Source organism: Corythoichthys intestinalis, chromosome 15 (genome assembly GCF_030265065.1).
Source record: "Corythoichthys intestinalis isolate RoL2023-P3 chromosome 15, ASM3026506v1, whole genome shotgun sequence".
NCBI lineage: Eukaryota > Metazoa > Chordata > Actinopteri > Syngnathiformes > Syngnathidae > Corythoichthys > Corythoichthys intestinalis.
In genome coordinates, this window is record NC_080409.1 from 37,022,339 (window position 1) to 37,166,517 (window position 144,179).

A 144,179-nucleotide genomic window follows, 5' to 3' on the forward strand; every position below is an offset into this window, starting at 1 on the left:
TTATTTCAATGCAAAAAACACCGTCTTATATTCGAGTCAATACGGTAAGTAATATACATTCAGAAAAATAAGTACAAATGACATATTATACGGCGTGAATTGGAATATATTTTGAAGATCGTGCAAATATTGACTTTTTAAATCATAAGGAAATGAATAAGTAGCCTAACATAAATGAACAAATATAAGTCCAAAGTGCACATTGACAGCTAAGATGTTCTGGACCTCCCAATCAGAGCAACTAAAATTAAATATGAAAAAAAGCCTCCTCAACTCTTTCGTTGCTCTTAAAAGATTTGATCCATTTAATGTTGCATTGCCCTCAGGGCCGGCCAAGGCCATTTGGGGGCCCTAAGCAAAATAATGCAAAGGGCCCCATATTTTTGGCCCACCATTTCGTCACAGTGTACTGTGAAACCCATACATTGCAATCCAACCCATACGTCCATATTTTGTATATTAATCAGATTTTGTTGCGATGCATACTTCAACCTTCTCACCCAAATGATTGTCAGTACTTACAGTAGATAAAGCCAAACCTTTTTCTAAAAGAGGAAAGAAAGAAGTTAAAGAAGAACTTTTATTTTTTTTTCAAGCTTGTAATCAAGTCTCAAAACTCACCAAAGTCAAATAAAGCAAACTGTTGTAAATAAAATAGAACACAAACAATTGCCAGATTGGGGGCCCCCTGGTGGTCAGGGGCCCTAAGCAGATGCATAGTCTGCATATAGGCTGGGCCGGCCCTGATTGCCCTTTTCTGTCGCATCAATTCAACCTTTTTTTTTTTTTTTTTGCTGTTGAATGCACATTTGAACCAATCAGAGCTAACCATCTCTGCTGATCACATGTCAGTATGTCAGCCAATTGAACGGATAAATGAGTCCAGGCATTTTGCTTTGTTGTGTGCATTCGCACATTGACGTGACTTATCATAGTCTGACTCTGATAACTGCAGCAGCTGGGGAAACCTCCATGCCGTCTGTGGAATAATAATAAATATTGGTGGAAACAGATTACGCTACACAAGCCCTTTATTATGCTTGTTGTTAACACTTGTGTATGTAAATCTGATGTTGGTAGATTGTTTTCTTCTTGGAGATGAAATGCATGTGTGGCAGCTTAGCATTTTTTTTTTTGACATAGCGTTTTGACAGTTGCCGTCATATTTTCGGAATCAAAGCACAGTGTACTGGAACAGCATTCCGGCCCTGAATCTTATACCGGAACTGCGTTCCTGACCGTTCTGGCCCATTTTCACCCTTGGGTATATGTGAAAGGGGCTATAAATAACGAATTTGGGAGTTGGAATGTTGATTATTACCATTGTACATTGTTTTTGTCCACACGCTGCACTGCAAAATTGCCAATCCAGGCATCATTTAAAAGGGAAATAAACAGGTTTTCCAGTAATATTAAACATATTGGCGAGAAGCAGTGGGTTGGGGGTTCCAAAGTGAGTGGGTGGGGTTCATTTCAGGATGGATGGATGTGGAAAAGTGCAACGCTAGAGAAATGCATTCCAAGTTGGAGAAAGGGAGTTGTGGGCGCATTGGGTTCCACGACTATCATGTTCTTTGCGGCTTTGGCCTCCGTCGTGTCTTAATGGCAGGAAAAGCGCGGCCAGTGTAACGATGATTAGCGGTAAAAGAAGGGGCCAAAACCAGAGAGAAATGTTTTGGTCTCTGACTTTTATCGCTTCGAGATGAAACCCCCGTTTGCCAGAGCTGGGGGGCAGCGGCAGAAAAAAAATTCCCAGGCATTAAAAGAACAAAGCTTGATTGACTGACTCCCCGAAAGAAAAAGCCGCCTTGTTTTGCGATGTCCTGCGCGTCTGCGCATGCTGATACATGTTGGGAGGAGGGTGGTGGCGGGGGGTCGAGGGTCGGCCCGACTGCTAATGAACTAAGGGTCCGGGGGGCTCAAAGGACTCTTTCTCCCACCGGGCCAGTGGCAGTCAGCTGCCCGCCGAGCTGACCTACGGCTCGCCGATGATGTCACCGCGGCATTCATCCGTGGCGAGGCCGCGCGTCTGGACGCCAATCAAACGGCCCATTAAAAACCCTCCACTGGTTGTCCTTTCACGTCGTTCGCTGATTGAGACGCAGCTGCTACGAGCCGTACATTTGCCAAGCCAACTTCTTACTTTATTCTCTGGAGTAGTGCAAAATGGATTACGTACAAAGTGACTCAGCCCTGGTGTTGTCAAACAGCAGCAAACAAATGATGACAAAAAAATGAGTCACTTGAATTTAGGGGAAAAGGGAAATAAATTATCCAAGATGAGACTTAGGGCACAGCAAACATTAGAGCCGTTTCACTGAAAGAAGCTGTAGACATGGTCTACAGGGGACCATGTGTATATTATCCCTTTTTTAATTTTCCTAAGTAACTTACGAATAAACTCACACCTCTGAAACTTTCATTCAAGGTTTGTATCCTAAAGTCATGAGGGTAAATGAAGGTTAGATGTCAAGTTATTGTAATGGTCCACTGGGAAAACACGCGCAACAATAAAGTCAAGACTGAGTACAGCTAGAAATTGGAGCCACTCTATAGCCCCTTTCACACATGCCTAAACACCGTCAAAATCCCAGGATTTAAATGGGTAGCTATTAGGGTTGGGAATCTCTGGCATGAAGCCGATTGGATATGTATCTAGATACACAGGTTACGATTCGATTCAAAAACGATACATTTTTAAGGCAGAGCGATTCGATACGATTCGATACAGTTTATGAACGATATGGTTCGATACAGTGTGAAAACGATAAGATAGTAAACATTTGTTGTTTGTTCTTACAGTATTTTAAACGGATAAAAAAGACCAAATTTCTACAAGCAAAATTAAACGGCAAAAGTTCATACCAATGTATGTTTATTTTAGGGCTGTCAAAATTATCGCGTTAACGGGCGTTAATTAATTTGTTAAATTAATCACGTTAAAATATTTGACGCAATTAACGCATGCACTGAATGAGCCGCTCTCGCATTGCCTCAAACAGATTTCAATGAGGCCGTTTATGGACATTAAGAGTGAAGAGAATGCCACCGGCCGCTTGGGGGCAGCGCAGCGCCGTTCCATACTAATGTTATTCCTTCTAATAGTGGGAGAATTAGTAGTTGTGAGACGTTTATGCTGTTGCTTTGTGCTCCACACATATTTCGGTAAGTTTGCTTTCTTTTAGTGGCAATTATGTGTCTCTTGTTGTTTTTTGGGTAAGATATGCTCAGAGATATATCTGTTATAAAGGCGAGTGGACACAGGCGTTCTTTGGGCTGTGCCGTTTATTGGCATACGCTTCTGCAACTCCTTCACAACAAACAGAAGTATCATTTAGTGAAAGCACAACAAAAATAATATTGCTATCTCTCAAAAAAAAATAATGTTCACAAAAAGAAAAGCACTTCAGTCTGTAGTAAAGAGGCCCTATTCTCACACAGCTAAACAACAATGCAAAGTGAACTGGCATTACTCAGAGTTTGGTCACTCAATTCTTATTATTGTTAGTTTTATTCTTATTATTATTATTATTATATAAACTCTACTTTTGATTGAAAATTTTAAAAAATTTCATTAAAACGATAATATGAAGAGGGGTTTTAATATAAAATTACTATAAGTTGTCACTATAACATTTATCTTTTATGAACTACAAGTCTTACTATCCATGGATCACTTAAACAGAAAGAATGTTAATAATGCCATTTGTGGATTTATTGTTATAATAAACAAATACAGCATTTATGTACAGTATGTTGTATGTATATATCCGTCTTGTGTCTTATCTTTCCATTCCAACAATAATTTACAGAAAAATATGGCATACTTTAGAGAAGGTTTGAATTGCGATTAATTACGATTAATTACGATTAATTAATTTTTAAGCTGTAATTAACTCGATTAAAAATTTTAATCGTTTGACACCCCTAGTTTATTTTTGAGACATGAAAAAAAAAAATAAGGCCAACTAGATGACCATCATTATGTTGGCTAGGATTGGTAATACCGTAATTTCCCGAATGTAACGCGCACTTTTTTTCCCAAGATCAACTTGTAAAATCATGGGTGCGCATTATACACGGGTACATGGATGGAGACAGAAATATACACTCACCGGCCACTTTATTAGGTCCACCATGCTAGTAACGGGTTGGACCTCCTTTTGCCTCCAGAACTGCCTCAATTCTTCGTGGCATAGATTCAACAAGGTGCTCGAAGCATTCCTCAGAGAGTATGGTCCATATTGACATGATGGCATCACACAGTTGGTGCAGATTTGTCGGCCGCACATCCATGATGCGAATCTCCCGTTCCACCACATCCCAAAGATGCTCTATTGGATTGAGATCTGGTGACTGTGGAGGCCATTTGAGTACAGTGAACTCATTGTCATGTTCAAGAAACCAGTCTGAGATGATTCCAGATTTATGACATGGCGCATTATCCTGCTGAAAGTAGCCATCAGAAGTTGGGTACATTGTGGTCATAAAGGGATGGACATGGTCAGCAACAATACTCAGGTAGGCTGTGGCGTTCCAACGATGCTCAGTTGGTACCAAGGGGCCCAAAGATTGCCAAGAAAATATTCCCCACACCATTACACCACCATCAGCAGCCTGAACCGTTGATACAAGGCAGGATGGATCCATGGTTTCATGTTGTTGATGCCAAATTCTGACCCTACCATCCGAATGTTGCAGCACAAATCGAGACTCATCAGACCAGGCAACGTTTTTCCAATCTTCTACTGTCCAATTTCGATGAGCTTGTGCAAATTGTAGCCTCAGTTTCCTGTTATTAGCTGAAAGGAGTGGCACCCGGCGTGGTCTTCTGCTGCTGTAGCCCATCTGCCTCAAAGTTCGACGTATTGTGTGTTCAGAGATGCTCTTCTGCCTACCTTGGTTGTAAAGGGTGGTTATTTGAGTCACTGTTGCCTTTCTATCAGCTCGAACCAGTCTGGCCTCAACAAGGCATTTCCGCCCACAGAACTGCCGCTCACTGGATATTTATCCTTTTTCGGACGATTCTCTGTAAACCCTAGAGATGGTTGTGCGTGAAAATCCTAGTAGATCAGTAGTGCAGTTTCTGAAATACTCAGACCAGCCCTTCTGGCACCAACAACCATGCCATGTTCAAAGTCACTCAAATCAACTTTCTTCCCCATACTGATGCTTGGTTTGAACTGCAGGAGATTGTCTTAAACCATGTCTACATGCCTAAATGCACTGATTTGCCGCCATGTGATTGGCTGATTAGAAATTAAGTGTTAACGAGCAGTTGGACAGGTGTACCTAATAAAGTGGCCGGTGAGTGTATAGCCCCTTTCACACATGCCTAACACGTTCAAAATCCCAGGATTTAAATGGGTAGAAATTAGGGTTGGGAATCTCTGGCATGAAGCCGATTCGATATGTATCTAGATAAACAGGTTACGATTCGATTAAAAAATGATACATTTTTAAGGCAGAGGGATTCGATACGATTCGATAGTTTATGAACGATACGGTTAGATACAGTGTGAAAACGATACGATAGTAAACATTTGTTTGTTCTTACAGTATTTTAAACGGATAAAAAAAGACCAATTTCTACAAGCAAAATCAAACAACAAAAGTTCATATCAATGTATGTTTATTTTTGAGACATGAAAAAAAAAAATAAGGCCAACTAGATGACCATTATTTTGTTGGCTGGGATTGGTAATCAAATAAAACTCCAGTGACAAACAACAATAAAGTGCATTAATTCAATCTCTATTTCCTGGTGTTTTGAACACAAGAGGTACAATGGGGCAAATAAGTATTTAGCCAACCACCAATTTTGCAAGTTCTCCTACTTGAAAATATTAGAGAGGCCTGTAATTGTCAACATGGGTAAACCTCAACCATGAGAGACAGAATGTGGAAAAAAAAAACAGAAAATCACATTGTTTGCTTTTTAAAGAATTTATTTCCAAATTAGAGTGGAAAACAAGTATTTGGTCACCTACAAACAAGCGAGATTTCTGGCTGTCAAAGAGGTCTAACTTCTTCTAACGAGGTCTAACGAGGCTCCACTTGTTACCTGTATTAATGGCACCTGTTTTAACTCATTATCGGTATAAAAGACACCTGTCCACAACCTCATTCAGTCACACTCCAAACTCCACTATGGCCAAGACCAAAGAGCTGTCGAAAGACACCAGAGACAAAATTGTAGACCTGCAACAGGCTGCGAAGACTGAATCTGCAATAAGTAAAACGCTCGGTGTAAAGAAATCAACTGTGGGAGCAATTATTAGAAAATGGAAGACATACAAGACCACTGATAATCTCCCTCGATCTAGGGCTCCATGCAAGATCTCACCCCGTGGCATCTAAATGATAACAAGAACGGCGAGCAAAAATCCCAGAACCACACGGGGGGACCTAGTGAATGACCTACAGAGAGCTGGGACCACATGAACAAAGTAACACAATGCACCGCCAGGGACTCAAATCCTGCACTGCCAGAGGTGTCCCCCTGCTGAAGAAAGTACACGTCCAGGCCCGTCTGCGGTTCGCTAGAGAGCATTTGGATGATCCAGAAGAGAACTGGGAGAATGTGTTATGGTCAGATGAAACCAAAATAGAACTTTTTGGAAGAAACACAGGTTCTCGTGTTTGGAGGAGAAAGAATACGGAATTGCATCCGAAGAACACCATACCCACTGTGAAGAATGGATATGGTAAAGCATCATGCTTTGGGGCTGTTTTTCTGCAAAGGGACCAGGACGACTGATCTGTGTAAAGGAAAGAATGAATGGGGCCATGTATCGAGAGATTTTGGGTGAAAATCTCCTTCCATCAGCAAGGGCATTGAAGATGAGATGTGGCTGGGTCTTTCAGCATGACAATGATCCCAAACACACAGCTAGGGCAACAAAGGAGTGGCTTCGTTAGAAGCATTTCAAGGCCCTGGAGTGGCCTAGCCAGTCTCCAGATCTCAACCCCATAGAAAATCTGTGGAGGGAGTTGAAAGTCCATGTTGCCCAACGACAGCCCCAAAACATCATCGCTCTAGAGGAGATCTGCAAAACTAGCAAAGCAATGGTACGAACGCTGATAACCGGTTTTTGAGCTCGTGATAGCCGAGTCCTTGTTGTACTATCGATACATCTAAGATTTACTGGCTATTTACTGTCGAATAATTAGTTTGCTATCGATACAGCCGTATCGCTCGCCTGTAAAACCGGGTATCCGGTCGTATCGGTTTATCCTTCTCAAGGTTAGTAGCTATGTGTGAAAGTAATTTCCCGGGTCAACTGACACGAAGATGACGCAGACTTTACCCGAGTCGTGTCTTAGTATAATGCCTGGGACTTTCCCGGGAAGCAGTATGTGTGAAAGCAGGCGTTAATTCCCGGGTCACAGCAAGATGGCTGATGACGTAAAAATCATGGCGAGCCGATCGTCATTTCCTCTTTCTTCGCAGTAAGATGAAAACTGGTAAACAAACATCACAATTATTAACATGGCAAACTGAAATAGCAAAATTAAACTGAAAACATAACGAAATTAAATTGCTGGATCGTAGAGCCGAGGAAGAGAGTCGATCGTCCATTTTTGGAAAAATGTGGTTTATTTTGTTGCCGATGCCTACCAAAAATGATGGAATGTCCGGGTTATAAAATCGCACCAGCTGCCCTCCCCGAGCAGAGAGCGCCGAGTCGGCAACATGGGACAAGTCTGTGAAAGTGTGCAACCCGCGTTATTCCCAGGACATTTTTCCATTAAGGCTGTCAAAATTATCGCGTTAGCGGGCGGTAATTAAATTTTTAAATTAATCACGTTAAAATATTTGACGCAATTAACGCACATGCCCCGCTCAAACAGATTAAAATGACAGCACAGGGTCATGTGCACTTGTTACTTGTGTTTTTTTTGGAGTTTTGTCGCCCTCTGCTGGCGCTTGGTTGCGACTGATTTTATGGGTTCAGCACCATGAGCATTGTGTAATTATTGACATCAACAATGGCGAACTACTAGTTTATGTTTTGATTGAAAATTTTACAAATTTTATTAAAACGAAAACATTAAGAGGAGTTTTAATATAAAATTTCTATAACTTGTACGAACATTTATCTTTTAAGAAATACAAGTCTTTCTATCCATGGATCGCTTTAACAGAATGTCAATGTTAATGCCATCTTGTTGATTTATTGTTATGATAAACAAATACAGTACTTACATACAGTATGTTGAATGTATATATTCGTCTTGTGTCTTATCTTTCCATTCCAACAATGATTTGCAGAAAAATATGGCATATTTTATAGATGGTTTGAATTGCGATTAATTATGATTAATTAATTTTTAAGATGTGATAACTCGATTAAAAATTTTTATTGTTTGACAGCCCTACTTTCCATGTGTGAAAGCAATGACACAGTTAAATCCCATGTCACTTTACACTGGAATTTACCGGGATATAAGTCTGAAAGGGGCTTATGTGACATCAGGACAAACCAAACATTGTATTGCCAGTAGATCAACTGTAACAAACTTTTTTTTTTTTCGAATAAAAAAAATAAGATGAACAGTGCGTCAATATATTTTCTAAAAATGCAATGGCATTGAAAGAGCTCAGTGTTGTTGATGACAATAGAGGTAAGATTGGTATTTGACAGTTTTGTCAAAAATATTACTTTTTAAGTTTATATTCTATTTTATTTTTTTTTCTTTTACAGGTAAATGTACTGTTTGTTTCTTTTAATTTGAAATCAGACCCCTTAAAATTTTCAACCATTCATATTGTAAAAGTCCTTACCTTTGGGGGAGGGTCACAAATATTAATTTTTTTCCCTTATAAATTTACAAATTTTTCCTTTGAAATTTTTTAAATCACAACTCAAAAATAATCCATCATTTATATGATAATACCCAAACTTGTTCTGGGTCAAAAATATATATTTTTTTCCCAGTAAATTTACAATTTACTCTTTTAATTCCTTCTTTATAAAATCTTCAAATTTAGCCTCCCAAGCATTTCAAACATTTACATTTCAATATTTAATAACTGTTTTTCTTGATTTTTTCCCCCCTAAAAATATCTGTAATCAGTCCCTTGAAATTTTTAATCATTCATATTGTAAAAGTCCTTACCTTTGGGGGGTCACAAATATAACTTTTCTTATATATTTACAAATTTTTCCTTTGAAAATTTTGATATCACAACTCAAGAAAATTATTTTCATCATCATTAATATGGTAATACTCAAACTTGTTTTGGGTCAAAAATATAACTTTTTTTTTCTTGTAACTTTGCAATTTACTCTTTTAATTCCATCTTTAAAAAAAAAAATCTTAAAATCAGCCTCACAAACATTTCAATCATTTACATTTGAATATTTGATAAATGCTTTTCTTGATTTTTTTCCCCCCTAAAAACATCTGAAATCAGTCCCTTAAATTTTTTAATAATTCATATTGTAAAAGTCCTCACTCTTGGGAGGTCACAAATATAACTTTTCTTTTCTTATAAATTTACAAATTTTTCCTTTGAAAATTTTGATATCACAACTCAAAAACATCATTTTCATCATCATTTATATGGTAATACTCAAACTTGTTTTGGGTCAAAAATATAACTTTTTTTTTCTGTAAATTTACAATTTACTGTAATTCCATCTTTAAAAAATCTTAAAATCAGCCTCCCAAACATTTCAACCATTTACATTTGAATATTTAATAACTGCTTTTCTTGATTTTTTTTTTTTCCCCCCTAAAAACATCTGAAATCAGTCCCTTAAAATTTTTAAATAATTCATATTGTAAAAGTCCTCACCTTTGGGGGGTCACAAATATAACTTTTCTTTTCTTATAAATTTACAAATTTTTCCTCTGAAAATTTTGATATCACAACTCCAAAACATCATTTTCATCATCATTTATATGGTAATACTCAAACTTGTTTTGGGTAAAAAATATAACGTTTTTTTCCTGTAAATTTACAATTTACTCTTTTAATTCCGCCTTTAAACATTTTTTAAATCAGCCCCCCAAACATTTCAATCATTTCCATTTGAATATTTAATAACTGCTTTTCTCGATCCCCCCCCCCCCCCCCCCCCTAAAAACATCTGAAATCGGTCCCTTAAAATTTTTAATAATTCATATTGTAAAAGTCCTCACCTTTGGGGGGGTCACAAATATTACTTTTCTTTTCTTATAAATTTACAAATTTTTCCTTTGAAAATATTGATATCACAACTCAAAAACATCATTTTCATCATCATTAATATGGTAATACTCAAACTTGTTTTGGGTCAAAAATATAACTTTTTTTTTCTTGTAACTTTGCAATTTACTCTTTTAATTCCATCTTTAAAAAAAAAAATCTTAAAATCAGCCTCACAAACATTTCAATCATTTACATTTGAATATTTGATAAATGCTTTTCTTGATTTTTTTCCCCCCTAAAAACATCTGAAATCAGTCCCTTAAATTTTTTAATAATTCATATTGTAAAAGTCCTCACTCTTGGGAGGTCACAAATATAACTTTTCTTTTCTTATAAATTTACAAATTTTTCCTTTGAAAATTTTGATATCACAACTCAAAAACATCATTTTCATCATCATTTATATGGTAATACTCAAACTTGTTTTGGGTCAAAAATATAACTTTTTTTTTCTGTAAATTTACAATTTACTGTAATTCCATCTTTAAAAAATCTTAAAATCAGCCTCCCAAACATTTCAACCATTTACATTTGAATATTTAATAACTGCTTTTCTTGATTTTTTTTTTTTCCCCCCTAAAAACATCTGAAATCAGTCCCTTAAAATTTTTAAATAATTCATATTGTAAAAGTCCTCACCTTTGGGGGGTCACAAATATAACTTTTCTTTTCTTATAAATTTACAAATTTTTCCTCTGAAAATTTTGATATCACAACTCCAAAACATCATTTTCATCATCATTTATATGGTAATACTCAAACTTGTTTTGGGTAAAAAATATAACGTTTTTTTCCTGTAAATTTACAATTTACTCTTTTAATTCCGCCTTTAAATTTTTTTTAAATCAGCCCCCCCAAACATTTCAATCATTTCCATTTGAATATTTAATAACTGCTTTTCTTGACCCCCCCCCCCCCCCCCCCCCAAAAAACATCTGAAATCAGTCCCTTAAAATTTTTAATAATTCATATTGTAAAAGTCCTCACCTTTGGGGGGGGGTCACAAATATAACTTTTCTTTTCTTATAAATTTACAAATTTTTCCTTTGAAAATATTGATATCACAACTCAATAAAAACGCCATCATTTATATGATAATACCCAAACTTGTTTTGGGTCAAAAATATTTTTTTCCCTGTAAATTTACGATTTACTCTTTAAATTCCTTCTTTATAAAATATTCAAATTTAGCCTCCCAAGCATTCAATCATTCACATTTGAATATTTAATAACATTTTTCCTGATTTTTTATCCTCTAAAAACACCCGAAATCGGTCCCTTAAAATTTTTTGTAAGGCTTTAACTTCAGCCCCTCATACATCACAACTTTTCTGATGGAAAAGAAAAAATACACAACTTTATTCTCCTAGGTAAACTTGCTATTAAACAAATCAAGAACAAAAAAGTCCTAATGGATTGGACATTAACTCCTGTCAATGGCAGCCAAAAGGCAAAAACTGTGTCGGGTAGGCTGAGTCAAGAAAAACAAGTGAAAGGAAGATGAGAGAGGAAACGAGGAGGGAAAGGGGGAGGAAACGGGGGAGATAACTTGAGCGTGACCTGCATCCTGACAGCCCACCCCCTTTTTCTCTTTTGCGTTTACTCCTCCAGCGCACCCTGGTGGTGACCCCAACACGGAACGCAACATTTGTTATCATTATGCATGCCAGTGATGACTCATGGTACGAAGAAACAGCGGTGAGCCTCCACACCTTGATTAATTGTGAAGAAGTAGGTTACAGCCTGAATCTACACGCAAATCAGTTTAATTCATTGACTGCCAGTGACAGACGATTTGCACATAAGCAGATTTTCAGGGGGGGCAGGCCCCCGCTGGTGCCCTAAAAGTGTCATTGCATGAAATTGACTTTCCTATATATGCATATATATAATTTGTAAAGCAATAAAACTGCAACAAAAATGAATAAAACGATCAAAAAACATTTTTAAAATGGGTCAAAATTATTTTTTGAACAGATCACGTGACTAGCACCTTAGACAGTCATTTACTTTGCATATAATTAAAAAAAAAAAATAGAGGATGGCAATTTTATTTTTCAAATGATTTTTTTCTTTGATTGAAAATATTTTTTTCGATTGAAGCAACTTTTTGGGGGATTGAATGATTTAGACACAAATGTCCTACCCATAATATGGCCCAAACACAAAAAGGATTGCTTCAATAGAATGAAACTTTTTCAATAAAAAAAATTAAGTGTTCAAATGAAACTTTTTCAATCTCAAATATTTTTTTGCATTTAAAAAACATTTTCTTTGGGTGATTTTTTTCTTTCTTTGATTGAAGTTATTTTTCTTTTTGAAAATATATGTTTTTTGAAGCAACTTATTTTTTTATTGAATAATAAAGACAAAAACGTCCTAGCCAAAATGCGGCCCAAACACAAATCAACATTACTTCAATCAAAAAAGTTGGTTCAATCCCCCAAAAAATTTAAATCAAAGAAAAATAGCTTTCATATGCATTTTTTTTAACTTTCAAATTTATTTGTGCACTCAAAACACTTTTTTTTAATTGAAGCAACTTTTTTTTGATTGAATAATAAAGACACAAATCTACCTCCATATGGCTCAGTCCAAAGGATAAAATTTTTGACGGGGGTAACTACATTGGCACGACACCGGCGGGCGTACCATATTCAATGGTTGACGATCTTGGTGAAAAGTATTGCCTAAGCAGCCTGATTTTGAATTCCCCTCAAGAATGATGGGAAACAAATAACACTCATTGTCAACTTATTATTATAAATATTCTTGAAAGTTAATTTTATTCCTGACACTACGTTTCGGGGTCATCAACATGTTGTGCCAAAAGTCAAACTCCGCCTATGGATTTGCAGAATCATACATCATGAGGCTTGTGTCATATCAGACCAGTCGACAAGATAATAAGCAGCTAAAAATTCCCCCGCAACCTTCGTGTGGCAACATTAGACTTTCTGTTCAGGATGAAAGTACCGCGCGGCTTCTGTTTATCATGGCCAACGGCGGGCGAGACTTTGATAGGACACCACCGGTGTTTGATGGGAGTTTCTGTTGGAGCAGATGTGAAACGCTGAAGGCCTTCAAGGTGAAAACAGACAGATAAGGAAGCAGAAAGGGCTGTAGTTTACACCTGTCGGTCTGTACTGTAATGTGCCTGCTTTCTTGCTTGCTTTTCAATTGTGGAACTTTACAAACAACATCTCTGAATATAAAAATCAATAAGGAGTTTTTTGTCTCTAATTATTGTGTTGTGCTGTACTGTAATTAATTGTTCTGGGCAACTAGCCACTCCTAACTGGAAGACAACAACAACAATCAAAACCAGGCTTAATTGCTTGTTAATTAATGCACACGCCCAAATACTGAGTAAGCGTAAATGGAAGCTTTTCTAGAAACCCGTCACACATGTTACGGCCTGCTAAAATTAGCCTCCTCATGTTTGTGTGTGTGTTACAGCAGGAGCAGGTAATGTTAATGGTGGTTTGACTGCAGTCAGGGAGAACTAACATACAGTACCTGTCAACCCGAGGCCGTTGGCAATCTTGCAAATAGTGACGTATGCCCTTACAGATTAGTAAATAATCTTACAACGTTCTATATAGCGTGCAATATGAAACAAAAATGAAACTCTAAAATAATATGAATTTATTGGTAATATTGTAACATAACCTAGTGCAATCAAAGAATCAATATCTTCAGCTACATCATGATTACTAAAATTTAACAGTGACTTTTGTTATAATTGTATGTAGCACTTTTGGCAATTTCTATTACCGTATTTTTCGGACTATGAGTCGCACCTGAGTATAAGTCGCACCAGCCATAAAATGCCCAACGAAAAGGAAAAAAGCATGTATAGGTCGCACCGGAGTATAAGTCGCATTTTGGTGGGAATTTACTTGATAAAATCCAACACATAGAACAGATGTCACCTTAAAAAGCAAAAAAAATAAATAAATAAAATACAATAGAGAACAACATTCTGAATAAGTGAACAGGATGATAATGTTACATGATGCATGAATAACGAAATGCGAACGTGGCCGGTATGTTAACGTAACATAGCTATTAAGAGTTATTCAGATAACTATAGTATAAAGAACATGCTAACAAGTTTACCAAACCATCATGGTCACTCCAAAACACCAAAATAACATGTGAAATGATATAATAATGTGTTAATAATTTCATACATAAGTCGCTCCAGAGTATAAGTCGCACCCCAGCCAAACTATGGAAAAAAACTGCGACTTATAGTCCGAAAAATACGGTATGTCTTGATGGCTATACTTCATGGCACTTCAGCTCGCAATTCAGTTTGACTAGTTTGTTAGTGTGTCCAATTATAAATTAAAAAGGTCAATTGATAAAATTAACTTACCAATGCAATCTTTGAGTCAGGGAACATTTCTTTTGCCAATTCTGAGAAGTGATCAACAATAGTTGCGGGCAAATTGTGTTCAACAACAAATTGGCAGAAAAAAATCTCCACTTTCGTCACTTTTCAGTCTGCAGACTTCATCTTTATGACCACTGTTGTTAATCTTACTTTTAAAAAGTAATTAATTAGTTACAAATTACTTCTCCCAAAAAGTAACTGAGTTGGTAACTCAGTTACCTGAGGGTAAGAGTCATTAGCAACTGGTGTTACCGTTCATGTTTTGTTTTGTTTTTTCATGAAAAAAAAAAAAAAACAGTGACCTTTGCTATGTTTGGAAATCGTTCAATGTTGTGACTCAACTGTTAAAGTTGTTAAAATTGCTACTGTTTTTGCATTAGTTCCCTTCTACTTTCGACATGTTAAAGTTTTAAAACTGTTTCATCATTTAAAGATAGATTCAAGTAAGCAAGATTTTGCCGATTTAGGAGTATTTTAGATAAAAAGTAACTCATGTTCGCTAGGAAGGTTCACTCTAACAGAGCCTTTCTGAGAAGTCTACTGCTTCAAAATGGTGGGTGTTTATTAACGCTGCCGTCTGTCATTTCGCACGTAGTTCTAGAAGCATTTGGTGACAAAATCCAAACAGAGGGGGAAAAAAAACGTAATGCACGAAAAAACGTACAGATTTTGAACGTATGGCGTACACATTTAAAAATCAGTGCTCACTTGTGCAAATTACGCCGAAACCGTACAACTTGACAGGTATGGACAAACATAATGCTCTCATTTACTCACTTTTTAGTTACATGCTCTCAGCTGGTAAAAATATCCCAAATAAACAACCTCACAAGTGATCTTTCCCACATTTGGATAGTATAAGCACACAACCACAAGCTCACAAATGTGCACCCTCACAAGATTACACTCTCACAATGATGCATACTCCAAAACACACAACCTCAAAAGTAAACGACTTTAAGTTGTCATATCTAGTCACATGCTCATAAGGACGCAACCTCAAAAGTACACGTCCTTACAAGTAGGCCTGAACGATATTGGAAAAAAAAACTATTGTTGCGATTTTTGGGGGGTTTGCGGTATATTGCGATATTACGATTTTTTTTTTTTCCAAGAAATTTTCACTAGATGACTTGAATAGCTGTTTGGAAAGACTTTGGATGACTCACCATGACCACAGTGTACAGTGATCCCTCATTTTTCGCGGTTAATGGGGACCAGAACCTGCCGCGATAAGTGAAAAACCGTGATGTAGTGCAAATATATAATATATATGTTTTTAAAATCATACTTTGTATGATTGATTTACTTACTTACTTATACATACATATATATGTGTTTTTAAAATCATACTTTGGGGGGGAAAAGCGAGGAAATGTATTAGTGCTGTCAAACGATATATGTATTCGGGCTGTCAAACAATTACATTTTTTTCATCGAGTTAATCACAGCTTAAAAATTAATTAATTGCAATTATTCGCAATTGAAACCATCTCTAAAATATGCCATATTTTTCTGTAAATTATTGTTGGAATGGAAAGATAAGACACAAGACGGATATATACATTCAACATACTGTACATAAGTACTGTATTTGTTTATTATAACAATAAATCCACAAGATGGTATTAACATTATTAACATTCTTTCTGTTAAAGGGATAGAAAGACTTGTAGTTCTTAAAAGATAAATATTAGTACAAGTTATACTAATTTTATAGTGATTGAAATACACCACAAGGTGTCAATGGCGAGTTTTAAATTATTTAGAAATCAAGCCAATGAGTGTGTTTTGTCCCTCGACTGACGCCATAGTTCCCTATTTACTGGGCCATGCTTTGTACTTCACGGTCATTTGAGTGCTAGCTTCACAACGTATGAGACCTCTGATAGTTTGTATATTGTGACTAAATATTGCCATCCAGTGTATTTGTTGAGCTAAACGAAATGTTTGAATAGAGTTTGACCAAAGTCAACTCACGAATACACTAGTTCACCAGAACACAACCACCCAAGAATGCACTCTCACAAGTTCACACCCTCAAAGGTAAAGAACCCCACAAATAAACAACTGCTCAAGTAGTTGTCCTCCCCCACTCACATATTCACACACATACCAAGTCATCATTTTCCCAAGTTATGAGAGGTCCAGATGGGCTGTCTGGCGGGGGTCGCGTGGGCAACATTCTTGCGCCAACTTAAAACTGCTCCGGCATTCGATCAGACACGGGTGGTCCGCCGACCTGACCGGAGAGGGCACGTTGCACCAACTGTCAGCAAGTGCCATCAAAAGGCAGTAGCCATGTGGCAGAAAGGTGACCCGCGTTCCAGTCTGGCTCCCCCCCTCCTTCCCTCACCCCCTTAACCGACGCACGCATTCTTAGCGTCTCGAATCACCCGTGAGGGGGGTTTAGGGGCACCTGTCCCACCTCATTCTTTAACTCATACGCTGCCGTTGATAAGCGACAGACGTCCAATCCATTTGGACTGGATGTCTATTGCTGTTAAGGGCAACCAACGAAGCATGTGACCTGAAATCTGTTTTTCAATGAAAGAAAGAGGTCAGTGACAAGCCTGCATTTCCAGTTTGCCTGTCAGTCATTGACGAGGCGAAACGGCGAAGGTAAAAAGGTCGAAGGCGTGTTTGTAATTGTTTGCTGACATGGATCAATCAATCACGCAGACGCGAGACAAAAGCCAGGAAGGCCTCAGGTAGATTCCTAATCAGCGAACTTTCACACCCGTCTGGCCAGTGACTGTCAGCCAATCAGGGAGGACTTATCGGCATGATGGACGGCGATTAAATACACTGTTGAAGTTTGTTTATTCAAGAAGTAAGGGTTCTTTTGTGTACTGTAAATGTTCTCATGTACAGTTTAGCCATCTTAAAAAAACTTTGGTGTTGAACTCTAAATGGGTTACGAGAAAGTGACAGGCATATAGCCATCATTTAAAGGGTACCTTGGATAGAAAGCCTTGTAGTACTTAAAAGATAAATGTTAGTACGTGTTACAATAATGTGATATTAAAACCCCTCTCAATGTTTTTGTTTTAATAAAATTTGTAAAATTTTAAATCAAAAAATGAACTAGTAGCTCGCCATTGCTGTTGACGTCGCATGGTGGTAAAATCACAGGGCCTCGCTGCCGTACTTTAGTTTAAAAAAAAAAATGTCACTCTTTAATTATGTAAGGTAGTGATTAAAATACACCACAATGTGTCATTGGCAAACTTTAAAATTAATAAGCGCTCAAGACAATGAGTGCGTTTTGTCTCGACAAACAGGACTTCTGATAATAGCTCCCAGCATCATAGTTAATATATTGTGACTAAATATTGCCATGATCCAGTGTATTTGTTGAGCTAAACGAGTTGCAAAAATGTTTAAATAGAATTTGACCGAACTCTGAGTAAGTTTTTTTGTGTATTGTGCATATGTATTTTGATTGCGAATTTGTGAATGCCAGTTCTCTTTGCATTGTTGTTTAACTGTGTGAGAATAGGGCCTCATTAATACAGATTGAAGCACTTTTCTTTTTGTGAACATTATTTTTTGAGAGATATAAATATTATTTTTGTTGTATTTTCACTGTATGATACTTACAGTGGGGCAAATAAGTATTTAGTCAACCACCAATTGTGCAAGTTCTCCTACTTGAAAAGATTAGAGAGGCCAGTAATTGTCAACATGGGTAAACCTCAACCATGAGAGACAGAATGTGGAAAAAAAAAAAAAAAAAACGAAAATCACATTGTTTGATTTTTTTAAAATGTATTTCCAAATTAGAGTGGAAAATATGTATTTGGTCACCAAACTAGAGTATTTGGTCACGTAAAAACAAGCAAGATTTCTGGCTGTCAAAGAGGTCTAACTTCTTCTAACGAGGTCTAACGAGGCTCCACTCGCTACCTGTATTAATGGCACCTGTTTTAACTCATAATCGGTATAAAAGACACCTGGCCACAATCTCAGTCAGTCACACGCCAAACTCCACTATGGCCAAGACCAAAGAGCTGTCGAAGGACACCAGAGACAAAATTGTAGACCTGCACCAGGCTGGGAAGACTGAATTTGCAATAGGTAAAACGCTTGGTGTAAAGAAATCAACTGTGGGAGCAATTATTAGAAAATGGAAGACATACAAGACCACTGATAATCTCCCTCGATCTGGGGCTCCATGCAAAATCTCACCCCGTGGCGTCAAAATGATAACAAGAACGGTGAGCAAAAATCCCAGAATCACACGGGGGGACCTAGTGAATGACCTACAGAGAACTGGGATCACAGTAACATAATGCGCCGCCAGGGACTCAAATCCTGCACTGCCAGACGTGTCCCCCTGCTGAAGAAAGTACACGTCCAGGCACGGTTCGCTAGATAGCATTTGGATGATCCAGAAGAGGACTGGGAGAATGTGTTACGGTCAGATGAAACCAAAATTGAACTTTTCGGTAGAAACACAGTTTCTCGTGTTTATAGGAGAAAGACTACTGAATTGCATCCGAAGAACACCATACCCACTGTGAAGCATGGGGGTGGAAACCTCATGCTTTGGGGCTGTTTTTTTCTGCAAAGGGACCAGGACGACTGATCTGTGTAAAGGAAAGAATGAAACGGGCCATGTATCGAGAGATTCTGGGTGAAAATCTCCTTCCATCAGTAAGGGCATTGAAGATGAGACGTGGCTGGGTCTTTTAGCATGACAATGATCCCAAACACACAGCCAGGGCAACAAAGGAGTGGCTTCGTAAGAAGCATTTCAAGGTCGTGGAGTGGCCTAGCCAGTCTCCAGATCTCAACCCCATAGAAAATCTGTGGAGGGAGTTGAAAGTCCGTGTTGCCCAACGACAGCCCCAAAACATCACTGCTCTGGAGGAGATCTGCATGGAGGAATGGGCCAAAATACCAGCAACTGTGTGTGAAAAGCTTGTGAAGAGTTACAGAAAATGTTTGGCCTCCGTTATTGCCAACAAAGGGTACATAACAACGTATTGAGATGAACCTTTGGTATTGACCAAATACTTATTATCCACCATGATTTGCAAATAAATTATTTAAAAATCAAACAATGTGCTTTTCTGTTTTTTCCCCCTCTTTCTGTTTCTCATGGTTGAGGTTTACCCATGTTGACAATTACAGGCCTCTCTAATAAATACAAGTGGGAGAACTTGCACAATTAGTGGTTGACTAAATACTTATTTGCCCCACTGTATGTTTGTTGTAAAGGAGTTGCTGATGCTTATGACAATAAACCGGGTGGTCCGAGCTACGAATCTGAATGCCTGTGTCCACTCTCCTTTCTTTCTTCCTTACGCCCCATTGTGCATTAAAGGAAAACTACGGCATCAGTCAAGGGACAAAACTGCACTCATTGGCTTGAGCCCTAATTAATTTCAAACTCGCCATTGACACCTTGTGGCGTATTTAAATCGCTACCTTACATAAGTAAAGAGTGACATGTTTTTTTTTTTATAAAGAGTGACACGGACTGAAGTACGGCAGCGTGGCCCTGTGATGTCACCGGCCAGCGACGTCAACAACAATGGCGACCTACTAGTTAAAATAATTTACGAACATTATTGAAACAAAAACATTAAGAGGGGCTTCAATATCAAATTATTATAACTTGTCCTAAAATTTATCTTTTAAGAACTACATGTCTTTCTATCCAAGGTACTCTTTAACACCCTAAAATACAACAGCAAAAATTATTTTAATTCACAGTTTTACTCGGAAACTTAACATTAATATGAAGATTTGTGCTTTAATTTGAGTGTCATTGGCTGCCAACCCTCCAAGGTCAGATGGATTGGATGTCTCACCATCAATGGCACTGAAAATGGTGACGTTACTTAAGAAAAGATCAGTTGAACATCACCACGCCGTTAGATTGTAATCTTGTTTGATGAACGCGACTACAACGGCAGCTGCCTTCAGTGTCAACATCGACAGTTGTACATCGAAAAGTACGTATTTGCATAACATGATGACACTGCAAAGTGGGAGAGGCTACATTGACCAACTATAAGAAAGCAGAAAAGAGAACAAGGTGACATTAAAAATAAAATAAAAAAGTTAAGACCACTTGCCCTGCCAATTTGCAACACCCACCGTTAACATAATTTGCGTATGAAATGAATGATACGCTGAGAGACAGGATGTTTTACCACAGGGATTATTGACAGTGCAAACAAAATTTGTAATATGCAAAATGTTCTGAAGACGCGGCACACAGTGAGCGAGGCGTTTGAATAACGGAAAGAATCCTAGTGGTGTCGACCATCATAGATCCTGCCCGCAAGACCACACATACTGTAAATGACTCAAATACAAGATTTTAAAAAATCATCAATAGTTCACTCACTTTAACCTTTAACGTAGGTTTTTTTTTTTTTTTTTTTTTTATAAATAAACCCTTACGTTCATTAATTCGCCCCTCTCAGTCTAAATAAATTGGACGTGGCAGTCAATGAGTTAAAATCTATGAATAAAAATAATTTATACTTTTTCGTTGGTTTAAATTTTATGACCATTGCATCCATTTTAAAATATTTTATATAACGTAACTATATATGGCAGAAAACAGAGACAAGACTGAAAAAGCAGTTTCTGCTCTTGCACTCCTCTTTAAAAGAAACTGCTGTATTTTAAGCCAAAACAACTCTTGTGTTTGATAGAATAATGTCTATATCCTGCCATAGCAGATTCATGGCGCATTAGGCCCCCGAACTATTTTTAATTTGCCCGTTTTACTCTGAAAACCCCCATTTAGACATCGCGCAACTGCTTTTGTTTCAACCCAGACATAAAATGAAGGTAATTAATTATTATATTTATTATTCAAAATGTCTGTCATTTTTAGCTTAGAATCCTAAATTGATGTCTTAATATTTCGTATAAAGAAAAAAAAAACACTTTAAAAAATTATTCACTCGCATGTTTTAAACTTTTAAACAAATGACGTCACAATGAAAAAAAATGGCGTCTGTAAAAAAGTCACGGATATTTACCTCATAACTATCGCTTAATTGGATTTTTTTTTTTGTTTCTGTCGCATTTTTTCCGATATGCTAGATGATAAATAATCGATCCAAACAAAGAAAAATTGGGGGGGGGGGGAACGTTTAAAAAGGTAAATATATGAAAAAGAACATCTCTACCACTCCTTGGTGTCTGCGATTTCTGCATCGTGACTCTTGTGATATTACCATGTTTCACCCATAAAATCCCCAAAAAAATCCAACTGTTGCCAGTCACAGCTGTGTCTTGACACTCGGTGATACATGCTACATGGAGTTTTTTAATCAAAACAAGTACGCGATAATATCTTGTTAAAGTAATGGCGTCTGCAATTCTGCTCTCTCGTGCTCTCACTTCCAGATAGGGTTTTGCTGTTTGAAAGAAAAAAAAATTAAATGCCCTCCAGTTCAAAACTTTTCTTCCCCCAGAAAATTGAGATTTTAAGCTTTCCAATGATGTATGATGTATAATGATTTTTTAAATGTTTTCCCCAAAAAAAAAAAAAAAAAAAAACATAGTAACCTTTGCTATGTTTGGAAGTCATTTATTTTTTATTTCATTTCGACGTGAAAGTTATAAAACTGTTTCATCCTTTAAAGATAGATTCAAGTCAAGATTTTGCCGATTTAGGAGTATTTTAGATAAAAAGTTACTTAGGTTCGCTAGGAATGTTCACTACAACAGAGCCTTTCTGAGAAGTGTACTGCTCTAAAATGACGACTGTTCACTAACGCCACCGAGTCTGTCATGTCGCATGTGGTGTGTATGCATGTGATATCTAGGTGTAGATTGTAGGCTGTCGGCTGCAGTCAGGAAATATTGGAGCCACCTAGCCTAGCATCGCGTTTACTACGGCGTCACAACAAACAATCTTCCCTCTCCGTGTCTCTTGACTTTTCTCGCGTCATTCAACCAACGTAGTAACGCACATTGTCTCGTTGCCGAAACGGTGACAAAATCCGAACGGAGAAAAAAAAACAATGCACGAAAAACGTACAGATTTTGAACGTACGGTGTACACATTTAAAAATCAGTGCTCACTCGTACAAATTACGCCGAAACCGTACAACTTGACAGGTATGTGTTATTGTTGTATTGCTAATCATTTGTTATTTTTGTATCAGCAGCTACTTGTAAACGCAAATTTGAATTGCTGTTATTTGAGATGAGACTAATTCTGAAATCGTCACTTTAGGATCTTTGCTCGTTGTCTACCTTGGATTTAGCTTCAATGTCTTGGCGAGGACAGTACTAGGACGTATGCATAGGCGGAGTTTGACCTTTGGGGCAGGGGGGGCACAACATGTTGATGACCCCGAAACTCAGTGTCAGCAATAAATTTAATTTACAAGAATATTTATAATAATAAGTTGACAATGAGCGTTGTTTCCCATCATTCTTAAAGGGAATTCTAAATCAGGATACTTAGGCAGTACTTTTCACCAAGATCGTCAACCATTGAATATGGTACGACCGCCGTTGTCATGCCAATGTAGTTACCCCAGTCAAAAATTGTATCGCCTGGGCGGAGCCATATGGAGGTAGATTTGTGTCTTTAATAAAATTAATTTGAAAGTTAAAAAGAATGCATGTCAAAGCTATTTTTCTTTGATTGAAATTTTGGGGGGACTTAAAAAACTTTTTTGATTCAAGTAATGTTGATTTGTGTTTGGGCCGCATTTTGGCTAGTACGTTTTTGTCTTTAGTATTCAATCAAAAAATAAGTTGTTTCAAAAAATATATATTTTCAAAAAGAAAAATCACTTCAATCAAAAAAAGAAAAATTTCAACCATAGAAAATGTTTTTGAATGCGAAAAAATATTTGAGATTGAAAATTTTTTATTTGAACACTTAATTTTTCATTGAAACAGTTTTATTCTATTGAAGCAATACTTTTTGTGTTTGGGCCATATTATGGGTAGGAGGACATTTGTGTCTAAATCATTCAATCCCCCAAAAAGTTGCTTCAATCAAAAAAAAATATTTTCAACCAAAGATAAAATCATTTGAAAAATAAAATTGCCCTCCCCTACTTTTTATTTTTTTATTATATGCAAAGTAAATGATCGTCTAAGGTACTAGTCACATCATCTTTCGAAAAATATTTTTGACCTATTATAAAAATATTTTTTTTTGTTCATTTGATTCATTTTTGTTCCAGTTTTATTGCTTTACAACTTTTATATATATGTATAGGAAAGTCAATTTCATGCTATGACTCTTTTCGCCCCCCCCCCCCCCCCCCAAAATCCGCTTATGGACGTATAATACATGTTATTGGATTTTTTTTTTTTTTTTTAAATGTTTTTAAGTTCGAGGGTGTTTAGAGGAACTTAAAGGGCTAGACTTACGCGGAAATCCGGGTTACATCGCCCGCACTGGAGCAGAACTCGTTCGTAAACCGAGGACTCCCTGTGTCTGGAATTGTAGGCGAGCTCACATGCATCCATCGTTGTTCTGTGTACCTAATGTAGTGTCCGGCGAGAGTAAGCGTCAGCACGAGTTCAATGAGGATAAATAGAGAGAGGTTGCCATCGTGTGGTGAAATGCGTGTACTACTTGTTTTGGAAATCATACTGAGAGTTTAGTCTTTTTTTTTTTTCTTTAGGTAATGTTTTTTTGCAATTGGATTCTTTTACAAATTTTCTTCTAAGTTTTCTTTGGTCCTCCATGCTTTTATTCGCACCACTTGTTTTAAGGGGGGGGGGGGGCGTATTTTAGCTTTTTCTACTTCAATATGTCATTGTTATTATTTTAGATTTTACTTTGTTCCATTTGTTACTTACCTTTTTACATTACTTAATTTGATATATAAAATGTTAAGTAAGAAGTATTAAAATATATTGTGCCTCTGTAACTCAGGTTGAATATTAAAGTTGTTAAAGAGCTGACTTGTGTATGCAAAAATTCTGTTCTCTGTAATCATAGTTTTAATTATCAGGTTTTATTAAGGCTTTAAACTTTTACAGACTAAACGTTGCCAAGTCTGTTTGTTGCTGTGATATATTCAGGAGAATTTCAGAATGAACAGCATATTGAGTGTTGTTATTGTTGTTTACAAATACTGAAATAAAAAAACGATACAAATACTGAGAAGAAGAAAAAAACAATGTTCATAACGCCATTTTGTGAATTATTAAAGTTGGCTAAACTAAGATATCTTTAGCGCATTTACTTAAATTCAAGTACTGCCCACTTACTTTGGCATAGTATATTAAGTTAATGTGACTAATCTGAATTGAGTTCCTGATTGAAGTGGATTACACTAAGATACCTCAAGCAAAGTGTAACACAAATTTCAAGTGATGCCTCCTTGTTTTGGCAAAATATATTGTAACAACTTGATTTGAATTTAACCTAACGTTGTTACAATGATTTTATCAAGTAAATCCACCAGTTATTTTTTTCAGTGTAGTCATTTTTATGTCTTTTTGTTGACCAGGTTTTTGCGAAGGAAACGAATTTTGGGGGGCTTGTTTTAATTTCCCTTATTTTCTATAACCGTTTTTTTGTTGTTTGTTTGTTCATTTTGTATATATATTTTTTCTTCCTATTTTTTTGTTAATTCAACAAAACTGGTTTTCCATTTCGTAACAAAATTGGATATATTGATTCAATACAATTATACTGCATTTCCTGTCATGAGCTTGTCATCTGTTACCATGCCTCATGCTGTTCCATGTTATTTTTCTGCACCGCCTTAAAAAAAATCCCCATTGTTTTGTCCTCAATTATACTTCTGACACAGCCAGTCAATTATTTAACTTTTCTTTTTAATTGGCATAATTGTAGGATTGAAACATAAAAATCGTTTCTTGAGTCCCATTGTTTTGTCCTCAATTATACTTCTGACACAGCCAGTCAATTATTTAACTTTTTTTTAATTGGCATAATTGTCGGATTGAAACCTAAAAATCGGTTCCTCGGTCCCATTGTTTTGTCCTCAATTATACTTCTGACACAGACAGTCAATTATTTAACTTTTTTTTTTTTAATTGGCATAATTGTCGGATTGAAACCTAAAAGTTGGTTCCTCAGTCCTTCAGTCCCACTTCAACAAGCCGCCCATCCCGGCCTCCCGCATCCTCTTCTCGCAGTTTCGGGCGGCCCTCATGGCCCCAGCCAGGGGATCGGTCCAGCCGTCGTCGAAGCCATCGTGGTAGCGCAAGCGGAGTGTGTTCTGGATGACCAGACGCTCCGCCAAGAAAGTGGCGAAGTACCACAGCGCGGCGTATTCAGCCGTCACCAGGCCCATGAAATTATAGCGGAATTTGGAGTAGTCCCAGGGGCAGGCACCAAAGCGCCGCAGCAGCAGGCCGGTGCTCAGCTCCCAGACGTACAACCATACAGTGTAGACCAGGCAGCGCACCAGCACGTTAACATGGTCACGCATGCGCAGGAACATGCGCTCAATGGCCAGGATACACGTTCCGTAGATGACGAAGGCCCATAAACTGGTGGCTCCATGGAGCTTCCAGTTTTTATGCACTATATACTCACAGCAAGCCGTGAAAATCACCTCGCACACGAAGCCGTGAATTGCATATATGTACCATCGACACAGGGCCGAAAGGGGCGGCGGAGGCGCCAGGATGGACATGGTCGTCATGGCAACGCGGCTCGTTGACTCGGGGCCCAAATCTAAAAGGGACGCCACGCCAGAAGCAGTTAGTTGTACCGTCACCAAAATAAGCATTGATGGCGATAGACGTCCGTTTCCTTAAAACTGCCCAGTCCAAAGGGATCGGACGTCTATCATCGTCAACATTAGGTAATAAGTCAAAATTAGCCATCGGCTATTATAACATCTGTGAATATTTTGTCACTATCCAACCTAAGGGCGTAGGTTTGGTCTCATCATTGGTAGGGACGATATAACAGCATAACCTGCATGAACACTTTTTGATGGGGAAAGGGACATTAATAAGACCAAACAGATCGGGTGAATGGGGGTCAAGGGCTACATTTCTCACGAATATACAGTGGGGCAAATAAGTATTTAGTCAACCACCAATTGTGCAAGTTCTCCTACTTGAAAAGATTAGAGAGGCCTGTAATTGTCAACATGGGTGAACCTCAACCATGAGAGACAGAATGTGGAAAAACAAACTGAAAATCATATTGTTTTATTTTTTAAAGAATTTATTTCCAAACTAGAGTATTTGGTCACGTAAAAACAAGCAAGATTTCTGGCTGTCAAAGAGGTCTAACTTCTTCTAAAGAGGTCTAACGAGGCTCCACTCTTTACCTGTATTAATGGCACCTGTTTTAACTCATTATCGGTATAAAAGACACCTGTCCACAGCCTCAGTCAGTCACACTCCCAACTCCACTATGGCCAAGACCAAAGAGCTGTCGAAGGACACCAGAGACAAAATTTTAGACCTGCACCAGGCTGGGAAGACTGAATCTGAAATAGGTAAAACGCTTGGTGTAAAGAAATCAACTGTGGGAGCAATTATTAGAAAATGGAAGGCATACAAGACCACTGATAATCTCACTCGATCTGGGGCTCCATGCAAGATCTCACCCCATGGCATCAAAATGATAACAAGAACGGTGAGCAAAAATCCCAGAACCACACAGGGGGACCTAGTGAATGACCTACAGAGAGCTGGGACCACAGTAACAAAGGCTACTATCAGTAACACAATGCGCCACCAGGGACTCAAATCCTGCACTGCCAGACGTGTCCCCCTGCTGAAGAAAGTACACGTCCAGGCCCGTCTGCGGTTCGCTAGAGAACATTTGGATGATCCAGAAGAGGACTGGGAGAATGTGTTATGGTCAGATGAAACCAAAACAGAACTTTTTGGTAGAAACACAGGTTCTCGTGTTTGGAGGAGAAAAAATACTGAATTGTATCCAAAGAACACCATACCCACTGTGAAGCATGGGGGTGGAAACATCATGCTTCGGGGCTGTTTTTCTGCAAAGGGACCAGGACGACTGATCAATGTAAAGAATGAATGGGGCCATGTATCGAGAGATTTTGAGTGAAAATCTCCTTCCATCAGCAAGGGCATTGAAGATGAGACGTGGCTGGGTCTTCCAGCATGACAATGATCCCAAACACACAGCCAGGGCAACAAAGGCGTGGCTTCGTAAAAAGCATTTCAAGCTAGCCAGTCTCCAGAGCTCAACCCCATAGAAAGTCTGTGGAGGGAGTCGAAAGTCCGTGTTGCCCAACAACAGCCCCTAAACATCACTGCTCTAAAGGAGATCTGCATGGACGAATGGGCCAAAAACCAGCAACAGTGTGTGAAAAGCTTGTGAAGAGTTACAGAAAACGTTTGGCCTCCGTTATTGCCAACATAGGGTACATAACAAAGTATTGAGATGAACTTTTGGTATTGACCAAATACTTATTTTCCACCATGATTTGGAAAAATATTCTTTAAAAACCAAACAATGTGATTTTCTGTTTTTTTTTTCCATTCTGTCTCTCATGGTTGAGGTTTACCCATGTTGACAATTACAGGCCTCTAATATTTTCAAGTGGGAGAACTTGCACAATTAGTGATTGACTAAATACTTATTTGGCCCACTGTAAACCTAATCAATTGATAGGCTAAATAGACAATGTGAAATACATCTGTATTGAGTTATACTAACTTTCATATGTATTGGTTCAGGTGATACAGTGTTCCATTCAAACCTTTGTTTTAAACACTACCAGAAAAAATGTCTGGATTTATTAATCAAATTTATATTTCAATATTTGAACATAACTCAAATTATATTAAAATACACAATAAATACAAGCTTGTTAATAATCTCTTAACGATCCAGGAATGCAAAAAATAAACATTTGTCTTAAGACCACTCAACATTGTTGAGAAATTAATATAACATACATATAACATATAAAATATATATATTAAAAATAACACACACAAAAACAGTCAGGGATAAACAAAAAATAAAAAATTCAGCCTTCCTTCATGTAAGACACTACTGCTTTTGTCCACAAGCACAGCAAAACTCAACAACAACAAAAAATGAACTCCCCTTTGGGCTGCTTTAAAACCACATATATAAAATAAAAATGAAAATTGGGGGGAAAGGGATAAACCTCGGTACACTACATTTCTCAGAGTTTAATTAACGTTAACAGTAGAAAATACATACACTATTTTTAAGCAGCTTCCCACTCAAGTTTTGCAGGTTAGCAAATTCACAGTTTAATGTTTTGCTAATGCTGATACAGGTCGGAGTTTCAGAAGCAAAATTAGTGGTGTGTTCCCCACCTCCACAACATTGACGTATTTTTACATTTAATACAGTGGCTGCAGCTGGTCAAAAAAAAAAAAAAAAACTAATATCCCTCCTCATCGGGGTGGAGGAGGCGAAATGGGGCTGCGAGTGCGTGATTGTGTGTGTCGTCAGCCAATCAAACGTGCATTTTGGGGGGGAGGGATGGACTGGCACACTCAGCAGTGAAAAGCGGTAAATGTAAGTCTGAACATAATGAAAATAATTCACTTAATAATGGAAGGATCAATTGTATCCTTACAAAATATGGGGAGACAATCTAAATTACCAATATAACTGAAGTCATTATATAATGCAAATAAGGTTATCTTTAAAGTTGGTGGGGACAATTTGAGCATCCTGAAAAGTTGGTAGTGTTATGCCCCTACCGTCCCTATGCAAACCTACGCCTTTGACCCAACCACATACTAGTATGTGCCCGTGTTAGAAGGTGATTAAGTTTCCAAATGTAATTGGTCTCTTACATTTAAAAAGAAATAGTAACAATAATGACTCTGCCCTATGCGCACGCTAGTTGAGTTTTGGGATGAATTTCAGTTCATTCTCACCCACCGAAAACTCCAGCGGACTGCATGCTTGAGTAAATCGACTGACATGCATATTTAACACTTGAACACACCACGGGCGCAGGCTCTGTTGCTTTGAACGCAAACGCGAAAAACGATTATGACCTTCATGGTACACACGCACACGGGCAGAAAGCGAGCCTCCTATGCGGCGAAGCGAGGGCACATTGAACGTCACACGGGCATCGCATAAACATGACGTAGTTGAATGACCTTTTAAACTGGATCGGAGGCCACGCCGTCGTTCATTAATGACGTCTCAAACGTGTGACGAAACTTGGCATATATGACGAGAAACTGTGAAATCATTCATTCTGACTAAGACCTATTCCTAGTCAAATACTGGATAATAGTTAGGAGTTTGTTATGACGTGCGCCCAGTACACTTGAAGAGGCGAAGCATACACAGCGAGTCCATTTCTCCTTTACAACAGTTTCTTTTGGTGGCGTCTAATAACTTAACAGAAAACACTTTATCCAAATAAAAGTAACACCAAAAGACTCAAAAACTTATTCACAACGGTACAAACAAAACGAGTACATTACTTTCTTGCACGCTACACGAAGCCGCAGTCAAAAACTGTTTTGCCCTCCTAACTAGCAAACACCGGTGACATGATTAGCGGTCATTTTAAGCGCACCGGTGTTCTGCCAAAATATGCTACATCGGCGAAACGTCTACATTAGTCGAATTTGACACCTAAAGTACTACCGTCCGCTCTAAACTTGTTTTTTTTTAGATGCATACAGGAATAACGTACTAAAAAAATGCCTGCAGAAAATACTTAAATGTAGTTATGTCAAATAAGGACGGTTTAAATACGCTACGTGACTAATGTGGTCAACTGCTTTAAAGCTAACACAAAAAAAACACAATGGTTAAAAGTATGAGAGGGTAATACATGCAAAAAAAGTATCTTTGAGGCAGTGAAAAGGTTCTAAATAACTAAATATAAACAAAAATATTGAGTACTCGCCGCTTCTAACCGATGTGCGCATGCGTGTGGATGCATGCGCAAGCGCCCTGAGCATTGTGTTGGACGTTTCGCCGCGTAGTAAGGAATGGCCGAACACCTGGGCTGATCCGAGGTCAGTGGACAGACACGATTTACACCCCCTAGTGGTAAAGGAGTAAAATTACAAATAATATCACAAATCAGGAATATGGCTCATATACGCACTTATCCTGCATTGACTCAGGGGTGGGCAAACTATTCCACGAAGGGCCGCAGTGGGTGCAGGTTTTTGTTGCAACCCATTAAGAGGACACCTTTTCACCAATCTGAAGTGCAATCAGTCGATTGCTGGCAGGTGCTTCTTATTTCTGCTGAAACCTCATTGGATAAATTATTTAAACTCTCTGTGCTGGGTCAGTTGGAACAAAGACCAGGACCCACTGCGGCCCTCGAGGACCGGTTTGCCCACCCCTGGTCTAACCGCAACTCCGCGGTCGGCCAGGGAGCTTGATTGGTCCCTGCTTACCTGGCGCTAGTCTACTGAGCTCCCTAAAAGAACATAGACAGATAAACCATATTTAAACAATCTGGTGCGCTGAGGTGGGTAGAGTAAGCCAAAAATTTTACTCAAGAGTAGCGTTACTTCAAAATAATATTACTCCAGTAAAAGCAGGGGTGAAAGTGGGCCAGAACGGTCAGGAACGCAGTTCCGGTATAAGATTCAGGGCCAGAACGCAGTTCCGCTATAAGATTCAGGGCCGGAATGCTGTTCCGGTACATGGTATTTTGATTCCGAAAATATGACGGCAACTGTCAAAACGCTATGTAAAAAAATTTTTTTTTTAAATGCTAAGCTGCCACACATGCCTTTCATCTCCAAGAAGAAATCAATCAACCAACATCAGATTACATAAACAAGTGTTAACAACAAGCATAAAGTGCTTGTGTAGCGTAATCCGTTTCCACCAATATTTATTATTTATTTTATTCCACGGGCCGCATGGAGGTTTCCCCAGCTGCTGCAGTTATGAGACGATGATGAGTCACGTCAATGTGTGAATAACGCTTGACTCATTTATCCATTCAATTGGCTGGCAGACTGACATGTGATCAGCAGAGATGGTAAGCTCTGATTGGTTCAAATGTGCATGTTTTCTGGAACGGCAAAAAGAAAAGAAAAAAAAATTGTTGAATTGATGCAACAAAAAAGGGCAATGCAACATAAAATGGATCAAATCTTTAAGCGCAATGAAAGACTTATTTGCTCTGATAGGGAGGTTCAGAACATCTTAGCTGTCAATGTACACTTTGGACTTAAATTTGTTCATTTATTTAAGGATACTTATTCATTTCCTTATGATTTAAAAAAGTCAATGTTTGCGCGATCTTCAAAATATATTCAATTTCACTCTGCATAATATAAGTCATTTGTACTTATTTTTCTGAATGTATGTTACTCATATCTTTGTTATTAAAAAAAAGTAAATGTTTACATTAATTTAAATTTAAATATACATCCTATGTTCTTAAGTAATTAGAATTGAGATTTGGCATGTGAGGAAATAAGGGAAAATAAAAATTAGGAGGTGGAGGTTGCGGTTATTGCTGTTTACGGTAACTTATATTTTGCAAATAATTGAAAAAATACAATTTTGAATGCAAATCAGTTTTTGCATGTGTTATAGAAATAACTGCTAAAAGTTTTCTTTGCATTTCAGTAGTTTAACAGGTTTGACCCCCTCCCCCCCCAAAAAAGAAAAAAAATATATAAATAAACAAATAAATATAATTTCTGGCTCCGTGGCGACCTTCACATCGGGGAGTTCCGGCAAGAAATTCTAGCCAGTTTCACCCCTGAGTAAAAGTAAAAGTAGTCATCCAAAAATGTACAAGTAAAAATGTATCTAGTGGAAAGAATAGAAGTAATGAGTAACATTATGAGTAGCTGCTTATTTTTGTTACTTTTTTTTGTAAACAATGGTATTTTTCTCTCAGGACAAACTTATCTATATGAATTTATTGTTATAATGATACCGTACAATAATCCATTACATAACAACTTTAAGTCAAAGAAATACAAAAAAAAAACAACATCATTGTATTCCTGCGAGCGAGAAAAAAAAAAAAAAAAAAAAAGAATTATTAATCCAAAGAGCATAAGTGCCCTCTAGTGGGGAAAATAGTTCCTAGTTTTAATAGTGAATAGTACCTTTGTAGTTACTTTTATGAAATTAAAAGGAACATATCTCTGGTTTTCCGTGGTCAATCGGTGCCAAATAAAAACTGGGAGCACTTTAAATCAAATTCTTCATTTTTTACGGTGCTTTAAAGACGCCACGTGATTGAACAGGCTGGCATGATCATAGAACGGCAAACTTGCGTTTTATTAGTGTAATGGAGTCATGTGATTATTGTTGCAATGTCTCATTGGTGAAATTAGTAGCGCGCCTCTTGGCAATGGGATCGTTGGCAAAAAAAAAAGAAAAAAAAATCTAATATGTATAATAAAGAGGAAAAATCTAATGACTCTTAAGTAGCCCAAAGTAGCGGAGTAAGACTTGCATTTTCTCTTCACAAATCTACAAAACTACACTTATAAGTACATTTTTTCTCAAAAAGTTACTCAAGTAGATGTAACGGAGTACATGTAACACGTTACTACCCACCTCTGCCAGATAGTATGTGGTACGCACTGGAAAAAATGGGTTTCTAATGCGTCCCAGACAATGTAATGGTGACGATGTGCAAGTAATGCAGTAATATTTTTATAGTTGAGTGACGTCCAAGACTAAAGTAAAGCTCAACTAAATCCTTTATTATCATTTTTAGCCGAAACAATCGGGTGTGCACCAGATTGTTTCTGGTGAGCACCAGAATTTTTCTAGTGAGCACCACATACAATCTGGTGCACACCAAATAGTTTCTAATGCGCACCACATAGTATCTAAAATAAATTTAGACAATCTGGTGGGCACTAGATAGTATGTGGTGCACACTAGGAACTAGCTGATGCGCACCCGATTGTTCACATTTATTTTATTTTTGTCGATGTCCCTTTAGGGGCTCCATACCAGTCGGTCTCTGGTCCTCCTAATTTTTCTATAATTCCCGGAGGGAGTGTGCAACAGTCACACATACTCACACACTGAAACACAATCAGAAGCACTGACCTACATTGAAAAATAGTTCCATGAAATTGTATTAATAATTAATTTTGTAGCATTTTCTCTTGGCTGCACTGCTTAAATTTTTTTATCCAATATTTCAGCTTTTGTGTCACCATGTTAATTGAAGCTGGCTGGCAATTTAACAATCAAAAATGCCAGCTGAAGTGTCAAACTCGGCCATCACTATTTTTTTGTGGCCTGTGAAATTAAATCATGTGCAGTGCCTTTGTTTCTCACTTAGAGTTTCAATAAATAATAGCACAATAATAGTTTCAATAAATTTTCTGTAGTCCTTAATGAGAGATTTAGGATTTGAGGAATCAGAGAATATTTTCTGTTATTTCTCATTATTAAAAAAAAATATTTATTATTTATTATATTTATTTAAAAAAAAAAGACAATGTTTACGTTTAAAAAAAATCCTAAAAAATGTAAATACAGAAAATGTCAAAAGAATACCATTTTCCCCCTTTATTAAAAATGTTTCATGAAAACGATTTTTAAAATAAATAAATAAAGCTCTCTAAACTATTAACTTTCAGTGCCGTTGATGATGATAGCTGTCCAATCACGTGGCTGGTTTCACCCTTCCGCTGTAAATTGAAATGGATTTGTCACTAGAAGATGCAAAATCCATTTGTAGTGGGAGGGTTGGAAGCGAATTAACTTCCATTCGTTCGCTGCCAATCCTCCCACTTCAAATGCAGCCAATGAGTTAACAGTTTTCAACTCATTTATAATTGCTAAGTCTATTAATCGTGGTAGCCCTAATTAGCAGAAAAAATGGCCTTCCAAAGGAAACCAAAAGGACAATGCGTTCCACAAAGCCCATGTAGAGGAACTCATAGGCTGCCATAGACGTCCAACCATTTGAAGGCCTATCTCCATCAATGGCACTGAAACACGATCCACCACTGCCAGCCTTCCCATTTAAAACTAATTGAACAACTATAAAGGAATGAAGTGCAAATCAGTGTTCACTTTTTTTAATGACATTATCGAAGCATAGATGCATTACTTGTGAAAAAGGTAGAAAAAACAGCGAGTCCTTCTCAATAAGTTAAACCTTTCTTGGCCCAAAGAGCACTCGGGCCCAGCACGCCAAACTCAAGATTCTTGTAAAGCATTTCTTTTTTTTCAAATTGAAAATGTCAACAAAAGCAAACAAACAAACAAAAAAAAGACAGAGTTAACTCGTTCCATGAAATAAAAGTGCATGTCCTCACAAGGGAGTTTGGAATAATAAATTGTTAAAATAAAAAAAAATAACATACAAGTTGCAAGTGGCTTATGTTACAGTCCTTCCACATGTATTTTTTTTTTTTAACAAGCATTCCTCATGAAACATTTGACCGCAAAAGAACAAGAAGCTGAATTATAGTCGGTAAAAAGAATAAACAAACAATCTGACATTGTAATAATAATAAGAGACGTGAGTAATAAACACAGTCCTGTACAAAGAGATGAACCGTCGGGCAGCTGACGGAGGGGGGGGGGGGGGGAAGCGCAGTCAAGTCCTTCTGCGACCGAGCCTTTTCCTGGAACGTGACGTGTGACGCCCTCTGCAAGGAAAAGGATATACGTGAAGCAATTTGTTTTCAAGTCAAATGAGTATTAGAAATGCGCAACCTGCCTGGCAAGTGAGGGCGACGGATGTGGGACGTCCCTGCAGAGCGTTCAGTCCAGTTGGTGCACCTCGTCATGCATGGCAGCCGAGGGCCGGCTGACGTCGCTCATGCGTTTGGCCATGATGTCCCACTGTGGGGTCAAAGCTTTGGATTTCGTGCCTGTCATTGAGCAAGAAAAGGCATATCTCAAACTTTTGGCCTATCAGATTCTGACATTATGATAAGTGAAAATATTACAGTATCTAAATCCAGGTTCTGAAAAAAAATACCAATACATAAATCTCTAAAATGTATCATTTTGGAAAACGACAGTAAAAAAAAATACAACAATAAATTTTGGACACTAAGGCGCACCCATTAAATTTTACAAGAAAACTAATTGTTCACACATAAACCGCAAGTTTCCACATTTTATCATGGGATATTTACACCATAATACATTATAATATTAAAGTCCATAAATAAACTGCAACAGACTATGAATAGCAGGGTTCAAAGCGCGGGGGGAAAAAAAATTTACAGTCCAAAAATTATGGTAAATATCTTTTCTTTATTTTAAAACAATATTTAGAAACTAGAAACTGCAATTTCTGGAGAAATTACTCTGGGTCTTTGCTGTGTGGCTATACAGATCTTATCCCCGCCCAGGGCTATCAATAGAATGGACAAACATGCAAGTCAATGGCATTAAACAAATTAAATGCCATTAGAAATGATGAAGAAATTTGGACGTCCATGGCTGTCAATGGCAGTACCCTCCATAAGCGTCAATGGAGTTGGGGAAGTTTGGGGGACACGTCCCTTTGATATCTGGTCATTTCCTGTTGATTTGGGGACATGTTGGTTTTTTTTTTTTTTGCCATTGAAAATGAATGGGGAAAAATTTGGACGTCCATGGCTGTCAATGGCATCGACTTACATAGGCGCCAATGAAATCCAAGTACATTGGCATCAATAGAATGGACAAACATGGCCGTCAATAGTATTAAACAAAGTAAATCCCATTAGAAATGAATGGGAAATTTGGAAATCCATGGCCGTCAATGGCAGCACCCTTCATAAGCGTCAATGGAATCGGCGAAGTTTGGGGGACACGTCCTATTGATATCTTGTCATTTCCTGTTGATTTGGGGACATTGTTTTTTTTCCCATTGAAAATGAATGGGAAAATTTTTGGACGTCCATGGCCGTCAATGGCATCGAGTTACATAGGCGTCAATGGAGTCCAAGTACATTAGCATCAATAGATTCAACATACATGGCTGTCAATGGCATCAATGCAATTTAAACTCCATTGGAAATTCCATTGGAAGTGAATGGGAAATTTCACATTAAAAATGAACGGGAAAGTTTTTGGCAAAATTCCGGGGAACCGTAAATTTTTTTCTAATTCTGTATACAACTTTTATGCCCCTCACCATCCCGGAATTTTTTACGCCCAAATCATGTGATTTGGTCAAAAATTGTAAGACTACATACATTTTGGAATTTTTCAAAAAATTGCCGTTTACGGAAGAACGGAAAGTTTTCGGGGCCGTTCAAAAAAAAGCCTGCGTCGAGCGAATTTTTTGGTCGTTTTGATACTTGCGCGGTGCCGATTGGTCAAATGGTTCGGGCTGTGCGGCGCGCCGAAAAAACACAGAGATTAAGATGTTTAAGAAGAAGAATAAAATTGCAGAACAACAGTATCTGGCCTTTGCCTAGGCAAAGACCCAGATAAATATGGTTCAATGATAAACCATGCTAAAGTTCCGTGCTAAAATCAAGTTAACTCAATCACTGCCTGTGACGGTAGATAGAAATCCAATACATTTGAGCTGGGATGGCTGGCAATGAATGATTAAGTTTCGCTGTCATTGACGGCGATAGACGTCCAATCTATCTGTCGATTGCCGTCAACGAGTTCATCATAACGACATGACCTTTCATTTCTAAACACTGATGAAGTAGTGAGGTCAATTTAAATGTGAGTTCATAATCACACTAGAGCTTTTGCTCTTTCAGCAGAAAAAAAAAAAAAAAGATTCTATCTTTTTTGTTCTGCAATCAAGTGCAGAAAATACGTTCATTTGACAAAAATGTAACCCAGAATTGAAAGTGGCGCGTCGCTGCCACCTGCCTGTGATTGTGTGGCTAGTAAAATTGTTTTAAAATCGGCAATTCAGTGTAAAGCTGCATCCAACCCTCGCCCATTTCTTCCATTGAAAAATATGACATTGACAAGTAGAGCTGGGAATCCTTGGGCACCTAACGATTCGATTACGATTCAGAGGCTCCGATTCGATTATAAAACGATTATTGATGCACCCCCTCCTTTTTTTTTTCTTTTTTTTTTAAAAAATGTTTTGTACATTAGTTCCAAAATTGTTCAAAAATACTCTCAGGCTAAACCACACTACTATTTCAGTATCAAGTTAACATATAGCAGTAAACAAATATACAAAAATAACATTAAATAAAAAACTCCAGTCCCCATTCTGTATCAGCAGCTTTAAACTACATTCAATTAATTTAATGTTGTGAATCAACCGTTAAATTTGTTAAAATTGCTCCCGTTATTCCATAATTTCCCTTTTGTCTACTTTCGACATGTGAAAGTTTTAAAACTATTTTAAAGATAGATTCAAGTCAATATTTTACCGATTTAGGAGTATTTTAGATAAAAAGTTAATTAGGTTTGCTTGGAAGGTTCGCTACAACAGCCTTGCAGGGAAGTGTACTGCTTTAAGATGGCGGCCGTTTATAACGTCCGCATCTAGCTTTTTGTAGATGTGCTGCTAACACGACCAAATCTATATTGCATCTAGTCTTATATAAATGATATCCACCGTAACATTATATGGATGTACAGCTTTTCGGCAGCAGTCAGGTATGTTGTTGTGTTTTTTTATCTCGTTGCATGAGTTGAGCTAGAGCCGTGAGTTGAGCATTGGCATTACCCGAGGGGCCGGGAAATAGGAAGCATGTTGTTTAGCTACTCTCGCTCCGTTCCGTCCCGAAGACCGCGCGGCGCGCTGAGTGTTGTGTACTTCCGCTTTACTTCGCATATTTCAATAATCGGAATTTGGATGTTTGTGAATCGTTCTCGAATCTTCCACGGCCGAATCACGAATAATCTAAGAATCGGAAATTTTGCACACCTCTATTGACAAGTATTCTCTCCAATAAAGAGAGCAACTATTCTGCTAGTCTTAATCCCTAAAACCAGTTTGCCAGCCCAAACCTAGGCAAGGATAGACCAGCAGCTTTCTCCTTTTGTTCAGTGCCGTTACCCTGACAACATGGACGGTAGCCTCCAGCTAACGCCAGCAAAATCTGTCAGTCCGTCTCCTCTTTCCCCCCTCCACAAGTCCACCGGGGACATTCAAAGTAGGACACAACAACCACCAGCAGCATCCCTCTCCCTAAATTGGAACCCTTCACTGACTCTACTAAACACAGTGGAGGGTTTTCCACCACTGCTTTGAATCATTCTATCATCAAGCAGCAAATTTTAAAAAGAATGAAATTAACATGACAAGCAAAAAGTCGAAATGATACATGAGAAATACAAACCCAAAAATAGAATAGCATTAGGAACAAGTCATTATAGAAGAATTATACCATGGCACAAATCAAACTGGATTAGACGTCTAGTGCCAGTGTCAATGGTAGTGAATGAGATAAGTTTGGAATGTTGCGAGGTAGTAAGTCAGAATTTTCTGAAATTAAAGTTAACATACGCCAGTTACGTCAAGTTTGCATTTCACGAGTTGTTAGTTGGAAAAGTTGGAATACGTATTCGTAATTTAAAAAACAATACTTTCGCCCTTTTCACACACATATCCAATGAAATTCACGTGTAAGGTGACGCGGGATTACCCTGGTCATTGCTTTCGCGCACAAAAAGACGTCCCACGAATGAAGTGGATTGGAGCTTTCACAGACTTGACCCGTGTTGCCCACTCGCGCTCTCTGTGCGGGGAGGGCTGCTGGCACGATTTTATAACCCGGATATTATGTCATTTTTGGTCGGCATCGGCTGTCACAATGTTGGTCAAATCGTGTTTTGTTCCAGAAGGAGTGTTCCCGATGTCGTAACTGCTTGATGTCTGTGATTTCTGCATCGTGACCCTTACCATGTTTCACCCATAAAAATGCCCAAAAAATCCAGCTGTGGCCATTCACAGCTGTGTCTTGTACCCCTCTTTAAAAGAAACTGCTGTATTTTAAGCCTAAAAAGCAGGGCAACCAAACTGTTTTACTTTGTCACCAGTGCAGCTGGCGTTTGGTACCAAAGTTCAAGATGATTGATAGGTTCGTAGCTTTGATCTGGCCAGAGACGCCTAGGCAGCTCTACGTTCAAAGGCACAAATGTGTTAATCATCGTTACGCTTGGAACACAGTCTGATGTGTGCTGTGGCAACTCATTCAGTGTGTACGTGAGAGGCTGTTCTCGGCAGCGTGAGCGTCAAAGCAAAAAAAAAAAAAGTTGTAAGCTGTATTACATACTTGTTCATGTGCCCCTTTTGATCTATAAGCACCTGACCCTTCATCGGTCTCTGCACGGCCCTGGTGCATGATCATGACCAACGTCACAAAATGGCTGCGCTCATAAGTGGTGTCATTTTTCTTGTGTTAAACATGATTTTCTCCATTATCAGAGGTCTAAGAAATCTGCTATTTGTATACTCAAACTCTTCGCGCAACCATCTTTCACATGAAGGTCGTTTTTACTCTTGTCTTTCCCTTTAAAGGACAGAAGACCGAACATTCACAGAATAAAATATAAGCTTGGTACATTTGAAGGGAAAAATGTTTAAAAGACCCCTAAAAGCTCAGTCTTGCTGCTTACTGTGCAATAAAAGTGATGAAGAACCAGAAAGTATTGAAAAGTTAGTCCATTTAACCCAAACTGCTTATTTTCAAGAGCCTCACCATCAAGTCCATTGTGCTGTTCATAGCTGCGCTTTCCTAAGATGGTGGGGGAGCCATTGTTGAGGATGGGGGAGGACTTGATGGGCGTCAGGCTACCTGTAGAGATGGACACTCCCCGGGTGGGCACCTCCACTTTGGCTGGACGGGGATGTGCTTCTAAATGACAACGGCATCGGGAAACAAATACATTTAGTTGTAATGTTTATTGAAAATGCCAAACAGAGAAGAAGTTTATTTGAATATACAGTCCCTGACAAAAGTCTTGTCGCTTATCCATTTTGTAGAAACAATTGCCAATAACCTGACTTTTAATTATTCAATTGGTTTCAGAAATGGCTCATATGAAAGCTAAGACCCTCTCAAATGATGTTGAAAAAAACTATATTTCTTTCACTGAAAAAAGATTTATCATTTAATGAAGACATAAAGGTCAAATTTTGGCAAGACAAAAGTTTTGTTGCGTACAGAAAGTAGTGTGAAAATTGAACAAAAAATGTACTTCAAATACAAAAATATTTTACATACCATAAGTGAATCAAGTGGTGCTGTGAGATCCAAATTTAATATTTTGTATGACTTCCATGGGCTTGAAGAACTGCATCCATGCAGTTCGGCAAGGATTCATACAAGTCATCAGGAACATCAAAGAAAGCAATCTTGCATGCCTCCCAGAGTTCATCAACATGCTTGGGTTTCGTCTTCCATGCTTCCTCTTTCATCCCACCCTAGACATGCTCAATGATGTTCAAGTCTGGTTATTGGACTGGCCAGTCCTGGAGGATCTTGATCTTCTTTGCCTTGAGGAGCTTTAAGGTAGAGATTGAAGTATGCGATGGAGCACCATCCTGCTGCAGAATTTGTCCCTTTTTATGGTCAGGAATGTAAGAGGCAGCAAAGATTTGTTGATATTTCAGACTATTTATGTTGCCTTCCACCCTGCAGATCTCTCGCACACCCCCATACTGAATGTAACCCCAGACCATGATTTTGGTAATGATGTAACCACCAAACTTCACTATTTTCTGAGTGAATCTCAGATTCATGCGGGCTCCAGTAGGTCTCCTGCAATATTTGTGGTGACTGTGGTGTAATTCAATGGAAGATTCATCTGAAAAATCCACCTTTTGACACTTTTCCAGCGTCCATCCTTTTGGCAGGATGTGGGCCTTGGCAAATGCCTCACGGTTTTTTCATTGTCTGCACCCTGAGCGATAAATAGTCTGAAATATCAACAAATCTTAGCTGCCTCTTACATTCCTAACCATAAAAAGGGACAAATTCTGCAGCAGGATGGTGCTCCATCGCATACTTCAATCTCGACCTCAAAGTTCCTCAAGGCAAAGAAGATCGAGATCCTCCAGGACTGGCCAGCCCAGTCACCAGACACGAACATCATTGAGCATGTCTGGGGCAGGATGGAAGAGGAAGCAAGGAAGACGAAACCCAAGAATGTTGATGAACTCTGGGAGGCATGCACGACTGCTTTCTTTGATCTTCCTGATGACTTCATCAATAAATTGTATGAATCCTTGACGAAGCCTATAAAAGTCACACAAAATATTACATTTGGATCTCACAGCACCACTACTTAATTCGCTTATGTTATGTAACATATTTTTGTATTTGAAGTAAATTTTTGTTCAATTTTCACACTTTCTGAGGGTGACAAAACTTTTATCTTGCCAAAATTTGACATTCATGTCTTCATTATTTGATAAATCTTTTCAGTGAAACAAATATATTTTTCTACATTCAACGTCATTTGGGAGGGTATTAGCTTTCATATGAGCCATTTCTGAAACCAATTGAATAATTAAAAGTCAGGTTATTAGCAATTGTTTCTATAAAATGCATAAGCGACAAGACTTTTGTCAGGGACTGTATATATGTTATACAGTATAACTACAAAGTCGTTCAATTCCATTGTACCTAGATATCGAACCACAGACTCAAGAGGTTTGCGTTCTGTGGGTTTAAGCGGCGAAGGCTTCCCGGGGTCTTTATCTGGCAACCTCAACGCACCTGTGGAAACACGTTTAACTCACTGACTGCCATTGAACTGAGAAGGGCAACGGATTGGTCGTATATCATCGTCAATAGCACTGGAACATGCTCACTGCCTTACATTCAGCCTTGATAGCAGCCGTGTTGACGGGGAGGTAGGGGTGGCGGCCCAGGTGGCGGGGCTTGATGATGTCCTGGCAGAGGCGGCGCGCCACCCGCGTCAGGGCGGTGGTCTGCAGGTAGAAGGCCTGTCGTGTCTTGACAGCGAACTTTGGGCTGCCGCTGTGTCGCAGAGGCACGCCATGGGGACTCTAAAGGCAACACGGAGGATGTCGGGCCTTATGCATTGCGAGATTGAAGGCATAAGCGAATGTACCATGCTGCTGCGGTTGGGTCCGGGCCGCTCTCCGTCCAGCCGGGTGGGCATCTTCAGTCCGCCGTACTTTTTCCAGTATGTCCAGCAGGCGGCGCAGAGGCGACACTGCATGTTAGGAGGCCCCCATGAGTACCACTGGTAGGAACTGTTGACTGCAGAAAAAGCGTAAATTTGTTTTTGTGGATATACTGTAATTCAAATCATATATTGTAAATCAACTAAGTAATATGCAACATAATAATAAGTAATAGATTTACTGTAGCAGCTTTCACAGGCTCGTGCAAGTGGAGGAGGGTTCTGCCCTGGAACAGTCTGTCCCGGTTGTCCAGGTACGACGGCTCCGCTGGCCCCATTGACCAGGGCCACCGGCTTTGGGTTGTTGCTGCTCAGCTGGTTGGGGTTTGGCTTGTTGCTACGAGAGGAAAGCACAAGGAGTGTATGGCCAAAGTTGATGCCATTTAAATGCTGCCAGAACCACACCAAGCAATACTCAAGGTTTGAAACCATCATTTGAAAACCTGACCGCCTTGAAACTAAAGGTGCATCAATCGATCGGTTGGCCGATTTCATAAATTTTGGTGGATCGGTGATCGATTGATCACTAACACTATAATCGAGCTTGTCTGTCGATCACGTCTAAAATCATTTAGCCTGCAGCACTTAGTAATGGGCATTAATGTAAGCATATAAGTGCAGTTGTTGGGTGTTTTCTCTACTTTCACGACCCAAGAAATGTTTACAATTGTAATGTTTGCCGCTCTTTGCTACTTAAACGTTAATTACTAATTTAGCAATGAAATTTTTGATGACACTTATTAATTCACGAAAACATTTTGGAACACTTAAATTCTTTATTAAAGTATGGATAAACACGAAAATAACAACAATAAATCACAACTAAACAATGAGGTCAAATCCTGATAGCATTAACTAGTGCAAAAGAATGGAATGTAAACAGATTTAGAACCCTGACTTTGCCTTTCCAACATGATTCAAAACAATTCTTTAAAAAATATAATTAATATTATAGTATACTACAATATATAATATTGGTATAATAATTATTCGTTGCCAATCAGATTTTCATAAAGGGTGTCATTTTAAAGCTATTCTTAGTGTAGCAGCTAAATTCTGATGTATGTGGCATTAACTCCAGAAATCATTCTTTATATGATGAACATGACGAGCTTTTATTTTTAAATTTTCACTGGAAGTACGTTCGCTAAACCGCTAATCATAAACTTTACACTCCGCAAAAAAAAATGTGGTGTCAGTTATCATTTTTTTTTCACTTGCAAATGCCGTTAACCAGCAATTTTTCATGTTTGAAGTGTCATCTTTTAACCGCAAGTTTGTGTTTTGCAGAAGACTGCCAATGTTTTATAGCAGGCTAAAGTAGGTTGTCCCTTTTCCCCATTAGCCTCAATGTAGCAATGCTAACGTTTACAGTGTTTAATATAGATGTGTTTCCTTATTTTGTATATCTGAACTTTAATTCTATAGCGTGATGATGACCAATAAACATCTGTTAGAGGTACTGGAGTCTCATGTGCATTCAGCACGCACGCACAAATGTATGTGCGCGCTGATAAAACTCGGCCGTAAAAATTACCGCCCTCATTTTAATTTACCGTGCGATAAATGGACTCATTGCATATCGCGACAGGCTTAGCAACTTCGTACATGTCATTAGTTAGTTAGATCGACTTACGATGCGCGTCTTCCAAAATTACAACTCGGTGACGGCGCTTTATGTGTTTTTTCACGGCCGACGTGCAGTCAAGCTCGGCATTGAAGAGACAGGACACGACAGTGTACCCGCCTTTGTTTCGTTGAAATAAGTCAATGTTTTGGCCACTCTGGTGCGCTTTTTTGGCTTTGTGCCGCTATCCCCGCTTGCATACCAAGCGTCCGACATTAAACCCCCTCTCCCCTCAAAAAATTTCTCCTCGGATCTACACAATTCACGTAGGTCACTCTTTTTGACTTCAAAATGGCAAATTTCGCCAAAAGGTGAGATATTTTCATGAATGTAAAAGTGCATGCTGATGTTTATTTAAACAACAACAAAAATCGAGATCAGTCCAAATCCAAATCGGCAGGTCAGGATTTTGAAAAACTGGTGATCGACCAGAAAATTATGATCGGCATAACTCTACCTCAAACCATAGACTTAACCTCACCCAAATCCTAAAGATATCTAAAAAGCTTACCCGATATCTGAAACCTTCTTTGAAACCTTCATTTCAAACCGTAAACCTCCCAAGACACCCTAATATAACCCGGAACCATAAAAGGACTGTTTGCAAAAAATACAGATCACAGGTTGAAAGTTTATTTTTCACTCTTTATGTCCAAAACATAGTGTACTTACTAGTTGGGAATGTACACCTGCTTTAACTTGCTTTCGGCTTCAGCTGCCTTTAATCGTTTCTGAAAGAAAAAAAGGAAGAAAGGAAAAAGTCATTGGATGCCATTGATGGTGATAGACATACATTAGCTGCTATAAAAACTGAACTGTTCTCACATGGATCACACAGTAACTGTAGTATATTACAACTTGTAACACTGAAACTAAAGAAACAGGCCTACAATCTTCCAATTGTTCTAACAGTTTTAATGCGATTTCATAAATTGACTAATAATAATAATTAATTGGCTGCCACTGACAGCAACAAAAACAGTGCAAAACCAGAGAATACCATACCGAATTAACTCAAGGCCCAGAGCCAAGATCAGGCCCACCATGTCATTTTGTGCAGGCCCTGAAAGTAAATTTCCCTACCACAAAATTTAATAGAAATGGTTTTAATTAAAATCATAGAATATTTGCTCATGGTTTTTTCTTTAAAAATCTAAATACATTTTATAAACAGTTTTTCCCCCCTTAGTTTTTTTTTCCAATTGATGAAACAAACAAACAAAAAAAACATTTTCCGTACTTCTGTTCACTGTTATTTACGATTTTTACGATAAATTTAAATATATTAAAAACATAAAATTGCTTTTTTAAAAATACATATAAAACACAGACAAGACTGAAAAAGCAGTTTCTGCACTCCTCTTTAAAAAAAACTGCTGTATTTTAAGCCAAAACAACTGTTTTGTTTGATAGAACAATAGCTCTATATCCTGCAATAGTACGGTATATTCATCGCGCATTAAGCCCCCGAACTATATTTAATTTGTCCATCTGACCCTCGAAATCCCTGTTTACAGACGTCGCGCAACCGCTTTTGTTTTAACCCAGCCATAAAACGAAGGTAATTAATGATATTTATTATTCAAAATGTCAGTCATTTTTAGTTTAGAATCATTAATTGATGTCTAACATTTTGTTTAAAAAAAAAAAAAAAAAACGACTTTAAAAAATTTTTCACTCGCATATTTTAAACTTTTAAACAAATGACGTCACAATGAAAAAAATGGTGTCTGTAAAAAAAGTCACGAAAAAAGTGAAAAGAAGCACGGAAAATGTTATATATATATATATATATATATATATATATATATATTAGGGCTGTCAAAATTATCGTGTTAACGCGCGGTAATTAATTTTTTAAATTAATCACGTTAAAATATTTGACGCAATTAACGCACATGTCCCGCTCAGAAAGTATTCTGCCTTTTGGTAAGTTTTACAGCAAGGCTTTTTGTGCCGTCCAAAAGCGAACTCTTGTGGTCGCTTTGCGACATGGTTTATTGTTTTCTTGCCAGTTCATAATGGCTGCACGACGTCTCGGGCTGATAATGTTGTGCTTATATGATCCTTGGACAAGATTTGTCCATAAGTATGGTTGTTGTAAAGAATGCACATATTATGTTAGTAAGCGAAATGTTATATTTTTTGTATGAGACGCTTTTTGTTTATGTTTAGTTAACCTGTATAGCGTGCTAAGCTAACGTTGTTGCTGATGCAATGCTTGTGTACTTTTTTTTTGTAGTTTTACGTCGGTCTAAAGAGGACAATGGTTTGAGGCCATTTTATTAATAAAGCAGATGAAAAAGGAAGAAGTCTAATTATTAAGGCGTCGTTCACTAGCTGTCTAGCTTTGGAAAAAGTAGACGCTTCGGAGTGAGGACAGCATAGACAGATTTAAATGACAGTACAGTGAAATGCCCACTACAGTCCTTATGTACCGTATGTTGAATGTATATGTATCCATCTTGTGTCTTATCTTTCCATTCCAACAATTTATTTTACAGAATATATATATAATTTACAGAAAAATATGGCATATTTTATATCCATCCATCCATCCATCCATCCATCCATTATCTTCCGCTTGCTCCGGGGTCGGGTCGCGGGGGCAGCAGCTTTAACAGGGAAGCCCAGACTTCCCTCTCCATATTTTACGCATATTTTATAGATGGTTTGAATTGCGATTGATTGCGATTAATTACGATTAATTAATTTTTAAGCTGTAATTAACTCGATTTAAAAAATTATTTGTTTGACAGCCCTAATATATATATATATATATATATATATATATATATATATATATACACACACACACACACACGCCCACACACCCCCACACACAGAAGAGAATATTTGCAATTAAGAGGCAAAAAAAAAAAAGGATTCAGACCATTTGTAGGTCAACAATATATCCCAAAAAATTAATAGTCTTTGAAAATGGTGGATGATACATTTAATCATCGATTAGTTGGTAGTTAGTCAACTAAACATGGCAACTCTAGTTGGCAGACATGATGCCCTCCTGAAGGAAACAACGGCTACAAAGACAAAGATGAGTTTGACACCCCTGAACTATACACATCAAACATTCATTGTAGGTGCAAGCAAGGACTTTTTTTCCCCCGAAAGATTACCTGCTGCACATATCTGTCAGTGGTCTTCCACATGTAGTAATACTCGATGATGCTCGTCAGGGACTTCCAGGGTAACTGGGGAGGGGGACAAAAGGACAAAAGATTTAACATCCTCAACACGGTAGAACCAAAAGCAAGCTGGAGGGAGACCCCCTCCCATAATGGCGGCCCCGTTTGTTTTGACAAAAGGCCAAGTAGGGAACAGAGGTGAGCAGCGTCTACAGCAAACATCCACCAGGTGTCAGAGTGACGCACATGACACAAAAAGCCAGAAAAAGCGGCACACCGTCCACTTACAAAATCCTGTTGGATGTCTGTGAAGTCCTTGCCGTATTTCTCCAACGCCTCCTCGAACAGGTTGGCCTCCGAGGCGCTCCACTCTTCCATCTCGTCGCGGCACAGCACAGGACCACCCTGAGGCACCAGTGCCGCGATGGCCCGCTTAACATCATAGCCTGTGCCGTGGAGGGTGTCCATGGCGTGGAACTAAACCCACATAAAAAGACGTTCAACCAATGTGTCAATTTAACCACACAGGTTGCTTTTGATTGTGCTTACTAAAGTGATGTCTCTAGAAGCTGCGGCGGCACTCATGTGAAGGCTGGGCTGACGCACGGAGCTGCTGCAGTCCAGGGCTCGGGCGAATGTGCCCACCGACCTAACACAAACACATGTTCCGGAATCGTTTTTAACCAACAAGCGAACAAATAAGGGAAAATGATAAATTGATGTGTATCGTCTACCGAGCTACGACCAAAAACTGGTCAATCTGCTTCTCTGTCAGCGAGCTACTGGGCTCCCAGATTTTTTCCTCCAGTTTTTCCAGATCCCTGGCATCCTCCTCACCTACATACACAAACACACAAGGTGATGACATCATCCCCCCTCCTAAAGATTATCCTGATGTGTGTTGTGTGTAGTAAAACACAGAAGAACAAACCTGTCCAAGTCTCAAACTAAATGTAAGAAAATGTCATTAAGAGGCTTTCATTATCAGGCAGCTTGGCGTCGCTCACCCGTGGTGCACCAATTGCAATCCCACCTGCTATGAATTCAATTTTAGCTTGATAGCCCATTGAACATGGAAGTAAAATAGTGGAGTACAATAAAAGTCAAATGAATAATACATTATAACATGGATTGCATGTTATAAAATAATGACCAATTAAATGAATGGCTCAAGGATAGTAAGTAAGAATAAAGTAGTGAAAAAAAAATATGAAAAAAGGGATGTAAACAAGGTTAGAAAAAAAAGAAAAGAAGGGGGAAAGATAGAAGTTAAGTGAAAGGGAGGGGAGAAAGTAATACGAAAGGAAAAATGTAAAAAAGGACAGATTGAAGGAAGGATTGAGACAGAAGGACGGTACAAAGTAATTATTGAATGAGGGAAGTATAAAAAGAATTAGTGAAGGAAGGAAGGAAGTAAAAATGTATCGAAGGATGGAAGTAAGGAGATGGCATATATTATTATGAAGAAGGATGACATTTCACAACAATAACCAGAGTAAACTATTGAATATATGTAATAATAATACAGGATAGTGAAAACATCTACGGTACTTTTGACCCGTTGTGTCTATATAATAGTAATAATAATAAAAAAATTAATTTAAAAAAAAACAAAAAAAAAGTTATTTCTACAAACAGTAGCTAATCAATTCAACCGCAAAATAATTGAGCTATCCATAATGCACTTTTTAAGAACATTATTTCAAGCTGAAGGCCTGCCAAGGCACCAATCAAGAAGTAGTTGTTGTTCTTCCTCATCTTGTGGAATCCAACTTTGAAGTTCTATTCCTCTGTCATACGTGAACTAATAGTCTTGAAACTTGGTAGTTATGAAGCTATATGGAGTATTTTTTTTTAAAGGTGTCAGGGCTGATCAAAGTTCCGCAATGTAGGATTTGCAGGAAATTGCCATAATATTTCAATAGACATTAAAGAAACGTTTTTTTGGAAATACTTCTAAAATGGAGCTCAACGGTTAAGCTGAGATTTTCCCATTTTAAAAGACGATTTACGCGTCGCAAATTTGTTCCCGTTTTGCTTCTGTGTTCAACATCATATATGGTTGTAATGTTGGCATTATTACATTTAAAACATCTTGCATAGAAATTAAAAATAAGGTAAACCTTCTGCAGAGGACTCGTCGCTTGCCACCAAAAGTTCTTTTCCTGCAGGTTCTCCAATGTGAAGCGGTATTCTGGCAACCCGAAGGGGGAGGGCCTTTAGTGCTTGTCAATACAGTGGTACCTCTACATATGAAGTTAATTCATTCCAGGACCTTGTTTGTAAGTCGAAATGGTCGTATGCCGAGCAGGATTTTCCCATAAGAATACATTCTAATTCCATTAATTCGTTCCACAGCCCGAAAACCAACACTAAATCCTTAATAAATACTGCTGCTACTATTACAAATGGCTATTACACATTGCAAAACAAAAAAGTTATAAAATCAGAATAATAATATTTTAATAATAATAATTCCAGTAATAATGTAACGAATCGGGTTCTAATGTGATGGACGTGTTTTGCGTGCTGTACCTGAATGCACCACGTGGCTGATATGACAGAGTGAGAAAGTTGCAGTAGAGATTTAACTTTCTCTTGTAATGTTTTGTTGTTAGCATCAACTGCAGCGGACAGTAGGTGTATTGTGTTGCACAAGTTCTGAAATAAATGATTAAAAACCTGACGAAGCTGGCGAGTTCTTTGGCGATGTTACCACAATAATAATTGTCACCTTAACCTATAAAGACTGGCGAAGGGAGGTCGTCGGAGGACCGTCGAGATCGTAGAAATTCTACGGCCGTATTGTCGAGCCCATTTACGGATGCGGACACCACGCTCATATTTTTCTATAATTTCCATCTTCATTGCAACGGTAAGCGTTGGAGCTGGGAATCTTTGGGCACCTAACGATTCGATTACGATTCAGAGGCTCCGATTCGATTATAAAACGATTATTGATGCACCCCCCACCACCACCATTTTTTTTTTTTTAATGTTTTGTACATTAGTTCCAAAATTGTTCAAAAATCCTCTCAGGCTAAACCAAACTACTATTTCAGTCTCAAGGTAACATTTAGCAGTAAACAAATATACAAAAATCACAGTAAATAAAATACTCCAGTCCCCATTCTGTATCAGAAGCTTTAAACTACATTCAATTAATTTAATGTTGTGAATCAACCTTTACAGTTGTTAAAATTGCTCCTGTTATTCCATAATTTCCCTTCTGTCTACTTTTGACATGTCAAAGTTTTAAAACTGTTTCATCATTTAAAGATAGATTCAAGACAAGATTTTGCCGATTTAGGAGTATTTTAGATAAAAAGTTAATTAGGTTCGCTACAAAAGAGTCTTCTAGAGAAGTATACTGCTTTAAGATGGCACCTGTTTACTAACGCCGGCAAGTCTGTTCAATAAAACATGTTTTAACACTGCCGTCGTCTTTCATTTTGCATCTAGTTCTACATACAGTATATAAGATATCTACTGTAGCCGTATGTTTGTAGCAACTAGCAACTGGGCGTTGTTTGTAGCGGCTGTCGGCCGCATTCAGGTATGATTGTTTTTTTTATCTAGCGGCATGAGTTGAACATGATATTTACTCTTGGTCCGTTCCTCATTGCGTCCCAAAGACCGCGCCTACTGTGTTTTACTTCCGCTTGACCTGGTATAATTCAATAATCGGAATTTGGATGTTTGTGAATCGTTCTCGAATCTTCCACGGCCGAATCGCGAATAATCTAAGAATCGGAAATTTCGCATGCCTCTAGTAAGCATCAACTTTTCCCTTTTTTTCACCACCTGCACTAACATTCTTGGACCCCATGTTGATTTCTCTTACAAAATCCGCCGTGCGTAGGTCTTGCGGCAAAACAAAGAAACTGCGGCACTGTCATAAATCGTTGTATATCGAGCATGTCATCGGATGTAGAAACAAATGGCGGGTCAAATTTTGCATCTGATGTCGAAATGATCATGTGTCGAAGCGATCGTATGTCGAGGTACCATTGTATTTCGATCTAGTTGCAGTACCGTTTTTGGCCATCAAACCTACATTGTGCATCTTTAATTTAGTGCGGACTTATTGCTTGCCTGTAGGTTACATGTTAGCAAAAGTAGCTGGGAAAACCAAATCAAAGTGGACCACCGCCAGCAAGTACACATTTATGCAAACACACTGTCTACAGTTTAAGTCCCACCTTCATTCAGTAGGTCGGTAATGTCGGCTTGATACTTGTTGCCCACCCGAATCTCCCCTTTGTCGGCCAGCAGGGTCTTCTGCTGAGGGTCGTACACCAGTGAATAGAAGAAGGCATCCTGGAAACACGCATAGTTGTAATTAATCTATTAAATAGTGGCAGGCTCTGCAAATACTGTATGTGTAACTGCTGGGAAGGTAACTCGTTAGGATGAACAAACCTCTCTGTCGAGGTAGGACTTCAGCGCTTCCGTCTCATTCAACAGCGTCACACAGCATTTCCCCCTGGAGGATCATGATATGAGAGGAGTAGCTAGGTTACTTCATTAAAGTGCAAATCCCAAAGACAATGTGGTATTTTCGCTAAAGTAGAATGCCCAAAGTCCAGGTGTCTAGCAGCCATTTGCACCCAGACGCTTTTCAAGTGACACTCTGCATAGGCTGCTATTGTTGGCAATAGAACCATGAACCGCGAACCCGAAATACCAACAAATCAACAGGAAATGACCCAATATCAATAGGAAGTACGGGTGTAACGGTACACAAAAATCTCGGTTCGGTACGTACCTCGGTTTTAAGGTCACGGTTCGATTCATTTTCCATACAGTAAGAAAGCAAAATGCAAAATATAAATGTGCTAGTTGTTTATTACACACCTTTGTGCTTTCTACAATAGGAACATTAGCCTATACAAAGCTAGAATTCTGCTCAAAAAGTAGCGGGTATTTAAAGATAATCCAACAACAATTTGCCTTTCAGACCCCGCGTATTGGTCAGCTTTCTTTCTGAAAGAAAGAAGAAAAAGGAAGTCCTGTGCTAAAGAGAAAAGCAATCCCAATGACAAAGATTTTAACATGTATTTTACAAATGAAATGCCTCAGTGAATGATTTTTTTTCCTTATGAACGGTTTTCAAAAGCTTTATTGGTGGATTTCCTCAAGTTAAAGCGTCACACAGATATTAATAATTTTATTATGTAAGCAGGATCTGTTTGATTATTCGATTATTTGATATGATTATTCATATTATTTAATTACAGGTGTTTTAGCTCATTTCAATTTATTTTATTTAAATGGGCTATTATTTATTTTATTATGTGTTTATATTTTACAAATGTGATGTAGTATTCATTTATATTGTATATTTTATGTTGTATAACTTTAGTTCCTATGTGAATATTAGTCCCTACTTGTTTTGTTGAGGTAGGAGGGTTTTGTATTGAACACGGGGGCGTGTTGGTTATTATTATAGCAGAGAAGACGGCAGTAAATCAACAAACACAAGTCAACTGTGCACCGATCTACCACTCAATCGATCTGATGGACTCAAAAAGTGGGTTACGATTGCGTATTAGTTTGAAAATCGACCAGATCCACTGTATTTTTACACGAGTGACTTCTGGTCTGCCCGATCCTAGCTACTGGTAGTAGTATTGACGCAGGAGGGTCCAGTCTCGCGTCAAATAATAAACTCTGCCGTTCTTTTCGCGTGCACCGTTTTGAGCCGCTTCTGGGACGCGTATAACATGCGGCCGCACTGCGACTGGTGTGCATTGGCTGACTGACTAACACCCGCATTTCACTGTTTTCTCGCGGCGGCCACGTTGTCGCGTCGTTGACGTTTCTGGGTTATACTGTCCTACCGTGTTGGTCTTCATTATAGTAGAGAAGACGGAGTAAATATAATCTACACAAAGAAACTGTAACCCGATCGACTCACAGCCTCGAAAAGTAAGGGTTACATTACGTCAGAAACTCGCTCGGTACGCCACCGTTCCGAACCGAGCACCACATACCGAAACGGTTCAATACAAATACATGTACCGTTACACCCTTAACTCATTCACTCCCAGCCATTTTCACCAGAGCAAGGCCCTTCGCTCCCGGCCGTTTTTTCTGGATTTTGACTGATTTTGCAAGGCCCACAGAAAATTCTGTTCCATTGCTATATAAACATGGAACCCACCAAAAGAAAGATTGGACTCTCCTCTTTCAGCGAAAAAAAAATAAGTTCATATCTTTTTCCATTCTTTAGAAATCAGCATTAGAAAATAGCTTAGTTTGAGCAATTTTCCAATTTCTGATGAAAAAACGGAGAAAATGAGCTTTTTGTAAACGCATACATTTCAAACATAAGTTTGACTTTAACGCGGCTATTTTTTGCTTCAGTGACATCCCAAACATCTGAATAATGTTTTCCTTTAACAAAATAACATGAACAACCAGCCAAATGGAGCTTTTGATAGCAAAGAAGCAATTTATTCACGAATGACTACTGAGAGATGACGGTTTGTCGCCAAGATGACACCGTTGTCGCCACGTCAGCCGTGTAAACTTTTCCCTCATCATTGTCTGTCTCACAAAGATGGATTATTTTTGCGTTTCTGCGGGGTCTGCTTGGCGAGCCGCTTTACTGAGGGTCTTACTCGTTTTGCGTAGTCGTCCAACGCCATGCCTTTCAGGCGTCCTCTCGTTGTTTTGTTCGGTCGGAGCGCCGCCTGGCATCGTGCCGCCAGCGCTTCGACCTTGCTGCCCGGCCGTTCACTGCTGTTAAATCGGGTTGCCTGGTCTTGCAAAGTGCGCTACTGCCCTCCAGTGGTCAATTTTATTGCTTTAAAATGGGCTTGGAGTGTTGTTCTTTGTTTCTCAGATACAGTGGAAGGTATATATGCTTCTTATTAAAAAAAAAAACGCAAAAGACGTATAAATACGTTTGTGGGACAGTGAAGCATTTAAAAATAGAACGCATTTAAACGTTTCTGGGAGCAAATGAGTTAATAGGAAGTGACCCCAAAATGCCCTCAAATTAACAAATATATAAATCTGAGCATTTTCTTAACTAAAGAATGTAAGTTTGTTTATTTTTAAGGTAATGAATATAATACTTGTACCCTGCATTTTTCCATATGCTGCTCTCAGGGGTGGAAAAAAGGATGCACCCTGCCTGCCCGAAGAAAAAAGCTAGCAGCAGATTCAAATTAATCAGTTGATGCTTGAAAACGTCAGGAGGTAATAATGCTCAAGTGAAAAGTGGGGGGAAAAAAAGCTTCCTAATGATATTCAAAAATGGAATGCAGTTTCTTTTTTTGCGTCTCATGCTCTCATTGTGTCCATATTATGGCATACCTGATGTGCGTGGCGGGGAGTGACTCCAGCTGCCGGGACAAAAAGAGCTCCCTGTGTCTGAGTTGATGTTTCTGCTTCTCAGGGAGGTCGGTCATTTCGGGATTCTCCATCTCCTCCTCCAGCTCCCCTACAGAATAAAAGAATTTAATAAATCTTTCATTGTTTCCTTAAGTAAAAACAGATGTTTGCAAATACTTAATAATTTGATCATTTACCAAGATAATCAATCTGCTTTAAAAAAAAAAAAAAAAAAAAAACTGTAAAAGAGGCTTGAGGATTTGGGCACTTCTATGTAAATATAGTCTATAAACGATTAATTGAAAAAAAAAAAAATCAAAATTATTAAAAAAATATTTACTGTTATTGCCAGAAAAATGAGAATTTGGACAGTTTGGGGGTAAACAAAATCAATGTTTTTAAACCATTAAAACAGTTGTCAATAATTTCATCATCTTTTAATTGTCAATAATCGTGGCAGCCCTAGAGCATATTTGTTAGCTTTGTTAGCTCCCTGATTGCAAGCTGGAGGCCAGATGGGGGAACGATGACAGCTGACCCATCACAATCAACCGCCTTCATAAGCCTGCTCGTCATTGCCGCTCGTCGCCAGAGCAACACTTTCGGCTTCCCCGTCAGTCACGTCCAGCACTCAGGTATTTCTCCAATTCTAAAAACCCGGTTAATCTGATCTTTGTTCCGTCCCAGGACTCCCTGTGCCTGCTCCCTGATCGGTACAGTCGCCTGATTGACCTCCCGTCAACGTTCGCCAGCTACGACCCATCGTGCCCGTGCGCTGCTGCGACCCTCGCACTCGCTTAAATAAACATTACAAACCTGCACACCGATTATTCCTTGTCTGCTTTGGGGTCCACTTCCCAGCGCATCCTAACAATATTTAATTTTCATGCAAATTGAAGCAAATATAAATGGTCAAAAAAATAATAATAATAATAACTTAACCCCATAAATCATCCACATATGTGGACATGTGAACACCAGGTCGCAATTATGTTTTTTTTATAATTTGTTTTATCATTCTTGTATTTTTTAAGTATAATTTGGTAATATAATTGTGCCTTTATAAATGGATAAAGGATTTAAAAATATATATATATAACATTTAAATGAAAAAAAATACACTCATTATGGTCCCCAATAACACTAAAGTAGATTTTTTATTTTTTAAATTTCATAGTATTTAACTCATTGCCTGCCATTGACAATGACAGGCATCCAATTGATTTAAACCAGGAGGACTGGATGTGAATGCTCATCTTTCACTGCCATTGACGTCGCCGGATGTCTAATCCAGTTTGACTGGAAGCGGTGAATGAACAAAGAGTTAAATTGATATCCCTTGTGTTATGGATCAAGTGGGGAGGGTTTAGAAAGAATGAGGCGAGGGAGACGAATGAGCTTAAAGCCAAAGTAAGCGTTGCCGCAATGGCGGCGAAACAGAAGGATGTGTCAAGACAGTGGGTTGGAAGAGAAGAAGCAGGAAGAGGAATAGAAAAATCTGGCAGGAGAAGGAGAGCAAAAACAAGTGAAGGAGAGAGATTATGAATGCCAGTGAGAGCGAGTCAGTACGTGCTCCAATTCATTTGGACTTTCATTAGAGGCCAGACATAGCCAGCGAGTCGCACGGGCGAACAAAAGCAATCAAGGGATTTTCAGCAGTGGGGATGTGTGGCTAAAATCAATACACAGACACACACACACTTCAGTCAAGCTATCATCTCTGAGCTAATTATTAACTCAGCTTATTGAATCAAAATGTTCAATGAGAGAAATGAATCAAATAGGAAGTGAGTTTATGATTGAGGGAGACAAGTGGTGGCGAGTGGGACCATCTTCCGCACCCCCGAATGCACAAATTGCCCTTCCATCTTACCTGTCCAGGCCTATTATCAATTATTGACAAATTGGGTCGCCTTACAAGACTAACGGGCCAGCCTTAACGAACCGACTTCACCTTCACAACAGGTTGAGGAGAGATTTATTTATTTATTTATTTTTAACCTGTTCTGTTCAGCTGCTTGACACGGAGAATGGGTTTCTGAGTGTTCTACTAGTCTGAATAGTTTCAATGCATCACATGGGAGTATGATCTACTACCACTGTGATGGTTATTCATTGTGTTTTGTTTATTAGAAGAAAGCAGCGAGCAGGAAGGGGTTATGAGAGGACAGAAAGGAACATAGAAAAGGACAGACAGAGGAGAAGAACAAACAACAAGAACTACATTTAACGCCTACACTAACTATGAATATAGTGGTGCTATCGTTGGCTAATGCCGTACCGCACGCATGCTATTTTTAGACCGTGACGTCGCATTGTAAAGCGGAAGTAAAGCCGAAGTGGGACATTATAGATCCGCCCTCGCATAGAAACAATGTAATTTGTGCTACTTTTCTCCGGTAATCTTTCAAAAACGAACATGCCGATCACGCATTGCTTTTTTGGAAATTTGGAAGAATTAAAATGGTATCTGACTGCCACTGTTACCATTTCTGTTATATATATATATATATATATGAAAAAAAAAAAAACTTTAGTAAGGGGGAAGTGTAAATAAAGTATAGAGTTAAGATTTGTTATCAATGAAAAAATTAAAAGTGTTCGTTGGCTGTCACTGAGTAGCATTTGCAATCACTACACAAAGCTAACTAAATTACCCCCAAGAACGGAAGAGACGTAGGACAACCAGAGGATATATAAAAAAGACAGGGCTGATGGTAAAGGATAGCTTGTTGAAACAGGAGAATGTCATTGTCAGTCGTGTCGATATAAAAAACTAAGGCTATGCTTAGGTTGGCTCATTTTTTTCGTCTTTTTCAGCCTTCGACACTCAAGCCATCTCTTTAACTGAACATTTTTATGTTCTTCCACATCTTTGCCAGTGAATTTGGCACCAGGCACATCATTTTCGGAGAGAATTGGTAGGTTTAGCTCTGTAAACATCTCCTTCGTACACGATTTCCATTCATTTCCTATTAGGGACAATACTTAGCAATAGTAGCTAATGTCATGAATATTAATGAGCGGAAGTGACGTGTTGCTTGCGGTACGCCATTGTATTTCCGGTTGAGACCATGTGGGGGGGCTGATAGGAGAGAAAAAGGGAGGAAAGAGTCAGACAGAGATGTGATTAGTTGGGGTGGAGCGTACACAAATCAGCAATGTGAGGTGTAGAACCCAGTATTATGTGAATCTAGGGCTGCAGCTATCGATTATTTTACCGGTCAATTAATCAATGAACTAGTTAGTTAGAATAATCGGATAAGGAAAATGAAAAATTAAAATACCTGAGCTGAGCCTCGAACGGTATTAAAAGAAAAATAAATGAGGATTTATGTACAACAAAATAATATTGGCTAACTTCCATAACAAAAATCCGCTATCTTAAATGTGTTACAAGCCGCCATCAGCGGCATTGATTTAGTCCTTCCATATCCTGTTTTATTTTGGTAGGTTACTTTGTGTTCACTTAAGTCAGCTTTGTCTTCCTCCCCTAATCACCTGAGTGCCTACACCTGTTCCCCATTAGCTGTACTCCTTAAATACTCCTCTTGTTTGTTGTCCTTTGCTAGTGCGTTTTCAATGTTTTGGAGATCAGTAGGCCATCACGTCACCACCATCATTCAAGATAAGTTTTTGGCATTGCCTCTTTTGTGTTGAACTTTGAAGCATGTTTTTACATTTCCTTTTGTGAATTAAATGCTTTTTGGACATTGAAATCCTCTCTTTTCGCGCATTTGAGTTCAGCCGTGTGTGCCCCGTCGTGACAAAATGCTATAAAATGCTGACTTTTTTTTTTTTTTTTTTTTTTTACAATGCTATCATCAAATGGTTCAGACACATACCCCCCCCCCCAAAAAAAACAGCCAAATATACCTATAAACTAAATTATGAATGCATTAAAAAACATTAACTCAAACAAAAACTTAGCTTATGTTAGTCTTAATGGATTCAGCCATGTGAAATGAGGCAGTGTATCCACCCTAATCAATAAAACAATGCAAACACTTTCAAAATAAACCATTAGAACTCCACTTTAATTAAACCAATACTCGAAGTAAAAAAATTCAATTTGAATATTTTTTCTAATCGAATACTCGAGTTAATCGATTAATTGTTGCAGCACTATGTGAATCACTTGTAAGTTCGGATATGTTGACATCCTATTTTATGCTACCTGATCGCTAATCCTGGCACCGATAGTTTCTCTACTTGAGTGTCTAATTGCACCCAGTCATGCGTGAAGCCCATCAGACATGTGATAGTCCTGCAGATAAGTGGAAATGCTGAGCGGGGTCCGCCCCAGGGCCACAGCCCCTCCCCAGGCAATTAAGGGGGTGAGCCAGCGCAACCCGTCCCTCCTTCCACAGCTCCAGCAAAAGGGCTGTCGTCATCCCCCGGGACCCAGGGTGGTCCCCCGGATCATACGCGACCCCATTAACCGTCCTTCATGGAAGGGATGAGGGAATGTGCCGCGAATGAAATGATGCTGGCTCTGGCAAAAGCACGAACAACAGTACAACCAGACACCTTAGCCCAAGCATCCACAATCCATTCACAAATTGTGGCGTAACTTGCCTGGCACTTCCTCCCAGTCTTCATAAAGTTGTGTTCACCATTCTTCATCTATTGCCCCCGCCCCGCTCACAACTTCACTTTGAAAGCCCAGTTTACCCCGATGTCCAGTGGTTGGAGTTCCTTCACCAAGCCTCCTGGATGCTAGCCCCAAATTCATCAGATGCACTTGGTTTTTCACAGCAGGTGTGAGATGGGCGCGCATGGTGTCACAGATGAACAGGGATAGTGGTGCATGGAAAAAAACATCTGGTCGCTTAACGTACACTTCCCTCAGCCACTCTCTCATTTTCTCCTCGTCCATCCAGCCCTTTATTTTCTTAACTTGTCAAAGCACGTTTTCCTGCTTGCTCTACTTAGGAACCATCGACTCGTTTATATCCAATTATCTTGCAGCAGCTCGATTCCCATGTTGCTTTCACGTAGGTGATAGCCTGAAGTTTGAACTGGGATTTGTAAACGTGTCTCTTCACAGTAGATGCCATTTTTGGAGGTCCTTCGCCAAACCAATGTTGTTTTTGCCCAGTGCACATACTTGAACCTAATATTTACAGGGGCCCCCTATTAGGCGTAACCTTCTACCTTTACGGTTCGCATTCGGCTCTCATGTCTGCTGTGGTACTCGGGCCACACAATAGGCGCATCATTATATTAGGCGTCCCATCCATTTTGGGGCACCTTATGATTGTGAAAATACGGTAGTTTTCCGTGACATTTCTGTTAAGTAGTGTACATGAAAATTTTCAGATGTAAAATCATTTATGCTTGCAGCTAAAATTATCATCTCAGTTCCTTGGAATGGCCTTGGGCTGTGATATGAACTCGATTGTGACATTAGTGACAAAACTTCCCAAACAAACAAACAAAAAAATCCCGTCACCGTCCATGTGACACATATGGGGTCGCTAGAATCAACACTGTATCATGTCATGTTAAAGAAACAACGAGCTGTAGTGTTTGGTTGAGGTAGAAGCAGCCGATTTTGTGCCAGCTACAGTTTGGTGAGGCACTTCTAGAAAAAACCCACAACTGTATGGGTGTGGGCTACATCCTGTATGCGTCTCTCAGCAGCCAAGAGTTTGCGTGTAGCTAGATGGGTGGTATGCATGTGTGTGTTACACATGTTATATGCGAAATAGTCCAGTACGAGCAATGGTTTGCTGGTAGCTTTAATTCAGTGTTGCTATGGATCAGTGGAGGGTGGTGGCCAGTTCTGTGTGTGTGTTAATGTGCGTGTGCTGTGAGTCATTGATCAAATATTTCACTTGCAGAGATTCAGAACGCTCCCTCAACAGGGCCTCAGGAAAGCCCGCCCCCATCTATCAAGGCAGTCGGCTTATTGGTCAGCTTGGTATTTTAACCTCCTTATTTTCAAAACATAAATTCACCATAACTCAGATTTGGGGGGAGACACAATATTTCCCACCAAGCAGTCTTTCATAAACATTTTCACTCACATATTGTCATACAGCATTTTCATTCATAATTTTAGAGCCGAAAGCAGCTGTCTATAGATGTTTTATGAAAGAAAAAGGCTAGATGGTCAGAATTTGCATGCCGATTATGAGTAGATGACACCCACATAGAAAGTGAGGAAAAAGTCACACCCTGAAAACATCTGACTTTTGTCAAATGTTCTTCAGGATGGATGGTGAATATTAGACAAATGAGTAACACTGAGTTTTCCAGGTAATTGTCCTTGTGCTCCAACTTCTTTTAAGCGCTCTATACTCACATCGAAACTTCTCCTTGCTACATTCTTACCAGTTAATCGATGATTGGAGCCTGAACTGTTATCAAACTCAAGAGCTGTATTTTTGGTGGGATGCCACTTTCAAAAAACAATTTTAGAGATCGCTCCTAACCCCACAACCAGCCCCGTCATACACACACTTTAAACGCCGACATAATCATGCACTTGAAGACCAACAGCTTGCGTTGCTTTATTAAACACAGCTACGACAAGCTGGAAGCTCTAGCAAAAAGGAGACTTCATCGGTCACACGCCGCGCTTGTTTTTGTCTCCAATCAATTTCAGATGCCAGCGCCTCGCCTTGAGACATTGGACGATGCCGTGCCTCCAAAACAACATGAATACACCAATGACGTAACAGTTACAGTTGTAGAATAAAGATTTTATCATTGGATCCAGATTATTTTCTTTAGTAACATTTGATGTACAGTATAACAAGGGTGTAAAAGTACAGTAAAGCCACAATGGCCATGAGTTACGGTCATTATTCCAGATGATACGATTGCTGCTAGCCCTCCCAGTCCAAATATAATGGACGTCTATCACCATCAATGACAGCCAATGTGTGGATATATTATCTAAAGCAGTTACAAAAATAGGATGGTTGTTGAGCTGCTTTCTTAAGGCCGAGTTATGCTTCCGCGTCAGACCTGCACCGTCAAGGAAGACCCGATTTATGACCCTGCGCCGTAGCCTGACGTGCTCCTATTTAATTTTTAAACCCTAACGTCACTTCAACGCATATGACGTGGTAGAAATGGACTGCGATTGGGCCGCTCAAACTGTTGTTTCCGGTTCAGCGCGAAATCACCGCCATTGTAAAACATTATTTTTCTACATGCAAAAATGGACCAAGCCGACGGGAGTATCATCGAAGAGCAAGTCTTGTCAAGACATCATAAAGGTTGCCAAATGGCAAGGTCAGCGATTGAATTTTTAAAAAATGGAACAACCACCGAGATGTGTGTGTTCGGAATCGAAAGGCCACACGAAGCGGTCGGCCAAAAACTGAAAGCTTTTTATTACTTTATGTCGTATTTTTGGTTGGTGTACTTCATCATTTATTGTGTACGTATGTTTGCTGTGAGTCTGTGACTTATTCACGTGTCACACTTCAAGTATATGAAGAATAATAAACTTTCAACAACAGACAGTTCACAGACGATACATCATCACTGATTGAGAGTGCTTCGGTGCTTTTATCATAACGTTAACATCAAGGCTTCCAACGCAGTTCCATAGACGCCAGAAATCTGCTATGGCTTCCCACTGGCTGTTTGTAGGACACGTAAAAACAAATCAGCCTGGAGGACTTTGCAGACCTCGGACAAAACGCTGGACGCACTGCTCGACGCCAGTTTGAAGCTAGCCGCCACAGCTAGCTGGTTTTCACCCAAGGCAAGACCTCTCTATGCGGCATCAAAACTTGGACAGACCGCCTCGAAACAGTCTTCTGCGTCGCCTGCGCCTCAACAGTTGTACATTTATTCAATGTTGATGAGCTGAAGATCCACATTCAAGCATTCCATCTTGCATTGTTTATTTTTTCTCCATTAAACTAGACAAGCGGAAGTCAACAAGCATGGCCCAAAACCGTACAAACATAACGCAACACCCCTCTAGTGGCTTGGCAGTGAATTACAGAGCAACGCGTCACCTGGCCGTAGAACCATCGATTGTCGAATGACGCCGTAGTCGCTGCGCCGTCACTGCAACGCGGGAGCATAACTCAGGCTTTAGCTTCAGTGTTAAGTGGTAATATACCAAAGTTACTCGAGTTAATCTGGTTCGTCAATCACTATTGATACGGGCCATTATGAACAAATCTGGAGGTGTTCATTACTGGTACATTTTTCTTTACCTTGCAAATTGTGTAGAACCTCATAATCATGAACTATCGGAGGCAAAGTGAAACACATTGCGCTACTTTGACAAATGATTAATTGCTTGACCCATATTGGACTTTTCCCTTCAGCTCTGTTTTCAAACTCTATTTTCTGAAGTTCTCCATCAGTGCTTACGTCCTTGTGAAGCAGCCAGGAAGCAATTCAAAAGACTGCCAGCACTTAGGAGTTCCACGCTGGCTCCGAGAACCACTTTCCGAGTACGAAATGAAAGCCAAATATGTACGCGCGGAGTTGTCCTCGTATCGCGGATTGAGTGGTGTGTTGTGTTGCGCTGAGAGGCTGCAGTCTCTTTTACGTCAATAAAGTGTGAAAAGACGCAGCAGGATAAAAACTGAACGGTGTCACGGTGCACCCTACACATTTTGAGGCAAGGAGTTCTGCTCGGTCACTCACGGGCGTGCTTGTCTGCCAGGGCGATGAGCGTGCTGGAAATGTCCCTGCGTCGGTAAAAGCACACCACTTTGGCCTCCACATTCCCATTGGCCGTCTGCAGAGGAGAGACAATCGGCGTTACCATGGTAACAGGTGGTGGTGCCGCCGCACACACATGCGTGCGCAGACAGACGATAGACGAAAACGAATGAAGAAGAAGAAAAAAAAAAGGAGGCTCATTCTTAAATTTGCTGCAGACACAGTTTGAGGCAATTTCACGCTGTGAAAATCACAAGAACAATGATAGGGAATTTTAACATGTGATTCCTTCATCGTTTCTGAGACTCAAGAAAGTCAAAGTACTGTCATTCTGTGTTATGCTGAAAATACTTAAGATGGCAGGATTGTATTGATTTTGGTGGAAGGGGAGAGTGGGTAAATAATTAAGTGTAAAGAGCAATAATGGTCAGTTAGACATTGATCGGTGGACTTTAGTGCACCACTGATCTAATGTAATGACAATGACATTAACTCATTAGCTGCCACTGACGGCGATGGACGTCTAATTAGGGACCGTTTACAAGGAGACTCGCCAACCAAATCAACCGGAAATGCTCCATTTTAGAGTTACGTCCACATGACCAGAGCTCGATTTTGACCTTAGTTCGAACGACGCCGCAAGTCCAGATGAATGAGATGTAGTATTCATACCATGCAGTAGGGAAAAGTGCAGTTTTACATCACAACCACCAACACTTCCTCAACCACATACTCCTCATCTTAGGTAGTCAGTTCAAACAACAGACATTGTTTTTCAATAATTCTAGCAGCGAAATGGTAATGGCAGCCTAGCGGTCGTTCGCCTGCCTCTGCCTCTGTTTGAAGAGACGGATAATTAGAATGACTATTTCGCGTTACACTGGAGTACAAAACATCAAAATATGAACGTAATGTTGATGACGAGCCCCTCTAACTGAACAAAAATCCATGAATTACACTGGAGTTGTTGTTTATTCTTGCACGAGGTTTAAATACAATGATGCTTTTGTTCTAACTTGCCCTCTAAGAGTGTTTGTGTATGTGTATCAATGGGGAATTAAATAAAATCAAGTTATACAAATTTATCAATATACCACACGAGCATATAGAAACAAAAGTACCAATAAAACATAGGGTTTTCTTTGTGTGTTGACAGGGCTCCTGAAAGTGCCACTAAAGACTCCGTAGACATTCAAAACTGTTCTCCCCTTGTCATTTTCTTCAAACATAATCATTGCGGATTGCAGTCGCAGCGTCTCATTGTAAATGTAAGTTTGTTTGTTTTTTTTTAATTTTGAAAATGTATTTCAATTTTTTAAAATTATTTCATATTTAAAAAGAAAGAACAAAAAAAGATTTTTCATTACCATTGACAGCAATAGATGTCTAATCCATTTGAAAAGTGATAGAGTGAATGACAATCGCTTGTTTTGTTCTTGTTGTTGTTGAGGACTATAGCTAAAATTTCTGCTCCTCCATTATTCGAGGACAGATCAGGATGAAATTTAATAGGCATATTCTATGGGTATATACGAATCGATTATCGGAGCCAGACTTTATTTTTTGGTCTCATGGCTGATTAAGTAGATTAATTAATTAAGGAATGGAATTAAAATTGCTACTCAATCGTTATTCATGGACAGATCAGGATCAAAATTGGTAGGTATATTCTCGGGATATACTAGTATAAAGGCATCTATTCTCAGAGCCCGGTTTTTAATTTTTCTTCTTCTTTTTCTGTTGATTTCCGGCAGACCCGATGCCTACTGGCACATTGCAGCCTTTCTCAATGTGGTCAAATCACGTAATGACGTTTATATTAAAGATGCACGATAATATCGGTTACCCATAATTATCGGCCGATAATGGCAATTATGACGTCACACCGATAATCCAGGTTTTTAAAAATGCAACCAATGATGCAATCCGATAATTATATATGTGATTTAGCCTCCAAATGTGTGCAATCGACGCAGTTTTTTCCAATTCTGCGCCTGCTTCCAACCCCTCTTAAAGGCATTTTTGTGCAATTAAGTATTTACTTTGTAAATATTATTAATCAATTAATACAAATTGTTTAGATGTTGGAATTTACTACTTGTTAACATTTGATGTGGAAAACGTAGCAATAAATTCTATTTTTGCACAGTAACATTTGCTCCTATGTATAATTTAAAGTTGTATATATATCTTTTAATAGAGTTATCGGCTTGACATTATCGGTTATCGGCTGGAAGGAGGAGAAAATTATTGGTTATCGGTATCGGCTGAAAAATGCATTATCGTGCATCACTAGTTTATATCCTACGCAGCCCGGAGGCAACTAGAAAGTCCGCCAAAGCTCTTATCGCTCCATCCTTCCCTTTTTTAATTTTTGATCTCAGGGCTGATTAATTAATTGCGGACTTATTTTTGCTTGTAGGTTCCGAGTTTGTGAGTAGAGGGTGTGTGCGCTTTTTGGGTGTGCTTAGTCTTAGTTTGTTTGAACTTGTTTTATTTTTTAATTATTTTTTTCCATTTAATTTATTGAATTTTTCAAATTCTTTATCATTTCATTTGATTAATTTCATATTAATATCAGTGCCACAATAGACATCCAATCTATATAGACTTATTTAACCACTCTCCCCCTCGACCAAAATCAACACAATACTGCCATGTTTTTTCATATTTCAAAAAAGGAATAAGAAAAATTATTTCAGTGCCACTGACAGCGATAAGACTTCTAATCAATTTGAATATGTTTACGTCAATGGCTGCAAATGAACTTGAATGATTTAAAGAGTTCCATTATACAAACGGGCTGAATTTAAAATCACCACTTCATCAAAATCAATAACATTGAAAAGAGAAACACACACACACACACACACACAAACTCACCTTATTCAACTCCTCTATCCTCCTGATCAGCAGAGGGTTACTGGACGAGTTCTCAAAATAAACATAATCTGCAGGAGGCGGAGCAGTAGGGGTGTAAAATTGGGAAAGGAGAACAAGAAAAAAGAAGCATCAATCATGTTGAACAGACTTTCCTTCCTATATAAACATATATATGGACTATTTTATTGGAGCTAATATCCCTTTAGTAGCCATTTGTTATCTCAACACCCACATACAAATGTTATTGTTCCCTAAGTGTAGATGTGCGTGTTTGTGTGGGTCCTGGCATGAGTCCAGACTCATGGGAGGCTTAGCGCTCACCAGGATGTCCCCACCGGCCCCTGGGGCTTGGTGGGGCGCCCGGTTTTAGCCCGGCATGTGTCTTGGCCCAGCACAGTCAGATTATACCCCGCACACTTGGTCAGCTGCCTGGAGCTACCGTTCTCCTCGCGGGCCCCCCGAAACGCACATGTACACACAAACCCCCATCCCCCCAAATCTGTGCTCCCCCCTGGGGGACAAAGTCAGTAACATACTGTATGCAAGAAAGCCCCTTTTACACTACCGCATTTTTTTGTTTGTTTGTTTAAATATTAAAACAGGAGAAAACGACAGGTATTCTCATGAATTCATTCAAATCCTCATTGAAAAAAACACAAGCGTTTCCGATTTTTTTAGTACCTGAACAGCATGAATACATGTGTGTATTAAGCAAGCAACTAATTGTCATCTTTCTAACGTTTTCCCTTTCGCGTTTCGCTGGCCTGCTTCGAATCAACTCAGCAGTTTCTCTCAGTAATACGCCTCCATTGGCTCAAGCAAATTTCAACGTCATGGTCTCGGAAGGCCGGTGGTCGGACGACGCTGAAAGATTTGACGGCACCGGGGGGAGGGTAGCTTTTATGGGTGATGATGGGAAACCGAGAGAGACGGAGCGATGTCGCTCAGCCCGCGGGCCTCTCACATGGCGGAAATTCTCAGCAGCCCAACTGCGCCACTCGATATCCGTCGCTCCCTCCACGGCAACTTCGCTCAGGAACAAAGAGTACAAGCCAGCGCCTCTACCATTTTGGTGACGAGAAAAACGCAACACTCATGTTGTGTCGCGACGTCATCTGGCTCACCATTTAATTGCTCCCTCCGAGCTGCCGCGGGCAAACGTCCACATTTTCTTCTTAGTGGTTTGTATTATAACCGTCAGCAGACTCGTCTCAACTCTTTGATTTACTCTTTGATCCGTAGAAAAATGGACTTAATGACTTTTTCCTAACGAGTTGAACCTGATTGTCTAGTGCCGTTGAAATATTAACTCACATCCTTCATTAATGCCAACTTGTAGCAACTGATGGACATTACAGGGTACACATGACAGTGTTTCCTCGGTGCTTTAGAAGCCTGGCGGACCGCCAGGTTTTTCTTTACCCTCCCTCTACCAGGTTAAAATAGTACCAAGTATAAAAGTATACAATGGTACCTCTGCATACAAATTTGATTCGTTCTAAGACCTGGGTTGTAAGTTGAAATGGTAGAATGTCAAACGGGATTTTCCCATAAAAATAAATTTTAATTTGATTAGTTTGTTCCACAGCCCAAAAACCTACGCTAAATCCTTCATGAATACTGCAAGTACAATTACAAATAGCAATTACACATAGCAAAACAAATAGATTGTAAATACAAATTGAAATAATAATAATAATAATAATCTAATGAATCTAGTTCTAATATGGTGGTTGTGTTTTACATGCTGTTCCTGAACGCAATGGGTCACTGACGAGAGATTGACAGCGGTGTGGAAGAGTTTCTACTTCCATTTTTCATTTTCTGTTGTTCTTGGTGTTGGCTAAGGCAGACAGTAGCCATATTGTGTTGCACAAGTTCTGAAAAAAAATGATTAAAACGGCAAAGCTGGCAATTTCCTTGCTGATGTTACACTCATAATAACTGTCACCTTAACTTATAAAGACTGGCGAACGGCGGTCGAAGGAGGACCGTTTAGATTAGAGCTGAAACGAATACTCGAGCATTCGAGTAACTCGAGTTTAAAAACTGACCAGAGTAGTTTTATTCACCTCGAGTAATCGTTTCATTTTGACAGCTCTAAGCATCACGTTTTGCCCGGACGGCTGATGTCACGTGCGTAGAGGAAAAAGCAATGAAAAAAAAAAAAAACTTACTGCAGCCGACAGCCGCTACAAACGATGCCGACGTTACAAAAAACTAGACCACATGATGCTACGGTGGTAGCAGGTAGCGTCTGATGCGTCTCATAGAGATCACATGTATGTTGAACTAGATGTGAAATGAAAGAGTCAGCGGCGTTAGCAAACAGCCGCGATCTTAAAACAGTAGACTTCTAAGCGCTAATAAATAAGATTAACGGTACTGTCACTCGCTCACATAACGTTAGCCCTGCGAAGGGCTAGGTTTCTATTAATTATGACCACTGTTGATGCATGGCTAACGTGTCTTACATACAGGCTTTATTTAATCTGCGAAAACATAGCGCTGTAGAGTGATGGGGGTGTAAAATAAAAACAATAATGCTAACTGTCAATTTTAGCTCAGTAGTCATTGCAGGATAAAACACCAAGTAGCACTTGTCTCTAATGTGCTCCAATACAGCCGGTATCATACATTTATTTTGAACACTGCAAAAACTCAAAATCCTATAAGGACTTACAGTTTAGACTGACTTAAAACTTAACTAGAACTTAAAAATAGCTTGACACAAATGGAAATTCAATTGAAACATGTGGGAAAAACACCTAACTTTTAAGTGGTGTGTGTTATCAAGCATAATTATATTTTTAGGGTAAGAATTTTTTTTTTTTCCTATAATATCTAGAAGTTTTTTGAGTGAAAGCAGTGAATTAGTCTTTTTTTTAGTCTAGTTACATCTGAGATTCAATTGTTGGCTGTTTTCAACTATGTACATCGAAAATAAAGTCATTGATTGACTGAAAAAGGTTCAGTATTAGATGAAATGTCTTGTTTTCTCATGTATTTATAATTGCTCTTCACCTAAAAATATGTTTTATCTGATTACTCGATAAATCGATAGAATTTTCAGTCGATTACTCGATTACTAAAATATTCGATAGCTTTACATATTCCATCATTTCGACCGTACTTTCAAAGGTAAGCGTCACCTTTTTCCTTCTTTCACTACCTGCACTAACCTTCTTGGGATCCATGTTGGTTTCTCTCACAAGAAAATCAGACATGCTGCCTGCCGTCTTGCGGGGAAACAATGAAATTATTGAAATTGTGACACTGTTATAAATCGTCATATTTTGAGACAAGTGACAAGTCTAATTTTATGTCGGATGTCAAAAGGATCGTATGTCAAGGTGTTCGTAGGTTGAGGTACCACCGTACATCTTTTTACTGCATTTTAAACCTGTCTGGCCATATGGTTGTAAGCGCAATGGCAACATCTTATGTTTGATATGTAAACAAACCTGCCCCGACTCTTTGCCATTGCACTGAAATTGCGTTGTATTTTGTTTTTTGATAAAACTGTTTTTGTAAGACTCTACATTTAAGTATTGCTAACAAATGTAATATTTTTTTAAATATTGTCAATGTAATATTTTTATTATTTATCTATTTTTCCAAAAACGGCGGACAGCCGGTTGGTTTCTCTACTATCAAAATTTGCTTTTTTTGTTTTCTGGGGGAAACCCTTCATGTGAATTTGGATTTTTGTGACCAAGTTTGAATTTTCCAGTTATTACAAGTTTGTAGCGGGCTTAACGAACCACGTGAGAATCCCTTGCAAGTCTTCATCCAAGATTCATGCATCTCCAATCCAAAGCAAACGAACATTTGGACCATTGGGGTGAAGGGACGGTTAAGCTAGTGCTTTGTCGGTCACATTTTCCAAGAGGCTGGAAGCCAGGCAGCGGGAAGTGCGGACTGCAGCCTTCACCGGGGATTGGGGGATGTATTAGAAGGTAGCGGGGAACAAAGACATCAAGGCCTGCCAAGGCCGCTTTTGTCCCGGCTTCATTTACTCAGGGAAGTCCTTGCTTCTCCCAAGATGGACAGGCATCGTCTTACAAAGTGTCAATTATCTTTTAAAACGCTGCAAAAAGTTAACCTAAAACATTCAAACATCTCCTCTTGGTGGGATTATTTAAAAACGGAATGTGCAAACAGCGCATTTCTTATGCAATACGATTATGTAGACTCAGTTGCAAATTTGTTTGTGCTGCATCGGGCCTAATTGTGACATTCAAATGCATTTCAGCTCGCGTGCTACAATCCAAGGAGTTAAAACGAGAACAGAGCAGGCAAATCCCCTTAATCAGCCATTTATACTCCACGCCAAACAAATTAGTTTCCAACAGACACCACCACCTCGGACTAAAGCACTCGGACTTCAAAACAAGACGGTCATGAGGCGAGACATATTTGTTGGCCGGTGAAGTGTTAATTTACTTGTAACTCATTGGCTGCCATTGTCGACGATACATTTGAATTGGGATGGCTGGCAGGTGGTACTGACACATGGTCATTTGCTGTTAACCTTTCTCAGTTCAAAGCAAGGACCCTAACGCGCAAGACAATGATTTTGTGGGAGAAATGTTCACTCCTACTGACTTGTTTAAAAACACCTCTGGTTCAAGCTTCTGGTTTGCGAAATTGGGTAACTAATCTTTTACTCAGTTGCAATCGCTGCATACGAGACTTCCAGAGTGATGGCACAGTTTAATAACTTTGCAGGACTTTCTCATGTAGTAGTCGGAAGGAAGTCGTCATCCAAGCAATATTCCGCATCTGGAGGTCTAGCCTATCAAAGGGGTAACAATAGAACACACGTGCGATATTTGAAACCTGACAGTGAGGTCTTATCGCTTCCTTTTTACGTGGACGCCAAGAGAAGACGTCAACGCGGCTAAAGTTCATCTTTGAAGACAAGGGCGTAGGTTTACATAGGGACAGTAGGGACATAACATTAGCAGGATGCTCAAATTGTCCCCACCAACTTTTAAGCAACCTTATTTCATTATATAAAGAGTTCAAATATATACCGTATTTTTCGGACGATAAGTCGCAGTTTTTTTTTCATAGTTTGGCTGGGGGCGCGACTTATACTCTGGAGCGACTTATGTGTGAAATTATTAACACATTACTAAATCATTTCACATGTTATTTTGGAGTGACACTGCTGGTTTGGTAAACTTGTTAGCATGTTCTTTATGCTATAGCTATCTGAAAAACTCTCAATAGCTATGTTACGTTAACATACCGACCACGTTCGCTTTTCGTTGTTCATACATCATGTAATATTATCATACTGTACACGTAATGTACTGTATTCAGCATGTTGTTCTCTATTGTATTTTTATTTTAAATTGCCTTTCAACATGACATATCTGTTCCATGTGTTGGAATTTATCAAGTAAATTTCCCCCCAAAATGTGATTTATACTCCAGTGCGACTTATATATGGTTTTTTCCTCTTCGTTGGGCATTTTATGGCTGGTGCGACTTATAATCAGGTGCGACTTATAGTCCGAAAAATATGGTAGGTAAATTAGATTGTCTTACCAAATGGTGTAAGGATAGAATAGACCCTCCCATTGTTAAGTGAATTATTTTCATTATATTCAGACTTACATTTATCCCTTTTCACTTGTTTAATGTGCCGGTGCATTTTTTTCCCTCTCAAACAAACGTTTGGTTGGCTATTGACTTGAAGCCCCTCGTCCAGCCACAAAGACACACACACAAACAGACATACTCACACAACCTCGACGGAGATGATGGATATTAGAATTTTTTTTTTTTGTCGGCCAGCAGCAGCCACTGTAAGTCATGTAATAAGACAATGTTGTGGAGGTGGGGGAAACACCACTAATTTTGCTACTGAAAGTCCGACCTGCAACAGTTAGCATAACATTAAACTTGCTAACCAGCCTTCACAAGGAACAACGAAGTCAGGTTAGTCGTCCCTTATTTGGATCATTGTTTGCATTATGTACATTAAGGTAGTATCGCCCATAACAATGTTGAGACCAAACCCAGGTGCGCCGTATAGGGGTGAAAAGTGGTACTGATTCTAAGGGCCCATGCCCTGATGGGGGCCCACAAAGAAAATTAGAACATTAGGTAATCGTTTGCAAATTTAAATATTAATAATTATCATTTTAATAGGAATAAAACGAAGGGTTTCGTCTTCTTGTTTTGTTTTTGGCAAAAACTAAACACCCAGAGAGCATATGGATTGCCAGCCACCCCTCCCCCCAACCCCCGTATTTTCATTCAATGGTTTGGTCCGCCCTTCCTTCGATCAGACCGGGAGCAAAGCGGTGCGCGTTTACACCAGTCAAAGACTCGAAGCGGGCAGAGCGCGGTAGTGCAGAAATGTTTTCAGAACAAAAATTGGGTTTTCAAAAGAGGAAAGAAAAGAAAGCAAAACAGGAGATGGGTAGAAAGGGCCAACAGGATGTGACAAAGTACTTCACAAAGGAAGGTTGGTGTCTTGTGTCTGTGTAGTGCTGAAAATTAACCTGTTATCTTAGCTCCGAAGCGGGGTCCCAGCTCACTCCGTAAGAAATACGGGATTTTCCCGGCCTCAGTGAGCGACATGCAACTATTCAAAAACATGAATTCCAAATAATAAGGGCAATGTTTTTTTTTTTTTTTATAATCGGCTTGAATCCAGTTTGTCAAGAATTTATTGAATTTAGTTTGTCATCAATTGAATTAAGTTTGTTAACAAGGGACCTCGCTTCGGAGCTGAAGCCTTTAGTGGAGATCGCAAATTTCCAGATGAGGCTAAGCCTACTCCATAATGAAATACTGTAATTGTTTGCTAGTTAGTGTTTGCTCCACTTTTAGCTTACATTTAATCAGAACAGCAGGCAAATCCTTAGCAATCTCGTCATACTAAAACAGTTGTATACTGTAATGTATACTGTAGTATAGTTAAGTTCAAACAAACCATTTATTCTAAGTCATTCATTATGGTATTTGCTTTGAGAGTATTTCTAATAAAAATATATTTAGATTGTAAAAGATGGCCTTCAGCACATTTCTTATAGATGATATCAGTCTATTCATTATTGCTCTATACACTGTATGTTTACTTAAATATATTTTCATCTTAAATTAATGCAGAAAATGCACAAATCAGTGTGTAAAGATTCACCAGAATGCAGGAAATTACGTAGTTGATACTCTAAATGTGTGTGTGTGTCCCGGCTCTGGCGATGGGGCCCAAAGTGATATCTTTTCATGGGGCCCAAAATCCCTGGCAGCGCCCCTGACCAAACCTATGCCCTTGTTTTAAGATGGGACCGGGTGTTTAAATTTACTCAACACTCAACCTGCAAAGCAAATGTCATGTCATTTTTCTGAGCCTGATACGGGAGGGAAGACGTCTTCCCGGCAATATTCGACCACAAGTCATAACAACACCTGTGCAGAAGGAAATGCCGGGAGGATGAAACAGAGGTGGTAAGTTTGAAAGTTGGCACACCACTTGTTTTGTCAAAAGCAATTGTCATGTCTAAAGTTCTCAACTGTCCAGCTACTATTTTATGTGTCACTGTATAGCCACCCTCCTCATCCTTTGCATTTGTTTGAACGTGCAGGAGTGCCTAATGTTTTGTCTCACGTGCTCAACATTCGTTTTGTCACTAAAAAATGTTTTAAAAGATATTTTAGCCATAGCATTAGCTAAAACTACTTCTTTTAACGCTAGTTTGACGCTGATTGGCGCGTTTTAACCTAAGGCGAAAGTGGTTTATGATAACTTTATAAGACGTTCTAGTGGAAATGTGACACTCCAAGGAAGAGGTAGTTGGCGGTCATTAGAAGTTAAGACAAAAACACGAGTCCTCATTGCCACCCGCAAGCGTCATCGTGAGGGAGGCTCTAACAGCACAACCAGGGAGTAAAAAAAAAAGACCAAAAGGAGGAGGAGGAGGGGAAGGAGGAAAAAGACAAATGCATCAACACACATTTTACCATGGCGGGTCCAACCGTGACTGAGTGAGTCAAACCTCCCCGTTCTCACCAGCCCCCCCCACCCCCTACACACTTTGTCTTACCTCCGACCCGGTACATGTTGGCCGCCATGGCTGCCCCGCCGGTGCCGAGAAGAAGGAAGCCTCCTCTCTCCGGGTCGTGAGGGTGGGTCGGCTCGCCGTCTCGCTGCTTCCCCGCTTCCTCGGCTGTCGGTTGGCCGTGTTGCTAGCTGTGCTGCCGCCGCTGTGTGTTGGAAAATGGTGGCCGGATCAATACGAAACAGACCAGCCTTGGAGACCTTAAAGAGACAGTACACCCGAGCCCAGCAGAGTCGAGTCGAGCAGAGCTTCGAAGGGCAGGTAGCCACTTTTGGCCCCTACAAAAAAAGAAAAAAACATGTCGTTAAGTGGTAGTTTACGCCTTTCTAGGGCAAGTGACTAATTTTGGCAATTTAAAAACTTAGCCTCATGAAGACTGGTGTACATATTAGGAGTGGGAACCTCTTGGTACCATAAGCAGATTTTAAGGGTGGGCAGGGGGGCAAGGCCCTCCCCGGTGGCCGAAAAGTGTCACTGCATGTAATTGACTTTCCCGTATATGATTTTAAAATGAAAAAAAGTCCGGTAGAATAGTGTCTATAAAAGTTGTTATAAAGCAATAAAACAAACAACAAAAATGCATGAAATGAACAAAAAAATATATATATATATATAATGGGTCAAAATTAATTTTTGAATAGATCATGTGGCTATAGACCCTACTCACATGACGTCACAACCACGCCTCCGCGCCAAATTGTCCGTCAACTCGTCGTGTTGACGCATTACCGCTACGTACATTCCTCCTATTATGGCGTGTTTTTCTGCTCTTTAACATTAATAATCAAAATGGTGAAGGCGTGTGTGGCGGTTGGTTGCAATAACAGAAGATAGACGGAGAGACTTGAAGTTCTACCGTATTACGAGAGACCTGGAGAGGAGAGCGAGATGGACTGCTGCAATTTGACGAGAAAACTGGGCTCCAAACGATTACCACAGATTATGTAGTAGTCATTTTATATCTGGTAAGATGCATTTAATATATATTTAGAGGGTTTTGGGCTGACAACCACAATTAAGATCATTGCAAGGCTAATCGCCGACAACATACAGTTTCAAATTCAAGATGCTTATTTCTTCCACCATCATTACATTTTGAATAATATTTAGCTGGAACCAAGTGAAAGAAGCTGGCCTCGTCTACGGATCATCAGTTAAACAGGTGTGTCCAAACCTTTTGCAAAGGGGGCCAGATTTGGGTGGTAAAAATGCGGGGGGGCTACCTTGGCTGATTTACATAGAACAATATATTTAAACAAATTTTAGCAAGCCCTTCTGTGTGTCACATTTGCTTTTTTTTTTTTTTATTCAGAATTTCAACAGTCTCGTCTTTGTGGCGTTCTCTTTCGATACTCGGGCTCTTGCGAAATACTGCTGCTGTGAAATTAAACTAGCTTCAAGATGCTCTAATTTCTCGCTGCGTATCTTCCCTGTAATGTTGTCGTACATGTCAGCGTGTCTTGTTCGGTAATATCATTATCGCGTCACATCGTACTCTTTGAAAACAGCGACTGTCTCTTTGCAAATGAGGCAGACACAGTTGTTGCGTGTTTTATTGAAGAAATAGTCCAATATCCACCTATCCTTGAAGCGTTGGCCATCGCAGTCAACTTTTTTTTTATTGATTGTCGCCATTTTAGAAAATTGGAAGTAAAGGGTCACACGGGTTAATGTTGCTTAGAGTGCTGCTCTTAAAGTTTTTCAAACTTTCGTGAGAATAGGCTGAGTTTCTGTGGACAAGATAGTTGTAGATATCAGGATAGCAGATGTCAGGCCGAGAGGGCGAAGACAGCGGGTCGAAAAATATCGATTTAGGCATCAAATATGGATCTGGCGAATGGATAGACTGAAGCTTTTCCGCATAACGCCTTTTATGCAACGCATCCAATGAGTTTACAGCGTCTGAAAGCACCGGGGCTTCCATGAATTGCACTATAAATTGCACGACAAATTGAAACCATTGAGAATACGGATAAACAAAGACGGACAATATGGCGGCCGAATACAGCGACACGTCATTCTGTGACGTTGGTGAGTAGGGTCTATAGACCCCAGTCACCAACGTCACACAATCACGTGATCGCTGTATTGTGCCACCATATTGTCCGTCATTGTGTGTCCATATTGTCAATGATCGTAGTTTCTAAAGGTGGATTCACTTGCAAATTATGAAAGCCCCGGTGCTTTCAGACGCTGTAAACTCATTGGATGAGTTGCATAAAAGCCGTTATTTGGAAAAGTTTCGGTTGATCCAGTCGCCAGATCCAAATTTGATGCCCAAACCGATGTTTCCTCCCGTCCGGTCCCGTCCCGTGCGTCAGAGCTCGTCCTGAGACCACAAAATTTCCAATCATACTCCAGTTTATGTCACGATGAGGAGTCGGGTACCCAAAATCGGCACTGGCCCGACTATAAGCCGACATTTGGTCAGCTGAGCGTCACCGTTGTCACGATTGTAAAATGAAACTTGATCGACAACGGGCTGGTGTGTGTCGAAAAATAGCTGCCCCGCGTGACATGTCCCCCCTGAGGGGAGCGCTTATTTATAACGCTTTATTGACGTGAAAACATCAAATGTTTTCATGGATGCATTACAGTAATGGATTTACGACTAAGATCAGTTTTAAATAATTAAATTACACAAAATATTAGTACTGTATTTTAGTAACAAATCGTGGACTAGGCCACATAACCATCTTAGAACAGAAATGTATTAGTCTACAGGTTTTCACAACCATATCCCAATGACAATCGCACAGGTATGACATTTATAGTTCAAGCAGAGTAAAATAATACATATTGATAGTACAAGAAAGTCGTTTCCGTGTGGGCGCTCCCGTCAGGGGGGACATTTCGCCTGTTGTCGCGCTCACCATCTTGCTGCGCGACCGTGGGAACGAGCTTCGTAGTCTCAGTCTGATGATGTCTGCGATCGTGTTGGCATCATATTGATGTTTTCGCCGCTACACAAACGCATCATGGACCGAGATAAACAAACCGTGCTGCTTTAGAGATTTGCCCTTTTAATAATGGGCACACAGCAACTACTAAAATGACCGTTTATCTTCTCTGTTACTGCAACCAACCGCCACACATGCCTTCACCATTGTGCTTAATCAATGTTAACGATTGTCAGAAAGGTTTTTGGGTTCGTTTACTAGGCGGTGATTCCTTAGACAAGCAGAAAAACACGCAGTAATAGGAGGAATGTACGTAGCGGTAATATGTAAACACGATGAGCTGACGGACAATATGGCGCCACCAGTCAGGGGGGCGGAGTTGTGACGTCACATGATTGGGGTCTATTGTAATGATATGAACAAATCGTATCTGCATGTTCAATTTGTAATGTCTGCTCATCACAGCACATGGAAGTCAGAGATACGCAGCGAGCTCGAGACAGCTGATAAAAAGCCCGCCAGTGGACAGTTAATGTTGATAATGCCTCTTTTCTGTTCTGTAACTAAAGATCTGTCGGTAAAAAACGTCAACCCTTTCAGTAAGTTGTTTTATTCAAGAAACCCACAAATACAAAGTAACACAACTAGCACCTTAGACTTAGACAGTCATTTGCTTTGCTAAGCTAAAACCACCTGAGGAACGAACAGGCAAGATGGATATAACTAATTAAGCTTTCAAAAGCGACAACTACTGAGCAAGAACCAATGATTAAAAATGTGTACCATGAAAAGCCAGAGAGCCCCTCCAAAATGTTGAGCAGAGTTTCAATTTGCCCCACTGAAGACGCTAATTGTACAACAAATTTTGCACCCTTATATTATTTTGCTCCCAAAGCTGTTGTGGCGGTGAACAAGCCCTCTTTTACATTCAATTGGATTCTCAATCTTATCCGCAGTTGCTAAATAAACAAGTAACATTGTAAACATACATGTTCCACATGAATATGGCGCTTAACTACACGGCGAAGACGTGAACAGTGAGAGAGCGGCATGCAGTTGTTGTGTGCAGCTAACATGGTAGAATGTGTCTGAGGAGAACTTTTCTACATGTCCGTCCATGATCAAACGTAAGTAAATATTCCTTTATTTAAAGAAAATTTAGTAGGGGTCACTTTTGTAACCGCTGTTTTCATTGCCATTTTTAACACAAAGTTGCAATTTCTGATGGGGTGCAAAATTGGACAGAACACCTGTTAACACCGCGGGCGAACCATATTCAATGGATGACAATCTTGGGGAAAAGTATAGCTGTCCTAAGCAGCCTGATTTAGAATTCCCCTCAAAAATAATGGGAAATAAAAAATGCTCATTTTCAACTTATTATGATAATTATTCTTGGTAGTTAATTTTATTGCTGTAACTGTGTTTTGGGTTGATCAACATGTTGTGCCCCCCCTGCCCCAAAAGTCAAACTCCGCCTATGCTTGGTACCTCACGATATGGTACGATTTGCGATACAAAGCTCACGATAGCGATGATCTGACAATATGGCGATACAACGATTTTCGATACATTTGTAGAATATCCTAGAATGATTTTCTGACCAACAACTAATAAACAGAAAAACAAGCTTCTGCTGTGAATTGGAATGAGTTTATCACTAGTAGACGTCCAATCCATTTGAAATGGGAGGGTGGCAGCGAGTGAACATTTGTTCATTAGCTGCCATCCCTCCCACTTCAAACGGACTGAACGTCTATGGCCGTCAGTGGCAGCCAATGCCAGGTAATGAGGTAATTTTGGGCCATTTAAGGTCATTTACCTGTTGAGCTTCAGTTATTTCCTGTTGATTTTGGAGTATTTTATGGGTCACTTCCTGTTGATTATGAGTTACAGAACAGGAAGTGACCTGGGAATCACCCAAATGAATAGGCAGTGACTCAAACCCAACAGGAAATGACCTATAAATGCCCTAAAATGAACCTCAAGTGACCTGTAAATGCCCTGAAAACCCCCAGTCTAAAAGGACTGGGCCTCGTGCACCGTCAATTTAGCCTTAGAGTTAACTGAGACACTATTATGGTGAAAGATTTTGCTAGCAACTTGTTGGTTCCTTTATATTTTTTTTAGACACTTACACCTTTTTAAAACGATATCTCGATTCTTGGCAGGATATTGATAATCTTTTGGGATACAAAGAATCACGATATATCACCATTTCAATATTTTGTCACACCCCTAGTACATCTACAGGGACTTCTCATTTTGTGTCATGTATATTATCATTTGGTTTAACACGGGTGTGGCTTTCTTGACCCGAAATTGAATGTCCACATATGTGGACACCAGGTCTCAAAATCAGTCATTTTCAATATATTTTTTATCAATAAAATGTATATATTCACACCCATAAATTAAAATGTTAATTAAAATTGAATTAACTGAATACAGGGTGGGGCAGAGCAACTTGCTGATTTAAATTTGGCGCCCTGAAGCGAAGGTTGCGCTGAGGGTAGTAGGGATGGACTTATTTGAGAGGGTGGGGCTTAAAGTTTGGTTCTTAACGTGCGTTATTTATTTTGTGTTTATTTTTCAGGAACCCCAGTGAGCATCATGGAATGGACGAAGTTGGAACACGCTTTCGCTGTTGAGGCTTTTTTTTTTTTTCAAGTGAGCAAAAAGATCGCATGGATTAAGTTCCTGCACCGTATATAATTTGTAGGGATGAAATTTCAATTCTTCATGGAGGATTCGTCTAACAGAATGATCAGACAACCCAAGAGCAGATGAGTTTTTGCGGGCAGACCGTCTGGGAGAGCTCAAAACAGATTGTCTCACCGCGTCAATTTTTGCTTGCTGTTCTTGGGAGGCCAGATTTCTTTTTTTCACATCACCCATTTCCCTGAAGTTGTTTACCTGTGCAATAATCGACTGCCGACCAGGAACACGACCACGGGGGGCAATATTGAAATATCTACGGAATGCACGTTGCGGTGTGACGATTGAGCGACCGCTTGAAAAAAATAGCTCTGAATGGTCTGGGGCTGACGTGCCTGATACGCCTCTACAGTCCCTGACAAAAGTCTTGTCGCGTATGCACTAAACTTCACTGTTTTGTGGCAAAGGGTGGATTTTTCAGATGAATCTTCCATTGATTTACACCACAGTCGCCACAAATATTGCAGGAGACCTACTGGAGCCTGCATGGATCCAAGATTCACTCAGAAAACAGTGAAGTTTGGTGGTGGCAAAATCATGGTCTGGGGTTACATCCAGTATGGGGGTGTGCGAGAGATCTGCAGGGTGGAAGGCAACATAAATAGCCTGAAATATCAACAAATCTTAGCTGCCTCTTACATTCCTAACCATAAAAAGGGACAAATTCTGCAGCAGGATGGTGCTCCATCGCATACTTCAATCTCTACCTCATAGTTCCTTAAGGCAAAGAAGATCAAGATCCTCCAGGACTGGCCAGCCCAGTCACCAGACATGGGGAGGATGAAAGAGGAAGCATGGAAGACGAAACCCAGGAATGTTGATGAACTCTGGGAGGCATGCAAGACTGCTTTCTTTGATGTTCCTGATGACATCATCAATAAATTGTATGAATCCTTGCCGAACCGCATGGATGCAGTCCTTCAAGTCCATGGAAGTCATACAAAATATTAAATTTGGATCTCACAGCACCACTACTTAATTCGCTTATGTTATGTAACATATTTTTGTATTTGAAATACATTTTTTGTTCAATTTTCACACTATTTTCTGTAGGCGACAAAACTTCTGTCTTGCCAAAATTTGAGCTTTATGTCTTCATTAAATGATAAATCTTTTTTCAGTGAAATAAATATATTTTTGTACATTCAACGTCATTTGTGATGGTCTTAGCTTTCATATGAGCCATTTCTGAAACCAATTGAATAATTAAAAGTCAGGTTATTAGCAATTGTTTCTACAAAATGGATACGCAACAAGACTTTTGTCAGGGACTGTACAACATTGTGTGGACATCGGGGACAGTGCCTCTAGATTGGCAGACCGGGGTGGTGGTCCCCCTTTTTAAGAATGGGGCCCGAGGGTGTGTTCCAACTATAGAGGGATCACACTCCTCAGCCTCTCTAGTAAAGTATTCAGGGGTGCTCGAGAGGAGGGTCCGTCGGGAAGTCGAATCTCGGATTCAGGAGGAGCAGTGTGGTTTTTGCCCCGGTTGTGGAACATTGGACCAGCTCTACACTCTCGGCATGGTCCTCGAGGGTGCATGGGCGTTCGCGCAACCGTTCTACATGGGTTTTGTGGATTTGGAGAAGGTGTTCGATCGTGTCATGTTTTGGGTGTTTTGGGAGTATTGGGTACCGAGCCCCTTGGCAAGGGCTGTTCGGTCCCTGTACCACTGATGTCAGAGTTTGGTCTGCATTGCTGTTAGTAAGTCGAATTCGTACCCAGTGAGGGTTGGACTCCACCAAGGTTGCCCTTTGTCACTGATTCTGTTCGTAACTTTTATGGACAGAATTCCTAGGTGCAACCGAAGCATTGAGGGTGTCCGGTTTGGTGGCATCAGCATTGCATCTCTGCTTTATGCAGATGATGTGGTGCTGTTAGCTTCATCAAGCCATGATCTCCAACTCTCACTGGAGCGGTTCGCAGCCGAGTATGAAGCGGTTGGGATGAAGAACAGCACCTCCAAATCAAAGACCATGGTCTTCAATCGGAAAAGGGTGGCTTGTCCTCCTCGGGTCGGGGATGAGATCCTGCCCTCAGTAGAGGAGTTCAAGTTTCTTGGGGTCTTGTTCATGAATGAGGGCAGGAAGGAGCAGGAGATCGACAGGTGGATCTGCGCAGCGTCTGCAGTGATGAGGACACTGCACCGTTGTGGTTAAAAAGCTGAGCCAAAGGGCGAAGCTCTAGATTTATCAGTTGATCTACATTCCTACCCACCTATGGCCACGAGCTGTGGGTCGTGACCGAAAGCTCAAGATCCTGGATACAAGCGGCTGAAATGAGTTTCCTCCGCAGGGCTCGGGCTCTCCCTTAGAGATAGGCTGAGAAGCTCGGTCATCCGGGAAGGACTCAGGGTCGAGCCGATACTCCACGTTGAGAGGAACCAGCTGAGGTGGCTTGGGCATCTGGTTCGGATGCCTCCTGGACACCTCCCTGGAGAGGTGATCCGGGCATGTTTCACCAGCGGGAGGCCCTGAGGACGACTCAGGACACGCTGGAGAGACTATGTTTCTCGGCTGGCTAGGGAATGCCATGGGATCCCGCTGGAGGAGTTGGTTGAAGTGGTTGGGAGGCTGGGCTTCCCTGCTAAAGCTGCTACCCCTGCGACCCGACCCCGGCTTAAGTGGTAGATAATGAATGGATGAATAAAATAGAAGAAGAAAGGAAATTTAAACAAATAAGAGAATATTTACTGCTCTCCCTATTTTTTTATTCTAAAATATAATCATAATTAATGTTATTATTATTGTTCTTTTCAAATAGTTTAATTACTTTCAAAATAAATAGAGTACAAAAATATTCACTGTTAACTCATTGCCTGCCCTTAACGGCGATAGACATCCAATTCATTTCAACTGGAAGAACTGGCTGCTCATCTTTCAGTGCCATTGACGGCGCTAGACGTCCAATCCATTTTGACTGGGAGGGCAAGCAACTGTCATTCGCTGCCTCTTTTTTGAACTTGAATAGCAAATATGTTTTTATTTATTTAAAAACATAAGGTAAATGAAGTTTTGTATTTCTATTTATTTTATTTACAATATTTGTTTTTAATCTAAAAAAATAAATATTTTATGTCCTCTGTTTTATTTATTTATTTATTTTACTGATTTACGTTTTTGTTAAAAGAAAAAAAGGAAAAAACTGAATATTCATTTTATTTATTTTTGTTTTTTAAATTAAAAACAAAAGTGAGCAAAGGTAAACCGTCTCATTTCATTTTTCAATTGTTTTTTTTTTTTTTTTTTTAAGAAAGGGAATAAAAAATATTCTCTCCTTGCAGTACTCAGAAACATGACGTTAAATTGACATTTGTGGGTAACACAAAACAATGTGGCGGACCCATGTGCTTTATATGTATTAATAAATCATGATTTTTTTTTAAAAACTAAAAACTTTCTCTATTTTTGCTCAAATGTACAACAGAAAAGATCCGGTTTTATTTTTTAACGCATCTTGCACTTTGTTTCACCTGCTGATACTCTTATGTACCATGCAGATCAGAGTTGCTCCTCAATCCCTCAGCTCAATGGGCTACCACCATGAACATTGTTTAAACGCAAATGGAATCTTGACGTGACATTTCAGGCCGTTTGTTTGAAAGCGTGGGTCCTCTCCTTGCCATCGGAATGCTGCGGTCAGAGCTCAATCTGATCTATACCATGTGTAAGCCTCAATTACTGGAGCTTGACACATGGGACTTGGGCCTTGTGGTCACGTGAGCACCAAAGAGCCAATGGTGTGTACCCCCTCCGGTCAAGTTGGCGCCATGCCTGTAGCACTGAAGAGATGCTTGATGATCCCTTTTGTGAAAATAAACGCATGAAGACGGGCTTTTCCCACTCAATGTGGGCCGCTTATGCCTAAAATAACACTTTTGGATTTGCCATTTTTCACAGACATACTTCAAAATAGTAGCATCAGCGCTGAAACAAAATATCTGGTGACTACAGTATTATGCATTGTATGTATGGGGGGGAGGGTCGTTTTTTTTGTCAAAGATAGTGTGCAAGTGTTTGTTTTTTCCCCCTTCAAACGTAGAATTAGAACTTTAAAACATTTTTCTAGAAACACTTTCTATGTCTTTTCTAAAAACGTACAAATTTGTCACAATAACTTCCTTTATAAAAATACAAGACTTTCTAAAAATAAATGTTTAATTCAGTAAATTATTACCTTTTCCAGATGTTATGACTTCAATCGAAGAAATGGACAGTTTTTTCTCAGAAATGTATAAGTCTTGAAAATACGTAAAGTTTTTTTCTGGACATATATAAGTAAATAAGTAAGAACTTTATTGATATCGCACCTCTCTCAGAAAAAGACAAAAAATGTTTGACCTAGACATTCTTTTTCAAATATATGACTTCCTAGAAAATAATCATTTAAAAATAACTTGTTCTCAAAAAAGTGTAAGGCTTTTCATGAAGAAAAACTACAATTTTGTTGTTGTCAAGAAAATGTATGGGTCATGTGCTCAAAAAATAATCCTTTTCCCTGAAAATATTCCACATTTTCCAAAAATACATAACATTTGCTCTCAAGTATATGGCTTTTTTGAAAATATAATTTTACTACCGCTTTAAAAATATAACAATTTTGTATTAAAAATATACAGTGAATCACAAAAGTGAGTACACCCCTCCCATTTCTGCAGATATTTAAGTACTGTAGAACTTTTCATGGGACAACACTGACAAAATGACACTTTGACACAATGAAAAGTAGTCTGTGTGCAGCTTATATAATGGTTCATTTATTTTCCCCTCAAAAAAACTCAAAATATAGCCATTAATATCTAAACCCCTGGCAACAAAAGTGAGTACACCCCTTAGAAACTGCATACATCCCTAAATTTCCAAATTGAGTACTGCTTGTCATTTTCCCTCCAAAATGTCATGTGACTTGTTACAGGAATGCTGTCAGCATTGCTGCAGCGATTGAAGAGGTGGGGGGTCAGCCCGTTAGTGCTCAGACCATATGTCACACTCTACAACAAATTGGTGTGCATGACTGTCACTCCAGGAGGAAGCCTCTTCTGAAGACGGTACACTAGAAAGCTCGCAAACAGTTTGCTGAAGACATGTCAACAAAGCACATGGATTACTGGAACCATGTCCTATGGTCTGATGAGACAGGCGGGCTTTCTTGTTTCTGTAACATTATTTGTCTAAGATGCTGCCACCCAGTATTCGCTCAGGAAACTTGTCTATATATAAATTCTTATAAATGTCATAATCCTCATTGAATAATCACATGTGGTAATGATTACAAACTACAGTATACCTATTTACGTTTTCCCCCCTACATTTTCGATTGAACCAATAAGATGAACTGATCACAACTGTGTCCCAAATCCCAATACATCAGTCCTTTTGCAGATGCATTAATATTATGACTGACTGTGATAACAAGTGTAAAACACTTGGGGGCGCTGTTGGACAGTTTTTCTTTGTCCATTTGAACTGGCAGTTTTATTTTAATGGCTGAGATACATTCTTTGCCCACCAGGCGGTTGTAGAATACTTAAATTATACTGTTCATACACATTACCTCATTAAATTTGGTGTGGAGATGGGTAATATGATGTAACTCATACACTGTCATCGACTATAGTAGACCTCCAATCCAAATAAACTACGCTTTGCATTGTAATTACATGGTACTAATATGGTATTAACGCAATAAAAGCAACTCCTTATTAGGGCTGTCAAATTTATCACGTTAACGGGAGGTAATTGTTTTTTTTAATTAATCACGTTAAAATATTCTCATGCATTGCCGCCAACAGACTACAATGGCGCCGTTTCATGTATATTGAGAACTAAGAGGCAGAGACAGGCGAGTGGAGTGGACACAGGCATTCATTGGGGCCGCGCGATTTATTGGCATAAGCTTAAGAATCTCTTCCACACCAATTATAATTATTGTGGCGAGCGACGTGGGGAAGAATGACAGGCGATGATCTTATTCTTAACACCCTGTATTGAACACAACGCAGAGAAGATATACCATTTGCAGCCACCACTGACAGTCATGGTTGCCCAACTTCCCATCATGCATTTGGGTGGAACAGTGAAGTCGCTACAGTATCATTTACTGAAAGCACAACAAAAATTATATTCCTATCTCTCAAAAAAATATTGTTCACAAAAAGAAAAGCGCTCAATGCAAAGAGAACTGGCATTCCCAATCAAATTAGCTATGCAAAATAATTCTCAGACTTTGATCAAACTCTATTCAAACATTTCGTTTAGCTCAACAAATACACTAGATGGCAATATTTAGTCACAATATACAAACTATCAGAGGTCTCATACGTTGTGAAGTCAACACTCAAATGAACGTAAGGTAAAATGAACCCGGAAACTACGGCTTCAGTCGAGGGGCATAACGGACCAGAAGAACTTGGCTAGAACTCCAATTAATTTAAAACTCGCACTTGAGACCTTGTGGTGTATTTCAATCACTACCTTCCACAATGGCGAGCTATTAGTTTATTTTTTGATTGAAATTTTTATAAATTTTATTAAGACGAAAACATACAGAGGGGTTTGAATATAAAATTACTATAACTTGTACTCACATTTATCTTATAAGAATTACAAGTCTTAATATCCGTGGATCCCTTTCACAGAAAGAATGATAAAAATGTTAATGCCATCTTGTGGATTTATTGTTATAATAGACAAATACAGCACTAATGTACAGTATGTTGAATGTACTGTATATATCCGTCTTCTTATCTTTCCATCCCAACAATAATTTACAGAAAAGTATGGCATATTTTAGAGATGATTTGAATTGCGATTAATTACCATTACTTAATTTTTAAGCCGTGATTAACTCGACTAAAAATTTTAATCGGTTGACAGTCCTACTCCTAATATTAAAGTAATAATGGCATCATGCCCCTCAGTCCAGTGGCGGATGCTGGTCTTTCAAGGAGGTCAAGGAGGTCTTTCATAAAATGTGTCTGTTTATTTATACGCAAAATGTCCACTATCCCTTTTCAAGACAATGATCTGTGACCCTGTTGCACCAACAAGGCGTCTATTCCAGGGGCTTGACTAGTATCCTTTCAATGAGTAGCAGAGCAAGGCTGCATAAACAGCCTTGCCCCATGCTGTTGCAAGTGTAAGAATTGAGCTACTTTCAACGGGAGAAGCTCCTCTGTACACCAGCAAAATGCTCCCGTGGATGTTTATATCACAAGATCGCTGATTTGTTCATTTTGATGTCAATCATGCAGAAAAGCTGAGTGTCAGGGCCAGCAGAGCCCCGCTCACTGCCCCATTGACACCCAGATATCCTGGACGTTCAATGGGCGGGAGAAGCCCAGCATTTATCCCATGACTCGTGTCATTTCGCTGCAGTGGAACAATATATTCTTAGCTCTGTAGACACTCAGTGTCCACACTGTTTAAAGTATTGCAAAGCTGCGTGAATGAATGAAAAGAAAGCTGCGTCGTAACCAGTGATAAGAAGCTGATTCGGAACAAAGGTTGAGCGCATTGTAGCACATATTTAGTAAATGAAATGTACTACAACAGCATTGTTGTTTTTGTCAGCGATGACTACAACGAAAATATTTAGTCGAAAAACAATTTTTTCATGAGAATGACGAGACGGTAACGAGCTAAAAATGTGTCTTGGGAGACTAAAACATAACGACATGAATGCCAATTTTCATCTGATGAGACCACAACGAGATGAAAATGCGCCATAGTTTCCGTCGCATGTTCACAATGACTGACATATTATGTGTAGTTAGCCTATATTGTAGCAGTGTCTGGATGTCTTGCTCATGTGACGTGCTGCACCCCGTAGTGTTCTCTCCAGTCTTCCCATTGCTTGTTTTGAGACACACACGGTAAGATTTATCATCTTATCTTACGAAGAAAGAATATGCAATGTTGCTTTAGCCTTTAAAGGTCTGTGCTGAGTGATTATCACACATTAAATGTAACTCGTAGCGTTAGCATACTATTCACGTTAGCATTAAGCTATAGCGTATTTTTAAACTCTGGAACAACTTTTTTTTGTACATACAGTTGTTGGCGTCCAGGTGGGTATAAATAATTGAAAATAAGGTACTGTTTTCCCGCTGAGTGTGTATTATCATGTGATAGATTTGTAGATGCTACAATAGGTGCTCATCAGTCAATGTTCATTTGAAATAATTAAAAACTTTTTTTTTTAATTATTTGTATTTGGAGTGAAACTTTTTACAGACAAAATTTTTCAGTAAATGTTGAGTTTTCATCAACAAAAACTAGACAAAGACAAACACATTATGAAACTAGAAAATGCAATTTCGGGAGAAATTACACCTGGGTCTTTCCTCTGTGGAGATACAGATCTTAGCTCCACTCAGGTGTAGCACCCTCCACAAGCGTAAATGGAATTGGGGAAGTTTGGGGGACACGTCCTATTGATATCTTGTCATTTTCTTTTGATTTTGGGGGGGAAAAAATCCCATTGAAAATGAATGGGAAAAAATTTGGACGTCCGTGGACGTCAATGGCAGCACCCCCCATAAGCGTCAATGGAGTTGGGACGTTTGGGGGATATGTCCTATTGATATCTGGTCATTTTCTTTTGATTTGGGGAAATTTAGTTTTTTCCCCATTGAAAATGAATGGGAAAAATTTTGGACGTCCATGGCCGTCAATGGCATCGACATTCATGTAGTGAATTGAATCCAAGTACATTGGCATGAATAGATTCGACATGCATAGCCGTCAAAATGACAAAAATATGACTAGGACTAATAAGTATTATCGTCCAAAAGACTAAGACGAAAATTAAAATGGTTGCCAAAAACAACACTGCAAAACAGTATACGTACATTTGCTCGCTTATTTTTGACATTTTAGAGGAAGCTGAACTTCCCTTGCAGTCATAGAGCAATTACGTCTGCCTCAGTAAATTAAACTGTAGAAATTGCTGTAAATGGCAGTGGATGAGTTAATATATCACAAATTTGACTTGGTAGTTAATTTTAAACCTTTAGTCACTGTACACATACAGTACATTAAAATTCCAAGTCCTTTTGTGGACTATGTTTATGTATCTTGCCTCACCTCACTTGGGAATTCTACTATGGAGTGGTATAGTTTCGCATACCACCAGATGACAGCAGCACAGCCGGTGAGCTTCTGCACAAGTGGTATATATCTTGACAGTTGCTCTCTCAGCTTGGTGCAATTTGACCACACCAAAACCAGGAATCACTGGAATGGCAAATGCCATAAGAACATTTTAAGACTTGGATTTTCACTGGGACTTGCTTGGAAGGAGCAAGAACTTGACTCTGGTTGATTTATTTCCTGTCATGGAAGGTGAATAAGTCATGCCAGGCCTTCACATTGTAACATTCTAAGCATGGGCGTAAGTTTGGTCTCAACATTGGTAGGGACGATATAGCAGCATAAACTGCATGTGCACGTTTTGCTGGGTTCGGGACATTAATAAGACCAAACAAATTATTGAACATGGGTCAGGGCTACATTTCTCACGAATATGAGATAAGAGATGATGATCAATGCAAAATAAATCTGTATTGACTTATACCAACTTTCATGCGTATTGGTTAAGGTGAAACAACGTTCAATCCAACCTTTGTTTTCAAAAACTATTAAAGAACCATTTGAAGTACAAGTCCCTGTATTGAAAAACGCGGAACAAAAATGTGTCTACTTTTGGGGGCACTGGAGCACCCCAAGACACAAACTAAAATATTGCAACATAAAAGTGATTTGGGAAAAAATCAATGAAGAAAAATATGAACTGTCCAAGGACCGATCTACATCCGAGCCATACTAGACTACTCCAAGACTTCAAATAAAGGGACTTGCACTCTGAGGCCACCGTGTTGCATTACCGTGAAGCACATAATGCAAATAAATAATGATCCAAATGAGGGATGGCAAGCTTGACGGAAGTCGTTTTGCAGTTTGGCAAGTTCACACAGTTTAATGTTATGCCAACTCTGATGCAGGTCTGACTTTCAGTACCAAAATTAGTGTTGTGTTCCCCACTTCCACAAAACTTACATCTTTTTACATTACTTACAGTGGCTGCTGCTGGCTGAAAAAAACTTCTAATATCCCTCCTCTTTTAAGGGGGTGGAGGAGGCGGCATGTTGTCAATATGAATCTGTCGGGGTTGTGTGAGTGTGCGTGTGTGTCTGTGTGGCGGGAGGGTGTGTGTGTGTGTGGGGGGGGGGATCAAGTCATCAGCCAATCAAACATGCGTTTGGGGGGGGTGAACCGGCATATTCAGCAAGTGGAAAGATTTAAAGTTTGAACATAATGAAAATATTTATTAAATAATGGTAGGGTGTATTCTATCCTTACAACATATGTGAAGATAATCTAAATTTTTATCATATTATATAAATATAGTAATTATTATCATATAACTGAATTCATTATGAAATGCAAATAAGGTTACTTAAAAGTTTGTGGGAACAATTTGAACATCCTGAAAAGTTGGTAGTGTTCTGTCCCCACTGTCCCTATGCAAACCTACACCCTTGATTCTAAGCCATGGTTGGACGTTTTAAATTGTAAAAAAAAAAAAAAAAAATTCAAGTTAAAGTGTTTTTTAAAAGATTAATCATTGGCTGCTATTGATGGCACTAGACATCCAATTTATTTGAACTGGGAGAAGTTGGCAAATGTGATTCGTTTTCATAATTCTAATTTGGTAATATGCTGCATTCGTCCCTGCCATACCCATCCATCTAGTTTAAGGCAAGAGCAGCCGACTGCGTCATTTCCCCAACAAGGTAAATAAAGTGTTGTGGATACCAGAGCAAACAAAAGCCAAAGCGACAAGTGAAGACATTTGGGACCTACATGCCTAAAAATGGACTCTGTTGGAATCCCAATCCCACCCACTCGGAATGACCTCCCTGAACAGACATCGCCAAAGAAAATGTCATAGGCCGTTCTGCTGTCTGGAAAAATGCGCGGTCATGGAAGCCACCAAAGAGGCGCTTTGTTGTGTCTCCGCTGGCTTATCTGAACCCATGGCATACATGATAAAGCCGGTCACAGAGATGAAAACGAGAGTAGATTTAGCGTCTGAAATGTTGTTATAAGAGTGATTGCCATTGATGGTGATAGACATCTGATCTATCCGGACTCAAAAGGGTGACAACAAATTGATGTGAAGAGAGGGGGGAACATTTTTGAGACTATTTGGACAAATTTGGGTATTGTTTTGTGAGGCTTAAGTATTTTTTCAACAAAACATGCAGCAAATATTTATTTTTAACTAAACTGAGTGAAAGTCCTACGCTTTTATCTTCCATCTGTGTCTGAGATACAGAAATAGTTCCACTGCTGTACATGGTTGCATCTATCACGCAGAGAGACCCAAAAAGAGGGGTGCGAGACAAAGCAGAGCTCTTAAGCCTTATCCGCAAGATAATGTATCTGTCCATTTGAATCCCAATGAACACTCAAGTCTGTCCGCCAGCGTTTTATCCTCTCGCTGCCGTCGGCTCCTAAACAAGGCGGCAGTTTCTAAAATAATCCAGCGTCCCATGAGCTGGGCGTTGTGGGAACATTTCAATAATTAATGCTGACTCGCTTGGTCTGCGCACGTGACCGCAACACGTGCATTCCAGCAGTTACACCCAATAAGTTAAAGTTGATGATCATTTTTCAGTACCAATGACGTCAGTTGACATCCTAATCCACTTGAACTGGGAGAGGCCTCCCAGTCCAAATGGACTGGACATCTATTGGCGTCAATGGCAGTCAATGAGATGATATCATACAAGTACCTGCCTACTTCGTTCTTGCGCCACGCCGATTAATATCGGGAGCGCTGGGCACAGAGAAAAGCCGTCTGGACGTTAACAATTCTTAGTTCTAAAATGTGCCATATTTAGCATACAGTATATAAATAAAGCATTATTTAAATATATACACATGCATTTGCTGTGGTTTAGTACAATACTTTTGTCACACAACCAGAAATAGGGAATTCTTTAATAATTTTGGACCAGGAAGCCCGACAGCAAAATCTTGCTTTTCTGACTGAAATACATCTCTCTGGGTGCAAGCGTGCATGGAACCCTGCTGAAGCAGAAGTGTGAGATAAATATTTTATTTTAGTATAATTGTGAATTAGTGAAGCTTGGTATCATTGAAAAACGAATAACTATAATCCGTGTACACACGATGTGTTAGTCACAACATGAACTTCCAACACCCACGAGCTTCTCACGACACACCCACTCCACCGACAGCCAATCAGAGCAAAGAGTAAAAATTGATGCTGAGTAGTCAAATTAGATCCAATCAGCTGCATATTAATGAAAACTTACACATCTACGGAAGACCTACAAAAGGTCCAACTAAAATGACACTTTCAATGCAAATTGTTGCGCAAACCTGGTAAATCACGTCCAAGGTTATTAAAAAAAAAAAAAAAAATCGTAAAAAAAAAAATTGTGCCACTTTAAGTCATGTTTTTGTTTTTTTTAATGACAAAATAGATATCCAGACATTGAGGTGTTCCTGGCATGTCCCACCGGCGGGAGGTCCCGGGGACGACCCAGGACTTGCTGGAGAGACTATGTCTCTCGGCTGGCCTGGGAATGCCTTGGGATCCCGCCGGAGGAGCTGGTTGAAGTTGCTGGGGAGAGGGAAGTCTGTGCTTCCCTGCTAAAGCTGCTGCCTCCGCAACCTGACCCCGGACTAAGCAGTAGATGATGGATGAATGGATAGATATCAAAGACCAATGAATATGTTTCAAGTTGAAAAAAAAAAACTGAAAAAAATGGCAGAGTGGTTAACACGTCCGCCTCACAGTTGTGAGTGGAGTTTGCATGTTTCCCCCATGCCTGCGTGGGTTTTCTCCAGGTACTTTGGTTTTCCCCCACATCCCAAAAATATGCATGGTAGGTCGATCGGACACTCTAAATCTTCACTAGGTGTGAGTGTGTGTGCGAATGGTTGTTTGTCTCCTTGTACCTTGATTGGCTGGCAACCGATTCAGTGTGTACCCCGCCTACTGCCCATAATTAGCTGGGATTGGCTCCAGCACCCCTGTGACCTTTATGAGGATAAGCGACTTGGAAAATGAATGAATTGATTAATTAACTGAAAAATGTCATCTTGAAATATAATTTAACCGTGTTTTTTTTTTTTTCCGAATTTCAAAGGACAACTGCCAGATGACCACAATGGTGCCTTGAGATGAGTTTAATACTTTACGTGACCACTCTTATCTCAAAAACACCCATATCTCAATTCATCTTTCCCACATGAAATGAACAAAACTACAATTAATCCGCTCCCAATACACAGAATGCCCCCAAAATTATTTTTTGGGCGAGTTTTAAAGAGGAAAAATTGTACTCAACCGTATCATACTTTCCAAAAACACATAGTCATAACATTTGCTCAATGCATAGTGCATACCTTGAAAATTCTGAAAATATGAGCACATAGCATGAATGGAATTAGTTTGTTGTCCTTCCTCATACAACTTTCTTTCTCTTCTGCTTCTATTGTCATTGGGCAAACTGACCATTGTAAAGTTTGCTGCTCTCATCTGGCAAGGTACCACTGTATATTTGAGTTTCAATGTTCAAAGAGTATATGAGGATATACACTACAGTGTGACATTTTCTGTGTAAGCGTTTTTGCAAATGTCCAATGGAGCAAAGAGAAAGAACATTGCAGTGTCCTTGCCACTTAATCTCTGTGAGTGTCCCTGTACTCTCATCTTTGTGGGTGCTAATATCCAATGTCCTAGGGACTCCCACACAATAATGTAAAAAATGTTTTTCACTCACCATGACCCTACTAAAACTGTACACTGTGACAAACGGAAGCAAAATGAGTTGGTCATTGGAAACATTATCTCCACGCTACCACTACTGTACTGAAATCTGCCCTTCCGCCGCCGCCGACATCTGCTTTTCGTCTGCCGGCAGATGACGCTTACAGTACGTGTGAAAGCACATGACCTCAGCCCGGCTGCCGGAGAAGGTGATAATGAAATGTCTGACTCGGTAATCCTGGACGTATGCGACACTTGACGCTGTTTTTATTAGAACCGGAGAAGGAAAGGGTTCGCCCGAGGCGCTCTTCCATTGCCTGATGCATTCCTATTAGTCAGTGGGTCTCAAAGGCAGCATTGTCATACTGTGAAACTGGGCCTATTTCCGTTGCTGTGGGAAAGGGAAAGTGCCTCAGTCAAGCTTGAAAGCTGCATGGTCTGGCCTTACGGACTACTTTTTAATACATACTGTATGTACACCTGTGCTGTCAAAGTTCAAGCCTTTTAAGTCTGGGGATCAAAGTTAAAGCTTGAACTTTGACAGCATTAACTAATAAGCTGCCATTGAAGGTGATAGAAACCCAATCCATTTGAAATGGGATAATAGGCAGCAATCATTTGCTTTAACCCTGACAGCACTGATATATACTTAGCACTGATATATACTTATAAAATTTGTAAAATTGTGAAATAGTAATGATGAGTCCATACATTTGTATTTAGTCCTGTTGATTCGACCTTTTCAGTTATGTGATACAGTAGATAACAGATATTTGTCATTCATATTGATTACAAATGTTTTCTTATATTTTTGTTGAAATTATTTTGTACATAATTTAACAATTGACGGCGCTCCTACCCTCCCAATTGAAATGGATTGGACATCTACTAGTGGTAAACTAATTTAACAGTCGCAAAAAATGTGTTCATTTGCTGCTAGTCCTCTCACTTCAAGTGAATTCGACGTCTACTTCTACAAGTGATAAACTAATTTAAATTCACATCAGAAGGGTGAAAACAGCCACATCCATTACCGTCAATGGTAGCCAATGAGTTAAAAGTGATTTCAATTTTATTGATTTAAATTTTAATCAAATTTAAATCAAATAAAGATTTTGATTGTTTTATATTTAGTTGTAGTTGCATAATAAACAAAATTATATACACTTATATAATATACATACATACAAACATAATAGGGTTGCCAACCGTCCCTTGAAAAACGGAATCGTCCCATATTAAAAAACAAGTGCGCATCTCGTATTAAGCATTGACGGAATCTGACCTTTTAGCCAGAATGCCGGAATCACACTACGCGCTGGCGCAGCTCCAACGACCCGAGCCGGCGCAGCTCGAACGACCCGGGCCGGCGGGAATCCAACAACCCGGCCAAAAGGCCAAACTCTGTGCGATCACCTTAGTCGTAACCCCTTGTACTGACTCAATTTTGAAAGATGGAAAAACGCTTCGAAGCACAAGTTGACAATTTATTCAGGAAGACAGTGATCAAACGGCGAGGCGAAACAGACACAGGCGAGGAGGCAGACTCATTCCAAGGTCACCATATCAAAAGTCAACAAAAGGTTCCCGAGAAAAATGACAACGATTAGTTAAACATTCTTTTTGAAGGGTTTCGCGGGGCGGGCTGTGGGCAGAAAAAGGGTGTGTTTGGGCGTTGTTTAGGATTATTGTCTGTTTGTGGATTGGACAGGAGGATTCGAGAGTTACTGTTGTCAGGGCAACGAGGGTTGGGGATTATGCCACCTCAGCGCAATGTGAGTGCTGAGAGTTCACTTCTCGGTCGCGGGTTCCTCCTGATCGGATGTTCCTTGTCAAGACAAGATGTCCCGCCATCTGTTCTGGGCTGTCCGGAAGAACTGATTGCGGGAGTTGGTGGTGCAGACGTAGGCTTGTAGATGTCTTGCCTCGTCAGCGTCAATCTTGCACAGTTAGTTGCATGACGCACACGTTGAGCTTCCGTGATATGAAGGCGTCATGTATCTCTTATGCCCTATGTCAAATATATTCTGCTTGTTTTCCTTAAACTATGATAAAAGTGCTATTTATTTTATATTGGGTGCGTCAGAGTAATACAAACAGTCGATCGGTACGACTGTTTGTACGAGAATACGAGAAAAGATACTATTCCCTTCAGCATACAAGGGAAGCACTTTGTTCCGTATTATCATGAAAATCGAAAATAGGGTTTTATTTATAGAACGAACGAACACTGGTATGGTGCATTTCAAGAATATGTAGGGGAAAGCATTCCCCCACCTCTCCAGCTTTCTGACCACGAGCTTACAGTACAATGACAATTCCGCTCATCTCATTGGTTGAGGAGGTACCATCGTTTGTCCTAAGGAAAACGGAAGATGATAGGTTTCAGCAAAGCCCAAGTAAAAAGCACGTTCAAAATGATGATCATTTCTTTTCTTGTTCTTCTCTGTGTACTTTATTTTCACTGGTTTTTATTGTATTTTTGTGTTCTGTCAATTTCGGTTGCATTTCCAAATTATATTTGGAGTGATCATTTGTGAAACTGTTATTGCTGAGAGCACTTTGAACGCACCTAAATGTTAAACTTTTTATTTTTAACTATTTTATCTAAGAGTTTATGTTTGCATGTTTTTTAAAAGTATTTAAAAAACAAACGCGCTCCTATGACAATGGGAGTATATCATACTCCCATGTAATACATTAAAACTGTTCATCCCAACATTTTCAGTGTCAAGCAGCTGAACAGGACAGTTTTTTTTTTTGTTGTTGTTGTTTTTTTTTAAAGAACAAAAACTGCCCCAAAACACACGCACCCCCCACCCACACGTTCACTCAAAAGGGTTAAATTACAATATACAGTTTTAAATTTAACATGACAGATGTTAATTTTATTCTAGTACGTATTTTTGTATTAAAAATACATTGCTCATAATTATTGTTTTTCATGTGCTTATATCGCTCAAATATGTATCTAATTAAATTACTTTGGAGTAAAATTATTATGATTAAAAATAATAATAATAATAATAATAAAACACTTTTAACATACAAAAAGAATATTAAAGGGTGAAGTTTATCGGGCCGGCTTACTCTACCAATGAGGCGTCCCTTTTTTTTTTTTTTTTCAGGTAGGTGGCAACCCTAACACATCCATCCATCCATCCATCCATCCATCCATCCATCCATACATACATACATACATACATACATACATACATACATACATACATACATACATACATACATACATACATACATACTGTTTATGTTATCTTTTTTACCGTCACAATTTCTCCAGAAGTTGCATTATCTAGTTTCCTCCGATGCACCTGAAGGCACCGCCAGCGTGAGGGGTGTGGCTATGCAAATGAGCAACCGTTGGCTGAACAGCCTCTCGTGCTGGCGTCGACGTCACGGCACTTGCACTGTGGATGGAAAAGAAGACACACAACGCTCCCATTCAACGTCAAAACATCAATTTCTCCCTCCAAACATGGCTTCAAAATGCCCCAAGTGTGATAAGACGGTCTACTTCGGTGAGTTTTCTTCCCTTTGTCTTCTCTTTAGCACTGGAAATTGGCTCCATTTTAGTGGTACTAGCTAAAATATCGATTGTATTGACCTTCTTTTTGACTGTTATTTTAGCTTCATAGAAGGAGCAATTAATCCCTTTTCTATAAAATAGTTTCATGCACATCACACTTACATCCACGCTGCTGTTAATGTTTACATTTACTAAATGCATTCCTGTAATGGAAAGGGACTAAAAGGAAAAACGTCAATGATTGACACAAACTTTAGGAGGGAAAGGGGGTCAGAAAAAGCAAATATCACACAAATGTGCTTCTTCAAACATACGATATTGGATACATTGTTCAGAACCGTTCAAACGGTCACTGCACTTGCTACGTTATTTTTCTTTCTGGAAAATGAGACAAATCATTGATTTTTTTTTTTACTTTCAAGCAAAAGATGAATTTCAATATTTTGTGCTACAAATACCTGCATCCTTCACTGGCGAAAATGAAAGCAATTGAGCTTGCACTTCCTAAAAACTGTTACAAACCGTTACACCTGTCTGCATTGTTTAGTTCAATCTTTACACTACTAAGGATTGTTTAACTAATTATTTATTTTGTGGATTGTTATTTTCAATTAATTAGTAAATCACGTTTGTTGAAATAAATACTTAAAAAAAAAAAAAAAAAAAAATCATCCCTGAGCAAGTTAGCTCTTAGTGCCATTGACGGCGATCAACGTCCAATCCATTTGAACTGGGAGGGTTGGCAGTGACTGTTCAATCGCTGCCAGCCCCTCCCAGTCCAAACTGACTGGACGTCAATCGTCGGCAGCGGATTAGTTAATTCAAATTCAAAACATTATTTCAAAAGCTGAAGTTAGCAAATATAATATTTTTATTAAACACAAAAACAAAAAAAATCAGTCTGCTTTAATGCATTTCCTATCATCATCATCATAGCACTGCAAGACTGAAGTACCTTGTTACGGAACAAAGCCACAATAAAACAGTAACATTCAAAGCAGTGGAACGTACCATAAATACGCAAAGAAGAAATAAACATCCTCTCAGTCATGATTTAATTTCTCAAACCTTAATTTGAATTTGTTGTTTTGGTCAACAAGGCAGCTTGGCAGGCAATGTGGGCGTTGCTCTTGCCAAGTGTGCAATAACACCATATGCCCGCATCAAGCAACGTGGGAAGAAAACATGTACAGTCAACAAGCATCCTTATCTTCTCATAAAACAATTATATAATAAAAGTGCTGCTTCTTTGACCATTCATCCATGCAAACAACAAAGCATGCTGCCTTTTAATTTCTGGCCTCTAAATCAATTACGTAAGTGGTGTGACACAGCTGCTGCTTATCCCGCCAAAAAAAAAAAAACAGCGGCCCCAGGAATCGTACAGAAGATGCGTTATGCCAGTGTTCATGGATGCAGCCAGCGTTTTATTTTATGTAATAGTATAGTTATTTCTGTCGGGGTGCGCCTTACATAAATGGAAAACAAGCGTGCCCGCATAACGTTTGCCACGTTATTAAGGTTCAGGAAAAGAAACCTACATGACAAGGCAAATGGGAAAAGGGAGTGTACGTGGTAAAGTTCTGAGGTTTTCAGTGAGTTCAGATTCTGTAGAATCAGCATGTTTCCTCCTTTTCCGGAAATGCGCGGGAAATTTTCAACCTAGGAGTTTACAACACTTTTTTTGGGGCGGCAGTGATTGCCTTCAATGCTTGTGGATATTGAATAACACCATGTTGCTTTATGTAAAAAGCTGGTAGGGGGTGAGATGGCAATATTTATTGCCAAAATGCTAGTATACTACAGTATTAATTGTTACAAATTCCTGTTGTTGTCTCTTTCGTCAATTTTGCTAATGTATAATTAATGTAAACTAACTCTCTAAAGTGGTGATAATTCTAAAATTAAGGATACATGTCCCTATGCTAGCAAAACGAGTGATGTTTGCAAACGGTGTCCCCTTTAAAAAAAAAAAAAAAAAAGTGAATAAAAATAAATGGTGGATGTGGTGTTTTTTAGCTAGATAAAAAAAGTTTCGTGTCAATATACTTTGAAGACCGTATGAAATTATGAACCTTTTTCAACGAGCATATTTTGCATTGATGTTTTGATTTTTTTGCATGCGCACTAATTAGCAGTCCGAAATGCGCTGAGGAAATTGACCCGCAGGCGCATCAAAACAAATGATTACACATGCTGGCTCAACGTCATGCAAAAGTGAATATATTTTGATTTCCAAAAAGAAGACGCAAATAACAGACATAAATAATCCCGGTTTTATCTTATATTCAAAGTTTATATGGATCGATAACATGTACACACTGCCGGTGCATGACACACACACATACGGACAGTTTTCCCCGACTCTCGGCCGTGTAAGCAATATTGAAATATTGCTCAAATGGAGCAGAGAGAAAACCGACCAGGCTTATCCTCAACTCATTTTGTTTTTTTATGACTGTTGTCAAGGCTGACCCTTCCCCAAAAGTCGTGTTCAAGGCAAGCTAGGCACTTGCACACAACTGCACCGCTACCGTATCGCGCTTTGACGACTTGACAGTTCCCACCGCCGCGACATTCTGAAAAAATGTGGCCCAGATCGGATTTAAACCACATATGAAAGTGACCCAGATTGGATTTGAAATGGTCCACTTCTATGCGACTTGTCCCATTCAGACCGTCAATTTAATGTCTCACTCGAGTTGGAAAAACACGACAAAATCGGATTTGCGCATTAAGACATGCAGTATGAACCTAGCCTAAATGACACTCAAAATTGTGTTCAATAATTTGATAATCGATTAATCGTAGCATATTACATATTGTGGTAGAATTTATTCACCCAGTCTTGTAAAAGAAGTCAAATTTAGCGAGTAACAAGCCACACTAGTAGACTTCTAGCTGTTGTCGCCATTTGTTGAATTACTGCAGGTGATAAGTCCAAACACTTGACTGCCCTCTTTTAACCCCCGCAAGGAAAAGAAAAACCACAGCTGTCTGGCCAGGAAATGTTTGTAGAAAGTTCCATTGGTTCCTTTTAAAGCTGTTTACTTTTCAAGTACAAACTTGAGATTGATGGTCAAATAAATGCAGATGATTCCTTGCATGAAGATGACCGCCGTGTCAGGTGTTGCTATGATGTCGCGGTTCTGCTCCAGCGGCGCTGACGTTAGACTAATTCGCCGCCATCTGCCAGCCCCTCCCGGTTCAAATGAATTGGACGTTTATCACCGTCAATGGCAGCGAATGAGTAAACGCTACGTCATGTTTTGACGCGCTAATTTCTCATGGCACGCTGGCTCATTGGTCTGAAATGGCTGGCCTTTATTTAAACAGGAGTGTCCCAAAGCGCCTCATGCATTATAATGAGAGACGACATTTCCATTCATACCGGGTTTTTTTCCCCTCTGGCGGAGTAGCTCCATCCCCTCCGCGGGCCTGCGCCTGTGCTCTTTCCCACACCTAAATGCCACTTTGACCACACAATATCCGTCAGTGTATGCAGAGTACCCTGTTTTCCGCCCGGCTGCGTGAATGCTCTTCGTCAGTTACGTAATGTCCATTTTCTTGAGTCGCTGCTTCCCTTGCTGCGCCGTTGCATAACTGTCGCTCAATGCCAGTCCTCTGCCTTTTCGGAGGCGCAAATAGGATCCCCTGATAGAGGGGATCTAAGGGTATCAAGTGTTAGTCAATGCATAGGTGCTAATGTCCTAATAGGGCTGGGCGATATGGCCTTAAACATGTATCACGATAAATTGAGCAGATTTATCTCGATAACGATAAAGGACGATAAATTCGCCCAAGCGTACTGTTATATAATTTGAAAATCTGAATCAATGCATGAAATACAGATTAACTGTTTCTTGTTGATTTATTTACCAGCATTCAATTTCATATACTGTATTTAACAATTGTACATGCAGTCTAAACATTAAGTTTATAAAAATGTATTGTAAGCAATAAGAATTCAAGTATGTACACTATCAAAATCAATATGCCTGTGCAAACATGTCATTGTAACACAAATGACTTGCAGCTTGAACAGTACACTTCAAAAAGACAACCTATTGTTAATGGCTGCTGTGACATAATTATTAAATACAAGTGTTTACATTATGGTTTCAGGGTCCCCCCCAGTGCATTTTTTAATAAATGCACGCACAAATGAACCCCCAAACAAACAGAGAGAGACACACACATTAAAGCTATATTGATCTTCTTCAAATGAAACGCTTAAGATTTTATGATAGCAATAATGACACAGAAATAAGCACATACAGAAAAATAGCTGGGGCCATTTCTCGGTCATTATAAGTTTCGCCGTTGGATTGTACTATTGGATTGTAAGCTATCAGAGGAATCACACACAGACAGATACAAAATAACGCCACATAGTAATTGCTAGATGCAGTCCGTGCCCAATCCACTCATTAAGTTCAGCCGTTTCGACAAAGTTAGAGCTGCTATCCGACTCCATCACGTTCATTTGTAGCGTTAGCCGCTAGCTAGCGTTAGCCTGGCTACCAGTAGAAAGCACTGAAAGCACCATCTCCGGAAATCGTGAGAACAAGGGAGGACAGCGGGTGAAAGCCCGTCTGGATGCCACAAAGAGTCTACTAAATGTCGGTTGAAAGTTTGGTGAACCTCCCTTAATCCACACTCTATCACGTTTTGCTTGTAGCGTTAGCTGCTAGCGTTAGCTTACCGGGCTTTTGTTTGATTGGCTTCTTGATGATCACGTGACTCCCTACGTAAGCCCATTGACTGCTTTCTTAAAGGGGAATGAACATAGACGAACAACACAGAATCAAAGCGGGATGAAAAGACTATATTTTCTTGTTTTATTAATTTACCGAATTTACCGACATGGTCAAAATTACGTCGGTCATCGTTAAGAATTTCGGTGACGGTAAATTTTCGGTTTACCGCCCTGCCCTATGTCCTAACTTTGCTGATCTGGGGAAATCTCACTCCATTTTTTTTCACTCCAGCTCAGAAGACATCAAAGTTGCAGTGATGTATTGGTTTTGATACGCTAACGTCACCAAGCAGTGAAACCTCACTCCATTCAATGTAACATTATATCAGTCTCATAGATAAATCTTCTCTAAGAGCAATAAAGTCCATCAAAAGCGTTCATTTGAACTGAAAGTGACTCCTCAAAGTGTGCATGCCAGCAAATGTTAAGCCAAATTCTATGTTGCCCATCAGATTTTTATCATGGGTGTCATTCAAAAGTAGCCCTGAACGATAATTTGAACATCGTCATCACGATGTGTGGATGTACAATATTCGCATCGCAAGGACGTGTGATATTCAGTCACGCTTAGATGCTCACGCTGCCGAGAACAGCCTCTCACTTACACAATGACTGAATTGTCTTTGATGGTAGAGCTACTATGGCTACATCAAAGCTACAAACCTGTCAATCATCATTAACTTTAAGTACCAAACGCCAGCTGCACTGGTGACAAAAAATGCTTGGTTGCACTGCCAGCATGAGGGGATGTGTGAGAGACTGAATGGACTCACTCAATGTAGAATTTAATAAAGAAATGATTTTTTTTTTAAGTTCTTCTTGTTTGAAAATAATTCATATCATGAAGGTGGCACGGTGGTAAGCGCATCCACCTCACAGTTCTGAAATTGTAAGTTCCATCCTGGCTGAATGGTTTTGTGTCTATATGTGCCCTATGAGTGGCTAGTAACCAGTTCACGGTGTACCCCGCCTTCTGCCTGGAGTTAGCTGTGATAGGCTCCAGCATCCCCGCGACCTTGGTGAGGAAGATGAATGAATGAATGAATTATATGAAAGTTTTGGAGAGTGATTAAAAGTATGGTGTTAAAGGTGATGCAATGAAAAAGTGTGTACGCCTACATTATGTGCCGGTGCACCTTAAGAAAATAGTTACACATTTATAGCAGTATATCGCAATGTTGATGTTAATTTTTTTCCAATATCAGTGAGGCCTATCCCAAACGGCTATTCAAGTTATCTGGTGAAAATTCTTCTAGTTTTGATATTGCAATATAAAATCGCAATATATCACAAACCCCCAAAAAATTGCAATGATAGCTTTTGAATAGGCCTGAACGGTATTGAAAGAAACTCTCTTAGGGGCCGTTTACACGACAATGGTAACACGGGTGATAACGCAAAAACAGCGACAGCGTTTGGGGAGGCTGAAAATGCAAAAATTTGAAAATGCCTTCCAGAGTGGAAATCTTGAAAACGCGACCCAACCCCCCCTCCCCCCCTTCGACGTCTAAACAGTTGACAACACAAAAGAGAGTTCGGCTTTTACGAGCAGTCGCCGAGTTGTGATTCAAATAAATCTTTATAAAACAACAACGAAAGCCTGACATCGTTACTTGGTGTGTTACAATCGTTGCACACTCACCACTTGGAAAATAACAAATAGAAACATGGTGTGGCACTGAATATATTTCCTGGAAGTGTAAAACCGCAACCAGGGAACCTCGACAATTTTGACAGCTGAAAAAGTCATGGAAGTCAAACTGATTGCGCACCTCTATGACTTGAAGTACCACGCAGTTCACTTCCGTGGTTTGAGTTTCCCCTACGCATTTTTGTATACTCCAGATTGCTCGGCATTGAGTTGGGAGGGGGCATCCTCAGGGAGGGGAAGAGGTTCTTAAAGAGACAAGAACCCCATTTCCAGCCGTTTGAGAAAGCCATGATAGAAAGCAATTTTCTATTAAGTCTTGTATGAAATATATAGCTTTCAGAAATCAAACCAATTTAAAATTGTTAATTGAATGTGCTTTAGAACAGGGGTCCCCAACCTCTTTTGCACCACGGACCGGTGTTAGTTGGGTCTCGGACCGGTGTTCTGACAAATTTTGCAACCCATCAAAAATTGCAACGATGCGGTTCTGCGCATGCGTTAAACATAGCCGCAAAATGCGCAAATGCAGCGATTCCAAAGTAAACACTAAACTTTCTTGAAAGAAAGGAATATTAACTTACGTTTGATCATGGAAGGACTTGTAGAAAAGTTTTCCTCAGATTCATCCTGCCATGTAAGCTGCACACAACAACTGCACACCGCGCTCACCATTAACGACGTCGCCTTGTCGTTAAACATTAATTAAGAAGCCCGCTTCACAAAGATACGATGTTGGAAATTGTAGCAAGGTTTTCAATGCTCTTGTCGCTATGTCAGGATATTCCAGAATGACTTTAATCCAGAACCTCGGTAGAGTTGTTGTCTGAAATGTACGTTTAATAATCTCGCCGTCATTTGCGATCTCTACAAGTTGATCTTCCTGTTGCACAGACATGCTCGAATCACTCTGTTTATTCACAAACGGGTCACGAATCCACTCCTTCGCAGTTCGTGGGTCTTCGAGGTTGTAGGCTCGTCAGGTGCCCTTTTCGCCGTAAAAATATCCTTTTCGCCGTAAAAATATCTCCAAAGACATCTGTTTTCCAGTTATCTTCGCTCGTGTGGGGGCTAATTATTTCCGGGAACAAATGTGCTGCGCCCGCGGCCTAGTAAGACGTTATTATCGAGGACAAGCGCACATAGATATATTATATACACAAACAAGATGTACTGCTAGCAGTCCAATCAATGGACTTCTATGACGACATTGTAATCTATCCCGTAGTATTATATCTAGAGTAGACAGATATTGGTGTGTTAAGCAGGGGCACAGGGTTAATTCGGCCAGAATGCGGTTGTTATTAAATTGTTATTTCTGTGCGGCCTGGTAGGAAATGCGGCCCGGCAAATGGGGACCCCTGCTTTAGAATGATACTATGCCTGAAAAATATACGATTATTCCCTCTTTAACGTGCCATCTTTGCCAAGCTCGGGAACCTCACTCTCGTCACTAAACTTCCATAAAATTTCTGTGATGCGTGCGTGTAACCCGGAGAAGCGAGTCACCAAGGCAGGGCTGCAGTTTTGCCCGGCGTTTTTCCCCTGACCACCACAGACAGGATGCGAGTTAACTACAGCCCATTTACGTCATAAGCAAGAATTCACGAGGTCGGCCTCTTTTTATCCGCAGAGGGAGGGGGATTGGCCCGCGGAGGGAACCTCGCCTCGTCCCAGGCGACAGACGACCTCCACAACTGAATTTTGCCGCCAGGTTGCATCAGCCGCAGGGAGAGAGGCCCATTTTTTCCAAAAAGCATGCCGTGGCACTGCGCCCACTGTACGCACACGCTGACCCAGAAGAAATCGATTGCACCGTTTCACGCTGAGCTGCTGCCTAAACCACAAAATGTTTTCCTCGCTCCCATTTTGTCAAAATGTAGTAGCAGAAAATATCCTTCAGTCAACCTGAAACAAAGTCATGTAAGGACTGAGCTGACTTTATTTTCCAGGTGTCAACTTTGCCAGATTAGGGAACCTCATATGTTCTTGTCAGGGGTGGACTCTAAAACCACACTAAATATTCTAAAGTTTATTAAAAATATATCAATAAATGACAATGCGCGCTATAAACATGCCTTACTGTTTAACTACTAGGGCTTCAAAAGACAATTTTTTTGGATAGTCGACTAATCGGCTTATATGAATCAAGTTATTTATTGTTCTACTACGCTAATTGTTTTTCCAGTGCAAAAGCAGATGTTCGTAAAGATCTCATTTTGATTCATAATATAGTCATCTGCTATCAGTGTGTATTTCAGAAATCCGACGATACTTAGTGTTTAATTTCCAATATTGTTTTTTTTTTTTTTTATTTGAAAATATAAAGACAGGAAAGGAAATCCTTACATTAATTTCCATTAATTTTTTTAAATAAAAAAAAGTTATTTTCCTTTAAAAAAAAAACAAAAAAAAAAAACAGTTAGTCCTCGAGGTACGAATGTGTTCCGTTCTTACACTGGCGACGTAAACCGAATTTCCGCGTAAATCGGATATACCCCTAATACCCCCTAAATCTCAAAATAACTATCCAAATAACATTTATTATCTGTCATTGTACTGTCCTCTCCAATACGTTGGAGCAAAGTCGTGGCAGCGAGCTAAACTGTAATCTTTCCCCGCGCTCTCTTACTCGGCCGCAGGACTTCTTCATGGGAGCAAATGTACTCTTCGTCGTGGGTGCACATGCACTCTTCGTCGTGGGTGCACATGCGCTCTTCTTCGTGTGCGCAAATACGTTCTTCTTCGTGTGTACATGCGCTCTTACTCATGTACTCGTTATGTTAAACAAGACACTGGGAGCTACAATAAAGTAATGTTTACGTGACTTTAAAAAAATGACTGGAAACAAAATGGCGGACGAGACTCCAGTGTCGTGAAGTCGAAATCACCTAAGTCGGGTACGTCGTAACTTAGGTACTACCTGTATATAAAAATATATTTATTGATTTTCCTTTTTTAATTTTTTTATTTTGGAAAAAACATTTTTTGTTTTTTAATTCAAAGAAATAAATAATTACGAAAAAAATTTTACGATTAACTCACTGGCTGCCATTGATCGCAACAGTCGTCACACAAACATAATAAAGTAACATAAAATGCATTTTTTTTTACTTAATCACTGCCAATGACAGCGGTAGACATCCGATCCAATTAGAGTGGGTTCACTTCCAGCACTTCCGTTTTCAAATGGATTGGACATCTATCGCTATAAATGGATAAATGGCAGCCAATGAGTTAAAAGCCTTTAAAAATGAGTATTTGGACAAATTGCAGAACAACAGTATCTCTAAGCGATTAATCGACATTCAAAATAGTCGTCCATTAGTTTACTGGTGGTTTAGTTGTAGATTGCGGCAGCCCCATTAACAAAACATTAATTACAAAGTGCAGTTGTAAACCACCGAGTCCCGCACCATCCCATTCAACAATTATACAGTGTCTTTCTCAGCCCTAAGATCCAGCAGCTGTCAGACTTTGATGTCGTTTCAGTTTGGTATCTTGATTAGTTTTATGTAAAGATACACGATAATATCGGTCACCGATAATTATCGGCCGATAATGGCAATTATGACGTCACACAGATAATCCAGATAATTAAAAAATTCAACCGATAATGCAATCCGATGATTATATACTTGATTTTGCCTCCAAATGTGCGCAACCGAAGAATTCAGCACGCCGCCTCCTCAACCCCTCCCCTCTCTGAAGCCCCTGAGGGGGGAGGGGTTGAGGAGGCGGAGTTACAAGACAAGAAGTAGTTGAATATTATGGCGGCTGTTACTAAAAAAACGACGCTCTCGCCATCTGCAAAACGTACCGTATAAGTTCCACGAGGCAGAAAGAACGCGTCCTCATTCAAAACCACTAACCCAGCAGCCATTTAAAACTGCATCACAAAGAATTTTGGAACAAATACGAGGCTGCTGCTAGCAGGAATGCTAAAGCTATTGTAAACACTAAGTTAAACTACAGGGCTTGTGACGATACAGAGTCGGGCTGTTTGGGAATGCAGCCCAAGGCGGGTGGTAAATTCGCATCTAAGGCTAAACACCGGCACTACTGGAGACCGATAGTCGGCAAGTAGCCGTCTTCTGACGGAGCCCGCCGCTCTGGCCAGTCCGGCAGGCCGCCGCCGCCGCCTCGCCATAGGCGGGGCGGGCCGAGACCGGTTCCCCGGCCTTTGGACCTCCGGCGAACACCCCGGTTTCTCGAGCGTTCCCCCACGGCGTGCGAGCAGAGCCAGGACCCGAATACGCCGCGGCGAACCGGCCGGCTTATCCGGGACGAATGTAGCTGCCGCCGAGACGAGACACAGTTTTTTTTTTTTTTTACCTTAATGACCCGAGAACCAAAGCCCTGGATAAAAGAAATAATGCAGTTAAACGACCACCATTCTTCATGAAAAAGTGATGTCCGGTAAGCAACCTTATCATGACGGCACAGTGGTTATAAGATAATTTAAACATGGAGAAAACGAAGTGAGCCAGTCAATAATGCATTCACAATGTGAAATGACGAGCGGTCAGATGACTTTGTAACGCTGCCTTTATTTTCGGCTTAATAAAACTCAGGCACAAAACAACACGCACGTGGATGCGAGCTCCAACTCCGTCCAAATAGTACTGCCGTGTAGCAGTTTAGCTGCTGTAACGCAAATGTCGTGAAAGCCGCAAATGTAAACAAAGCGCTCCAGAATGGGTACATGACATCTCGCTCTTTTGAGGTAATCATTTTCACAGTGTGCAACAAAGCATATAACATTAGCAATCACTTTTCAAATTATTTAACTTATTTCTCTGCTCAATTACAGTCACAGTAGGTAATCAAATTCTTAAATCGATATTCTGTAGCCACAAATATTATTCAAAATCTTTCCTTCTTCAAGTTTTTTTTTTTTTTGGATTAAGTATAATAATGTATTGCTTAAAACAAGGCTGTTAAGATAATTTTCAGCTAGCTATTTTTCTTCCAAGAAATCTGAGAGAAATACACTTGAAGCGATGGCAGATAATTTCACTTATTGCCAATAGATTTACACTTAAAACTGACTAGTTTTAAGGAGGTGTGTTTTGCAGCGGATTAATGTTATATATGTTAGGAATGGCTTACTTTTAAATGCATTTTTGTGCAACTTAGGTATTTACTCTGTAAGTAATTGTTGCCAAAGGTTTACCATTACACAATGTCAGACAATCTGTCATTATTTAGATGTTTGAACTGATGACTTGTTCATACTTTATGTTGAAAAAAAGAGCAATAAATTATATTTTTGCACAGTAATATTTTCTTTTGTGTATACTTTAAAATTTTACATAAATCTTTTAATAGAATTATCGGCTTGACATTATCGGTTATCGGTTGGAATGAGAAGGAAATTATCGGTTATCGGTATCTGTTGAAAAATGCATTATCGTGCATCACTAGTTTTATGGTCTTTGCGTAACACTTGTCAAAAGATATATAATTCCATGTTACGGTAAAAAGAATAACAATATTTTGTCATGTGAGGTCAATCACGTAATAGCTAGGTGCTGGCCAAAAGTATTAGCACCCCTGCAATTCTGTCAGATAATGCTCAATTTTTCCCAGAAAATGATTGCAATTACAAATGAAAAAAAAAAATTAAATCATTATCATTTCACACAAAACTCCAAAAATGGGTCGGACAAAAGTATTGGCACCCTCAGCCGAATACTTGGTAGCACTACCTTTAGACAAAATAACTGCGAACAACCGCCTCCAGTATCCATAAATGAGTTTCTTATAATGCTCTGCTGAAATTTTAGACATTTCTTCTTTGTCCAACTGCTCCAGGTCGTTGAAGGGTGCCTTCTCCAAACTGTCATTTTCAGATCTCTCCTCAGGTGTTCTATGGGATTCAGGTCTGGACTCATTGCTGGCCACTTTAGATTTTAGTCTCCTCTGCTTTCTCTCAAACCATTTTCTAGTGCTTTTTGAAGTGTGTTTTGGGTCATTGTCCTGCTGGAAGACCCATGACCTCTGAGGGGGACCCAGCTTTCTCACACTGGGCCCTACATTATGCAGCAAAATTTGTTGGTAGTCTTCAGACTTCATAATGCCATGCACACGGTCAAGCAGTCCAGTGCCAGAGGTAGCAAAGCAACCCCAAAACACCAGGGAAGCTCCGCCATGTTTGACTGTGGGGACCATGTTCTTTCCTTTGAAGGCCTCGTTTGTTTTTCTGTAAACTCTATGTTGATGCCTTTTCCCAAAAAGCGCTAAGATTCTGCCAAAACGTTTTTGGCTTTCTCAGGTAAGTGGTGGCAAACTCCAGCATGGCGTTTTTTATGTGTCTGGGTCAGGAGTGGTGTCTTCCTGGGTATCCTACCAAAGAGTCCCTTTTCATTCAGACGCCAAGGGATGGTACGGGTTGATACCATTGTACCATCAGACTGCAGGACAGCTTGAACTTGTTTGGATGTTAGTCGAGGTTCTTCATCCACCATCCGCACAATCTTTCGTTGAAATCTGTCAATTTTTCTTTTTCGTCCATATCTAAGGAGGTTAGCCACAGTGCCATGGGCTTTACACTTATTGATCACACCGCACACGGTAGACACAGGAACATTCAGGTCTTTGGAGATGGACTTGTAGCCTTGAGATTGCCCATGCTTCTCAATAATTTTGCTTCTCAAGTCCTGAGACAGTTCTTTGGTCTTCTTTCTTTTTCTCCATGCTCAATATGGTACACACAAGGACACAGGACAGAAGTTGAGTCAACTTTAATCCATTTTAACTGGCTGCAAGTGTGATTTAGTTATTGCCAGCACCTTTTATGTGCCACAGGTAAGTAACCGGTGCTGTTAATTACACAAATTAGAGAAGCATCACATGATTTTTCAAAGAGTGCCAATACTTTTGTCCTGCCTATTTTTGGAGTTTTGTGTTTACTGATAATCTTTTTTTCCCCATTTCTCTTTTGTGTTTTTTCATTGCAAGCTAAATAAATGAAGATATTACCCCCAAAGCATTTGTAATTGCAATCATTTTCTGGGAGAAATTGAGCATTATCTGACAGAAATGCAGGGGTGCCAATACTTTTGGCCAGCACTGTACGTCATGAATTTGTCCGTCTGAAGTGGTATTCAGAAAAAGCCTACCGCAAATGAGCTGAAATTGTGACAAGGTGCTAGGTGGTGAATTACCATGTAATGTCAGAGGAAAGTGAATTGGCAAGTTCTCTTCCGTTTAAACACCGTTACATTACTGGACTTCATTGTATGCCTGAGAACTGGTTTAGTGAAAACCGCTTAGTGATTGTCAATACAGTAGCTGAAAAATGCACCTAAGTCAAAGAGGTGCTGCCACACATCATTTTCCAACCTAAGGAATGTGACTCTTTTCAGAAATTCTCATAGTGTTAAAGCTCATTCTATTACAAATGCACAAACTTTAGTATGGTTCATCAGTATATTGAACACTGTTGAAACCATGCTGTTGACTGACTATTAGAAATTAATTTGCCCCCCAGTGGACTTTCATATTTTGTCAACTCAGACTTTTGAAGCTCGCAGAGATTCGCAGCTGCCCCTTTTTGGCATGAAGAAAATGTGCCGCAGGCTAAAGCAAGTCCAGTCAGACGTCGTTTGATCCAAAATTTTCCCATTCCTATTGCAGCTCAGAGTGGACTTCCTGCGTCTGTCAAAGCCATTTAACATCCAACCCCCAACATAGCTGAATCGCCACGCTCGATTTATAGATTGTCGGGACATTCCTGCCGAGCTGTGTTCTGGGATATCCGCTGCGTATGAAAAATTAACACCCTGGGGACTTTCAAGAGGTAGGATGACCCTTTTGTTCAACTCGGGTAGCATCTCCGTTCAGTCCGGACAAATCAATTGCAATTAAGTCATTGAGGTAAAAAGTTATTCCGCCCATGTGTTTCATCCAATTCTTGGTAATCACAATTTTTCTCTTGAAATTCTGGAGTTTGACGTACATTGAAATTAAATCAGTCACTTGACATCTTGCTGTCGGCACTTAGCTTTTCCAAGAAGAGTTTGAGCTTAAGCCATAGCTTGTGAGTATGCAAAATCTTAAGTTTAAAAGTTTAAAATTGGTGTTAATGCATTCATAGTGCGTCAAAAAAAATTACTCCTTGAACTGAATTGAAAAAAGATCAAAATTGTGTCTGCGTGACATTCCAAACGTTGACCTTCAACTGAAACGTTTCACTTAAGCGGCTTACAGTCACGCAGGTATCATCTGGACTAATGAAAAAAACAAGAAGCTACTGAATGTTCCTTCTGACCACATTTTCTTGCCCCACCCAGCAAACTAGTTAATTGCACGCCTTTTGTAACCTCAAAACCTCATATTTCAGCACCGTCTTTTTCCAAGGAGACCCATGTAATTAAGGCAACAAAACATACAGAATATAAGGTATATTATATGTTTAAAAACTTCCAACCCAAAATCTTAGTGAATCAGTCTGACGCAACTGATTGGACGCAATTGATTGGAGTGGAAAAAAAAGCTCCAGGGTTGGTTTATGATGGAGTTTGTTGCAGATCACTAAGCAATTCTAACGCCTCAGTAAAGATGTAACAACAGTAAACAGTTCTTTTAAAAAATACAGTCGAAGGTCATCATTACAAAACATTCCAATGAAAAAAACGGTATGTCCGGCAGTAGCAGTAACCAAGGACCCCGTTTGATGAATACCCCGTTGATGCGTTGTTACGGTAACCGTCCAGATGAATCCTTGACATCTCATTCCTGCGGATAATGAGGATTGCAATCCTGCTTCACTGGGGGTGGGCGCTTATGAACATCAACTAGGCCACACACACTGATCCACCTCCCCCCACTCACAACTACATGTTGCACTGAAAACAACAACAGTGAGAGGTTAAAATTGATGTTTTTTTGTTGTTTTTTTAAAGCAATGCACTTTTTATCAATGAAGTGCACACGAGTAGATACACACTGGATGGTGAGGGGTGGTTCTATTTTTAAAATTAGGAGAGAGGTATCAGGATGTTACTGGTTGTCCTCGGATTTGCAATGGTAAAAATCAAAAGGCCTGTTTGAAATATTCGGTCGACACTTCGTCGTTATGTTACGACACACAAACAATGAAGGTAGCACAAAGGTGACATTTGAGTGCTTCCTCTGGCGAGATATAGTGGTATTTCTACATTCGAATAATTAATTCCAGGACCTAGTTTGTATGTCGAAATGTTTGTATGTCGAGCGGGAATTTCCCATAAGAATACATTATGATTTGATTAATTCGTTCCAAAGCCCAAAAACCTATGCCAAATCATTAATAAATACTACAGGTACAATTACAAATAGCATTTACACATAGAAAAACATGTAATTATAAATACAAATCGGAATAATAATAATAATAATATAACGAATTGGTTTCTAATGTGGTGGTTGTTTTGCATGCTGCTCCTGAACGCACCTTGTGACTGTCGACAAAGTGAGAGTTTCGGCAAAGATTTTACTTTCTCTTTCCATGTTTTGTTGTTGTTGGCGTCGGCTGTGTTGTGTTGCACAAGTTCTGAAATGAATGATTAACTTAAATAAATTATTATGAAAACCTGACAAAGCTGGCGACTTCCTTGCCGATGTTACAATAATAATAATATTCTTCCTCAAGATCATAGACATATTCTGGCCGGATTGTCGAGGCGGTTAACTGACATACACACCACGCTCATAGTTTTCTGTTATTCTCAATTTCAATAGTAAGCGTCACCTTTTTCCTTTTTTTCACCACATGCACTAACCTTCTTGAGACCCATATTGATTTCTCTCGCAAGAAAATCTGCCGTGCGGCCCTCACCCTCTCGCGGGTAAACAATGAAACTGCGTCGCTGTCATAAATCATCGTATTTCTAGCATGTCGTCATATGTCGGGACAAATGACGAGTCAAATTTTATGTCGGATGTCAAAAGGATCGCATGTCAATGCGATTGTATGTCGATGTACCACTGTACATCAGCACCATATTTGTTATCTAGCAAGGCAAAATGAGTCGGAAGTTGCAGAGATTCTGACTAGCAAAAATATCCTCATTATCGATTCAAAGTTCCATGATCATAGTAAACAAAAATCTCATTTTGTAAAATGTTTTCCACCAAGACATGAGAATTAACCTAAAGAAAAAACTTTTTGTTTTTTTTAAATCACTCATTTCCTTACTGTTTTTGTAAATATCCACAGCTTGAATCCCCATCTTCTACTAATTTTGATAATTATACGTAGGGATGACGATTTTAAGATGAAAGATGGATTTTTTTTTTTTTTCGCCACCTCGATTTCAGTGATCAACCGCAATATTTTTAAACAAACACTAGGTAACTTTTCACCCTTTAGAGAATATTTTCATAACATTTGTGATAACATGTTGACTGACAACTAGTTGGATGACACCTCTTTTATATCTTGAGGCGGTCTGTATCGCTTTCACCGGCACTAACGAACTTTGAGGAGGGTGGCAGGAACCCTGCCACTCAAAAAAAAACCCTGAAAAACGAAAACTGTACTGACTGAAAACAGAAATGTTGTTTATTCCATCTGCAAGTGACCGGGAGATTGATTTTTGACTGCTAATGTCACGACACTTACCAGGTGGCAAAACCCTACTGCTTTTGTCCACTGGCGTTGCTAAAATCGATCAAAACTGAAAAATTACCACGTGTTTCTTTAATCGACCATTCCCACAGCCCAAAAACATTCCTGGTAGGCTGAGTGGACACTTCAAATTGTCCCTAGGTATGAGTGTGTGCATAAATACAGTGGGGAGAACAAGTATTTGATACACTGCCAATGGGTTTCCCATTAGCAGTCACTGCTATGTAGTTGTTCGTCACTTTATGCCCTGCGATTGGCTGGCAACCGATTCAGGATGTTTCCTGCCTCCTGCCCATATAGTTAGGCCAGGATAGACTCCAGCACCTTTGCGACAGTTATGAGGATAAGCGGCTCGGAAGATGAATGAATGGGTTAAATGAATGCATACGCATGCAAATGCAAACTGACGTGGTTTGCATGTTATGAACAGTAGCTCACAAAGAGGCCAATGTCTATGTCCAGGAGGACTAAACTATAAAGATGAACACATACAGCAAAGAAAATTACAAATATTGTGCACTAAAAAAGAAAATACATTTCATTTTTCTAATGTCTGCTAGCTTGCCAGTCTACAATAGTAGATGACCTTTGCATAAAATTCTTCGTCATTATGACCTAAAATTATAAGCAAGGAATCCCGAAGGGTTTTCCATAATTAATCCACTCATTCATCTTCTGGACCACTTATCCTCACCATGGTTACGAGGGTGCTGGAGCCTATCCCAGCAACATATCGCCATAGTATGAAAAGAACAGCCGAAGAGAATTCCCATTATTAGAATAGTTGCTGCCACTGCTCACTTAAGTCCGGTTGAGCTGGCTTAACTTGTTCAGTGCCAAAGAAGAGAAAATAGCAAATACACTTGAACTGGGACTCGTGCTGCCTAGTGTTGTACTTTCCCTCGCTTATGGTTACTTGCACGGAAATTGTCTCATGGAATCTGACGGGAGATTTGTTGGTAGGGGGTTTTGGGGTAGGAAGTCCGGTTTCCGGATATTTGTGTCCAATTGTGATAAGAGAGGGCTTTTCCTCTTTGGCCCCACTTGGTTCCTTGGGGCACCATTGTGTGCGAGCAGACTTATTATTGGAAGGAGTATTATTAGGGCCCTTGGCGAAGGGGGGAGCTCAGTCCGGAAGTGCAAGACAAAAAGTACTGATACAGCGGTTCCTATATGAATGCCCCAACTTCCGAGCTATGTCTTAGTTGATTTAGATTTTTTTGTTTTGTGAGCCAAAATTCCAAATTTGAATGACCAGCAGGCTTTGGATAAATTGCAGCTTGAGTCAAAGTGGAGAGAAAATAGAACATTTAAGGTACTGTAATGCTCTCGTGTGTCTGTCCAATGAACTCTCAGCCTTTTATTGAAGGGAGGGGGGGGGTCGAACCCATCATGATAAAATCAGTGTTGTTTTTGGTAGTCATTTAGGTTTAGTCTTAGTTTCGTTTTTTGGAACCAAAATGCTCTTTATTCATCTCTTTGTGAAAGTTTTAGTTCATGAAAAATTCAAAAGGTTTTTGTCTAATTTCACGTATGTGTATATACAGTACATTTAAAGTGCCTGTGACACGAAAAAGCATGTTTATTTCATACTACACGCGGTATTTTATGCTCATGAATGAAATGGACCACTTGGATGTGTGAAGAAGCGATCGATATATTCATTCAATTTTTTGAATCCCGCGCTACGAAAATGACAGACTTCCGGCTTCGATCTTGCATTGAGGAAGAGGGCGCTGTGACGTGTACGGAAGGAGGAGTCCTCTTCACTATCCAGCCGTACTGTTGTATAAGAAGGACTAAGGATTCAGCTGATTTAGCGGATTAATTTGTTTATTTTTCGCGTCACGCCAGCCAAAGGGCTGCAGAAAAATCTTGCTGTATGACGGAGAGGCGTGTGCGCCTTTTTGGGGTTTCAAAACGTTCCCACTCACCGGTGGATATTGGCCAAAACAAGCCTTACTACTGTGGGACCATGGAACTTACGAGGAATTGAGTAAACATCGTGTTTTGTATTATGTCAAATACTGGGATCATTTTAATATGTAGGTGGCTTGCATTTTGTGGCTGACATGCTCCTCGTCCCCTCGGCCGACGACCAGCGGCTTGTCGCACATCCCCCCGCCGGGAGAGCACTATACTCGGCTTATTGCCCTCTTCATGTGCCCAGTGTTCTGTCAAATTTTCCGACCGATCAGAAATTGCAACTTTGTGTTAAAAATAGCCGCGAAAAAAGCGATTACAAAGTAGACACTACAAACTTTCTTTAAATAAAGGACTACTTACTGTATGTTTGATCATGGATGGGCATGTAAAAAGCTCTCCTTATACGCATATTGTAATGTTAGCTGCATAACATCTTCAGCCGCCCTCCTATGAGTCTCTTGCTGTTTACTTCGCCGTGTAGTAAAGCATTATTTTGCCATATTCGTATTAACCATTTGGCAGCTACACGCTCCTCCGACGTTGGCCGGTTTGTCCGGCTGTCATTGGCCCCGCAAACGAGCCCTCTGCCCTCTGCAGGGGAATGACGAGCTCTAACTTGTTCGCCGCCGGGCGGGTTGCCGATCGGCGAAGACAATCGATAACCCAGTCGTCAGGTGAAATAATTCGGGCTAGTTATGTGTGATTTTCCGCTTCGAAGACTTTGACACATCACTCGGTTCGGGTTAGCGTGTGGGCTAGCTGTCATGCCTCTTGGTTTGTTTACATTCTCCGAAGCCGGGGAAGGGAAATGACGTAAGCCCGACTTAGGTGGCATAAAATATCGTTCGGGAGGTGCGACAGTAAAGGTGAAGTCAACAGTTTTGACCATTATGGAGTAATTTTGCCATGTCGTCCTGAGTAAATGCATTTTTATTATTTCATATTCCATTTAACACAAGACTGTTATTTGTCATGACACCATGCCATTCATCTATCTATTGGGAAAAAATACTTGGATAAAAAGAATATCCTGTAAAAATATTGGAGTAGAGAGACTGAAACAATGACATTTTGCGGCTCTCTTCGTCGCGTTTTCCTCGTTCTGAATAATTCCCTCTCAATGGGCTGAATAGTAAAACCGATGAGACCATTCTCTCGCTGACGTCATCCACGTGTTGGGGACGCTAGAGCTCTATTATGGTAGGCGTGGCTAACCGGCAGATTAAGAGACTAATTTCTCGTCATCTGCGCTTTGCTAAATTGTTGTATTTAGTCGAATCGTCTCAAAATATGATTCTAAGTCACATAATAATGCTGTTTGGGACTTTTTTTCTCCTGTCGTACGCACATTAAAGTATAGTAACTTTTATTTATTTAATCGAAGTTTATGATTTTATAATTTCCTTAACTCATTGGTTACCATTGAGGGTGATAGATGTCCAAACATGTGGCTCTTTTCATCTTTCTGCTGTGAATTTAAATTATTTTATCACCAGTCCAAAATCCCTAAGTATATGTACTACTGAGTTTGTTAAACAAAGGATTTGGGTTGGGGGAAGGGGTGGAGGGAGGGGGTCTATATGGAAAGGCGGGGCTGCCGCCTTTTTTTCCAGCTGGACTGGGACCCCATAACTGTACAACTGTCCCTTGGTGACATCATTTTAGCGTCCTGTCTAGTTCACAGACATTCCTAGCCATCACTGGCTTGGCCTGATGACAGGCTAGAAGCACAAGTTCATCATTCTTCTGTCAAATAACAAAGAAAAGCCCTTGTTGACTCATTTGTGTGTCTCCATGTATGTGTCTTTGTTTGTGTGCACAGCCGAGAAGGTATCGTCGCTGGGCAAGGACTGGCACAAGTTGTGCCTAAAGTGCGACCGATGCAATAAGTTGCTGAATGCTGGCGGACACGCTGAGGTCAGTATGACGACATTTTGGGGATGGTTACTTGACGCCGTACAGCACATGACTTGTCACAACTGATTCATTGAGCACTGCATGGTTTTTAGGTCAATCTGACAAAAGTATTATTACAAATCTATTGTTTTATATTGTCAGATCTCAATTTTCCAAGATTTTTTTCCATGTATTTTTAAAGAATTTGCAATGAAAACAGAGGAAACGAGCCAGTACTTCAACTTTTGTTCACATAGGAAGGAAATATTACATGAAATGTAGCCAATCTCTTGCAAACACTTTTGATGGGCAATATCTGAAACGACAATAATAAATAAAAGAAATTACAGTATTTTTCAGACTATAAGTCGCAGTTTTTTTCATAGTTTGGCTGGGGGTGCGACTTATACTCTAGAGCGACTTATGTGTGCAATTATTAACGCATTATTATATCATTTCACATGTTGTTTTGGCGTTTTGGAGTGACACTGATGATTTGGTAAACTTGTTAGCATATTCTTTATGCTATCGTTATCTGAATAACTCTTAATAGCTACGTTACGTTAACATACTGGCCACCTTCGGATTTCGTTGTTCATGCATCATGTAACATTATCATACTGTACACTTATTCAGCATGTTGTTCTCTATTGTATTTTTATTTTAGATTGCCTTTCGAGATGACATATCTGTTCTATGTGTTGTGTGTGTTCTATGTGGATTTTATCAAGTAAAAATTTTCCCCCCAAAATGCGACTTATACTCCAGTGCGACTTATATATGTTTTTTTCCTCTTCGTTGGGCATTTTAAGGCTGGTGCGACTTATAGTCCGATAAATACTATACAAAAATCTAACAATTTTACTGAAGAATGCAAGGAATTTATTAAAGGGAACCTCTGACAAAGACTTGTAGGCTCTAATAAGCCACAATTGTTCTCTTTTATAAAATATGTTATTAGAAACACATACAATATTGCCATTTATTTAAAAAGCTATAATATTTAGTACATGTTTGACCTACGGAGAGCGCCATGTTTTTTTGGACGCTCGGGGTGATGACGTAGATTGTCACTGTCACTCGAGTAATACTACAAGGTTATCGCAATTCCTTCTATTCGGGGAGACGTCCAACACATGGGCTCATTGGTTAAAAGAGGCGAGTACTTACTATTTGTATTTTTACTGAGTCTTTTATTAGGTCTTCATTGCCTCAAAATACTTTTAGCATGTGTTTCCCTCTCATACTTTTAAGCATAGGGTTTTCTTGTGGTAACTTTAAAGCAGATTGTTGATCTGTTGACCACATTAGTCACATAGCATATTTAAACCACCCTTATTTGATGACTACTAGATGCGTGCGAAGTTTCCGATTCTTAGAATATTCGCGATTTGGCCGTGAAAGATTCCAGAGCGATTAACAAACATCCAAATTCCGATTATTGCATTATACCAGGTAAAGCGGAACTAAAACACAGCCAGCGCGGTCTTCGGGACGCAATAAGGAACAGACAGAGAGTAAATATCATGTTCCACTCATGCCGCCAGATAAAAAAAACAATAATACCTGACTGCAGCCGACAGCTGCTACAAAAAATGCCCAGTTGCTACAAACATACAGCCACATACGGCTACGGTAGATATATATTAATTAGATGCGAGATGACAGACTTGCCTGCGTTAGTAAACAGCCGCCATCTTAAAGCTGTAGCCTTCTTTAGAAGGCTCTGTTGTAGCGAACCTATTTAACTTTTTATCTAAAATACTCCTAAATCGGAAAAATCTTGACTTGAATCTATCTTTAAATGATGAAACCGTTTTAAAACTTTTACATTTCGAAAGTAGACAGAAGGGAAATTGTGGCATAACGGGAACAATTTTAACAACTTTAACGGTTGATTCACAACATTAAATTAATTGAATGTAGTTTAAAGCTGCTGATTCAGAATGGGGACTTTATTTTATTTAGTATTTACTGTTTTAAAAGTTAACTTGATCGGGAAATAGTAGTTTATTTAAGGCTGAGAGGATTTTTGTACAATTTTTGTAACTAATTTACATTAAAAGCAGCTAATAGCTTGGGGGGGGGGGGGGGGGTCATAAATAATCGATTTATAATCGAATCATAGTCTGAATCGTAATCGAATCGTTAGGTGCCCCAAGATTCCCACCTCTCGTAGTCAGCCTGCTTTTCAGTTGTCTTTAATTTGTTAAATATGTCACAAGTGAAATGAACCAAACAATTTTCTGGATCATACAATTGCCCAGGACTAGCATATTTTCCACTTTTCTCCCATCAACCACATTGGAATGTGTCACTCGTTTGCTAACATAACCTTCCCCCCGCTGTACTACAGTGTATGGAGGACGACGTGATCTCGGCGTCGAAAGCAATTCCCCTGACAGGCCTCAAAAGGATGCCACTGTTTAATCTCTATGTGATTACAGTACAGTAGTCCCACATGGCCCCCCTTCTTCCATCCACTATGGACTTCATCCAAATGCAGACTTTGATAGAAGAGATGTGGTGGTGTTCACTCATTGAGAGTGAAGCCAACAGCACAGTGGACTCAATTTTGCTTCTGTAATTGATCCCATGCTGTCGACAGAAGTCCTAACTATCAGTAAATTGATTGTCAGGGTATGCCGGTCACAAGTTCTTGCTGGACTGCAGTGTAGATGTCACAAGTAGTTCTTTGGTTCTCTTATGGTCTGGATTTTTACTACCCGACTGATGACTTTCTCAGGAAACGCACGCAGCTTCTTGTTATATATATCAGCACTGCAACCCACTCCCTTCCCAGAAGTCAACTTCCCACACTGAAAATTCCTACAGCTATTCTTCTTTCTCGAGGGCAGCGCTTGATCAAAAATGCAGGTGTTGTCCAGAGTTCGACAGGGATCATTCTCAAATTAGAGAAGGCTTTAAAATGACTATAGTGTTTCACCGATACTAGTATCGGTACCAATATGACGCTAAAATGATGCTTGTCTCCATTCCCAAGATGATGATAGACGTCCAATCGTGTGGTGTCCAACGATCCCATAGTTTAGAGTTTATCACTAGTACAACCCATAGCAAAAAGTATGGAATCATCAGTCTCGGACGAGCACTCACTCAGACATTTTATCGTGTAAAACAAACTCAGATAAAAAGCTTTAAAAAATTATGAATTAGTTCAAAAGTGCAACTCATTAGCATTCAGAAACACTAAAAGAATTGAATGAAAAACATTGTGGTGGTCAGTAAATGTAGTAGTAATATGTAAATGCAGATTCTTGACTCTTGACACCTCGACCAATGCAGATTCTTGACTCTCTTGACAAGGTGATGATGGTGGAACTTTCGTTTGGTGTCGTTCCAGTGAGATTTACAAAGATGATATCCTGAAGGAAACATCAAAATTCCCTCAGCCCTTGATGATATGGGGCTGCATGTCAGGCAAAAGCACTGGGGAGATGGCTGTGGTCAAATCTTCAATAAATGAACAAGTTTACATTGGAATTTTAGACAGCTTTCTTATCCCTTCAATTGAAAATATGTTTGTCATTTTCCAAGATGACAACGCATCATGACAACGCATCATGCCACAGAGCTAAAACTGTTAAAGTATTCCTTGGTGAAAGACTCATCTAGCCAATGTCATAGCCTGCAAATAGCCCAGATCTCAATCCTATTGAATACCTGTGGTGGAAATTGAAAACAAATGGTCCACAGAAAGGCCAAACTAAAACCAAATTGATGAAGAATACTCATCAAGTCCATGCCTCAGAGACTGCAAGCTGTGATAAAAGCCAGAGGTGGTGCTACTAAATACTAGAGATGTGTTTTGATTGTTATTTATTTTTTTGTTTCCCATGATTACATATATTTTTTCTCAGAATGGAGTGATTCCATATATATTTCCCTGCACTTGCTCTATAAAAGTAACATTTACTGACCACCGCAATGTTTTTTTTAATCAATTTCTTTTAGTGTTTCTGAATGCTAAAGAGTTGCACTTTAGAACTAATTCATTATTTTTTCAAGCATTTTATCTGAGTTTGTTCTACATGATAACATGTCTGAGTGAGTGCTCGTCCGAGACTGGTGATTTCATACTTTTTGCTAAGTGTTGTAGATGTCCAATCCATTTGTAACAATAGAAATTTCTAAGACTCCAGATTTTTCATGTGCAAGATGCTTGGCAGGCCATAGTTTACCCATACTGAGTAAAGCCATGTGACCCCAGCAGAGAGTATTCTGGGTAGCATATGACAGTGCCACCTCTTTGTCCTCATCTATGGTCATTGAACTCTGGACCAATGGTTGGCCCCCTTCCACCCTTTTTCCCAGTATGCAACAGCCCTCCAAAGGTTCAAGTGGAAATATGACCTGTTATGTTTTGGGTGGACCGGTCGAGATGACATCATTCACAGAAAAGAGAGGCCTTTTTTGGAGAGACTTTTAAGGTTCCTGTGACAAATGTTCACAATTGCATCACATTGTCTGTTTTCTCAGCATGACGGAAGACCCTACTGCCACAAGCCGTGCTACGCTGCCCTTTTTGGACCTAAAGGTGCAGTATGGAAGTTCTTTCTTTTTGTTTTGAAACAACACATTTCAGCAACATTCATTTTTTTTACAGGCGTGAACATCGGCGGGGCCGGTTCTTACGTGTACAACGAGCCGGCCAACAACAACAAAGTGACGCCCGCCGGCGGGGACAGCATCCAAAAGGAGGCCGAGGAGAAGAAGACATTCGTCGCCAAACAGCCGTCCAAAGGTGAGTGCAATTCAGATGGCGACTTCTGTGATCAGAGATTAGTTTCCTTGCTCTTTGCTACCACCTGCTGGGTGGAGGACAACACTGCAGCAGGAAAAATAGGATACGCTTTTCTGGTTCTGATTTTTAGATGGGGAAAATAAATTACAGTTGGAATGTTGAATAAAACTGTGATAAATTAATTCAGAAAATAAAATGAACATATATTAATAAAAAGGACAATGCTTTTTCGCATATTTTTAACTTTAAACCATTTTATACCTATTTTTGCGAATTAGTCACATTCCAGATCAAAGCAGAATAAAGGCTTTTTTAGATGCCTGTTGTAGCTAATTTGCATCATCCATAAAATTATATGTATTTTATAATTTTTAAAAAAATATTTGTATTCTATTATTTATTCCTTGTATTTTAATTAAGGTACCTTTCTCAACTCGATTTAGCATCACTTGAAAGCAAAAAAGCAATTAAATTTTAATTTTTGCTTCAAGAGTTAATAATTATTTAACCAATCATTTAATATAGTGCTGCAACGATTAATCGATTAACTCGAGTAATTCCATTAGAAAAAAGATTTTAATTAAATATTGCTGCGTCGAGTATTCATTTAATTAAAGTGACGTTGTAATGGTTTGTTTGCAAAGTGTTTGCATTTAGTTTTATTAATTTGGGTGGATACACTGCCCTCTAGTGGCAACAGTGAGTATGATGTAACTCAATTCACATGACTGAATCCAGCTGCTCCCTGTTAGGACCAACATAAGAGAAGTTTTTGTTTGAGCAAATTTTTTCAATGCATTCGTTATCTAGTTGATAGGTATATTTAGCCATTTCTTGCGGGACAATGTGTTTGAACCATTTGTTAAAAGCATTGTAAAAAAAAAAAGTTTTTTAAAATATAAGCTAGCAGACTTTTGCTATGTAAGTTAGCCAATTTTTTTTGTTGTTGTTGTATTTAGATCCTCATTTATTTTTGATACCGTTTGAAGCTTAGCTCAGGTATTTTAATTTTTTATGTTCCATAACTGATTATTACTTGGATTATTCGAACTAACTAGTTCATCAAATAATTGACTACTAAAATAATCGATAGCTGCAGCCCTTATTTAATGTAATAAATAACTATATAATGTCAATATATTGGATTGCATATTTTTGTTTTATTTGTGTAAATGACCAAACCAATTGATAAAATAATTGATTATTTAACATTAAAAGTTTAATTAAAAAACGAAGGAAGTTTTTGGAAGGTCAAAAAACAGTAAATTTAATAACAATGTTTTAAGTACTGTGTGTAAAATTGCTTATCTCAATTATTTTTAATCATGGTGAATTTTGTTTTTGTACAGACGAAATATATACACTTTTTAAAATACAATACATTATTTAAATACCAATTATCAGTATTACAATAAGATGCAGTCATACAATGTGTGAATGCATTATGCTTAACCTTAGACTTTCTGATGATATTGATGGGACACATTGCACGGACACAGCGCCACGCCTTTCCGCAGTCCGCTTCAGTTATTCACAGTCGGTCGCAGTTATTCAACACATGCCGCAATCCAACGCCGGAATCAGGTTGAAAAAGTACGAAAGCTGTACCGCATACAAACAGGAAAGATGTTCTCAGGGGTGATTTGTTTGAGGATTCAAGGTAGTATATTATTCGTACCATGCATGCATTTTGAAACGTTGTGAAAAAAAAATCAATGGGAGAAATGAACCGCTACGGCATTGGCGTCATAGTTTGCAATATTTACGTAAAATAAATGCTAACTTACCGTTTTTTTTTGCCAAGAATCGACATATCTATAAAGAATTCAGGGATTTAAGCATTTATTCACAAGAATTGTCAACGTAAAAAGCTCTTTGTGGTGATCAGGCGGTGCTACTGTGGCTTAAAGACTAGCAGCACATTTGACATATTTACGTACAATAAATGCTAACTGCCCGGTTCTTTGCTATTTTAACAAACAATCGAGACTTTTTTACGTCCATATATATAAAGAATTCAGGGATTTAAGCATTTATTCACAAGAATTTTGAACGTAAAAAGCTCTTTGTCTGTCTTTACAATCAGTCAGCTTTGACGGAGATAGGCCCCCTTTTAATCGCCCTGTGCCCCGTGACCCGTCAATGTCATTAAGAAGTCTATGGCTTAACCAATTTTACTATGCATAAAAATATATTTTTTAATATTTCATCATAATTTTTTAACCCTTCATCTCCTAAAAGAATAAATTACAAATATTACGTCGTGTATTTGACTTATTTATAGTTTTGTTTTTTTTTGTAATTCACATTAAAACAATTGACCAACTGGGAGTAAAGGATGTTTCAATGTAATTGACATCAATGGCAGCCAGTTTAAAAATGGGAGTTAACTGTATGTTTTGAACTGAAATACACAGCTGGAGCCGTCACCAATTTTTCGGGCGAGGCCAACCTGTGTCCCCGATGTAACAAGAAGGTCTACTTCGGTGAGTAAGATTTGACGTCTCAACTCGCTTGAATTTTATTGACGGGCACAGCCAACTTTCTTTGCACGCAGCCGAGAGGGTGACATCACTGGGCAAAGACTGGCACCGGCCGTGCCTGCGCTGTAAGAGGTGCAGCAAGACCCTGTCCGCTGGCGGCCACGCAGAGGTGTTGACATCACGCATGAATATGAGACGTGGTGTTTCACCAAGTGGAAATTGAATGTGGTTTTCATTCATTTATTTGTGATTTTTCAGCACGACGGCCAGCCGTACTGCCACAAGCCATGCTACGCCGTCCTCTTCGGGCCCGAAGGTAACCGCTAGGGGGCGATGTCCACCCGCCAAACATCAGCTGATACACCGCAACCCGAATGTCATGAACACGTTCTCACACTTGGGGTGGGAAACATTTTGAGCTCAAGGGCTTGATTAGATCTTTAACTCATGGGTTGCCATCATGTGGAATGGCGTTATTGCTCAAAAGGGACTGTGGAAACGTATGTTATTTCTGTGAAATCAATCCGTTTCAATCAAAAGAGAGTCTGGAAACAAGTTACTTTTTTTTCTTCAAGTAATTTTTGGACTATAAGGCACACCTGACTATAAGCGGCACCTACCAAATTTGACAAGAAAACGATATTCGTTCAGCTTTGAGCTGCACAGGACTTTTAACAGTAGATTTCAAATACGGCAAAAAGTGGCATTTTATAATCCGAAAATTACATCACTATTCACAATGTAGTCTACAATAAGACTGATCTGAAATCTGACATTTTGTTAAGCGAGTTTAGAATAAGAATTCTTGAAATGACCATTTCATTTGATAAGAGAATGTTAGATGAGATTACACCTAAAATCTAATTTTTCTCAGGGAATCTTGAATGAACAAACTTCCATTAAATGTAATTTTGCTAAGGGAGTCAGGTATAAGAAGATTCCATGAAAATCAATGATTTTTAGTAATATGGAATATTTTCTTGCCCAAAAATGTGATTTCGTTAAAGGAGTTTGGAATGAGATTACTCTAAAATCAGGCAAGCGAGCCAGCTAACTTGTAAATGTAATCAATGTAAAATGTGTATAATAGTTTATTTGAACAAGAACATCTATTTTTAAGTGTATATTTATTCATTCATTCATTTTCCTTGCTGCTCATCCTCAAGGGGGTTGCGGGGCTGCTGAAGCCTATCCCAGCTAACAATGGGAAGTAGGCGGGGTACGGACGTGCTTACCACTCCCAACCCGTGCCCCCTGTATTATTTTGATTTTTAAAATTTCTATTGAAATATCAGGGCCATTTAATGAGAATTTGAAGTGCATTTCTTTTAGAAGCCTCTATTAATGCGACAAATAACAGAGAACTCCGCCAGCCGTTATGTAAATGAGCCTCCCCGACTCCTTCCCTTTGTGCTTCTTCCTCCTCCAGGCGTCAACACAGGCGGCGTGGGCAGCTACATCTACGATCCCATCGAGTGACCCGGCTTTCCTCTTTTTCGCCCCGCCCCTTGCCCCGCCCACTCGCCATCGGCACCTTCTCCTTCCAGTTTGTTCCTCGTCTTCGCCTTTAAATGCCAACCCAATCCGAGTTCCAAGTTCAGTTTTGAGCACGTGAGCACAATGAATTCCTGGTGGTTTGGGGCACGGAAAATACAGGAGATTGTTACATTGCCAAGACAACTGTCATTTTTTTTTGTTATTGCTATATTTAACTCATGACAATGTTATGTTTCGCTTTTTCAACACGTTAGATGACTCCCTGCCCTCCCAACCTGCATCGGCACCTACTTCCAGTTTGTTCTTCGTCTTCACCTTTAAATTCTGACCCATTCCAAGTTCAATTTTGCGTACGTGAGCGTAATGAATTCCGGTGGTTTGGGAACGGAAAATACAGAAGACATGCATTGCCAAGACAACTGTCATTTTTTTGTTGTTGTTGCTATATTTGACTCATGAGAATGTTTTGTTTCGCTTTTTCAATACATTAGACGACAAAGTGTTCCATTTGCGTAGCTCATAGAGACACTGCTCTGCGTTCCGTTGTTGTTATTTTAGTATTTGACACTCATGAACGGCAGAAAATGTTTTAGTATTAATATTTATGGTAGTCACCATCTGTTTGTGTTTGATGCCGATTGTGATGTCTGTTGTCTAGATAAGATGCAATAAATCAACACTACATGGCCAGTGTGTCGTGTGATATGAAACTTTTTATCATGCATGTCAGTTACTAAAATGTTATTTAAAAAGGTTCACACCCTTATGTGTTCAATCCATTTTTAAATTATTTCATGTTGAATTTTTATCTAATAACATGGATTTTTTTTTTCTTTATTAAATTTTTTTATAAGAGCGTGAAAAGTACAGTTTGCCTCATATTTGTCAGTGGCAAAATGTTGCATTTTATTTTTATATAATTGTAGTTACTATGTATAAATGATTTTATTTAAAAGAATGTTACAATTTCTGCATAAAACGAAACAAGGTATAAAAACAATTTAAATTTTTTTTTTCTCCCATATTTAAAGTCATTTTAAATTTTTTCTTCCATTAAGGATAAAAGTGGGGATAAGGAATAGAAATTGAGAAAGTTGATGAAATCAGGTTTTTGGTAGTACCTATTAATGAAAACTGGAAACAAATATCAAATATATACAGGGCAAAATCTCACGAAACATTGCAATAATAAAGCAAAAAGGGTTTTAGATTTCAAATCACTCCACATTCTACAACCCCTAGCAAAAAGTAAGGACTCACCAGTCTCAGACAAGCACTCAGACATTTTATTATGTTGAACAAACTCTGATAAAAAGAAAAAATAATTCAAAAGTACTCCTTGGCATTCACAAACACTAAAATAAATAAAAACCATTACTGTGGTCAGTAAATATTAATTTTATAGAGCAAGCAAGGGAAATAAATACAAAATCACTCTATTCTGAAGACAAAAATTTGGAATCACTCCATTTTGAGTAGAAAATACACACCCAGTCAATTTCCTTTCCTTAATTGGGCCCCTGTCTCAGATCAGATCTGCTTGTTAGTCAGCAGTTAAAAAGTGCAGTTATCACACCTTGGAGGGCTGATGGACCAAGTGGATTCACAAGAATCATGGCTCCAACAAGAGATGTCTCTTGAGACCAAGAAGAGGATTATCAAACTTCTTGAAGAAGGCTACGCTACACGTATGGTTGCCAAAGATGGTGGCTGTTCACAGTCAGCTGTATCAAAAATCTGGACCAAGTACAAACAGCATGGCAAGGTTGTTGAAGTTAAGCATACTGGTCGACCTAGGAAGACGTGCAAACCCTATGACAAACAACTAAAGGCCATATGTCTTGAAAACAAGAGGGGCAAATAAGTATTTAATCAACCAACAATTGTACAAGTTCTACTTGAAAGATTAGAGAGGCCTGTAATTGTCAACATGGGTAAACCTCAACCATGACAGACAGAATATGGGGGGTTTTGGGGGGGCAGAAAATCGCATTGTTTGATTTTTAAATAATTTATTTCCAAATTGGAGTGAAAAATTAGTATTTGGTCACCTACAAACAAGCAAGATTTCTGGCTGTCAAAGAGGTCTAACTTCTAACGAGGCTCCACTCGTTACCTGTATTAATGGCACCTGTTTTAACTCATTATCGGTATAAAAGACAGCTGTCCACAATTTCAATCAGTCACACTCCAAACTCCACTATGGCCGAGACCAAAGAGCTGTCAAAGGACACCAGAGACAAAATTGTAGACCTGCACCAGGCTGGGAAGACTGAATCTGCAATAGGTATAACGCTTGGTGTAAAGAAATCAACTGTGGGAGCAATTATTAGAAAATGGAAGACATACAAGACCACTGATAATCTCCCTCAATCTGGGGCTCCATGCAAGATCTCACCCCGTGGCGTCAAAATGATAACAAGAACGGTGAGCAAAAATCCCAGAACCACACGGGGGGATCTAGTGAATGACCTACAGAGACCTGGCACCACAGTAACAAAGAATGTTATCAGTAACACAATGCGCCGCCAGCGACTCAAATCCTGCACTGCCAGACATGTCCCCCTGCTGAAGCCAGTACACGTCCAGGCCCATCTGCGGTTCGCTAGAGAGCTTTTGGATGATCCAGAAGAGAACTGAGTGTTTTGGTCAGATGAAACCAAAATCAAACTTTTTGGTAGAAACACACATTCTCGTGTTTGGAGGAGAAAGATTACTGAATTGCATCCGAAGAACACCATACCCACTGTGAAGCATGGGGGTGGAAACATCATGCTTTGGGGTTGTTTTACTGCAACGGGACCACAACGACTGATATGTGGAAAGGAAAGAATGAATGGGGCCATGTATCAAGAGATTTTGAGTGAAAATCTCCTTCCATCAGCAAGGGCATTAAAGATGAGACGAAGCTGGGTCTTTCAGCATGACAATGATCCCAAACACGCAGCCAGGGCAACAAAGGAGTGGCTTCGTATAGCATTTCAAGGTCCTAGAGTGGTCTAGCCAGTCTTCAGATCTCAACCCCATAGAAAATCTGTGGAGGGAGTTGAAAGTCCGTATTGCCCAACGAGAGCCCCAAAACATCACTGCTCTAGAGGAGATCTGCATAGAGGAGTGGGCCAAAATACCAGCAACAGTGCCTGAAAAGCTTGTGAAGTGTTACAGAAAACATTTGGCCTCTGCTATTGCAAAAAAAGGGTACATAACAAAGTATTGAGATGAACTTTTGGTATTGACCAAATACTTATTTTCCACCATGATTTGCAAATAAATTCTTTAAAAATCAAACAATGTGATTTTCTGTTTTTTTGTCCACATTCTGTCTCTAATGGTTGAGGTTTACCCATGTTGACAATTACAGGCCTCTCTAATATTTTCAAGTGGGAGACCTTGCACAATTAATGGTTGACTAAATACTTATTTGCCCCACTGTATATAGGATGATAGATGGAATTCCGGGTGGATGTAAATAGCCACGTCCAATCACATAAACTTGGAAGTGTAACCGAAATATATTTGAAGTGTTCTTCAAAACATAATTCAGGCATAAGAAAACTGAAGTTTATATGTTTAAATGTATGGACTGGAACTGATATATCTGCACTTTAAATTTTACTTCTTCTCACTCCTTTTCGAATACTCATATTTTATTTTTTTCTTTTATTTGATTATTGTCACTGAATATTGGTACTTATGTATTTAATATTCGAAATAAACATGTAGTCAATCAATAAAAAGTGTAACACATTAATACCACCGCTAGAGAGCGGGATTGCATTTGAAAACTTCAACTGGGTCTGTTGAGGTAATGTTTTTAATGTAAAGGGGGAAAATGCAATCACAATCGTTTAAATTCAATTAAATACACAATTGGAATTTTAAAAAGGAATGTATTTTTCTATAATCAACAAAACCTTGTAAATATATTTAATGTGTAATATTGTCTTTTTTGTTTTTTCTTTAATACATTTTGATGAAAAAATGAAAAACCCAATACATTACACATTTTAAATATTGTCATTTTGAACAAGTCATTAGTTCAGATGGAATGCTTTTTTAAAATGAAGTACAGCAATACTTCTTTGATCAAAATATACTAGTTAGGGCTGTCAAATTTATCGCGTTAACGGGCGGTCTATTTTAAAATTAATCACGTTAAAATATTTAACGCATTTGACGCATGCGTGGATGACCCACTCACACATTGCCGCAAACAGACTACAATGGTGCCGTTTTATGTATATTGAGAGCTAAGAAGTAGAGACAAGCGAGTGGAGTGGACACAGGCATTCATTCACAAAAAGAAAAGCGCTCAACGCAAAGAGAACTGGCATTCCCAATCAAAATAGCTATGCAAAATAATACTCAGACTTTGGTCAAACTCTATTCAAACATTTCGTTTAGCTCAACAAATACACTAGATGGCGATATTTAGTCTCAATATACAAACTATCAGAGGACTCGTACGTTGTGAAGTCAACACTGTCTGTGGGACTCCAGAGGCAGCTGACAGGTACCGGCTGGCCAAGTGAACTGCGGCTTCGGTGGTCGCCGAGGCAAAAACTCTGACATGGGAGGAGTTCGGCGAGGCCATGGAAACGACTTCCAGTAGGCTTCGAAGAAATTCTGGTCCACCAGCTGGCGTCTGAGGAGAGGAAAGCAGTGCACCATTAATACTGTGTATAATGAAATTGGTGTACTGCTGACCTCGACTCGGGATATATGAACCCGGGAACTACGGCGTCAGTCGAGGGAAACCACGCACTAGAAAAACTTGGCTAGATCTTTAATTAATTTAAAACTCGTCCTTGACACCTTGTAGTGTATTTCAAACACTACCTTCCACAATGGTGAGCTCATGTTTATTTTTTGAATGAAAGTTTTACAAATTTTATTAAAACGAAAACATACATAGGGGTTTTAATATAAAATTCCTATAACTTGTACTCACATTTATCTTTTAAAAATTACAAGTCTTTCTATCCGTGGATCCCTTTCACAGAAAGAATGTTAATAATGTTAATGCCATCTTGTGGATTTATTGTTATATTAACAAATACAGTACTTACAGTGGGGCAAATAAGTATTTAGTCAACCACTAATTGTGCAAGGTCTCCCACTTGAAAATATTAGAGAGGCCTGTAATTGTCAACATGGGTAAACCTCAACCATGAGAGAAAGAATGTGGGGGGGGGGAACAGAAAATCGCATTGTTTGATTTTTAAAGAATTTATTTGCAAATCATGGTGGAAAATAAGTATTTGGTCAATACCAAAAGCTCCTCTCAATACTTTTTTTATGTACCCTTTGTTGGCATTAACGGAGGCCAAACGTTTTCTGTAACTCTTCACAAGCTTTTCACACACTGTTGCTGGTATTTTGGCCCATTCCTCCATGCAGATCTCCTCTACAGCAGTGATGTTTTGGGGCTGTCATTGGGCATCACGGACTTTCAACTCCCTGCACAGATTTTCTACGGGGTTGAGATCTGGAGACTGGCTAGGCCACTCCAGGACCTTGAAATGCTTCTTACGAAGCCACTCCTTTGTTGCCCTGGCTGTGTGTTTGGGATCAATGTCATGCTGAAAGACCCAGCCACGTCTCATCTTCAATGCCCTTGCTGACTGAAGGAGATTTTCACTCAAAATCTCTCGATAAATGGCACGATTCATTCTTTCCTTTACACAGATCAGTCGTCCTGGTCCCTTTGCAGAAAAACAGCCCCAAAGCATGTTTCCACCCCCATGCTTCACAGTGGGTATGGTGTTCTTCAGATGCAATTCAATATTTTTTCTCCTCCAAACACGAGAACCTGTGTTCCTACCAAAAAGTTCTATTTTGGTTTCATCTGACCATAACACATTCTCCCAGTCCTCTTCTGGATCATCTAAATGCTCTCTAGCGAACCGCAGACGGGCCTGGACGTGTACTGGCTTCTGTACTGGAGTCCCTGACGGCGCATTGTGTTACTGATAGTAGCCTTTGTTACTGTGGTCCCAGCTCTCTGTAGGTCATTCACTAGGTCCCCCCATGTGGTTCTGGGATTTTTTCTCACCGTTCTTGTTACCATTTTGACGCCATGGGGTGAGATCTTGCATGGAGCCCCAGGCCGAGGGAGATTATCAGTGGTCTTGTGTGTCTTCCATTTTCTAATAATTGCTCCCACAGTTGATTTCTTTATACCAAACGTTTTACCTATTGCAGATTCAGTCTTCCCAGCCTGGTGCAGGTCTACAGTTTTGTCTCTGGTGTCCTTCGACAGCTCTTTGGTCTTGGCCGTAGTGGAGTTTGGAGTGTGACTGACTGAGGTTTTGGACAGGTGTCTTTTATAACGATAATGAGTTAAAAAAGGTGCCATTAATAGAGGTAACGAGTGGAGCCTCGTTAGACCTCGTTAGAAGAAGTCTTTGACAGCCAGAAATCTTGCTTGTTTGTAGGTGACCAAATACTTATTTTCCACTCTAATTTGGAAATAGATTCTTTAAAAATCAAACAATGTGATTTTCTGTTTTTTTTTCACATTCTGTCTCTCATGGTTGAGGTTTACCCATGTTGACAATTATCTTTTCAAGTAGGAGAACTTGCACAATTGGTGGTTGACTAAATACTTATTTGCCCCACTGTATTTACAGTGTGTTGAATGTATATATCCTTCTTGTCTTATGTTTCCATTCCAACAATAATTTACAGAAAAATATTTTTATATATTAAATATATATTAAATACATTTTAGAGATGGTTTGAATAGCGATTAATTACGATTAATTAATTTTTAAGCTGTGATTAAGTCGATTAAAGATGTTAATCGTTTGACAGCCCTAATACTAGTATACCCCCTGGACTTTTATATAAATATGGTTTAATATTTTTTTGTTACTGAATATGTTTTGGAGGCAAACATTTGACAAGCAAATTAATAAAATCACTAATATACACATGCATTTAAATTTAAGTTAAATGAGATGAACATCGCATTTGACTTTGGTCATACTGTGGATTCCTTCATGATTTGTCTTTCATTTTTATTTCGCCTAGGGTGCAGTGTTTGTAATGCGGCCTCACTAGATGCCTGTCTGCTTTTTTGTGTCAAAAACTGGGAATGTGACAGGTGGTGGTGTTTTTGGATGACAGGCAGATACTCAGTTGAATTCCTTTGGGCTGATGTCAGTGCTGAAAATTTCCGCCATTCACCACCGCACCCGTTGTTATTACAGTATTTGGAATAAAGTTGAAATTCAAATTTGTGGTGACACTATTTTTCACATTAGGTTGCCTGGTTACAAAACTGTAGATCCAAGGCTCACTCCGAACCAGCAATTATGAATAGTTAGACGATGAAAAAGTGAAAGCATGTAAAACCATTCCTGTTTTGCTAACTTTAGATGAAAATGCAGGGGCGCGGGAAGTCACTCACACCGAGGGGTGCTAAGGATATTTTTTTTTGTTTTTCCATCCAAAAACAGCCGCTTCATTCCGAATTTGTCATGCTTGCACGTTTTTCCACACAATGAGTGCACACACACGCACGTCAACACACTGGATAGTTGATGCGCTACTACAAGTCTATTACAAAGACAGCGTTCTAGTTCACCTACAGTGTGTGTTGGAGTTTTTGTATTGGAAATAAAAGCGCCTGTGTATTATAATGCAAATCCCTGCAGCTAGACGGCGCAATGACGCACGAACACATTTTAAAACTATAAGAGCCAATAAGCCCCGGTTTAACACCCACTTTTCACAACACTCAAATTGCACACGAATATGTAACAGCGCTCTGCAACAAGCTCAATAGCAACAACTAACAATAATGTGGCTTCAATGCAAGCATATTTTACCTCTTTGCAGACATCAAAGGACAATCATCTTCATTTTCCACTTCCAATTGTATTTTAGAAAGTTTTGCTGTTTTTATAAAGAAAAAAAAAACGTTAATTCGTTTTTGTGCCATGTTAACGCGTCCTCTGTCAACAGTTTACTTTTTCGTTCCAATAACGCCTTATTCAACGTGACCCAGTAGCAAGCAAGATCAGGTGGTGTTATTAACAAAAATACTTTTTCAACAGAAATATTTAATCCCTAAAGTTAAATACGCTATCGTTCCTATGTTTTATTTATTTTAGGGCTGTCAAACGATTAAAATTTAGTCAGGTTAATCCCAGCTTAAAAATTGTAATTTATCGCAATTCAAACCATCTCTAAAATATGTCACATTTTTCTGTAAATTATTGTTGGAATGGAAAGATAGACAAGACGGATATATACATTCAACGTACTGTACATAAGTACTGTATTTGTTTATTATATCAATAAATCCACAAGATGGCATTAACATTATAACATTATTTCTGTGAAAGGGATCCACCGATTGAAAGACTTATAATTCTTAAAAGATAAATGTGAGTACAAGTTATAGTAATTTTATATTAAAACCCCTCTGTATGTTTTCGTTTTAATAAAATTTGTAAAATTTTAAATAAAAAAATAAACTAATAGCTCGCCATTGTGGAAGGTAGTGATTGAAATACACCACAAGGTGTCATGGGCGAGTTTTAAATTAATTTGAGATCTAGCCAAGTTTTTCTAGTGCTACGACTGACGCCGTAGTTTCCGGGTTCATTGTACCTTAAGTTCATTTGAGTGTTGACTTCACAACGTACCAGACCTCGGATAGTTTGTATATTGTGACTAAATATTGCCATCTAGTGTATTTGTTGAGCTAAACGAAATATTTGAATAGAGTCTGACCAAAGTCTGAGTATTATTTTGCACAGCTATTTTGATTGGGAATGCCAGTTCTCTTTGCATTGAGCGCTTTTCTTTTTGTGAACATTATTTTTTTTGGAGAGATAGGAATATTATTTTTAATGTGCTTTCACTAAATGATACTGTAGCAACTTAACTGTTCCGCCCAAATGCATGATGGGAAGTTGGGCAACCATGACTGTCAGTGGTGGCTACAAATGGTATATCTTCTCTGCGTTGTGTTCAAAACAGGGTGTTAAGAAAAAGATTATCTCCTGTCATGCTATCCCACATCGCTCGCCACAATAGTTATAATTGTTGTGGAAGAGATGCCAAAGCTTATGCCAATAAATAGCGCGGCCCTAATGAATACCTGAGTCCACTCCTCTCGCTTGTCTCTTAGCTCTCAATATACATGAAACGGCGCCATTGTAGTCTGTTTGTGGCAATGCATGAGTCGGTCGCCCCGCACATGCGTTATATACAGTACGTTGAATATTTTAACGTGATTAATTTAAAAAATTAATTACCGCCAGTTAACGCGATAAATTTGACAGCTCTAATGTATTTATTTTTTAAAGAATGTACCAAAACACTCACTTTCCCCCCCAACACCAGGGGGTGCTGCAGCACCCTCAGCACCCCACTTCCCGCGCCACTGTGAAAACGTATCGAAAAAGTTTAGGCACGACTTTCCATGTGCGACATCACTTCACGTTTGCTTTTTTCACTCAGTTGAAATTCTTTATTTCTGATTAAACCCCTTCAGACCCGAGCATGCTGCTGAAGGACATGACATGTTCACGTCTCTAGACCAATAAATACATTGAATTTAGTTGCTATTGCACCTTCTGGGAAATGATTGGACGGACGAAACTTTACCCATCGAAATCAAATCATAAGATTAAGCACACGCTCTTTGCTCATTTTTGGCTCTTTGAAAATGGTTACGACAAAATGCAACTTCAAAAAGGCAAAACTTAAGTGCTCATTGCTTATCAAAAACACATTACTTTAACATTTAACATAAAAAATAAAAGCATGAAAAACCCTGACCAAAAAAATTGCATTTTGTTCTGCTGTTTGAGTAGAGTAAAGCAGTTTTTTTTTTTTTTTTTTTTTTTTAGCCTATCAGAAAAAATGTGAATCTAAAGGGGTTAATTTGTACTGCTTAAACTTATATCCACAACTAGAGTACCGCCTTCCTTTTCACTTCCATTAGTTGACCTCAGAATGCCTGAAAGAAATGACAACCCGTGATGAAAAAAAGCTAAGCATAATAATGGTCCAAGTCCAAACATCTGGAAAAGCTATTAGTATTTCATGAAAGATGGTAGACTACACTATATACAGTGCCCTCTATAATTATTGTCACCCCTGAAAAAGATGTGTTTTTTAGCTTCTAATATATTTTTTAATTCAAATAATATGGGACCTTAATGGGAAAAAAAGAGAAAAATCCAACCTTCAATACAAGTGCATTCATTCAGTGGGGAAAAAATCCTGCACAAAGAAAAAATTATTTGACATCAAATAATGTGTGTCACAACTATTATTAGCACCCCTGGTGTTAATACTTTGTACAACCCCCTTTTGCCAACAAAGCAAGGTCTGGGGACTGAGATGGCCATGGGAGGAGCTTGATTTTGTGTCTGGTGAACCATTTCTGTGTAGATTTGGCCATATGTTTAGGGTCATTGTCTTGCTGAAAGATCCAGTGACGACCCATCTTCAGCTTTCGGGCAGAGGGCAACCGATTTTGATTTAAAATGTCCTGGTATTTCAAAGCATTCATGATGCCATGCACCCTAACAAGGTTCCCAGGGCCTTTGGAAGCGAAACAGCCCCACAGCATCACTGACCCACCGCCATACTTCACAGTGGGTATGAGGTGCTTTTCAGCATGCGCATCTTTCGTGGCACGCCAGACTACTTAGAGTGTTTGTTGCCAAAAAGCTCAATCTTGGTCTCATCTGACCAAAGCACACGGTCCCAGTTGAAGCCTGGGACAGTGTGTATTTTTGTGTGTGACCAAGATTGAGCTTTTTGGCAACAAACACTCTCAGTGGGTCTGACGTGGGAATTTTTTGAAAATCCAAAAAGTTCCCGTTCACCGCGGATAATGGCCAAAACAAGTCCGACAACTGTGGGACCATTGGATTGACGAGGAAGTGAGTAAGCTACGAATTTTTTATTATGTCAAATATGTAATATACGTTTTACTAAGGAGGTGGCTTGCATTTTGTGGCTGACAATGCTCCTTGTCCACTGAGAATGCCACTTGGCCGACGGCCGGCGGTTTGTCGCATACACCCCTCGGTCCTCTTTGCGTGCCCGCCGGCAGAGCGCTATACTCGGCTTATGCTGACGCAGTTCTCCATATCGTCCAGACTTCCAGCCCCCTCTGCCCTCTTCGTATGCCCGGCAGTATACCACTATCCTCCGGTTTGGGTCGAGTAGCTCCTCCAACATCGGCCGGTTTGCCCGATGGTCATTCTCCAGCAGCTTCCCCGGCAAACGAGCTCTCCTGCCCGCAGCAGGGGAACGACGAGCTGTAACTTGCTCGGGGTGGGGGGGTTGCCGATCGGTGAAGACAATTGACAACCCCGCCCCCGTGTGGTATGACCCAAGGTAGTTTTCTATGATTTTTCGCTTCGAAAGGTGAGAATAAGACTTTGAAACGCTGCTCGGTTTGGGTTAGCATGTTAGCTAGCGTTCACGCTCTCCGAAGCCACGGCAGGGAAATGACAAAAGCCAGACTAACTCCGGTGGCATAAAATATCGTTCGGGAGGTACAAGAAATCGACAGTTTTGACCATTATGGAGTAATTTTTCCATGTCGTACTGAATAAATGCATTTCTGATATTTCATATTCCATTTAGCACAAGCCTATTATTTGTCATGACCATACCATTTACTTAGCAATTGCAAAAATACTCAAATAAAAAGGATGTCCTGTAAAAATATTAGAGTAGAGAGATTGAAACAATGACCTTTTGCTGCTCTCTTTGTCGCATTTTCTTCGTTCTGAATAATTCCCCCTCAATGGGCTGCATTCTAAATCCGATGACATTGTGACCCTGCCGACGTCATCCTCCAGCTGGGGACGCTAAAGCGCTATAATGACAGGCGGGGCTACACGGCAGATTAAAAAACTAATTTCTCATCATCTGCGCTTTGCCAAATTGTTGTATATAGTCGATTCGTCGCAAAACATGATTCTAATTCACATAATGATGCTATTTATTTTTATGCTGTCACAGGAACTTTAAATAACTTGTAGAAATACCACCTGAAACATATGATCCAATACAATAAATGCCTGCAGCATAAGACACTCTAAAACATAGGCAAATGAATATGTGTAAATATTTTCTTGTGAGCTTTTGAAAGATAAACATCTTTGTGAAAGTGCACTCCTGTGGAAAGAAACTTCATCATATTCAAGTTCAAAGACTGATATTTATACACAAGTTAAAAATTGCCCTGTGAGAAATTCACAGCAAAGTTAATTGAAAATTCATATAATTTGAAAAATAATCGAGAAGTTAAGAAATGAATATGAACTATGCAATTTTTTTTAGCCTGCCTATTAAAAGAATCAGAATCGAGAATAGTTTGGAACTGGAATCGGCACGTGAAATCGTAATCAGAACCATTGAAATTCAAACGATGCCCAACCCTATTCTTCACCCTTTGGGATGTTGGCCCAGTGTTGCGCTCACAATAATTGATCATCTGAAAATAATTAAACTAAACCTTGATTAAAAGTAGGGCTGTCAAAATTATCGCGTTAACGGGCGGTAATTAATTTTTTAAATCAATCACGTTAAAATATTTGACGCAATTAACGCACATGCCCCGCTCAAACAGATTAAAATGACAGCACAGTGTCACAATGTCCACTTGTTACTTGTGTTTTTGGGAGTTTTGCCGCCCTCTGCTGGCGCTTGGGTGCGACTGATTTTATGGGCTTAAACACCCATGAGCATTGTGTAATTATTGACATCAACAATGGCGAGCGACTAGATTATTTTTTTATTGAAAATTTTACAAATTTTATTAAAACAAAAACATTAAGAGGGGTTTTAATATACAATATCTATAACTTGTACTAACATTTATCTTTTAAGAACAACAAGTCTTTCTATCCATGGATCGCTTTAACAGAATGTTAATGTTAATGCGATCTTGTTGATTTATTGTTATAATAAACAAATACAGTACTTATGTACAGTATGTTGAATGTATATATCCGTCTTGTGTCTTATCTTTCCATTCTAACAATAATTTACAGAAAAATATGGCATATTTTAGAGATGGTTTGAATTGCGATTAATTACGATTAATTAATTTTTAAGCTGTAATTAACTCGATTAAAAATTTTAATCGTTTGACAGCCCTAATTAAGAGTGGTAGACCTTTTGTCTAGTCATTTCTGCTCTGAGCAAAAACAGAGTTGGACCACTGTACAGTAGTTCTCAACAGCAGATGTATTGCATCATTTAACAGTGTGACGCCAAACAGAGTCAATTTTGTGCAAGTGCTTATTATGTTCATAAAGATATGTGTGAATGCATTCTTGCACCTGAAAAAATGCAACCAGTCTTCCATCTAAAGTTGCTTTTTTGACTCGCTTGACCTTTGAGATTCCGGATGAAGGCCCGCCCTATTTTTTTTCATTGGCAGCATTTAGCGCTGGAATACTTTTGCAAAACTTGAAACCGGAACGCGTCTTTACTTTCAAGATAACGAGGTCAAGATAATATTGGCAAGCACAAAAAAGCGGGGTAAAGAGTTGTTGAGAGTTGGAAATCACGCGGAATGCTGCCTGTCTGAGAAAAGGCAGGTTTCCACGGTAACCGCCTACCGAAACAACAACATCAACGCGGCGGCCTTGTTTTTTCAGGCACGAGGCTCCTGAACGAGGGTCCTCGGGAGACCTCCGCCACTGTGGGAACCGCCGTGACATCACTGCGCTGGACTCAACAGAGATATTTTTAGGTTATTTTTAGTCTGCGGAATTTGCTTGATTGATCGATTGAGAAAGTGCCGTTGTGTTTTTTACCACGCCACTGTGCATGAACTCATTCACTGCCATTGACAGCGATGGACGTCCAATCCATCTGAATTGGGAGAGGCTTTCGCTTCCCAGTCCAAATAAATTGGACGTCTAACTCTGTCAATGGCAGCGAATGAAGGTATTTATTAAATACAGAGGGGTGGGTCTTTAACACAATAATTACTATTAATTCATGTAAGATAAGCTTGTTTTTGGGTGCCAAATATCCCACTCTCTCCCACAGCTATTATACGTGCACTCCTAAGCTATTATGAAGAATACAGTTTTAGCCGATGATCATGTGCTTACCGGTGATTGATCACAACCTGCTGATAAGTAGATACACACACATATGTTGATTCATCACACAACGTCTCAGTACTTTTCCAGCAAGCTACAGTATTTTGAGTGCAAAATGTGGGTTCAAAACAAAGATATCTTGCCTGCTCAGGTAATTCAATCAGGAAGGTTTAATCAGGAAGTGTGACTGTTCAATCACTGACTAGAATAAGGAATTTGCCCGACCGAACCTGCCACGTTGGACAACAGTGTTGTAACTGTATTCTGCTCATCAATAGTCCTCAATAAAAGGCGCAACCCCAGGGAGGGGGCTGAGAGAGAATCACTGACTTGCGAGTAAAGCGTACAGCACTGTCAGTCCTCTCCCTGGTGGCCACCAGTGAAAATTTATCTCCGTTCCTGGTCCGATCCTTCTCCAGTCCTTCTCTGGGTCTTTAATTAATTACAAAAGTGAGTTTAGACCTAACAATTCATTACAAAATATTTAACAAATTTGAAAAATTAACGCATTTTAGTCGCGGTTCGTATTTCAAGTGTTGTTTTTGGCAGCCATTTTCATTTTTGTTTTAATCTTAGTCTTTTGGAAAAAAATACTTATTAGTATTATTTATATTTTAGTCATTTCAAAATGTGTTCGTATAGTTTTAGTCGACGAAATCTCATACAAATTTCGTCTAGTTTTAGTCGATGGTTACTCGAAATGTTATTGTCTGTAAAAGTCCAAAAATTAAAAGGTTTTCAACAATTTCCAATTAAGATAGACAGACGAGCACATATTGTAGATTCTACAAGGACAACCCCAACTTGGGGATGATAATACACACTCAGCGGGAAAAGCAGTGCATCATTTTCACTTTAACTCATCTGGAAGCAACAAACTATGTGTAAAAAATAGGGTAGTCAAACGATTAACATTTTTAATCGAGTTAATCACAGCTTAAAGATTAATTAATCGTAGTTAATTGCAGTTCAAACCGTTTTTAAAATATGCCATATTTTTCTGTAAATTATTGTTGGAATGGAAAAATAGACACAAGACGGATATATACATTCAACATCCTGTACATAAGTACTGTATTTGTATATTATAACAATAAATCCACAAAATGTCTTTAGTTGTAATCCATCTGTGGTGAAAAAAAGGTTTGTGGACCATCCAAAGATCAAAATTATTTTTGCTAAGGTTTCCTGCTGTTTAGGGCTCCTCAAAAACAATTTATAGAATAATTGTGTGCACTAGGGGAGTTAAAAAAATAGATTTTGAGATATATCGCGATATTACGTCACCCAATTCTATCATCTAAATCAATTTAAAATCCGTCTGTATCCATCCTTACACGTGTGTTTTTGGTTGAAATAAAACTATGCTTTTATGTCCATTTTGATTTGTTTTTTCCAAAGTGATATACAAATATCTGACAGGTCATCACTGCTCCGTCTGGGGAGTCAGTCAACCTCTGCTGCCACCTTCTGTCAATACTGTTGTGGTCCAACATGCCTCCTAGCATGCATTGCAGCGCTACAGGTGTAAATAACAATCAAAATTCATGTTTTGCGCTAATTATTTCTTCAGTTACTGTTCCAGTTGTTTAATTGATTGCTATTTATAGTATTTGGTAACACTTTATTTGACAGTGACACCATAGGACTGTCATAAGACCATCATAATTATGAAATGGCACTGCCATGAGCATTAATGAATGCCTATGACATATGTCATTTTGTATCATCCGGCAAATTATCTCACTTTTAAATGGACGTAAAAGATCCGAGCTGGACATAAATGGAGTTAGTGACATAATTTGACACTTAATGACATCTGTCATAAGCATTCATTAATGCCCATCATAGTGTCATGTCATAATTATGACGGTCTTATGGCAGTCAAACAAGGAAGGTTGTTGATCTGTGAGTTCCAGTGCTGAAAGTAGTAATATGTGGCTTGTTGCATCACACAGGAAGGAAGCAAGAGAGGAAGGTCACCACCCAGCCTGTTGAATTAACACATCTCACAAATTCTTGGTTTTTTAACTAGGGGTAGGGGTTGCATATTAGGTATTCAAACCAGGGTTACGGTTCCAATTTAGAGTTTTGAACCAGAACTGGGGTTTCTACTAGGCTTCTAAAGTAGGGTTCAGGTAACAAATTAGGGTTTAAAAGAAGGGTTAGGGTTGTCAATTACCGTTTTAAATCAGGGGTAAGCTTCCGATTTAGGGTTTCAAACCAGGGGTTCCAAAGTAAGGTTGAAGCAACACTTTGTAACTTTTCAGTTTGGTTAATTTTAGTGATGCCGGTGGACAAAAGTGGTAGTGTTTTGCCTTAAAGGGAACCTCGGATTTATAAACTTGTAGGCTCTATTAAGCCACAATTGTTCAATTTTACCAAAATATGTTATTAAAAACACATAAAATATTGCCATTGATTTAAAAATCTATAATATTTAGTACATGTTTTGACCTACGGAGGGTGCCGTGTTTTAAGTGCGCAATGGACGCTCGGGGTGATGACGTAGATTGTCAATGTCACTCGACGAATATACCGGGTTACTGCAATTCCTTCTACGTGGCGAGACGTCCAACACATGCGTTGATCGGTTAGATATGGCGAGTACTTACTATTTGTGTTTTTATTGAGTCTTTTATTACCTTTTCATTGCCTCACAATACTTTTTGCATGTGTTTCCCTCTCATACTTTTAAGCATTAAGTTTTCTTGCCGTAGCTTTAAAGCAGATTGTTGAACTGTTGACCACATTAGTCACAGAGCATATTTAAATCACCCTTATTTGATATTACTATGTTTAAGTATTTTATTAAGGCATCTTTAATATGTTGTCTGTTTGCATCTAAAAAAAAAACAAGTGGAAAGAGCACGGTAGTACTTTAGGTGTCGGTTTCGCCGGTTTAGCACATTTTGGCAAAACACTGTTTTTTTTCTACTCTCGTCTCATCCCGTCTTTCCTGTTAATTTTGCTTTTGCTGCTCGTTTTGTGACATATCAACAGTCCTTTCATGACCATTAATAAACCATTAATGTTCCTCTTGGGTTCAAATTTAAAGGGTTGAACAAATGGCATGTTTTTGTCGCCAGAGTAATACTCTGGAAGCCCGGCAGCGTAACCATGTGAGGTCACCGCCCTGTGACGTCAACAACAATGGCGACCTACGAGTTAAACTAATTTTACAAATTGCATAAAAACG

At 39.3% G+C, this 144,179-nt stretch overlaps 3 protein-coding genes across 6 annotated transcripts; 1 reads left to right on the forward strand and 2 right to left on the reverse strand.

Moving 5' to 3' along the window:
- Positions 1 to 25,556: 25,556 nt before the first annotated feature.
- Positions 25,557 to 30,695, reverse strand: tmem229b (transmembrane protein 229B). Of its 4 annotated transcripts, XM_057860076.1 has the most exons (3): positions 30,647 to 30,695; positions 30,443 to 30,582; positions 25,557 to 26,265 (listed from the first exon to the last, which is right to left on the reverse strand). In XM_057860076.1, exons 1-3 carry the CDS (start codon positions 30,655 to 30,657, stop codon positions 25,667 to 25,669), a joined length of 750 nt encoding a protein of 249 aa, XP_057716059.1. In that variant the 5' UTR covers positions 30,658 to 30,695; the 3' UTR covers positions 25,557 to 25,666. The 4 variants fall into 4 exon arrangements, with proteins under 4 accessions (XP_057716059.1, XP_057716062.1, XP_057716060.1 ...); XM_057860079.1 differs by lacking the exon at positions 30,443 to 30,582; XM_057860077.1 differs by lacking the exons at positions 30,443 to 30,582; positions 30,647 to 30,695 and adding an exon at positions 29,590 to 30,027.
- Positions 30,696 to 34,558: 3,863 nt separating this feature from the next.
- mta1 (metastasis associated 1) lies at positions 34,559 to 74,562 on the reverse strand. Its single transcript, XM_057859683.1, has 18 exons — positions 74,301 to 74,562; positions 66,235 to 66,302; positions 63,334 to 63,427; positions 54,688 to 54,814; positions 51,784 to 51,847; positions 51,564 to 51,681; positions 48,096 to 48,198; positions 47,911 to 48,010; positions 47,650 to 47,838; positions 47,353 to 47,427; positions 44,888 to 44,946; positions 42,771 to 42,925; positions 42,514 to 42,665; positions 42,259 to 42,448; positions 42,063 to 42,155; positions 40,134 to 40,289; positions 35,222 to 35,375; positions 34,559 to 35,150 (listed from the first exon to the last, which is right to left on the reverse strand). The coding sequence occupies exons 1-17, from the start codon at positions 74,326 to 74,328 to the stop codon at positions 35,266 to 35,268; spliced, it is 1,881 nt and encodes a 626-aa protein (XP_057715666.1). The 5' UTR covers positions 74,329 to 74,562; the 3' UTR covers positions 34,559 to 35,150; positions 35,222 to 35,265.
- A 22,550-nt stretch (positions 74,563 to 97,112) lies between these two features.
- Positions 97,113 to 127,598, forward strand: crip2 (cysteine-rich protein 2). Its single transcript, XM_057859438.1, has 8 exons — positions 97,113 to 97,278; positions 118,057 to 118,151; positions 122,631 to 122,688; positions 122,758 to 122,895; positions 125,313 to 125,381; positions 125,453 to 125,547; positions 125,637 to 125,694; positions 126,808 to 127,598. Exons 1-8 carry the CDS (start codon positions 97,236 to 97,238, stop codon positions 126,855 to 126,857), a joined length of 606 nt encoding a protein of 201 aa, XP_057715421.1. The 5' UTR covers positions 97,113 to 97,235; the 3' UTR covers positions 126,858 to 127,598.
- Positions 127,599 to 144,179: the final 16,581 nt, after the last annotated feature.

What these genes read in the sequence shown, in the direction of transcription:
- tmem229b (XM_057860076.1), bottom strand. An exon ending in GCGCACATCGGTTAGAAGCG is followed by an intron (nt 26,266 to 30,442) that starts GCGAGTACTCAA and finishes CGTCCCTTTTAG; the next exon opens with ATTTGGGCCCCGAGTCAACG.
- mta1 (XM_057859683.1), bottom strand. Translation starts at nt 74,328, where the DNA reads ATGGCGGCCAACATGTACCGGGTCGGAG. An exon ending in CCTGGCAGACAAGCACGCCC is followed by an intron (nt 54,815 to 63,333) that starts GTGAGTGACCGA and finishes TTTATTCTGTAG; the next exon opens with GGGAGCTGGAGGAGGAGATG. An exon ending in GGCTGCTATCAAGGCTGAAT is followed by an intron (nt 42,156 to 42,258) that starts GTAAGGCAGTGA and finishes GTGTTTCCACAG; the next exon opens with GTGCGTTGAGGTTGCCAGAT.
- crip2 (XM_057859438.1), top strand. Translation starts at nt 97,236, where the DNA reads ATGGCTTCAAAATGCCCCAAGTGTGATAAGACGGTCTACTTCG. An exon ending in TGCCCTTTTTGGACCTAAAG is followed by an intron (nt 122,689 to 122,757) that starts GTGCAGTATGGA and finishes TTTTTTTTACAG; the next exon opens with GCGTGAACATCGGCGGGGCC. An exon ending in CCGCTGGCGGCCACGCAGAG is followed by an intron (nt 125,548 to 125,636) that starts GTGTTGACATCA and finishes GTGATTTTTCAG; the next exon opens with CACGACGGCCAGCCGTACTG.